The sequence below is a fragment of the Myotis daubentonii genome, chromosome 1 (assembly GCF_963259705.1).
Source record: "Myotis daubentonii chromosome 1, mMyoDau2.1, whole genome shotgun sequence".
NCBI lineage: Eukaryota > Metazoa > Chordata > Mammalia > Chiroptera > Vespertilionidae > Myotis > Myotis daubentonii.
The window spans coordinates 204,562,336-204,706,514 of NC_081840.1; the positions used below are offsets into that span (position 1 = coordinate 204,562,336).

At 39.4% G+C, this 144,179-nt stretch overlaps 1 protein-coding gene and 1 pseudogene across 1 annotated transcript; one reads left to right on the top strand and one right to left on the bottom strand.

The window, feature by feature from the left end:
• Positions 1 to 8,209: 8,209 nt before the first annotated feature.
• Positions 8,210 to 106,742, top strand: LOC132227476 (cytochrome c oxidase subunit 7B2, mitochondrial). The gene is made up of 3 exons (XM_059682621.1): positions 8,210 to 8,287; positions 47,872 to 47,924; positions 106,342 to 106,742. Exon 3 carries the CDS (start codon positions 106,389 to 106,391, stop codon positions 106,632 to 106,634), a length of 246 nt encoding a protein of 81 aa, XP_059538604.1. The 5' UTR covers positions 8,210 to 8,287; positions 47,872 to 47,924; positions 106,342 to 106,388; the 3' UTR covers positions 106,635 to 106,742.
• Positions 106,743 to 107,127: 385 nt separating this feature from the next.
• LOC132227480 (small ribosomal subunit protein eS12-like) lies at positions 107,128 to 107,553 on the bottom strand (annotated as a pseudogene).
• Positions 107,554 to 144,179: the final 36,626 nt, after the last annotated feature.

Here is a 144,179-nt window from a genome sequence, read left to right on the forward strand (position 1 = left end):
CTGCTCTGAGCCCGACCAGGGGCTGCACCTAGGGATTGGGCCTGCCTTCTGCCACCCGGGAGCAGGCCTAAGCCAGCAGGTCATTATCTCCCGAGGGGTCCCAGACTGCGAGAGGGCACAGGCCAGGTTGAGGGAGCCCCCTCCCCCCCGAGTGCACAAATTTTTGTGCACCAGGCCTCTAGTAAATAAATAAAATCAATATGCCCATTGTCTGATGATAAACTGAGGAGTCTTACATAGTGTTTGGCCATCTGTAGGTTTAGTTTATTAGATAACTAGAGGCCTGGTGCATGAAGTTCTTGCACGAAGGGAAGCCCTCAGCCTGGCCTGCACCCTCTCCAATCTGGAACCCCTTGGGGGATGTCCAACTGCCTCTTGTAATCCGGCACCGCTGACTCCTAACTGCTCGCCTGCCTGCCTGCCTGATGGCCCCTAACCCCTCTGTCTGCCTGCCTGATCACCCCCTAACCACCTCTGCCTGCCTGCCTGATAACCCCTAACTGCTCCCCTACTGGCCTGATTACCCTTAACTGCTCTCCTGCTGGCCTGATCACCCCTAACTGCCTCTGCCTTGCCCCACACCTGGGACCCAGGATTCCCTCCTCCAGCAGGTTGGATCGCAGGCACACAGGACCCAGGTTGGCTTCGCCCAGGCCCACTGCAGCAGCAGAGGACCGTGGGTGGGCGGCTTCGCCTGGGCTGCAGCCACAGGCACTGGCGTCTGGGACCACGGGACGGGCAGCTTGTCCCTCTCCCGGGCCGTAGGCACAGGCACTGGTGCCCAGGACCATGGGGCAGGTGGCTTGTCCCTTTCCCGGGCCACAGGTGCAGGCACAGCCGCTGGCACCGGGGGCTGCAGGGTGGGCGGCTTGTCCCTCTCCCAGGTCACAGCCTGGCTGGTCCCCATTCCTCTCTTGCGAGTTCATTTGTGCCTGGCTGGTCCCTATTCCTCTCTCACAAGCTTGTTTGTGCCTGGCTGGTCCCCATACCTCTCTCCCCAGTGTTGAATGTCTGAGTAGTTCCGGTGCGAGGGCGTGAGGGCGCGGGGGTGCAAGGGTGTGATGACCATATGCATATTAGCTCTTTATTATATAGGATTTGAAGTTAGCTGATTGCCAAAGAGGATAGCATGCCAACATCCTTCACATTATTTATATACTAGAGGCCCGATGCACAAAATCCATGCAAGGGGCTCGGCCCTCGCACCCATGGTGGCTTGCCTTGGCCCTTGCAGCCCTGGCTTCATCCAGAAGGTCACTGGTCTAATTAGCAGATTACGCTTTTATTATTGTATAAGATTTTCTTAAAATAACATTATTTAACAGAAGTAGGCAAAACAAACTACTTTATACAATTCAAATTTAAGATTGGGTACTATGACCAAAACAACCATTTTTAATGCTTCCAAATGAAGGTATTACCATGGATCTATAATAATAATTCTGACAGTTATTTGATATCAATTGGAGGGGGATTCAAATGTATATATTTCAAAGTTATCTTAAAATTGTATTTTTTGGTGAATAATAAATATAATTTTACTGTTCTTATTTATTTCTTCCTTACCTGCCACTTGGTGAGAAAATATATAGAGAGAATTAAAAGGATCAGCTTAATACTCATATCATGGTTGAAAACTCATTTTCTCTTTATATCCCCAGAGAATTTTTGTCATTTAAGCATTCAAATAAATTTATGTGTCTTTGAAAAGAATCATGCTTTGAATTACAAAATGTACCTTATTCAGACAATATAAATTGTTTTGAAATAAATGTTCTCATGAGTAATTATAGAATAGAATTTGTTCTAGTTCCACTGATTTCAAAAGTAGAGCATTTCCATCCCATTGTTGTTCGATGAAAACCTTATTTTAGTAATAGTATATTAGTACATTGTCTATGGCATGCTAACACGTACCAAACTCCTTCCTGTAGTGTGAGTAGGAAGAAAAAGAAGTAAAAGGGTGAGAAAAATTAGTAACAATGGTAAGGAATACTTTGAGAGAAGTTCCACAACGGTTTTTAAAGTTGGCCAGGAGTAGAATGAAATGAAATACTTTAAAGAGCAGGGATGCCATTCTACTATTTCTAGATCAATTTTCAAATCATGTACAATTAAAAGTTAACCTTGGGCTACAGAACATAAGTTTAGATAATGAAGAGAAAAATAGTAAGAGTCTTTTTCAATCAGTATAATGTGATGTATATCTAAGCTTGTTGTTGTTCTTATTTCTGACTTGTTTGCATAGAAACATAGCTGTTTAGTATCATTCTGCTGTGGACACAATCAAATTGTTGCTGATTTAGCTACTTGTATTGAATGGTGTTGGTTTCGTGGCTATAAAACAAAACTAACTAAATCAGCCATTTCTCCTACTTAGTTGGCAAGAAATGACTTCTTTAGGATATAAATTGATCTTTAAATTGTAATGTAAGAATAATTTAAAGATAGAGAGGAAGCTGTAAAATAAAAATGGAGGGCAGAAATACTCTGAAGATATAAGGTGTATAAAGGGAAAAATAACACTTTTAATTTAAAAAGTGATTTGTTATATCACTTGCATTAACATGCCTTCCTCTTTGAGAATTCCTTACTACTCCTGGCTATAAACACTTTAAGAACACACTACATTTGATCTCTAGTATTTTATTTTTCTTACAATGTTTCAATGTTACTCTTATGACTACATGATGTATGTTAGTAATATTGTATGGATAGAAGATTATATACAAGTGCCTCTCATTCAAGAGTTAGTAGTTCTTTTGAAGGAAGAAGATTGTCTGGTACTATATAACTAACTAAATGTACATGCTATAGATTTATTTTTATACTAGAGGCCCGATGCACAAATTCGTGCATGGGTGGGGTCCCTCAGTCTGGCCAGTGATCGGGGCCAATTGGGGCCATCTCGCCCAGTCCCAATCGAGGCTGATTGGGGCCAGCCGGCCAGGGGGAGGGACCGCGGGAGGTTGGCCAGCCATGGGAGGTTGGCTGTGGGAGTATCTGCCCCCTGGTGGTCAGTGTGCATCATAGCAACCAGTCAACCAGTCATTCGGTCGCTTAGGCTTTATTAATGGTATTGATTTTACTTTCAAATTTTGTCTTTCTTTATACTGCCATCATAGTTTATGTATATACATCTTGCCACCTGATGTGATGAAGCTGAAAATAGTTTTGATGGTTTAATACATGTTGGCAAAAATTATTAGTCAGGCAATCGTGCATAATATTGTAAATGAGGCATTATAAACTGATATGTAAAATGACAGCATAATGCCCCACTTACTACCTAGAGGTAGGTTAGCATAGTGGTGACTCAGGGACTCTAGATTCATATGTCACTTAATAGTGTGTGAGTTTAAGCATATTATTTCATCTCACTGCTGCACAGTTTCCTCATCAGTCACATAGGGATAATTAATTATCTCAGGAGTGGCTTTGATATTTAAATGAATTGATTCATGTGAACATGTTTTGAGAAGTACCTGGTACATAGGTAAGAGTGTAATACATGTTGGATGCTATCCCAGTTTTCTATTTCTGTTTAGTAAACTTTCCCAAAGTTTAGTGGCTTAAAACAACAATTTACACTTACAGGAAAATGCCAGGTGAGGTTGGAGTCACAGCAATGTTTTTACACTCACAGGCCTGATACCTGGACCATAAGGGCTATAACCATGGTGGTTATTTGAGAATTTCTCTCTTTAGGTGGCTACCTTGTGCTTTCTCATAGCGTGGGAATCTCATGAATCATATCTACTGGGCAGCTAGCTTTCCCCAGAGCAAGCATTCTGAGAGATAGAAAGTGGAAACAGAAAGTCAATTAATACCCATCTTCAAACTGGTACAAATAAGGCACTTGTGCCATAATTTATAGGTCAAAGTAGTTACAGAGTCCTCTCAGGTTCAAGAAGTGTGGACAATCCTCACTTCTCAACTAGGAGTGTCAATGAATTATAGTCATCTTTAATATATTAACATCATTCGGTGGCCTACTTAGTGAATGCTAACATTCACTAAAAAACCTCTGTGAATTTAAATATGTTGGCCCTAAACTCTCCACACTAAGATATTTTTAAAAATGGTCTTTGAATAATTAGCTTTATCTAATCAGTACACATGAAAAATAACCCAAGCTATTATTTTCCTGTCACCTCTGACACCAATCAAGAAGAAAGGATAGCAAGGAAGAACCATTTTTCCTTCAATAAAATCCATAGAGGATACACATCTTTTTACTTTTAACACATGAAAGAAGACTGTGACAATATCAGGTCACATAAGTGTAAAGTTAAAGGTCATTCAGGTTCCTGGGCAAAGGATTACCAGAAGAGAGTGACTTCTTCAACCTTAGCTAAAAATAGCAGCACAATTAAGTAAAATGACTCTGAGCTTTGGGATTGTGACAGTGAGGATATCATATGTTTCTGCTGATATTACTCTATCCCCTAATTGCTCCTTTATTTAGTTAATTAACTTCATACCTAATGGTGGGCTGGCAATTGAGCCAATTAAGTGGCAATTTGAAACAAGTAATTTATCTATATAAAACCCTAATATGCAAATCGACTGAACAGTGGAACGACCAGCAGAATGACCAGTTGCTATGATGCTCACTGACCAACAGGGGGCAGACGCTGAATGCAGGAGTGGCCTCTAGCTCGCAGGCCCCAATTGGCAGCTTTGGGGGGGGGGAGGCGGATGGTAAGTGGGTGGCACCAGGCCAAGGCAGGTGTGAGTGGGGGCTCCCCGATCACCCCATCGGTCCCCCACAGATCAGCCCTGATTGCCGGCCATGCCTAGGGACCTTACCCATGCACGAATTCATGCACTGGGCCTCTAGTGATCTAAATAAATGGAGATGTCAGTTCTGTCAAATAACCTAAAAACTATCAGCTTAAAGGCTAATAAAAAACCAAAAAGGTTACTGGGAATCCTGAAGTAGAGCCTGTCATAAAATCATGTGTATGGTCAGGCTGTAAGATGTGTAGCTTGGTATCATAAAGTAAACATATCTTATAAGTGCTAGTATAGCTAATTATTTTATACTTGAGAATTTTCTTCATCAAGACATATTTTATAACACTTTCTTTTAAATTCCATTGGCTGTACTATTTTTATCCTATTGAAATATTAGAGTTACAGTGACAGTCATAAAAACATAGCACAACGATAAAAAAAAATCAAGTATCAAGTGAATTCATTCATTTACTTGAACTTCTGAAATACCATGAGGTGTGTACATATAATCTCAAAGAACATGTCTAAAAATTCCCTTTTATATCCCATCCATTTCACTATATTTCAGAGTTACTTCTATATCCATCAGTTTTTTTCTTTTCAATTTATGAAATCAAATAAAAACTTAAAAATTAAATATTTAAAAGTAAAATATGTGCTATTATTTTAAATATTAATGTAGATTGTGTTAAAGGATAATATTTAAAATAAAATTACTCCAAGCACAGTGTAAATTTATATTGGGCAGAGCACAAGTTCATAGTAAAAAAATAAAAATTCTTATTGGGAAACCTTTGGAATAATTGTATCCTTGGTATTGGCTATGGTGTAAATGTAATTTATAAATGCATCCAAACTGCAATTGACATATAAGCTACAATTGTCAAAATTCACAAATATTGTCATATATAACAATTTGATGAATAAAATTACAAAACTGTTTGTGATAAAATTAGAGATTTGAGTACTAAAAAAACAACAACCTTTAAACATAATAGCACATGTTTCTTCTTTGTTACTTCTAAATAGGACTTTACAAATATTTGATTCTTTAAAAATATTTTGTAAATAAATTGAAAAGGTCTACAAAGGTACTAAACTTTTTATAAATAAAACATAAAATATTATTGCATTGTGTGAACAATCATTTAGAAATTTATAATCCAATAATTCGAAAATTGTGCTCATAAAATTCTGATTTTGAAGCTTTTTCAGATTGCTGTTATTGAAAAAAAAAGCTTGCAATATAGAAAAACATTTAAACTAACTGCTACAAAATCAAGAAATAACCTAATGAAATTCAACTGGCATTTGAATGATGTATAATAGTTAATTTTGAAATTTTATAATTGTACCTCTGAACAATTAGCCCATGCGAAGACTCTTTTTATGTAGCTCCTATTATAACTGAATTCGTGCATGGATGGGGTCCCTCGGCCTGGCTGGTGATCGAGGCCCATTGGGGCCCATTGGGGCCAGCTGGCTAACGAGAGAGGGACCATGGGAGGTTGGCCGGCCACTGGAGGTTGGTTGTAGGAGCGCACTAAGCACCAAGGGGCAGCTCCTGCATTGAGCATCTGCCCCCTGGTGGTCAGTGCACATCATAGCTACTGGCCTGTATCCGGTTGTAATGGTCACTTAGGCTTTTATATATATCCTATATAATAAAAGGGTAATATGCAAATTGACCCTAATGTTATGGGTTCACTCAGCGAGTTAGACCACCAACTCAGAATTTAAATTTAAGAGCCTGTATTAAGCTGGCCAGGTGATTACAGTTACAGCACCCTGCCGAAGCAGAGGCTGAACTGCAGCGCTGACTGCAAGAGTTATATTTTATTATTAAATTTTGTGGAGGCCCAGAGAAAAATGTGTCTTTCAAACTCTGGGCCCCCCAATATGGAGGAGACTCTCTTTATTTATACTTTTTCCAGTCTTTTGTCTCCCAAATTTGGAATGAGACTTGCGGGCCTTCTGAGAAAGAAGGCCTGCATGCTGGGAAGGGGCCATGAGACCATATCTCAAGGCCTGGCCTGATGTCAGTACCTTCCTATCTGTGTGTTCTAGGAACAGACAGCACAGCATGACCCGTCTGGCCAAAGCGCCAGATATGCAGCCCAGCACACTAACAGCAGAACGACTGGGAATGACTGGTTACTATGACACACACTGACCACCAGGGTGCAGATGCTCAATGCAGGAGCTGCCCCCTGGTGGTCAGTGCGCTCCACAGGGGGAGCTCTGCTCAGCCACAGCCAGGCTGATGGCTGCCAGTACAGCAGTGGTAGGAGCCTCTCCTTCCTCCTCAGCAGCGCTAAGGATGTCGGACTGCAGCTTAGGCCTGCTCCCCGCTGGCAAGTGCACATCCCCGAGAGCTCCTGGGCTGCCAGAGGGATGTCTGATTGCCAGCTTAGGCCCAATCCCCTGGGGAGCAGGCCTAAGCCAGCAAGTGGTCATCCCCTGAGGGGTCCCAGACTGCGAGAGGGCACAGGCCGGGCTGAGGGACACCCCCCGCCCCCAGTGCACAAATTTTTGTGCACCAGGCCTCTAGTCCTATATAATAAAAGGCTAATATGCAAATTGACCAAACAGCTGAACGACTGCTTGCTATATTGTGCACTGGCCACCAGGGGGCAGGTTCTCAATGCAGGCGGAGAAGCCTGGCTCATGGCTGGCAAGTGCATCGGCAGTGGCAGGAACCTCTCTCGCCTCTGGGGCAGTGCCTAGGACCCCTCAGCGGATATCCCCCGAGGGGTCCCAGACTGTGAGAGGGCACAGGCTGTGCTGAGCGACCCGCCCCCCACCCCCCACCCCCCACCCCCAGTGTACGAATGTTGTGCACCAGGCCTCTAGTAGACAATTAAGACTGGAAACGTAATTGAAATGCATCAACAAACACCAATAATTTTCATTTTTAAAGACAGTTTTTAAAGTTTCTATTTGACTATAGTTATTCTTATTTTTAGAAAGAATTGAATAACAAAATGAATTTTGAAATGCACTTTCAATAATTTCACCAGTATAACATCGCAAATATAATTTGAGTTAATTTTATTGCCCCCTTTCACTTTCAAGGATCCTAATTCCGACAATATATCATATGGTTACCATAGTAATTAACAACCAGGGATGCTTAGGAGAGGGCACCCCTCAAAGTTCCCTGTGACCCCATGGGATGAAGATGGAGCTGAGAGAAAGCGCCAGGGAGCTTGCCAACAGACCGCCGTGACCTGGAAGGAAAAGCTCCCTACAGGGGAGACCATGCAGTATGTCGAGGAGCGGGAACACTTCTTTCCTGCCTGCTGTTCCCTCACTGTGGAGGGACATATATGAGAACAACACCCATAACGGCTTCCCTTCGACCCCTTCTTCTGTTATCCGATTGGTCAACTTGGAATGTGACAGTTCCTGTGACCCGCCCCTTCCTTTCTGCCTTGGGAGGAGCTGCCAAAAGGAAGTGCCGGTGTGACGCCACCCCTCCAGGCCGCGCGGTTGAGGGAACTTACCTCTGCGCCATCTTCCCTGGGGGCTGCCTGTGACGTCGTTGGTAAATCTCTCTAACTCTGGGGTTCTGTAATCTGTCAGCCACAGCTTTAAGTAGATCTTCTCGCTGTTGTGAGTAAATATTTTTGTTTTCCTTCTGTTCAGTTAAATCCCTTAGAGAAGAGAATGACGTTACCCACGGACCCTCCTCACCCCCCAGCATCTAGGAAAGAGCAGGGTTGAAGTAAAACGAAGCCAGAGAGGAAGTCCGTGCCTGGAGGGCCTGTGCGGTGAAGCTCCTGGCCAGCTTCTGTCCTGGCTCAAGGGAGGTGTGAGACTTGTCCAGTTTGGGACTGAGAACGGACCGCCCGTTTCCGGTTGTAGAGGGTGGTTGCCATTTATGGCGATTTTGCGCACGCGCGAGTGGCTGTTTTTATGTAATCGCACAAGTATTTCTCTACAGCAGTGGTTTTCAACCTGGGCTGCACATTAGAATCACCTGGGAATCTCTTTAAAATCCTTATTTCTGGGCCTCATCCTCCGGAAATTCTGTTTTTTTGTTACTAAAGTTGTGGCCCCACCCCATCACAAAGAAACAATTTCCGGAGGATGAGGCCCAGAAATCAGGATTTTAAAGAGATTCCCAGGTGATTCATTATAATGTGCAGCCCAGGTTGAGAACCACTGCCCTAAAGGCAAGTGCGCGTGCGCGGGGCTGTGAGCGAAGGCGAGGCGAGGGGCTCTGCAGGCCGCGGCTGGATGGAGTGCGGAGGTTCCCGAACGTTCCTTCCTTCAGGCCCAACGGCTGCGGCCACTTGCCCCTTGCCCTGGGACCCCGCGTCCAGGACGTGTTCTCCGAGTCGCCTTGTCTGAGACAAGGGTTTGGCTCCAGTGGGAGTCTTTCCATGCAGCAGCCTCTCCCGGGCCTCGGAGGTTTCCAGTGCACCCAGCAGTGCCTGCAGGGAGTGCCTGCAGGGAAGAGTCAGTGCCAGGCCTGCGTGGGGGGGGCGGGGGGGGGGGGGTAGGGAAAGTCCGCTCAGATTCCGATCCCTCGCACATTGCTTGACTCCCCATTGGAATCAAGAGAGGGAGCACTGAAGAGACAAATCCAGGAGTCACGTGACTTGTCCTGGGGTTTAAAAGGTGCTACTTCTTGATCTGAGTGCCTCTGAATTGGATAATTCTATATGGTTTGACCATGACTCTTTGGGGGGGAGGGGGGTTTGTTTGTTAATCCTCACCTGAGGGTAATGTTTTCATTGATTTTTAGAGAGAGAGGAAGGAAGGAGGGGGGGGGGGGGGAGGAGAAACCTCTATGTGAGAGAGACACATGGATTGGTTGCCTCCCGACGAAGCTCCTACAGGGACCAGGTATGGAACTGCAGCCCAGGCACTGCCCTTGACCAGGAATCAAACCCCAGACCCTTCGGCGCCCGGGCTGAGGTCTATCCACCTTGAGCCACACGGCCAGGGCTGACCATGACTTTCGATTGCTGAGATTCAAACTGTGAATCTGCCCATAGGGTGTTGATGCATATCAAAGTAAAAATAATTAGGGCCCTTCCTGTAAAGAGCATATACCTTCTTACATTGAGAATGAGATACAATTCAATGAAATTATTGCAAAAACAGTGGGTAAAAAATAAAAGGACTTGTGCTTGGAATGCTCTGGTTGTAATGATTTTGCTTAGGAGTTTAAAGTGGTGGAGTAGTTTAAAACAAGTTTCAGGGTTAATATAGAACAATGGAAGAATGAAGCCAAAAGAAAAAAAAAATAGACTGGAAGAAAATAAAACTTTTTTAGGAGAAAATACAAAACTAACTAGGTGACATAGAAAATAACTATTTGAATTCAACTACATACCTATAAGAGAGAAATGGAAATTCAAGGCAAGCTAAGTGCTCTACAACAAGGTATGTTACTAGATTGAAATAGGGGCCCAGCTCCCAAATCTGACTCTTTTTGAAGGAGTCATTTCATTTAAGATTATGCCTCTCTCTTTTTGATGAGAAACAGGAGACTATTGAGAAGTCACAGAAAAGGAATGATGTAAAATATGTTAAAACAGCATCTTAAAATTGGGAAAGACTAGGAAGATCTGTAAAATACACAAAAAAGTATCATTAGGTGATTTTCAAGGTAATAGAGTCACTGTAGATTTTTGTATAGGTCTAGCTTATGCCTTGAAGGGGCATGCCAAGAATTGACTCAAGACATGGCTTAGCAAGATGAGGCATATTGGAAGGAGCCAGGCAAGAAAAGGAGTTAAGACTAAGCTTGTATGTACTTGATGTGGGTCTGATGGTAGAAAAATTCCTCCATGGAATTACCCATCTCAAGGAATTAGAAAATATTTGTTTAAATAGTAGAGGTTTTTAATAGACCCAGAAGTTAATGATTTCATCACTGATGATAGAGATAATTCTGGAATTTAAGAAATAGAGGAATATATTAGAACTAGCTAATGTCTAAAAAAGATAAAAAGGAAAGCATGTATTCATTTCCAGCAAAAAGCAATATTATTTGGAGAGGAGACCAAATTAATGAGCAGTTTAGGCAGTTAGAAACTCAGTTCTTAAACAGATTAAATAGTTAAAAACTTAAAACATTCTGAAAGGGGTAGTTGGAGGATAGGAGAAAATAAAAACTAGAGACATATTTCCAGGAAAAAATACATTGCATAAAAATGCTATTCAAAATCTGAATAATTCACTGAGAAAAGACTGCCTTAAATGAGCACCTGGAAGAGGTATTCCTTCTCACTGGGCCTTGAGGTGCTCAGGTTTCAGAAGCAATTGTAGCTTCAGTTCAGGAATCTATTGAGAATGATATTCCAGCTATAGCAAATGGGATAAGAGAGTAACCCTCCCTCAGAGGCAGTTTAGCAATTCCATATCAAGAGTTAGGGGAAGAAGCACTGTCATAAGTATAGGATTGAAAATACCTGCTTACTGGAGATAGTAGGCCCTGTTTCATAAGATGGTCTCTGATTCCAGCAGTAACAGAGCCAGAAACAGGGTTATAGGAGGGAATGAAAATGAAGAGGATTTTAAAACATTTTTCATGTACAAATAAAATCTGGTGATTTTTATTATAAATATTTAAACTTTTCTGGAAGGAAGGAATGTTTCAAATGTCATTCTTTGAGAGAGATAGCAGTATGTAAGCTAAGTGCATTTTGCTCCCACGTTTGATGAATCCATAGTGTCAGAGTTAATGTATTAATAGACATTTTCTGGAATCTGTGACACACAAACTGAGGGAGATATATTATTTATTATATGTTATTTAATTAAGAAGGTTATTTTGTTAGCATAAAGATTTTGTGTAGGATGTACAAGATATATAGACTGCAGGATGACTTCCCTGCACGTGGAGATGGATTTTTATGGTCGCCATTCTTGAGTTGGCCATCTGGGCATATTTATCAGCTGAACTGTTTGTTTTTGGGGGGGGGGGGGGCGGGGGGGGGGCGGGTCGTGAGGCCAGGCTGCTTCCTAGGTTCACACAGGAATGGAAACTCCTGAAATTATACTAAAAAAAAATCCCCACCACAAACAACTTTTAGCATGCAAGGTCCAGTTTTGAGGAAAATAAGGTTAGAGTAACAATCTGGGTAAATCACATTTACTAAGATTAACATGGGTAGCTTTATATATATAAACTAGAGGCCTGGTGCACAGATTCATGCACATTGAAAGGAAGTTAATTAGAAGAAATATTTTAGAGGCTGGGGTGGGACCGTGGGAGGTTGGCTCCAGGGCATGTCTGACCTGTCTTGCCTAGTCCTGATCGGCCGGACCGCAGCAGCAAGCTAATCTACTGGTCAGAGCATCTGCCCCCTGGTGTTCATTGCATGTCATAGCGACTGGTCAAATGGATGAATGAATGGTTGGACACTTTTTATATTAGGCTTTTATTATATAGGATTCTTTCGTAAGCTTACTTTGTTAGTACATTCTCATTTTTGTTCTGTTCTATGGCTAGTTAGACTAACCTAAGTAGTATAGCCCATTCATTCCCCATTGCAGGTTCACAGAGGTTAATTAATTTGTATGTGACAGAGAAAGATCCAGGCATCTGGTTCTGGTCAGACTAATTTAGTAGGTCCTGTAGTATGTATGCCTCCTGAGTCATTTTTTTTTTAAGTACAAATACATGCATATTTAAATATATATTCTTAATTTTTCCTTTTCTCTAGAAAAGAAAGCAAATTATACACAGTTTTTCACCTTTTTCTTTTTTTTCTCAACATCAATCATGTTTTCTGGAAATATTTACACAAGAGTATATAAAGAGCTTCTCATTCTTTTTTATAGCTGCATAATATTAATATTTTGTTATCTGACTATATCACAGTTTATTTAAACATTCACCTATTGATGGACACTGGTGATTTCCATTGTTTTGCAATTACAAATTGTGTAATAATAAGTAAATTTACATACTTGTCATTTTTGGCAGGTATATCTGTAGTATAAATTTTTAGAAATTGGATTGCTGCATCAAAAGATAAATCCATATTTAGTGTTCTTCATTAGTGCCAAATTCCATAAATCTTTTACCATTTTGCATTCTTACAACATGAGAATTATGCTTCATCATAGCCTCATCCACAGAGTATTATGAAATTGTTAGATTTTTGCCAGTCTGATAGGTGAAAGAGGTTATTTTAGTGTTGTTTTAACTTGTATTTATTATTTAATAATACAATATGAATGAGTTGAATATTATTTTTGTAAGGGCTATTTTTCTGTGAATTGGCTCTCATGTTCTTTACCCATTTTCTAAGAAGCTTTTAATGTTCTATTTTTGTTCAATATGTAGTTACTCTTGCCTGTGATGTTAGTTTCTATTATATTTTTCTAAGTGAGTCATTTGTCTTTTGACTGTACTTATTTTTTAATATAGTTAAATATATCAGTACTGTATTTTTTTTTAAATTTCAGTTTACATTCAATATTATTTTATGTTACTTTCAGGTATACAGCATAGTGGTTAGATATTCATATACTTTACAAAGTATATGATATTTATAGTACCCACCTTGCACCATACATAGTTATTACAATATTATTGACTATATTTCCTATTCTGTAACTTCCAATTTGTGCTTCTTAACCCTTTCATCTTTCACCTAGTCCCCTTTGCCTCCTCCCCTCTGTGAACTACCAGTCTGTTCTCTGTATCTATGAGTCTGCTTCAGTTTTGTTTGTTCTCGAGATTCAGTACCATATTTTCTTTTATGGGTTTTGAATCATATTTAGTAATGTCGTTCACATGCCACGTTTGTAAAGTGTTGACCCTGAGAAAGAAGATACTTACTAAGAAGCTCCTGGTCCAAATTGTGGTTTCCTGTTGGAATTGAATTGATACCATTGGTTGACAAAACAAATTTGTATGTTTTCTTTCCGTACTTTCATGGTTTATTTTTTACATTTAAATTGTTAATTCTCTTTTGAGTTTATTAATGTCATGGATTATAATATAGATTCAACTATCTTTTTTCCAGATTCTTTGAACTCTTTAAAATAGTTAGTAAAAACTCGTTTTGGACATGATATAATTTCTCAATCTCTGAAGGAACTCTACCCATTCCAGGCATTGAGAATGCCTTTGACTGAGAGGACGTAAAAGAAGAAATTTGTCAGGATGAGTTTGGGACTTTCACTTAAATAGTCCAATGTTAAGGTCTTTGAGCTGTAGTTTACACAAGCTTGAGAATTTGGCTATAGACTGTAATTCCTTTGAACTTTAATGGTTTTTTGTATTTTAACTTTCATGGTGATTTAATTTTTGGACTTTTGTTTTTCCTTGGGAATTTAATAATTTAAAAAGGTTATTTTAAAGTTTGGGATATCTCTATAATATCAGAATTTTATTATTTGAACTTAAGCCATTTGATTTAATTATAGGACCTCTGATAGAAATGCTGGATAATATTCTGATCATAACTTGGGAAAAGAAATAGAATTTAGAATATATTTTCAACTTTAGATATAGAATGACTACAAATTTAATTTAATTAATGTGATTTTTGACCTATGTTGGAGGATTCCAGGCTGAAAAATATGAATTGCCAATGGTGGTCCCAGAAGGATAATCAAAGTCATAGGTGAGGCAGCTGACTGATAAAGGTGGGAGCAGGGAAAGTCATGATAGGCTGCTGATTCCTTTCTCAGGAGGGAAGCTACTCCCCTCTCTGAGCTGAAGCTTAATGATTCATTCCAATGGTTTAGGACAGTGGTCGGCAAACCACAGCTCGCGAGAACATGCGGCTCTTTGGCCCCTTGAGTGTGGCTCTTCCACAAGTACCACGTGCGGGCACGCATGTACAGTGCGATTGAAACTTAGTGGCCCATGTGCAGAAGTCGGTATTTTGTGGAAGAGCCACACTCAAGGGCCCAAAGAGCCGCGTGTGGCTCGCGAGCCACATTTTGCCAACCACTGGTTTAGGAGAACAGAATGCTGGAGAAAATGGCATGTGGGAAGGGTTGTAGAACACTTCCTCCCACTTCTGATGTTTCCTTTCATGTATCAGATCCATTGTTATAACATGCCTGGCCTCTCACCTAATTTCTACCTGAGTAGTTAAGGGAGTTATATTGATAAATATAAGTGAATTTGAATTGGCAAAAAGAAACTGGGAGACCTTCTCCCTTTGTTTTTGGGATTGAGAGGAGGGGGAGAGAGCCTGGAGTTCCGCTTTTATTGAGGTTGAGCTTGGGGGCCTAGGGTATTGAGGGCTCACTCTAGGGGTGAGTTTAAAATTTAAAAATGGGACTTTAAAGCATGGGAAGAGAGAAAACAAGCAGCCTCGTCAGTTATCTAAATCAATCATGATCTGTAAAACAAAGGAAACTGAGGTTTGGCCTGTTGCCTTATCTAGTTCTGTCCACAGAAATGTGTTTATTCCAGATAGCCATCTTTGAAGTGGATGTCTTGGCAATCAAATCTCACTTAGATCAGGCACTTGCATTATAAAAAAGGGAAAAACCGGATGTCAGGGCTTACACTTTATGTGGTCAGCTGTGTCAAATTTTGATGAAGAATAAAAAAAAAAAAAAAAAGGTCTGAGAAGGCCTCACTAATCTTGTGGTTTAAATAATAGCCGAGGTGGGGTGGTTTGTGAAATGAAGAGGCCTGTAATGTAAATTTGCACATTAAACTAGGTCACCAATTATTGCAGAATTACTTATCAGGTGAGTTGAGAGTGAGCTATTTTATTTGAGCAGTGTAGACAGGAAGAAGTGTGGGTAGTAAAGGCAGAGCAGCGCTGAGTTGGCAGCTATATGAGCTATCCTGAGGGGGTGCTTGAGAACATTTGAGAGGGTCATAATGGACTGGTTCCTAAACTAGTGCCTTCTGGTACTACTGTGGACACATTACTACTCTGTTTCTTAACAGAAGCCCAAGTAATGTTTGTCCTTTGCGTGGGGATAAAGTACAAGTGACAGAGCAATACAACTTTTTCTAATATTCAAGAGGGTGAATGCTAAGCATTCTCCTGTTATAGAAAGACCCCAAATAAACAGGTGTTGGATTGATTTTTTTTTTCATATGGATAAAACTGAGAAGAAATCTGGAGAGTTACCAAGTATTTTTCTGTCTGAAGACTTGAAATAAAAGTGGTTGTAGGGGAAGAGGAGAAGGGAGGGGAACCTTAATTTTACAAAATAGCTGGCAGTTCTTGACTGGGCCCACAGCCTGAATGACCTGTATTTCCAGACAGTTGCCCCTGTCTTGACCTTGTGTGTTTCTGGTTCTATTGTCTGTGCCCTGGGGTGAGGCTAAGGACAAAGGACAATTGGAAAGCAGGCCAAGGCCTACAAAATAAGCCCTCAATTGTCATTTTAATGGTTGTACCATTTTACCTTAATTTAATTTCCCTACCTCCAAGAATATATCTTGTTCTGTAAGTTCACAAGCTGACACATCATCCAGAGAGACTATTTATTTTCCCTATCTTCACACAAAGGCTGAGATTATTCTTGCATCAGTAATCAAGATCTTCTGTCTTTGGGTTGCAAAGAAAATGCATTTAACTATAGTACTTGAAAGAGAAAATTGAAATTTGTCTACAGATGATAAAACACATTCCCCTCGTTTCAATTCTGTCTACTCATATCAGCTGAACTGCATTAATAAAAACAAAAGGTGCCTGTTGCTTGCTATTTGCAGAAAATAAATAATTCGGTTGCCCAGAACCGTGTATTAGATATATTGAGGTTTATTCCTATTATAGACCCTGTGTTTTTAGTTCATTTCTCCTCCCTCCCCTTCCCTCTACCTCCTCCTCCTCCTCCTCCTCTTCCTCCTCCTCCTCCTCATAGCATGGTACAAAATGAACCAGGGAAAATAGACCCCAGAGGAAGTTTTTCCCACTAGCTTTAATAGCAGAGCAATTGTGAATCTTTCAGAAAAATGATCAAATCTCAAGTGTGATTAGCTTGTCGCTCTGCTTGTTGTAACCTTTTTACATTACTGGTGTAATTGTTTTAGGAAACAATTCTGTACACTTATTAGCATGCCTAATTCTAGCTTTAATTATTTATTGCATTTATTGGGTATGCAAGTCATGAAATTGCCACTGGGTATATTTTCCAATAGCACAATCGACGCAATAATGCAAGGCATCTAAAAATAAAAGTAGGTTGGTACCTCTGAGATAGAGATTTCCATAAACAAAGGGCATATTGCAGATTTTTCTTTTTTCCCAATCAGATAATCTCATGGCATGCTGATTGTGAAACCATAGTCAAATTTATGGAAATGCAAAGGTAAGGACAAAATAAAAGTTCATACTCATGTATATTCAATAATAATTCTTTTTAGCCAGCCCTGTAACAGGAGGTCAGTGGCACAAGTCTAGGCAAATTGTGAAGTAGGAATAGTTTATCTTTAGGTACCTCTACCTCCTCTTTGTGGGTGTAATGATATCCTCATCTTTAGAGGCCTCATAGATTTTTCTCTCCCTTCCAAAATTATTTATACTTAAGAGAAGGTGAAAGTCATTCACATGGAGGTTTAACTGATTAACATGGTGATAGTGCAATAGGAATAACTCTTTGAGACCAAGCAGCCCTAATCATAAGCCCACTTTTAATCATTTTTCCTAGCTCTATGACTTTAAACAATTAATTTTTATTTCAGGAAGATGTGGATTTGGTGCAGCCTGAAGCTTATACAATTTTGGGATCCCTTTATAAAAATTTATGTATATAAATTTAGGTAAGGCAGTAAATATTTGTAATTACTTATAAAAAGTATAAATACAATAAAATCTCCTAAAATAAATTTGTCTAGAAAAAATTATTTCTGCAATTGTGGTAGGCAGTTAGACAGACATGAGCAGAGTAAAGATAATGGGCCAGGTACAGAAGGTTACCAGGGTGGAGAGTCTCTGGTAACAAGGACCTCACCCCAAAGATAATGGTCTCAGAGTCCTGGAGCAAAGACATCAGCTTACATTAAATTTAAGCTGGGGATGAAGCCTGAAACCCCTTACCATTACCTCCCCTTACCATTACCTTCCTCTCTCCTAAGCTCCAAGGGCCCTTCTTTTGCCCCTGTAACTTGTTTCCTGAACCCATTTCCTCTACCTCTCACTTCTACTTCTGTGACTTTCTAAATAAATTTTCTCTGTTGAACCTTGGCTTGACTTCTTTCTTAGTCAGAACTCAAGTACTGAGGTTGCTGAATAAAAGTCCAGTCTGACCAGATTGTTATAACACCTGGTGCCATTCTCGCCATCGCCAACACAACAACAAATCAAAAATACCTTCCCATAATAGCTAGTGATCTGGGGATAACAATGTCCTATTCTGGTCATATTTTCCAAAGATGTGGAGGCTACTTTGATTTTTTCTTCTTCTAATGGTTATTTTCCTAACAATGGAGATTCACATGGGGAAGAAAGGCAAAGATTTGGGGTAAAACAGTCAGGCACCATTGAGTAAATGACCTCTTCAAGTGCTTTAAGCTCTGCTTACTATATAAACTGATGGCAGGTCCCCAAAGTAACACTCATGCAAAGAATGCTTGTCCTTGGGTGTCTCCGTTCTTGTATCATGGTATCGTGGATAATAGGAACAAACATATATGACAGTAATTTTTAAAATGTTCACTTATACTGTCTACCTGTATTAACTCCTGTGACATTCCTGAGAGACTTGTCCCACGAACATTATAAAAAATGTCAGTGAAATTTGGTAAACAACTTGTGTGATTCTGCTTTTCATTTCTTTTTAGACTATATACAGAGTTAGCAAGAGGAAGTCCTTGACTCTCCTGGGAGGAAAAGTGTTGACATTGTGGCGTTCAGAAGCCAGTTCTTTGGAACCTTTGGGTTGTATTCATTGTAGTCCTTAGTATTTGCCTCTCCTGAAGGATGCCCAACAATAGCTAAAAATAGATTTAGCTGCTAGGGTGAAAGAGTAAGGAAATAAACAAATGCTAAGAGGTCCACTGCACAGAACAGGAACAAAAGAAGCCTGCTTACATCTGAGCCTCATTTTCTCTTCACTGCATCAGAATAACATGCCTGCAATTTAATTCGGTTTTACAATGCTCATAATCAAGCTCCACTTTCAGGATGTGTTACCTGGAAAAATTTGTTGTCTCTTCAACTTGTGCTGAATCCAATGTAATTCCCTGGTGACACAGGCTGGAGGAGAAGGGGAAGAAACAAGAGTGGGCTCAGAGCTAAACAAACTAATCCATAATGGGATGGCATAGTATTCATTAGTCTGTTACATAGATGTCAAAGAGATAGGGAAAACTTAAATTTAATGTACTGGTAAGCTGATCTCTTTGCTCCAGGGCTCTGAGATCAGAAATAAGACCAGGGAACTTTACATACTTGTGTTATCCAAAGTGTATTCTTTTATATTTTTACTTATCTAAGAGAGGAAGGGAGAGGGAGAGAGAGATAGAAACATCAATGGTGAGAGAATTCATCGATCGGCTGCCTCCTGCACACCCGCACTGGGGATGGAGCCCGCAACCAGGGCATGTGCCGTGACCTGGAATTGAATCATGACCTCCTGGTTCATAGATAGACACTCAACCACTGAGCCACGCCAGCTGAGCCAAAGTGTATTCTTTTGGTCATATTGTTCAGTTGACTTTGGGGCATCTTTCTTCTCATCTTCTTGTCTCGTTGCCGCTCCCTTTCAGTCCTTTCTGCCCGATCCTTTGCCTTAAATGCTGAAGTGTCCCAGGACTCTTTTCTTCTTTTGATGCATTCACTTCCTAGGTTATCTTTTAGTTACCATCCTTACACTGACGGCTCCCCAGATTCTATATCTGGCCTGAACTTGAGACCCATATCTAACTGTCTGCCAATACAAAACATACCCTAACTTGAATTCTTTTCTACCCCCTCCCCCAATCTGTTTCTCCCATAGTTTTCCCCTGCAAATTAATGGTAACATCTAGTTGCTCAGGTCAGAAACTTTTGAATCACCCCTGATGTTACTCTTTATTTCACATCTCACATCAGTAAAACTGTTGTTTGTACACATTTGAAATTTATTTGGAATCTCACCACCTCTCTCCATTTCTATTGTTACCACTTTCATTCAAGCCATTACCATCTCTAGCCTGAACTCTGACTTTATGCTCCTACTCCTTGTATTTACTCTTATCCCCCTTTACCTATATTCACCCTGGATGAGAAAGAGCATTTTAAAATGTAAATATGCTACTATCCTCTGAATAGAAACCCTCTGATGATTTTCTGTTATATTCAATATAAAGTCAAAAATCCTTACTGTGACCCTAAGGCCTTATATTATCTGACTGCAAACTAACTAGTTTTCACCTTACTGGCTATTCTCCAGCTGCTCTACTAATTGCTAGAAGGACTCTACCTTAGAATCTTTGCACTTGCTGTTCCCTCTGTCCAGAATGATTTTCATCCAAATGTCCACATGATTTGCTCTTTTTTTAAAAATATATATTTTATTGATTTTTCACAGAGAGGAGGGGAGAGGGATAGAGAGTTAGAAACATCAATGAGAGAGAAACATCGATCAGCTGCCTCCTGCACACCCCCTACTGGGGATGTGCCCGCAGCCAAGGTACATGCCCTTGACTGGAATCTAACCTGGTACCCTTGAGTCCGCAGGCCGACGCTCTATCCACTGAGCCAAACTGGTCAGGGCTACATGGTTTGCTCTTTTACTTCATTTAGTCTCTGTTTAAGTACAGGTTGTCAGATAAAACTTCACAGCTGCCTGCACTCGCCAACATAGCACCTTTTCCCTGATTTATTTTTCTTTATATATTTATTTATTGCCTACATCTCCCAGTAGAATGTAAGATCTCTTTGGGAAGCAACATGGTCTGATTTGTCCTCTTATATATCCAGAGTCTAAAATGTTCTGGCATTAGGTAGACATTGAGTAAATATCTAGGGAATGAATGAATAAGGCATAATTAATGTTTTAGGAGTGCCATTTGCATTAGAGCAGCATTCTTTCTGTTGGGATAGGTAAAGGGAGTATATCCATGGTTAAATCCATTATAATTCTCAGCCAGTTGCCAGACCCAGCTTTTAGCAGCTAATCTGTACTGGAACAGAAGCCAAATCCATGTGATTATTAAAACATATCATGTACTAAGGGACGCCTAGACTTAGGTTACTTTTCTACTTAGACACACAGGGTAGCTAACAAAGCTTCAGTACACATTTCTGGTTCTGCTTAGTGGGGGCTTAAGTCTGCTGTCCTACTGCCTTCAGCTAGATTCATTATTTCTGGAGTTGGGAGCTGGGCTCAGCAGGCGGTGAGTTAGAAATTTCAAAGCTTAGGTGAATTTCCTAGCATGCAAGCTACTGGCATTTATTTCTTTGTCAAAATCATTTTTCTCTACTAAAAGTAATACAGATTGAACTAATGAGGAAACATTGGAAACAACAGTAGTAGAAAAAGCAGAAAAGTAATTATTCAAATTTCCACTCCTCAGAAACAAGCATTGTTAACATTTTGATGTGTTATCAGTTTTATCGTTTGTGCATGTTTTTACAGAATTGGGGTAAGCCAACAATATTTCTGTACAGAGTCCTTTATTCCTGTTCTAAAATATAAGAGGATTTGACTTTGTGCCCTCATTATGAACTGCTCCTTAGGAGGCATCCTTTTACATGAAATTACTAGTAAAATTCACTCTTTCCGTGTGCTTGAATGTACATTTGTCCATTTTGTCAGACCTTTGTAGTCTCTCTTTAAGAGAAGAGAAGCCTGATTGGACACACCAGAGCATATTGGAAAACAGAATTCAATCAGTGAAAATAGGAGAGAGTAGTACTGTGGTGTCAGGCTTGGTGGACATGGGGAAGAGTCTACTGCTAAGATTGTGACAATCTAAATCCAGGGAGCAGGTGGCAGGTCACTAATAGCACCACGCCAGACCTAACAAGTATGAATGTTAAGTCCTAGACAAAGAGAATACAGAAAATAAGCAAAGTGGGTGATGGAAATGTGGAAACTTTTTATGAGTAGTTTAACTACTTCTACCAAATGCATCTTTCTCTATGTGTTTGTTTAATTAACACACTATCATTGTAGGAACACCAAAAAGTACAGATACATAGCTGTCCACTTTCCTTAAAGATTATCTGTTGGTGCTTGCTTTTTGATTTTGGTGAGGGTGTTGGCAGTGAAACAGCACCAGATGTTAGACCTTGGTTTAACAACTTTGGTACTTCAGTTCTGGCTAAGAAAGAATTCAGTCAAGACTCAGATATAAGCAAAAGTTTACTTAGAAAAGTCACAGAAGTTGGAGAAGGGAGCTGTGGAAGAAGTGATCCAGCTGAGCTGTGTGGGTTCAGGGAACAAGTTATAGAGGCAAAAGAAGAGCACTTGGAGCTCAGGGAAAAGAAAGGCAAGGATACCTGCACCTGGGGGAAGAAGAGAGGGAAAGGCTCTTCATGCTCCAGAGAGAGGGTGTGCCAGGGAAAGAAGGGGGTGGGGAAAAGTGCTTGTGTGGTCTAGAGAGAGAGCCTCACTGCATCCTCCATTTTGAAGGTTCTTATTCCTCAGGGGAGAATCTCAATAGAATATCCATCAGCTTTTCTAGTTTGTGGCCTTTCAGGGTCGTGGTCTCTACTGATTGGTGGGCCCCAGTGGAGGGAGTCATTAGTCATCACACCTGGTCCTGATGTCAGCCACGGCCTGGCCCTGCCTGATGTTGCTGCTTGCTGGGCCTGGAGCTGAAACACAACTGAGGCCTAGATGTTATCTCTAGTTTGACCAAAACTCTATCTCTGTGGTCAATAGACCCAAGGCTTTGTTCCTAAGAACAAAGGTCAGAACTTCATTGTCTTGAGGACTTAATGCTTAAGGGAGTGCATGCAAGGGCTTTTATGAGAGTCCACTGAGGCTATTTTCCAGCCTCCTTGCTCTCCTCTATGGGGGTCTACCACAGGGCTAGCAATATTTCAGGAGAAGAAAGGTCAGGGGAGGATCCAAACTGCATGACCATTGATATGAAAGGTCAGGGGATCTAAACCACATGATCAGAGATATGCTAGAGGAGAAAAGGTCACCTGGGGTGAGGTCCCACCCTACAGTTGTCCATTGATAGGCACCTGGGGCTTTCTGCCCTGGTGACTTTCCATACCTGGCCTATTCTTCTTACTCTGCTCATACCTGTCTAACTGCCTACTACAGGGGGACTAGGGGAAGAGATAGAATTGGGAATTGGAGGAAATATAAACAAGAGAAATAGGGAAGATATAGCATTGCCATATAATCATTCAATAGTAGTCTGTCATCTTTAGAAATGTAACTTATCCCTGTTACTTGACTAGCTCTGTGTTACTTTTGTGATTTGAAACAAATCTATTTTTAAAATATTACTTATATTCTTAAATTGGTATTAACAAGCTGGAAATAAACCAGGATCTAAATATGCTTAGTTCCTATAATCCCAGAGGGATTCATTGAAGTCTTGGTGGAATGCATTCTATTACTTGAAAGCACCTCTCTGAGATACCAAAGCCTTTATCTCAAAGGAAAGCACTAAGCTCTGGTGGCACCTTCTAAGGGACACCACTTACTGCTCCTGCTATTCGTCTAATGCAGTAATGGCGAACCTATGGCAAGTGTGTCAGAGGTGACACACGAACTCGTTTTTTTGGTTGATTTTTCTTTGTTAAATGGCATTTAAATATATAAAATAAATATCAAAAATATAAATCTTTGTTTTACTATGGTTGCAAATATAAAAAAATTTCTATATGTGACACGGCACCAGAGTTAAGTTAGGGTTTTTCAAAATGCTGACACGCCAAGCTCAAAAGGTTCGCCATCACTGCTCTAATGCATAGTGTGCAGCATGTGAGTTATTATTTATCAGGGAAGTTCTGTCACTGTGAAATGTTGTTCTCCAGATGTTTGAGTCATTAAGAATGATGTCAGCACAGCAAGTAGGCCTTCCATTTTGGTCATTAATGCCTTCAGCAGGGGTTGGCAGCCTACTGGTTTTGGCCTGATTAATAGCTCCAAGTGGCAATGAGCCATGTCCAGGAGGTGGCAAAGAAATCCCTGTACTAGGCCAAGTCCTGCCCTTGTTTTCATTCTCCAAACGTGCCTGCAGGGGGCAGAGGTTTCACTCTGCTGGGGTGAGGTGGAAGGAAAGAGGTAGAAAGACTCCTTATGATTTTCAAATAAGATTTGATTATCTTATATTTCTGGGATATTTATTTTGTAAAGTAGTTTTATGTACATGATCTTAGATGAAATCTCTGAGCCCTGGGTAGTAGGTTGTGTGCAGATGAAAGACATAAGGCAACCTTTTCCTGTTTTCTCACTGACATCCATTTGGCTAGTAGAATAAATGTTTGTTTCTTAAATGAGTGTTTTTTTTGTTTGTTTTATTTTTGGCTGATGCCCTTAGACTAGAAGGACATAATATCTTTCTATGGAAAATGCATGTTAAAATCTATCCCTTCCCTAAAATGCTTCTCAGGAAAAAGTGAACAAAATGAAACAGGAAGATTATGAAGAAGTGATGGGATTAATTTCTCCCTTCCTTTTCTTCCCTTCTTTCCTTTTATTTTTATTGTTGACACTATTACGGATATCCCCATTTTCACCCAGAATAGACATTTTTCCAAACAGGACATTCAACCGAGCAATAGACATATGAAAAAATGCTCAATGTAAGGAATCATCAATGAGATGCAAATTAAAAACATAATAAGATATCACACCTGCCAGAATGGCTATCATCAATAAATCAACAAACAACAAGCGCTAATTAGGATGTGGGGAAAAGGGGAATCCAAGTATACTACTAGTGAGAAATGAAGATTGGTGTAGCCACTGTAGAAAGCAGTATGGAGTTTCCTCAAAAATTAAAAATGGCCCTGGCCAGGTGGCTTAGTTGGTTAGAGCATTGTCCTGTACACCAAAAGGTTGCAAGTTCAATTTATGGTTATGGCACATCCCTGGATTGTGGGCTCAATCCCCAATCTGGAACTCATACAGGAGGCAACTGATCAGTTTCTCTCCCCCCACCCAAGTAAAAATAAACAAACAAAAAAACATGTCCCTGGGTGAAGATTAAAAATAATAATAATAAAATAAAAAATGAATATATTCCACTCCTGGGACTATATCCTGAGATTCCCTAAACACCAATTTGAAACAGGATACTAGTATGTAGTCGTATGTTCATAGCAGTGTTATCTACAACAGCCAAGATCTGGACAGACTCTTTTTTCTTTCATTAGATTTGATTTGTATTTAGTCCTCCTAGATGGGAAGCACATTTAATGACTTAATTATTTCTGCCTCTTGTTAGAATTGTAATGCTAATTGTTACAAAAACGGGGGCCATTACATTTCCAGTTTTAGAGAAGAATTCTGCCTAGAGCATAAAATACCTGTTTGTGATTTTTTTCCACACCAATTAACAGTTCTGTCCAGTAGGTGGACTCCTTTATGTACACCTAGGGGGTTTCTTTTTCCTTTAATCAAATGTTCCTTAAATCTGTGAAAAGGTGTTTCCTCATATTGAACTTTTTGTTTCACCTGTTTATTATCTGAAAGGCTGAAAATAGATTCTGGGTTACAGCCTGTTCCTATTTGAGAAATAACTTGATGATTAGTTACATTTTTCTTTTAGTTTATATCTTGACATTTTCATTTATAAATCAGGGCTGCTTTGAAGTAGCTAAACTTACCATCTTCATTGAATCCTTTTAAAATAAACTTCATTTTAAAGATATGTGGATAATTATAATTATATATTGACCCCAAGGACTAATAACTTTATTTATTGTGAAATTAAATATTTTCATAATTTTCATGGTCATTTTCTTCATATCGTTCTGGAGTAAATGTTTGTTGATAATGTTGGGGTTTTTTTAACAAGAATCTGGCACATCAGTAATTTTTAAGACGGTCCCTGAAACTTACACTAGTTATATTCCTAGGCTGACATGATGTCGGTTTTGGTAGTTTCTATGGCCATGTGACTGTTGCAGATCTCTCATCCCTAACTCCTACCTTTCACCCCAGTCCTTTGAAAAGGTTGTTTCACATGGCTTATATACACTGAACTATTGTTTGCATGGTGAAGTTTCCATTAGTTGATTCAGTACATTTATTCCAGCATGAAAAAGAAATCTCTTGCCCAGCCAGGTGTGGCTCAGCGGTTGAGCGTTGACTCAGGAACCAAGAGGTCACTGGTTCGATTCCTGGTCAGGGCATATGCCTGGTTGCGGGCTCGATCCCCAGTAGGGGGTGTGCAGGAGGCAGCCGATCAGTGATTCTCTCTCATCATTGATGTTTCTCTCTCTCACTCTCTGAAATCAATAAAAATACATTAAAAAAAAAAAAAAAAGAAAAGAAAGAAATCTCTTGACTCGTAAACCCAATTTTTAAAAAGTGTTACTTAGGTAAGCTTTGTATGCTGTTTTCTGTGACTGGGCCAATGGGTCAGTGATGATAGCTTGTGACCTGAAACCAAATTTCTCTAACAATTTATCGCCTTCTCTTATATTATAGGTTCCACCTCCAGTGGAAGATTTAAATGCTGAGATAAGTAGGGTGTTATGGGGAATGCAATCTCTTTCCTGTGTCATCAAGCCTAATTTTGAAGTATTTATTCTAGACTGTAAATTTCTTAAAGGAAAGGGTTATATCTTATTCATCTTTGTATTTATCCTATTATCTGATGTCAGACACGAGACATAGCTGAATAGAATGTCTTCTATTACTTCAAAATTGAGATAACTAGAATTAGAATGTTCTATTAAGCAAAATAATTAAGGATCATTGCAGAACAGAAAATTAAAAAACAAGCAAAAATAAACAGATTAAATGTTTAATACTGTATCAGATGGTAAATGAGAACTTCAGAAAATGTTTCAGTGCAAAAATAATATGGAAAGATAGGGGACTTTGAAAGGACCAAATCAGAGAGATTATTTCCTAAGTTAAATTAAATGACCAAGATATATACCAAAATCAAATCTATGAAATTATTTTAAATAAGCATGAAGAAAATAAATGATTGGAATTGTTAAATCAATTGAAAACAATAAATAATGTTCTTCACATGCTTAAACATTTTCTTCTAGAATTAAAATATTTAATCCAGATGTGATGTTGATTTAATTATACTCAGGATTGGTACTAGCTTTACCTAGGATTCAGTCTAGAGTATGAAAATATAATACACATTGATTTATTTTTTAGTCAAAAGTTTAAGGTAGAAATTCTGTTTCCCACTGCTTATCACAAATAGAACTTGACTATTTTATATAAAATTATAACCTTCAAATTAAATTACCCAAGAGCCCATTTAATGACCATGACCATCTTGTTCATTAAATGTCTCTTCCCAATTGCAAAATTCATCAGAAGTAATGAGGAATAGTACAGGTATGCAGTAATAATGATATTTGAAGACAGATAAGGGGTAAGACCCATGGCTATAGTAATATTTAAGAAAATGACCAGAGTTTATTATTAAATTCTTACCCTACTCTGCAAGCTACTATATCAAACGGCATTCAAAAGATTGACTTCATTTAGGCTCTACCTAATATCCTTTGGGCCTTTAAAATCTGCATGCTACATTGCAAAAAGCTAAGCTTACAGGATGTTCTGTTCAAACTGTACTGTAAAAGCAGAGGCAGTAGTAGCCATAGGCACTATCTTTACCAGGACTTTCCTTGAGCTATTAATGTAAAACTTTAATAATTAAAAGTTTATTTGTAGCCCAGGTTCAATTGGACTCATTAAAATGATTTATGGTTTAGGGTAATTTATTAGGTATATTTAGCTATTGGCAGAGTTTATGGTGCCATATAGACCGTATACATACAGGTGTGGTTGAGTAAAGAAATTAATCTTTAGCCGAAACTGGTTTGGCTCAGTGGATAGAGCGTCAGCCTGCGGACTGAAAGGTCCCAGGTTCGATTCTGGTCAAGGGCATGTACCAGGGTTGTGGGCACATCACCAGTAGGAGATGTGCAGGAGGCAGCTGATCAATGTTTCTCCCTCATCGATGTTTCTAACTCTCTATCTCTCTCCCTTCCTCTCTGTGAAAAATCAATACAAATATATTTTTTTAAAAAGAAATCAATCTTTGGCATCTCTTAGTCTCTCTTATCTTTTAACTATGGCAAGAGTAGTGATGAAGATAAGTCAGGCAAGCTGGAATCCAAACTTCAGAGTTTAGAAAGAAGAGAGGTTTGGTTGTCAAACAGATCTTTTTGTATCTAAAATTCTAGAACCTTCAGTAAAATTTTTCTGCATAGCTACCAATCAGTTGTACTAACCAGCTCTGAATTTCTCTTGATCGATAATGCCCATGATACTAGAAAGAGAGGAGAGAAACTTTCTATACTGTGGAAGTGGAATTTCTGTTAAAAGATGTGTCTGATTGCTGTCCCAAACTTTTGAACTACTCCATCTAATGTTTTGTTTTAGATCAAGAATGTGTATTTAATAATGGTATTTTATTTATATTTAAATTTTTGTATGACTCTTCTGGTTAGCAAACAAGGACTCAAAGTATCTATTTTAATAATTTTTTCACAAAATCCTAAAATTAGAGAAAAATTGGAAGCCCAGTACAACTAATGCAATTTTCCCTGAACCATTTGAATGTTACGGATTTGATTTTATAAAAAAGGACATTCTTCCATGTAGTCATGGTTCCACTATCAAAACCAAAAACATCAACCTTGATACATCCTGAAAATCTCAAATGCTATTCAAGTTTTTCCAGATACATTACTTATAGCAAAAGGACCCAGTTCAAAATTATATGTCACATTTTGTTTTGTTTTTTAATATCTTCAGTCTGGAACATTTCCACAAGATTTTCTTTGACTTTTATGACCTTGACAGTTTTGAAGATTGCAGGTCATTTATTTTGTACAATGTTCCCTCAATATGAATTTGTATGATGCTTCCTCATGATTACATTCAGATCAGCCATCTTTGTCAGGAAACCACAGAAAGAATGCTTTCTTGTTTTCTTTGCATCTTGTCAGGTGGTGCACAATTTCAATTTGTTTCATTGCTAGTGATATTCACTTTAATTATTTGATTAAGGTAGTATCTGCCGGATTTCTTCACTGTAAAGTAACTCTTTTCCCTGGTAATAAATACTTTATTGGAGGGTGTATTGGAGCTATGTAAATATCCTATTCCTCAGAAATCAGTTGCTTAATTTGTTATTTTTATCTACAAAGCTAAAGTCTTTCTATTTTATTTTTGTGTTCAGAATTGTTTGCAATATGCAGCAGTAGACCACATAAGCTGGCTTCTCTGCTCTTTGGATATGTCCCATTATTTGAGTACTTCTTTGTAGCTTATCCTTTCATTTTTTTCTAGCTTTATAGAAGTACTAGAGGCCCTATGCACGGATTCATGCACAATGAAGGGAAATTAATTAGAAGGTTGCCCACTGCGCGTGACTGGGGGAGACAGCCAGACACGCCCTGGAGCCAACCTCCCCTGGTCCCTTTCTAGTCGGCTGCACTTAGGGTGGCACCAGGGCTTGAAGAGTATCTGGAGTGAGCAGGTCCCTCCGGCAGGTGGGGTCGCTCAGCCTGGCCTGCGGTGATCAGGCTGAAACTGGCAGTCCAACATCCCCTAAGTCAGTGATTCTCAACCTGTGGGTCGCGACCCCTTTGGCGGTCGAACGACCCTTTCACAGAGGTCGCCTAAGACTATCTTGCATATCAGATATTTACATTACTATTAATAACAGTAGCAACATTACAGTTATGAAGTAGCAATGAAAATAATTTTATGGTTGGGTCACAACATGAGGAACTATTTATTTATTTATTTTTTATTTTTTTAAATATATTTTATTGAATTTTACAGAGAGGAAGGGAGAGGGATAGAGAGTTAGAAACATCGATAAGAGAGAAGCATCAATCAGCTGCCTCCTGCACACCCCCTACTGGGGATGTGCCTGCAACCAAGGTACATGCCCTTGACCGGAATCGAACCTGGGACCCTTCAGTCCTCAGCCCAATGCTCTATCCAGTGAGCCAAACTGGCTAGGGAGAGGAACTGTATTTAAAGGGCCAGAAGGTTGAGAACCACTGCTAAGTGGACCTGGAGTGCGAGAGGGCACTCTGCAAAGTTGCTGTTGCTTGGCAGCTCCTGCATTGAGTGCCTGCCCCCTGGTGGTCATTTTGCGTCATAGCTACCGGTTGGCCGATCTGCTGGTCAGCTGGTCGCTTAGGCTTTTATATATATATACTAGAGGCCCGGTGCACAAAAATTTGTGCACTTGGGGGTAGGGGGTCCCTCAGCCCGGCCTGGGCCCTCTTGCAGACTGGGACCCCTCAGGGGTGACCACTTGCTGGCTTAGGCCTGCTCCCTGGGGGATTGGGCCTAAGATGACAATCAGACATCCCTCTGGCAGCCCAGCAGCCCTTGGGGGATGTCCATTTGCCAGCGGGGAGCAGACCTAAGTTGCAGCCGGACATCCTTAGCGCTGCTGAGGAGGCAGGAGAGGCTCCTACCACCACTGCTGTACTGGCAGCCATCAGCCTGGCTTGTGGCTGAGCAGAACTCCCCCCTGTGAGATCGCACTGATCACCACGGAGCAGCTCCTGCATTGAGCGTCTGCCCCCTGGTGGTCAGTGTTTGTCATAGTGACCAGTCATTCCCAGTCTTTCTGCTGTTAGGGTCAGTTTGCATATTACCCTTTTTTTATATAGCATAGAGGCCTGGTGCACGGGTGGGGGCTGGCTGGTTTGCCCTTAAGGGTGATTTGGGTCAGGGTGGGGGTCCCGCTGGGGTGCCTGGCCAGCCTGGATGATGGGAAGATGGCTGTTTGCAGCTGGTCACACCCCCTTTAGGGTGGGGTCCCCACTGGGGTGCCTGGCCAGCCTAGGTGAGGGGCTTAGGGCCGTTTTCAGGCTGGCGGCGACTGAAGCTCCCAGCATCTTTTCTTTTTTCTTTTTTTTTTTATTCTGGGATTTGTGTCACTGGAGCTGAGAGCCAGCTCCAGCTCTGAGGCTGTTGCCCCTGAAAGCAGGTATCTGGGTTTGTTTACCTTCTATAATTGAAACTCTGTTGCCATCACTGGCTCTCTAAGCTCCGAGGCTGGCTGGCTGAAAGCAGGTACCTGGGGATTGTTTAGCTTCTCTAATTGCAACATTGTTGCTTAGACTGGAGCGCAGAGCCCGACTACAACAGGCGGGGAACCTTGGCTTCCTCCATCACAGGAGCAAGCAAGCCTCCTGTTCGCTTCAGCTGCCTGGCTGCTGGCCACCATCTTGGTTGGCAGTTAATTTGCATATCGCCCTGATTAGCCAATGGGAAGCGTAGCAGAAGTATGGTTAATTATCATGTTTGTCTATTATTAGATAGGATATACATACATATATATATACACACACACACACACACACACACATACATACACACACACATATGATTAAAAAATAAAAATTTCATATATTTAAATTGTACGATGTTATGATTTGTTATAAATGTATACTGTGAAGTGATTAATGCAGTTAAGCTAATGAATATATTCGTGCATCACAGTTAACTTTTTTTTTGTGGTGAAACTTAAGATTTACTCTCTTAGGAAATTTCAAATATATAATACATTATTATTAATTATGGTCACCCACCATTTTATACAGTAGATCTTTAGAACTTATCTTAAAACTGATAATTAAGATTCATAATATCTAAGTATATAATATTCCATAATAGATGTTTTATTTATATATATTTATGAATGAATATTCTACTTTGTATACATACATATATATTATCTATGTATAATACCTATAATGTGAATTCATAAATATATATGAACACATAAAATGAATACATATGTATCCATAATACATATGTATATGTTATATTCCATAGTACATATTTTATTATATATAGTAATGAATGAATAATATTTCACTTTGTATATATACACATATATTATCTATACATAATACATATAATGTGAATACATAAATACATATGATTACATAAAATGAATACATATGTATTCATAATATGTATGCATATGTAATATATTCCATAATAGATGTTTTATTTACATGTATATAAAAGATAAATAGATATATAAGTGGAGAAAGAAAAATATATACCACATATATATGAAATTTTCTTTATCCATTTATTCATTGATGGACACTTAGGTTATTCCTATATTTCTATGTCTTGACTATTATAAATAGTGATGCTGTGAACATAGGGCTGCAGATATCTCTTCAAGAGACTGATTTCATTTCCTTTGGATATATACCCAGAAGTGTTTTTAATGTTTTGAGGAAACTCCCTACTGGTTTTCTTAATGCTGTACTAAATTATATTCCCACCAAGAGTGTACAAGATTTCCCTTTTCTTCACATCTCACCAGTACTTATCTTTGGCTTTTTTTTAATAGCTATCCTAACATGTTTGAGTTGATTTCTCACTGCGGTTTTGATTTGTATTTCCCTGATGAGTAGAGGTGCTGAGCACCTTTTCATATGCCTGTTGGCTATTTGTATATCTCTTTGGAAAGATGTCTATTTAGGTCATTTGCCCATTTTTTTTAAACTGAGTCATTTTATTTTTTTTAGCTATTAAGTTGTATGAATTTCTTATCTAGTTTGAATATTAACCTCATCTTTAATATTTGTAGCTTATTTTGTACTTTTTCTGTCTCAGGCCTAGAATCAGCAATTTCTCCAAGTAGCCTGATTCTTTTTAGTGGCGAATGATAGAAGCTAAGACTCAGGAGTTAGTTGTACTGATTTCTTTTGGAGTTAGTTGTACTGATTTCTTTTGAAGTGTCACTGTTTCTAGGTCTTACAGTAGATAGATCTAGGAAATATTGATATGTGTAATACACACACACACACACACACACACACTCATTCATGTCAATAATTATTTCTCTCTAAATAGTGAAAACCATGAGTGCTCATTAGTACAATACCAGTCTTAAAACCATAGGGTTCATTTTAGTTTTCTCATTTTGCCTATATGTACAACTCTCATCTCTGATTCTGAATAACCTTTTTCCTGATTTCTCCTAGGAAATATTAAAGATAATGTACAAATAGCCTATATTCCCTTTTATCACCTCCCCCACACAGGTACCCTTGCCTCCCTGACACTCTGTGTGTGATGTCCTCTTCACTGTACTTGGGGTCCTATACCCTATCCTAAGTCACTCTGTAGAGATGAGTTTCTCACCCTGCTTTGACTTTTGACATCCAGTGCTAGGCTGATCTCATATATATCCTCCTCACTCCATTTGAACTCCTAGTTCTCCCTGATGGACTAGACTACATATATGAAGATCCTTCTCACCCACTGAGGCTCTTGACACCTCACACTATGCCACACTCATCAAAGGTTGCCTTTTTCATCTTGCTTAGGTACTGCTATCTCATGTCAGACCACCTTTTCATAGGGATCCCTACTTACTCTGCTTGGTTTTGAATATCTATGCTGGTCTTTGCCTCCTCTCTCTTGCTTGGATGCTTTCCCACCTCATAGCTCACTCCATTTTGCTCCTTCATGGTGATGCCCTCCTCACTCAGTTTAGACCTGACACTCCATCATAGGGAGATTTCCCCTGTGAACACCCTCCTTGACTCATCTGGGCTCTCATACACTTGTCTGGATTACTATGGGTACCCCTCTCACAGCTGGCTGCCATGTCTGCTTTGCTGTCTTCTACCTGTTCTGTTTTGTTTTGTTTTTCACTTCATGTTTTAGAAAATCAAAAAGTTTCTTCTTAAGAGAATAGGGCAGAAAACTGAGTTTGGTACTCTGAAAGTCAGTGGTCCTCTTTATAGAGAGAGTCATCAATAGATTACTTAAGTATTATCAGTCAGTATATTTAACCTATTGTTTTGTTTATAAATATTTGATATCTACTTAATCTTCCTTTCACAGCACATAGATTTGCCCCATTAATATCTCTTAGACAATCATTAATCTACTATAGACAATAGTACACTTAGCAGAATGGCATTTTGTAAGCCCCCTTTAAAAAAAAGGTCATTATATCAAGTCCACTTTGTGTCCTTGTACATCTAGTGTGTTTCTAGCCATGAAAAAAGCACAATGCGTAATAGGGAAGCAAAACACCTATAGGGAGTATTCCATGACCCAAGCAGTTTATGATCTACGTGGATTAGCAATTGTTCCAAAGGAGAAACAGTGTAGCACAACATATAAACTTCCTGGCATTTTATAGTCATATGGTAAATATAGTATATTTTTAGGGAATACTGTGACTTATGGGCTGGAGAAGTTGAAAATTATTAGAGGATTTATGATACTTCAGTTTACCCTGGAGGATAGAGAAGATTTGGACAGCTGAAGAGATGGGGGCAAAGGAGGTGAATTTGAGGAATGTCACTGAGGCAGAATAAGCAATGGTGCATGGAGATAAAAAGGAGTTTATTCTGAAAAAAAAAAAAGTTGGAATGTCGTAGGAGGTTAACTTGATAATTAAAATGGGACGTTATTCCCTGGGCCTTGGAACCTGTCAGACTGAGAAGTATGGGCTGTTCTCATAATCACTGAAACAACAGAAAGATCTTGAGCAGTATGCAACATGATGAAAGTGGTATATTTGGAAATTTAATCTGGAGGATGTTTATACTGTGGATGGAAGGCAGAGAAAACTGTCATTTAGGCAGTTAAAAAATGACCTGTGTTTGGGGCCTAGATACTGAGCTAGGATACTGAGGATTAAGATAGAACAAGTCTGACCTCTTTCCAGGGACAGCTGAGAACACAGTGAAACAAATAAAAAAGTGGAAGGTTAAAAGTGGCTCCAGAAGATAAGCAACATGAGTGGGTAATGCATTATCTGAAAGAAACATGAAAATCTAGTATTTTGCATTTGCCATTGAATTTAAAAATATCTTTAATTTCCTTGTTTTGTAATTATTTTGTTCCATGTCCTCTCCAGAAAATCTTAAAAATGCAGATATGCTTGTTGCTTTTTAGCTTTACACATTAGAGGTTGCAACTGGAAAAATACATTGCCAGTGACGATTTCAGGGGTGAAATTATACTCAACTACTTCATTCCTTTGGGATTGTCTTGTGTCTTCACTGCAACTAGAAACACCTGAGCGTTGCCTTTTGTATATTTTGTGAATCTTAAAAGTATAACAAATTTAAGCAAATTCTGACATTTTCCCCCCTCCTAGCTATGTTGCTCTTGCATAAAACACTAAAGTTGAGGATGGATTTTGGTCATGTGTTGTAAATGATGGAATGAATTTAGTTTTCACAGAAATCTCAGCCAAATGTCCATGCATTAAAAAAAAAAAAAAAGATGGAAAAGCTGAAGTTTACAGACTAAGAGAGGCCTTGCTTAAATTTCTCTTGAAACACATAGTGGATTTTAATCTGAAAACAAATATATTTTTCTCTTTAGGGTACTTAATATTTTAATCCATTTAGCCAGTAAACCTCAATTTTTGTCCCTGATACTTTGACCAGCATTATTTAAACCAAATTGTGGTTTAAATAAATAAGGAAATGATAATACTTCTAAGAAATAATAGTGGGCTGCTACCATATTCTAAGTGTTTCCTACTTTACTTAATTTCTATTTAATCAAGTTATCACCAGAGCCCTATGAGGTAGGTAGCATTCTTTGACATTGTCATCCCATTTCATTTATGACTCTATGCCATAGAATTCCTCTTTTGATATAATTTGTGAAGAATTACCTTCCTGAAATAGAAAAAAGAAACAAAGATAATGTATATTCCTGAGATCCAGATAAAGGAATTGAGGGTTCAGCAATTGGGGCAGAGGCGGGGAAGGACAGGGTAAAGATAATCAATAAGAGACATTTCTATTTCATTGCTACAATTCTACCCCACCCTGCCCCCAACCCTGGCTAATTCTACTTTTCCTTTAGGTCTCAGTGAACAGTTGAGTGGTCTTGGGAAGCCTTCCTGCTTCCTTAACACTGAGAAGGTGACCCCACAGCCTTTTGTTCTCAAATCATCTTTTGCAAGTTTAATATTTTAATTTTTAATTGCCTAATACTATCTCTGTATCTTTCTCTAGACTTTATGTCTCTGTGGGAGGTTCTTGTGTTTTGCTTACTATTATAGTCCTTACCCAGAGGTTACAGACTACAGGTCAGGGGGCAGTGTGTGCAGAGTATTATTATTATTATTATTATTATTATTATTATTATTACTATTATTATTTTTTGTTCATAACGTTATTTTTAAAACTCAGCCAAAATTTAAAATATTAACATACTTTCCGTGTAATAAAACCAGCTTCCCAGCTTCTTTAGAAGAAAATAAATATCAGAAATTCTAAGAATATTGGGCCATCTCTTCAATATTAGTTCAAGATAAATAGCCTTACACATACCATTTCTGATTTTCCCACAAAGGAAGGGCTGTTTTAATGGAGATAATACAATTTGGATTTTTAAAGGAATCAGCCTTCTTTTTGTGGTTTGAAACTAAACACATTATTTAAGAATGTGGATTAATTTCTTCCCAGTGATCAGGGCACCTTTTTAACTCCTTGTTGAGCAGATAATGTGCTTTGAGATGCTGGAATAAGACATTTTGTGGGAAACTGAGTAATCTTCAGATAAAGTTAAGAATGTAATTTTATGGATAATTTATCTAGAAAGGGCACTTACTTTTGTTTGAAATATTGGTTTCTCTTAGGAAAATAATAAGACAATAAAGAGTGTTGTTGGTCATTACTTGACACTGGAGATTAGCATGAATAGAAAAAGATTTCTTTAAGGTTATTAGCTTTTACTGTTCTGTTTTTTGGTAAACATCAAATTAAATATTATTACTGTCTTCTATGTAAGTCACTTTTCCTGGTTTGCCTGATATGAAATTTCTACTGTGACCAGGCCAGTTTCTAAGCTACTCTTTAGAAATAGCATGCTTCTATTTTCTTCTTCTTTTTCACATATTGTCTCTAATTAAACCATTTCATATCACCTCTTTGGTAACCCAGGTCTTAACTGTTCTCCAGGTCTAACATAAAATTCTCTTTTCATACATCTTTAAACATTTTTTTTTATATATATATATAGGGCATGGGCGTTGGAGTTTGATAAACCTGGTTTTGAAACCAAATCTGCTTACTTATTATGTGACTGTGTTGACATTAGCTTCCCTGATCCTCAACGCCCCATAAAATGGTCAGAATTGGCGTTTTATGAGAAAAAAATTATAGCATGTTAAATATCTGAAGCATCTTAAAGTGCTGACAAATATTTTCTACAGTACTTGATAAACCAAATATTGTAAATGAACAGCTCACAGAATGCATATGCATAGAGGTATATCTATTTGATTTACACAATGTTTTAAATACTTTCCAACCCTAAAAAAAATCAGGAGATTACATAAATATCTAGATTCTGGTTTCTGTTTAGAAAATTAAAACACCTAATTCCCAAATAATGAGCAATCATAGGTGCTAGGTAGGCAGCTTTTCCTTAAAAAAAAAAAAAAAAACCTGCTCTTTATTTTTTTAAGTATATTTTATTGATTCAGAGAGAAAAGAGAGAGAGAGTAATGCGAGAGAGAGAGGGAGAGAGAGAGAGAAACATCAATGATGAAAGAGAGTAATTGATTGCCTGCCTCCTGCATGTCCCCTACTGGGAATCTAGTCTGCAACCTGAACATGTGTCCTGACCAGAAATGGAACTGTGACCTCTTGGCTCATAGGTCAAGGCTCAACACTGAGTCAATGCTGGCCAGGCAAGTAGGCAGCTTTTCTGAGGAAACATGCTTCAATTTGGCACAGTATCTACCTTGCCTTTTACATTTATTTACTTGGCCTTCTAGGACCTGGTAATTGTTTGAATTTACTATCCTGGAATTAAACCAGGTATTTTTGTATTTGAATACATTCTACTTTTCATTTTTAACTGTACCCTATTCTCTCATTATAATATTTTATTTTATATATATTCTCTCTATATGTAGTATATATTCTCTCTCTACATAAATATTATATACTATAATAGACTCCTAGAGAGCAGACATTTGATTTTTAAAAAATTAATGAAAATTCCCACTAGCTACTAACAGTTATACCACACTGTAAGTAAAATAAACACTAGTTAAACTAGATTATGAGGTAAAATGGTGTAACTATATCAGTGGAATTCACTTTATGTGTTAATAGTATTCCTTTCATCTCTCAATAAGGCTTTATAAAGGAGGAAAAATGCAGAGGAGAAGGGAAAAAAAGAAGCTTCTCTTATTCTTTCTGCTCTTTGCAACTCCAGGATTGGTTTTCCAGGGCCTTTCTTCTGTTCACGGATACTTTTGTATTGCACACATTCTGAAACTCTTTGTTTTGATCAGTTTTTACTTCTGTAGCTCTCCCACTGGGAAATTATACTCGCTCTTTGTTTAATTTAGCTGTTACATAAATATGTTGAAGTGCTCCACTATTTCAGTTCCTGCTGTGAAAATATTTTGTAAGCAGCAGTATTAAAACACTTTTTTTTCTCAGCTGTATAGATCATAGGAGTTTGAAAGCAGCAAGAGAATGCTTATCCAGCATACCGCAGGGCTTAGAAAAGAAAGTGGTGTGCCCACAGTTTACCTCAAGGTAGAAGAACCCCAATTAGGACCTACATTCATGACTCTAAATTGATGTTTAAATTTTAAATAAAAATTAAGCTTTTGTGATATTTGTAAACCAAATAAAATGGATTCCACTTGAAATAGTTACGTTCTTCACCTCACACCCAAAATCAACTAAGTACTTATTAAACTTAATATGTGGGATAAGTTTATTCCCCCAAGAGCCATATGGGATAGGTATTGCTATTATCCTCATTTTATAGTAGGGAAATTTGAGGTCTAGAAAGGTTAGGTAACTTGTTGAGAGTTAGATAGGTAATGAGAGTGGTGAGATATTTGACTCTTGCTGTCAGACTTCTGCTTCTGTACCCTTACCACTAAGCTGCCTACCTTGTCATCCTGTGCGTACCTTTCCTGTTCTGTTTGCATCTGTCATGCCCATGTATAAGAAGAGCTGGTATAATGTTGACAAAATTTTCAGTCTGATTTACCTCTGATTGCTTGAAATTTAATTTTTAAATTTAAAAGTTTCTACCATTATTGCACAGTTATGGCAAACTGTTATCTCCATTGTTTGAATTGTTCTATTTCTATTCACCATTTCACCTCATCTGTGAAATTCTAGAGTTACCATAGCTGTGATTTTCTTCCACTGAACATATCCCTTACTGATGCTTTCCCCTTAAAAACAAACAAACAAAAATACACTTCAGCTATGATGACTGGTTGCATAAAAAAATTCTGCCTCAAGAATTTTCCAAGAATTAATAACTCGGCCTCAAGACTTTTCCAATTACTTAAAATATCTCTTTTTCCCCTAAGAATAGTTAGGTCTTCAACTATTAATTTTGCCCTTTCTACTTAAAGGTGTCTGCTGGGATGAAAAACTGTGCACTTTCTTTCTACTCAAGGGAAAATTTTCTGTTCAACATAGTTTTGTTATTTTTTTTAAATCAAAAGCTATATGCAATGCTGGATGAGCCACAATGGGAGGAGACTAAAAGAATAGAAACTGGACTTTGCAGTTGAAAAGTAGAACATATGAACAATATGGTGAATAGTTAAGTCCATGTAAGGTGACCTTGAGCAGTGAAAGTCAGTGTCCCAGTGTAGTGTGGAGCTGAGGTGATTATGTGGAGTCAAGCATGTTTGAACCACGTGATGTTAGTCAATGGCTTTGGAAGGAAACCCTGTTCCTCTGCCTGGCTGTTTCATTCCATAATGGTCTGTAAAAAATTGGAGGAAGCAGATAACTCAGATTTTAGGACTATTTCTTAATATAATATTTTATTTTTTCTGACAAACCAGACTTAATTATGAATATTTTAAAACTGAAAAGTATGAAGAAGCCCAGTTGGCCTGGCTCAGTGGTTGAGTGTCGATCTATGAACCAGGAGATCATGGTTTGATTCCCGGTAAGGGCACATACCCCAGTTGGGGGCTCAATCCTCAGTGAGGGGGTATGCAGGAGGCAGCTGATCTCTCTCATCATTGATGTTTCTGTCTCTCTCTCTCCCTCTCCCTTCCTCTCTAAAATCAATAATAAAAAATATTTTTTAAAAACTATGAAGAAAAATATTGTTACCCTGATACCCAGAGAAATCTATTGTAAATATAGTTAATTATCTATTTCTCTGGCTCCATGTATTTCACTGTCTAAACAACTGCCTGTTGCCTCTATATTATATAAGTTCAACAAATTTAGGATCAGATTGCCTAGGTAATTTTTAGCTTATCTTTTCTCATTGTGTAACTAAAGAAGCACATAAATCAAAGTAGCCAGTCAGTACATGTGACTAATTTGCCATACATTTAATATTGCTCAGAAGCATGCTGTTGTCATGTTTTCTTCTGTGATGATTAGCATATTTTGTTATTCTCTCTTACACTATTCTTCATTTCTTTCTTCATTTTAAGTTAGGAATAAGTATTGAATATTCTTATACAGAAATCTTTGATTTTTTAAAATAATGAGGTAAACATTTATGATTATTTTTTTCTAAGTGTTATTCTGTTAGTTTCTTTAAATATATTTTTATTTATTTCAGAGAAGAAGGGAAAGGGAGATAGGGATAGAAACATCAATGATGACAGAGAATCATTGATTGGCTGCTGCCTGAACACCCTCACCCTCACCTGGGCTCAAACCTGCAACCTGGGCATGTGCCACAACCAGGAATTGGACCATGACTTTCTGGTTCATAGGTCCACAATCAACTACCAAGCCACACTAGCTGGGATATTCTGTTAATTTCTTTAGGAATCAATCCTAGATCTAGGCTTTATAGGTTAAATCTATGAGCTTTAAAAAAAACAAACATTTTTCTTTTATTTTCATGAGAAAAGTAAAACATTAACATAAAAACTTTAAAAGGAGGAATTGACAAAAGAAAAATAAAATACAATCAAATAACTAGATTTCACTCTAACTTTTGGGTTTATAGTTTCACTAGAGGCCCAGTGCACGAAATTCGTGCATGGGTGTGGTCCCTAGGCCTGACTGGCAATTGAAGCGCCAGCATCTGATGTGGAAGGGCAGGTCCCAGCTGACCTCTGGGCCCAGGGCAGCACCTGGGCCCCTGGGTCCCTGCTCACCCGCCTCTGCCTGAGTCATGGTGCCCGAGTCCCCACGCAGAGTTGCGGTGAGCATGGCAGGACACCATAGGCTGGGGTGCAGCGCGGGCCTCTGAGCCAACCAGTGACGCCGCGTGGAAGCCAGGTGGGCAGCTCGTCCTCTCCTAGCTGGCCTCGCAGACCAGCTCCTGCATGAACCCACAGAGAGCCTAATTGGCCCCTGTGGTCCTGGTGGCTGCAGCCCGGCTCACCTGGAAGAGTCTTCCCGGGTGCAGGGCGGGCTCCTTGTGGGCACCCAGCACCTGAGCGTGGGGCTTCCTCGGTCCACAAGCCCTGGTGTCCCAGGAGAGGGTAGCGGGGGAGTGAGACTGAGCTCGGGGGACACCTCACATTCTCACCGCACCTTCATCCCCATCACTCCCACCCCCAGGTAGCCGGCAAGAGGTCACAGTGAGTCATGGACACCCCCTATCTTCCATGCTGCCCCTTGGACGTCAGTACAAGTCTTAGTGAGTGGTCGAACTCAGGGTCTCCTGGTTGAACGACAGCCTGAAGGGACAATTTGCATATTAGGCTTTTATTATATAGGATAATTATTTCTTATGAAAATGTTACTACAGCTTATTTCACTTATCTATAGAACTTTCCAAGTCAATTATTTCTAAATACTTCTTTTTGTTGTTTTGCTTTTTTGAATATTCCCACCTGAGGATATTTTTTCCATTGATTTTTTTTATGGAGAGTGGAAGAGAGAGGGAAAGACAGAGAGAAACACTGATGTGAAAGAAACACATCAATTGGTTGCCTTCTGCACAGCCCTGACCAGGGCCTGGGCTGGAGAGGAGCCTGAAACCGAGGTACGTGCTCTTGGTTGGAATTGAACCCGAGACCCTTTGCTCTACAGGACAATGCTTTATACACCGAGCCAAGCCACCTAGGGCTCTAAATACTTCTTTAAATGGCTTTATAATATTTCATCATAAGAACATTATTGTTTTGATGACTTTGTTATTGAATATATAACTTATTTCCAATGTCTTATAAAAATTCTGTAATACATATCTCTTATATGTTGATGGATTTTATTCCTGATACTATCTTCCGCTTATTCATTCTTTTCACAAATATGTCTTTAGTGATTACTATGTGTTAAGGCACTTTGCTACCCACTAGCCCAGCCGTGGGCAAACTACAGCCCGCGGGCCGGATCCGGCCCGTTTGAAATGAATAAAACTAAAAAAAAAAGACCGTACCCTTTGATGTTTACTTTGAATTTATATTAGTTCACGCAAACACTCCATCCATGCTTTTGTTCCGGCCCTCCGGTCCAGTTTAAGAACCCATTGTGGCCCTCGAGTCAAAAAGTTTGCCCACCCCTGCACTAGCCTCATGGAGCTTATAGTGTAGTGCAGTAATATCCAATAGAACTCTTTACAATGTTGGACATGTCTGCCCATTAAATGAAGTTATTTTATTTTAACAAATTTAAAATAAAAATAAATTTAAATAGCCACTTATGACTGGTGGCTACCATCTTGGATAGAGCTAGTTTAGAATTTACCTACTCATATTCTCAAATCTGCTAAGTATCTTGACTACTGTGTACTGTTCAAATTTCATATCTATACTAAGATATTCTTTCATGTATTCTTTGAAGAGAAATACCTTGTATTCTATTGCAGAAGTTTTACTAAATTTAATAGTACTTGAAAAATTACAGATGCAATTGGGTGAAAGAAAAACCAAACTGATAGTTCATAATTAAGAAGAACCAAGATTAAAGAAGAACCAAGATTAAAATTAAGATGTCATGTAACTAGCAATGTTTTCTTTCCTCTTTCCAACCAAACATTTTTTATAAAACTATTTTTTTATCATAAAATAATTCAAGCCCTGGACAGTGTAGCTCAGTTGGTTGGAGTGTCATTCCGAATACCAAGAGGTTGTTGGTTCAATTCCAGGTCAGGACACATACCTAGATTTTGGGTTAGATTCCCAGTCAGGGTGTGTTAACGGAAGCAACTGATAGATGTTTATTCCTCATGTCAATCTTTCTCTTTCTCTCTCTTCCTCCCTCTCTCCCCCTCCCCAATCCCTCTCTCAGAAAATCAATAAGCATATCCTTGGGCAAGGAATTTTAAAAAATTTATGTATAAAACATTTTTAAAAAACACAATGTTTTAGGTAACCAGTTATCTAAGTAAATGTGAAAAATCTAAAAAGCTATCTTTTGATACCTATTGATACATATGTTGATATAGATTGTACTATATTTGTTCAACTTACTAGGAAATTTTTAGTTAATTATTATTACTAGTAGGTAGTACTTAATTAGTATTCTAATTTAAAAATAATTGTTCTACCTTCTACTCAATGTATCTTGATGCTTTGTGATTTATGTAATAAAAAATAGTTTTAAGTATCTTAATGTTTTTGTTGCAATAGTAATTGGTATTGTTTTTTTAGTTTCTATTTCTGAGAATTCATTATAGGTGTATAAATATATCATCGATTTCTGGGTGTTAATTTTGTATCCTGCTACAATGCTAAATTCATTTATTAAACCTAGTAGTTTTTTGGTGGAGCAGTTAGAGTTTTCTATGTACAATGTCATGTCATCTGTGAATAATGACATTTCTTTCTCATTTGAATGACTTATATTTTTTCTTCTTGTCTGATCTCTGTGGCTAGATCTTCCAGTACTATGTTGAATAAGAGTGGTGAAAGCAGGCATTCCTGTCTTGTTCCTGTTCTTTGGGGAAATACTTTCGATTTTTGCCCACTGAGTATGATGTGTACTGTAGGTTTGTCATATATGGCCTTTATTACATTGAAGTATGATCCCTCTATTCCTACTTTGCTGAGAGTTTTTATCAAAAAGAGTGTTGGATTTTGTTGAATGCTTTTTCTTTGTCTATTGATATGATCAGGTGATTTTTATATTTCAATCTTTTTATTTGATGTATCACATTGAATGAATGGAGAAGAAATAGATTTTAAAGCATTATAGGAAAACTAGAGGCTCAGTGCACAGATTCATGCACCAGTGGGATCCCTCAGTCTGGCCTCATCCTTTTGCAATCTGGGACCCCTCAGGGGATGTCAGATAGCAGGTTTTGGCCCGATCCCTGCAGGCTTGAGTCAGACAGGAGGGAGCCTGATCCCCGCTGGCCCGATCCCCACAGGCCCGATCCTGTGCATTGAGTGTCTTTCCCTTGGTGGTCAGTGTGTGTCATAGCGACAGGTCAACCAGTCGTTTGGTAGCTTAGACTTTCATATATATATAAATAGGATGCTCACTATATATAAATCTAGATAAAAGTTGAATACTAATCACATTAAGGCATAATGTGAGAGTGCTTTATTTGCATACAAATTATAAATGTACAAAAAGAAGCAGGGCAGGTTCTTTCCCTGGGTTATACCTAGCTAATTCAAAGCCTTGCGTGCAATACATGCTCATTAAATTTAGTTGTATTGATGAAAAAATAAAATAAAAACCAACCTAAACATGTTATTACAATGAAGTATTTAAAAATAGGTTATGTTAGGTTCTTAGTAATTAAAATGAGCTGACTTTGATTAATATTGCCCTGACCAGTTTGGCTCGGTGGGTAGAGCGTTGGCCTGCGGACTGAAGGGTCCCAGGTTCGATTCCTGTCAAGGGCATGTACCTTGGTTGCAAGCACATCCCCGGTGGGGGGTGTGCAGGAGGCAGCTGATGGATGTTTCTCTCTCATCAATGTTTCTAACTCTCTATCCTTCTCTTTTCCTCTCTGCAAAAAATCAATAAAATATATTAAAAAAAATATTAAGTGTTAGCCAGTTTTGAAATACCAACTTTCAAGGGCTTATAAATAGTAAAGAGTCACAACTCTGGCACTAATTTGTTGTACTGGGAGCCTAATAGGTTTACATGTCCTTTACTTAACACATTGTTTGCGGGTAGTTTTTATCGCGCGCTAACAGGTGGCACGGGCCATTTTTGCTAATTTTTTGCGCAAATGGCAACATTCAGTAAAATTATGATAACTTTAGTTTACGTATTTATACGTTACCCGCATTCTACCGCTAGTCTGTAAAAAACGTATTAATACGTGTCCCACGCTCTACTACACTGGTAGAACGTATAAACACGTAAAACGTATAAATACGTTTCCCGCATACAATGTGTTAACATTGCGTCTTACCACTTTCTCCTTGTAAGGAGGCTGGTATAAAGGTGACTAGACCTGGCTGCTCTTAATGCCTTTCAATGGTGATTACCTGAGAACTGGCTAGATTACAGGGATCCTTGCCCTACAAAAAAAATCTTTAAAGAATCCATCTTTGTTAAAAAACAGCTCTAACTCTCAACACAAGGACTAGTATTGTTAGTGAATGACCATCTGAGCAGTGGTCACCAACCAGTGATCCATGAGGTCTAAAAGGTTGGTGACCACTGATCTGGAGCAGAAAGAACTGAATGCTTTCTGGCATCTATCGATTCCCACTGCCTCTTATCACTTTCTCCTAGGAAGGGGAAAAGTAGAAGACCCTAAGGCTGGAATGGAGATAACTCCACTTGGCTTCTCGTGTCCCATTCAATTGTGAGCCTTTAGTAAGTCAGTGAATTCAGTTTTCCCTTTGCTCATTAGTATCTCTATTTCATATTTCTCTGAGGAATCTTACCTAATAATAGACAAACATGTAAATTGACCATCCCTCCATTACACTCACCAGCCAATCAGAAGAGTATGCAGATTAACCCAACAACGGTGGAGGTTATTTTGCATATGTAGGCACGAAGCTGCAGAGCAAAGACTGAAGGCTCTGGCCAGAGCAGCGAAGGCCTGGGTCCCGGGTGCTGGAGGAAAACCGGTGCCGGCAGCCAGGGGAAGGGAAGGCCTATTGCACGAATCTCTTCATGCAATGGGCCTCTAGTCTGGATATAATCTTCTCAGAAATGCTTTTCTTTTGGTTTTCCTCCTCCCTCACTGTCCTACCTTTTTATCCTGGCTTTTTTCATATTTCCTTGGCTTCTAAGTGTTGTATTAACCCACAGCTTGCATTACTTTTCTATTGCAAATTACCACAAATTTAGTGATTTAAAACAACACATACTTCCTACTTCCTACTTTGGATCAGAAGTCTGGGCATAGCTTAACTGGGTCTTCTGTGAGACTATAGTCACAGTGTCACCTGGTGCTTAGGTTGTCATCTGAGTGCTTGGCTAGAGAAGGATTTATTTCCAAGCTTAGGTTGTTGGCAGAATTTATTTTCTTGAAGGTGTAGGAGTGAGGTCTTAGTTTTCTTGTTTGTTGGGGGCTGGAGATCTTATAAGATGTCAGCTAGAGACAGCCCTCAGTTTCTAGAAGCTGCTCTCAGTTCTTTGCCAAGTGGGTTCTCAACTTGGCTGCTGGCTTCACAAAAGTTAGCTAGTGAAGGAAAAACTTATATAATGTAATAATGTGATCACACAGTGTAATTCATATATAACCTGTCATGTATTCTATTGGTCAGAAAGAAGTTACAGGTCCTGCCTACACAGTAGGGAGTGGGATTCATAGGAGGACATGACCACCAGGACGCTGGGATAATGGAGCCACCCAGGAGTCTACCTATCCCAGGGCTAGTCTTTCACCCTATCTCTTCTCTGTCTGCACCCAATTTATGTATCTTGTGGATATAAATACTGTCAATGAAGGGAGAGTGCTCAGTTTTGTACTTAAAAGCTTGACCACCATATTTAAATTCCACATCAATACAGTCAATGCTTACTTTATATTGTTCCTCTTGGGTATGTCTAATGGACATCTCCAAATTTACATATCCATAGTCAATATAATTACTTCCCCTAATAACCTGCTTTTTTTTTACAGTTCCACTTATTGGCAGCTTTATCCTTTCAGTTGTCCAATCAAAAACCTTTGTGTCATCCTTGACTTTTCTATTCTTTCCTATCCAAAAACCAATTTATCGAACCTTTTAAACAACTTTGCTGTTTCTGGTTAGTATCCCTATCTTCAAGTGGCATTAAATGTAATCTAAAATATGGGTCAATTGGTGGCTACCTGGCAACCATTCTAGTCCTAGTGGGGAGTAAACTCTATTAGCAATTTTTAGCAACTGCTCAGGGCCTACTCTCTGGTCTTGCTATTGATCGAAACTACATGGCTTTCTTTACAATATGCCAGATTGTTTCATGTCAGATGTTGCCTCTCACCAAACTAGGCTTCATATACCTTAATGAACCTTTCAGTACTTGTTTCACTCCAAAGATCAAGGAGTAACACAGGTAATGGTAGTCTAACATACACTTTCTGTGGAGTTTTCTCCTCTATGGCCTATCTTTTTTTCATCCTATGTTCTTTGTTCCTTCCCTCTCCCCTACATCCTCAAAAACTGTTAAAATATGTTTCTGGATAGGTATGACATCCCATCATTCATATACACGTAGGTCTAAACTAGTTAATCTATTATTTTCTCCAGGTGAATTTTTACTTTATACTGTTACTCTTGTTATAAAATGATTTTTTCCCCCTATCAACAGGATTTGAGACAGTAATGTGCTTGTTAATTTGATTTAGCTTACAAACATAGGAAGGTTCATGACTGTTTCCTTGAACTCATGAGGGATAGGTAGCTCTCCACTGTCTATACATATTAGGTGAACCATGGCCAGAACATTGTCTGTTTGAACTTGGGCACGGGTAGATGGTGACTCATGGAGGCAGCTGATAGAAAAAAAAGGAGTGACCTCAACTATAATGTTTGAGAAAAGTTTATAAACTCATTCTCTACCACTACAGAAAGTTGTGTAGCTATCTTTTCTTCTTTTCACATACTTTGTCATTCTTTCCTTTCTACTTTAAGTTATTTCTTAAAGTTTATTTAAGCAGGTATCATTTGTAATTTACCTGCATTTCTGGGTAACTTAGCCCATACTTGTCTTTTGCCTTTTTCTATTTTCTTGAATTTTTACAGTAATTTTCTAATTATATTTTTAGGATTCTGCATCTTGAACTTTTGGAGATCATCTGAGCTTCAGAATTTCTACCAGGTAATGAGAAAATATGAAAAAGGCCCATAGTGGCCAAATTATAAGTGTCAGCTTTAGATAACTTTGAGAATCCTTTTTCTTTTCTTTTTCTTTTTTTTAATGAAAGAAAAAAACCCCTGAAATTCTGGTAGGATATTTTATAAAAAATGACATTGATGATAAAACAAGTTTTTAAAGTTGTGTGCAATTTTAAGTGCTTTACTTATTATTCAGAATTAGCCCAACCACAGAAAGAATAAGACAGATGCCGGCTAAATAGGTAGATGTTTTCAAAATAAGATACTTCCTATCAGCAGAAAATGTTTTACTTGATAGGAAAAGGGAGTTGTGTTATGCTGGCAACAGTTTTGGAGAGATGAGCTCTTGTTGCAGGTATTACATGCTTTTAAAAAACCCTTCATTTTGGCTAGCTGAAACCACCACGTGTTTTAAAATGTCATCCATCATTTCAGTGTTAAGATCGCCCCCTGGTGTGAATACAATCACACCATATGTTTATGAGAAATTATATGTTTATGAGAAATTTAGACATTGTTTTTAAAACCTCATTTTTCTATTAGATAGTGACAAGCATCTTTTTTAATGCTAGTTTGATTTGGTCAGTATGATGTATAACTATCTATAAATATAAATTAATTTTTTTCTTGCCCTTATCCATAGTTATATCTGTAGTCAGTGGTCAACCTGAAAGTAGAATTTGGGAATATCTAATTTGTAATCATCTTTAGGTTAAAAACCAATAATATATCACTTAGTAAATGTGAAATTACATACTGAGATAAAATTTTATAGGATAATCAAGTTCTGTGGTGGTAATAATTTTGTTAAGTGACAAATTGCTGTGCATGGTTTCCTTTTTTGGTAAACTCATGGGCACTTTAATAATTAAACATGAAAATTCAAACATTACATTTTCTTTTTTAAATATTCATGGTGTGAAAAAATTAATCCAAGTTTTGAGATTTTCTTACAACGCAGCAGTTCCCCATAGCCTCGGAACTTGCAAATGTAAGCATAATTCATCCCCGAATCATAAATAGAGCTCTTATCTATCCCCTAAGTGACCCCACCCCCATAGATACTCATTCAAAACTGGCAGCACAGTACCTACTTTATAACTGTCATTTTTCCTTGCATTTAATTTTTAGTCCTTTGGGAATCATTAAACCATCCTTACAAAGTAAAAGTATGCATAATATTTTAAACTGCATTTCTGTACATTTGGTTATTGCTATTATATTTCCCTTTACTGTCTCTTCTCAAGACTAAATTATCTTTATAGTTTTGACTATTTATCATAGGGTTTATGTTCTAAACTTGATAACTTGCATGTTTATAATATTGAGCTGTTTGCAATACACTGCTTTTACTTTCATTTTCTTCTCCATACTCTCATTTAATTCTGAACCCGTAAGCTCAGTACAGTATTTGTATTAAATCCTGACTTATTGAAAGGATATCTTCTAAAATGTAGAAAATAAACACACACAAAAAATCATAGCAGTGAACCTACCAGAGTAGACCTGGGTTTGAATAGTTCTTATTTTTACTAACACCATGACCCTCTCAGAGATTCAATCTCTTCTGTAAAATGAAATGCAAATCTTATTTCACAGGATACTGTTAACTCATCCTTTGTATTAATATGTACTTAACACTTACTATATGCCAGATTTGGGGTTGAGTGCCTCATGAACATTTACTTTTCACAACAGTTCTGTGAACTAGGTGCTAGTATTTCTACTTTATTGATAAGCCTTAGAGAGGGTAAGAAACCTGGTAAGTGCAAAAGCCAAGATTTTAATCATGGTCTTTCCGACTAAAAATGAACCATCACCATTCTGCTATGCATTTGTTTTAATCACACTCATTTCTGCTACTTTGTTGATTTCATTGTTCTTAAGGTCAAATAATCTCCCAATGTGTAAACATAGAGGAAACAGAAATTTTGAAAAAGAGGAGATGGATTCTTTAATAGGGATGTTCTTTATGTCCAGAAACCAGAGTGACTTTAGGGCATTTATTCTGCTACACATTTTTTTTTTTTAAACCAGGCAGTGCATTAAGAGAGCACTTGTTAAAAGCATGGTTGAGCTGGTAACAGCAGTGACAAGGACTATTGGGTTAGTGAACCTTAAGGATCCTTTATGCATAATGTAAAGGCAGGATAATAAAATGCTAATTTTAAAAACTGTTGCATGCTTCTAACTTACCATTTCTGTTGGTTTTTCTCTGGACCTGGGCCTAGCCTCTGTTCCTGTGTGCCTTGCTATTCTATTTAAGTATCTAATTACTTGAATTGGCTCTGTGAAGCCTTCATCATTTTTCTTGGGGTTTAAGAATTTTTCCTGATATTTTACATATCAGATCTTACTCTTTTAATTGCTACAGAGGCCAATGTAATAAGTTCCTTATTTTGTTAATAATTTGTTTTGAAGTCTACTAAGTAACTCACCATGGAAACATGGCATGATCAGGCCTATACTTTGTTAAATAAAATCTGGTGTTTCATATTATTCCCTTGGTCTTTGAAATTTGCTCTAAGGAGTAGACTGTTCAACCATGATTTAAGAGCACATTGAATGGCATTTGGTTCCTTGGCCTCATTTTCAATGGCTGAATAACTATGTTCTTGTTGAGGTTCACTTCTGTTATACTTAGGTCAGATGTATAGGCACTAATACAGACAAGTGTATGTATTACTTGGGTAATACATTGGGTAGTACATTACTCCAAGCACACACTATCCTTAGTAAGGTTGGCTCAGTCATCATTGAATCAATGAATGAGTGAAAAAATGGAAGTCATTTTAGTTTTCTACCTTCATTTTAGCCCCACCTCTACACTTTTTTCCCATGCCCATACACACACACACACACACACACACACACACATTTCTTGAATGTGCTCTTTAACTTAGATTTGTGTAATGTCCGTGGAATCAGTTTGGGTTAGGCCCTGATGTTTCATTTGGGTTAGGCCCTCATAATATCATTTTAGGTTAGGCCCTCATATTTCTCACCTGAACAATTGGAATAGTCCTTTAATTATATTCTCTCTCCAATGATACCTATATGCAGTAAATGTTCTTAAAGCAAGTCTTAAATATATAGTTTTCCTAAAGCATTGACACTAATTCATTTAGTGTCTTTTTCTCAAAACACTTTGGTTCTTGCTTACTTCCCTTCTAATTTGGCTCACTACCATTATCCTCACCCTTTGGATTCTGTACTTTGCACCACTGAAAAAATTATAAATCCCAGAATACTTCTTACTTTCTTTTCCTTCCCATGCCTTTACCAGTTAATTCTCTGTGCCACTAACACCCTTCTGCACTTCATTTGGGGAGCTCCATTTTCTCCTTCTAGGACAATTCTTTCCCAACTAAACTCCCACTCCACAAAGCACACACATAGGCTGAGTTAGTGCCTCTTCAGTGGACCAGTGCAAGACCCTATGTTCAGCTCTGTTATTGCAAAGTTCAATTTAAAGTGGGCAGTTTGATGGCAAGTATTATTTTACTCTATATATTACTCTATGTATTGCCAGATATATAGAAAATGCTTGGGAAAACTTTATTTATGAAGCTCATGAAGAGGATGAATGGAATTAGAATTCCTGTGAAACTCATCTCTCCATTAGGCTTTAAAACTTATAGATCCAAATGCTTCATTCCTGTCAGCCATTACTGGGCAGAACAGTGCAGCAACCATTAGCTGACAGCATATGCTCTCTCATTTACATTGACTATCTTTCATTTACATTTACATTGACTCTCCCAGAATTCATATACTCAGTACCCCTCTGTGACAGAGATTTATTATGGTTCACTCAATATTCATTCTCCTCTCCTTATTTGAGAAGTCCAGATATTGCTGCAGGCAAAGAAAAGAGGGAGAGAAATATGGTAACAGAACGAGAGAGAGAGAGAGAGAGAGAGAGAGAGAGAGAGAGAGAGAGAGAGAGAGAATATGAGAATATATGATACAGGCCCCATATTTTCTCATCCTTCTTGTTGCTATGGGAGACAAAATCTGTCATAATTCTGTCCAGTGAAATATGAACAGAAATCTGATGGACTTTCTGGAGAGGTTTTGCTTTCTTGATACAGATATTGCCTTATCTTCTTTTTGGCCCTTCTTCATTCCTGAAATTTACACAGGGTGACTAGAACTGGAGCAGTTACCTTTCAACATTAAAAGGTAGGATTATTACTGAGAGTTTAGCCATGACATCTTGAACTTCCAAATGGATACCAGTAATTTCCTTCCTTTGGACTTCTCATTACATGAGAAAAGTTTACCATGTTGTGTTTAAACCATTGTTATTTGGGTTTTCTGTTGCCTCAAGTGACTCAAAAACTAATTGTTACTAATTAGTATTACAGTTAAAACAAATGCATTAAGTTTCTGACCTCTCCAACTATATATTTGTTGACTCAACAACCGGTAGGTCTAAATACCTCCTATAGGTATTTAGAACTACTGTCACCATATACTATCCTAGATCCTAAGATATCAGGACTGGAACACCATTCCTATGCAAATGGCTTACGGTCTCATGGGGGCACAGAAACATTAATTACAATATACAGTACAAGCAACACAGTAGTGCATGCAGATAAACATAAGGGTAAGCAAAAGAGAGTATTTGCTATTTGATCAAGCTTTCCTAAAATATTAATGTTTTTGAAATCAGAGAAATGAATCTCTCATCTGGAATTTCAAGCACCCTATGCCTTTTCAAAGACACAGTGTAGGTGGTCACTTACTTTTATGTGTCAGCCTTGCTGCCTCTTACTAATAATTAAAATGAACAGTCTAGGAGGCCAGAGATAAAATCCACACCTTGAACTGCTGACAGGCTGTCTTTGAAAAGACAAATTGGTGAAAAGTAATCTGTGGAGAAGAGGGGCAAGAAACAACACAGCAAGTTGCCAAGGATTCTACTGACACACAGACTGAAGCAGAAAGCCAAGAGCTGTAACAAGGAAGGCAGACTGAAGCTCAGTGGTTGAAAGGCCAGGGTTAGTTGAGGGAGACATCAAAATATCAGCCTGAACAAACTCACAGTGAGAGAGGGATAGGGAACAAGCCTCCTCAAGAGAGCTCAAAAAATAGGCTGCTCTGCTCCGGGACTCTCCACAATGTCTGTGAGGAAAGCCAGAAGCAGACCATAATAAGGACACTATTTATAAAATCATAGAGACTCAAAGGAGTTAAAATAAGAAAACGGTCTCAAAATAAAGCTTAAAATTTATAACCAGTTGATGTTTAAAAAGGCATTAAATGCTCAAAGAATCTGATTTAAAAAGAGGGTCCAGGGACATTGGCATTGATTTTAGTGATTGATCTTGTGATTATTTTGGGAACAGATTTTGAATTAAAAAAGAAAGAAAGAGGCTCCAGGAACAGCAAAATCAATGTAGAATAAAATGTCTGGGACTGGGCCAAATGCCATTCAGAATTCTTAGGACTCCGGATAAGCTACAGAAGGAAATTTGAGCACATTACTATTTTTTCTAACTGTGACAGATGAATAAAAGGAAAGCTGCCAATGATTCAGGTTTTAATAATGACTGACCATCTCCAGTTTACCACACACTTGAAAGAGCTATGAATACCAAAAGACATCAAGACATGTTTGTGCAATCACAAAATATTCCATACTTTTACTCTATCCAGGATTAATGGATTAAGATATGTTTTGATTCATGACCAGTGGGGTCTGATAGAAAGTTAGAGATAATCTTCTATGGTACAAGTCAAATTTTCCTGATAAAACAGAGAACAACGAACATAGATAACAGGTGTTTTTTGCTTCTATGATTATATTCCATCTATACTCTTCATCTAATGAGGGGTGCTAATCATAATTAAATTTTAGTGGTTTTCTGCAAGTTTTTGCATTTTATATATTTTTCTGTTTGAGATAGATTACATAGTCTATATGTATGTATAATAATAAAAAGTAGTATACATTATCAAAATTATTTTCAATGTAACACATATAGGTAGTACATTCATGATTTTTTCACTTTGAAAATGCTACCTCTGAGGCTGCATAAATTATCTTGCATGATGTCAAATGCCATAGAAGAGGGACCTAAATACAATTTAACTTTCCTTTGTAATTTGATGCTGATGTAGAATGCTTAACTCACCTAAATTTTTTTTGAAACTGTTTTGCTTGTAGTTTTTGGCTGCTTTGCTTCATCTGTGAAACATAGTAATGTACTTTCAAAGAGGATATTACTTACCAGATTTACTTTCTCGGCATCTAGGATTTAGTAAATATCCATGTTCACCTTATCTGTGTATTCTTTATAATATTTCTACTTCAGTCTTTCAAAATGAGGAGTTCTGACATTTTGGACCTTTCTTCACTTATAAATAATGAAATGGTTTATTAATATTATTGTTGTTCTCCATACATTACGTTGTTCTTTGGTATTTCTGAAATGTGGCAACAGACAGCATGAGGCAGTATAAGAACACATAAAGCAGAATGTTACCAAAAAACCCTTATTGGATATTTGTCATTACTTTTGTAAGAGTCCCCTCTCATCCTGATAATGAATTCTCTTTCCAAAATCATACATTCCTGACTTTTATAAAAAAGTGTATGCTTATAGTGAACTATTAATATTTGATGAATATAACTTGATGATTGCATTAGATTTCCAAAAGAGATCAAGGACATATAATAATCAAGAAACAGCTATGAATTTGCAAAGGAGTTTGATTTAAGTGGTGAGTTTTTTTCCCTTACTTTCTAATATCCTCATAAGTTACATAGGGAGAGATTTCTTTTTCTGCCAGTAGTTAGAATGTATAGAGAAACCATATGGTTTATTTTAGCCTATGTCAGTCTTCTAAATTCTCTTTTACATACTGTCTCAAGACTAATAACTACTATGATGGCAATCAAGTTGTTTTCAATAACTTATATCTATATTTATATGTTTGGATTAGATCTCATTTTTATGTTGCACAGGCTCCCCAGGTGAGAACCATGAATACCAGTATATGAGAACATTAAAAAATATTCAGTAAAATTGTGCAGAGTGACAATTGTTATGATGAGATGATTCCTAGAAATGTGGTTAAGGTTCTGTGTTGACTTCATATTAAATATAATTGCAAAGTATGTGTTATGGGCTGAATGTTTGTTTCCCCAAAGTTCATGTGTTGAAATCCTGACTTCCAATATGATGATATCAGGAGGTGGGGCTTTTAGGAGGTAATTAAGTTTAGATGAGGATGTGATGGTGGAACATCCATAATGGAATTAGTATTACAAAAATTATAGCTATAAATAATAGAACAAGAGGACGAGACTAGAGTTCTCTGTGAAGACACAACCAGATTGGACACTCTACAAGCCAGGAAGAGAGCTCTCACTAGGAACCAAATTGGCCAGCACTTTGATCTCAGTGTTCTCAGGCTCCAGAACTCTGAAATAAATTTCTCTTGTGTAAGCAACCCAGGCTATGATATTTTGTTATAGCTGCCTGAGCAGATTAATTAATGCAGTATGAATTAGAAGCCAGGGACAATTTGAAAAAATTCAAATTTTTTTTCTAAGGTTGGTTACTAAACTCACATCTTCCTTCAAGTGTCAATAAAGAATGACAACCAAATAACCAATAGTGGGCATTACTAAAAAGATGATCTGTTAGGAAATAGAATGTTTGGAAAATGTAGTGCAGATATTTTTTATAACGAAAAAATATATTTTTTATAACTAAATCGCAGCGTGAAAAACTTGGTTAAATAGAATGCCTTTTGAACAGTTTTCTAATTACTTGGATCTTTGATCAAAGTTGAGTTGAATTTCCTTTGTGACTCAATCATTGTTGAAAGTTTTCTTCAACTAATGCTTATTTTCTGTTGCTTAATATCAATCATTGATAAATATTTTTTTGGATTTGGAAAAAATATATTTTATATATATTTTATTTATACTCTGAAGCAGATTTCTCATTCTATAGTACTGTAAAGGTATAAAAATTGAAAATGTATAGTTATTTATTTGTAATGGAATTGTCCAATATTGTTTTTGTGTGTGTATCATTTGCCACTTTATATCACTAAAGGAAATCAGAAATTTCTAGATAACTAGAGTTTTCACGCATATTTTATTTTAAAAAGAGTATTTTAAATCTCATTTGCTAAAAGTATTTTTCAGTATTTCAATTTATAATGAAGAGATTAAAACTTCCATCATAATAGTTATTAGTCTGGAGACAGTATGTAAAAGATAATTTAGGAGATTGACATAGGCTAAAATAAACCATATGATTTTACATATATGTGGAATCTACTGCACAAAATAAACAAACAAAACAGACTCATGGATACAGAGAACAGACTGGCAGTTGTCAGAGGGAAGGGATTTTGGGGGGGGAGGGGGTGAAAAGGTGACAGGATGAAGCAGTACAAGTAGGTAGTTGCAGAATAGCCAGAGATGTAGATTGCAGTATGGAGAATGTTGTCAATAATCTTTAATAATAAAAGCATAATATGCTAATTAGACCGGACAGTCGAATGACCTTCCAGGTGTCATTCTAGACCAATGATGGCGAACCTTTTGAGCTCGGCGTGTCAGCATTTTGAAAAACCCTAACTTAACTCTGGTACCCTGTCACATACAGAAATTTTTTGATATTTGCAACCATAGTAAAACAAAGATTTATATTTTTGATATTTATTTTATACATTTAAATGCTATTTAACAAAGAAAAATCAACCAAAAAAATGAGTTCACGTGTCACCTCTGACACGCATGTCATAGGTTCGCCATCACTGTTCTAGACTAAGCTGTGGGGACCAAAGCAGAGGCGGTTAGGGGCGATCAGGCAGGCAGGCGAGCAGTTAGGGGTGATCAGACAGGGAGGCAGAGTGGTTAGGGGCAATCAGGCAGGCAGGGAGGCAGCGAGCAGTTAGGAGCCAGCAGTCCTGGATTGCGAGAGGGCCCGACTGCCTGTTTAGGCAGTCGAACATCTCCCGAGGGGTCCCAGATTGCAAGAGAGTGCAGGCTAGGCTGAGAGACTCCTGCCCCCCATGCACAAATTTCATGCACCAGGCCTCTAGTGTAGAGATAACTGGGTATGGTGCCAGGTGGGTACTTGGGTCAGCAGGGGAACCACTCTGTATAACATTTCATAACGTTCAACTGTAGAACATTTCATAATGTTCAACTGTAGAGTGCATGGTTTCTGGCCACTTTGCTGTACATCTGAAATTGGTGCAGAATTGTACTGAATATAAACTGTGGTTGAGAATAAAAAAGTTGTGTTTGTGTATCTCAAAACAGTTACTGCATTTTTTTATGACTTTGAAAGCAATCCATTTTCATATAGGATGTTTACAAACTAGAAGAACATTTGGTTTGCTAATTTTGCTACCATAAACAATGTTGCAACAAATAGCTTTGTACTACAGTTGTGTCTATGTGCAAGTATACATTAAAGTAGAAATTATGTGCATTTGTAATTTTGGTAGATGCTTCCAAATTTTAAGTTATAATGTCATACACATTTCCACTAGCAATATATGAGAATACCCATTTTTTTACACCATGCTTCATCAACACAGTGTTTTCAATTTTTTGAATCTTTACCAATCTGTTGAGGGGGAAAAAAGGAGATGTTTTCAATATGATTTTGATTTTTATTTCTCTTATTATGATTGAGAATATTTTCATGTTTAAGAATTATTCATATTTTCATTTTGAGAAATTATTAGAAGTTTATATACTTGCCCATTTTTTCAGGGATTTTTTGGAAAGATTTGGAGATTTGTACATTGTTTATGGTATTAGTTGCCATTACATTTTTAATTTGCTTGTCTTTTGATATTATTCCTATAGGATTTTGCCATTCATTACATTTTTTAAAGAAATTACCTTTAAAAAATATGTGTTTAATGAACAGTATTGCCTCTAGATTATTTTAAAATTTTTTCATGGCTTCCTTTAATAATTTTATGAAGATTCATTTCATATACTTAAATCTTTGAGTCATTGAGGATTTATACTGTTGAACTGATGAGGTAGAGTCATAATCAAGGGGAAAAAGAATAGTGTTGGAATAATAATAATTAGAGTAAAATACTTGTGAAAGAAAGATGCATGAAAGCAATCAAATTGGCAAACTAGTGGCCCTAACATCTTTTATTGAAAAAATCCATCTTTTTATGTGTATTTGTAATGCCACCTTTTTTCATATGTAAATATAGGTGTTAACATTTTTTGCAAAAGAGTACTAGTAAAAGTGGGTGCATGTTGAGGTAGAGAAAGAGTTCTTCCAAGGATTTGTAAATAGATTATTTATAGACACCATGATATATACTTACTCCATGGTCACCAAATGATTGTTATGAATTGAGAGACATTGTTATTGCATAATGTTCAACAAAACTGAATTATGATTCTTGACATAGTTTTTTGATTTTAAAAAAGATGAGTCTTGGCAGCATGTCACACATATGAAAAAATAAATATGTTCTCTTCAGAGGGGAAAAAAGTAGTGATGAAATGATCATTTGATGTTCCCCGTATAGTCTGAAAATGTACTTTGTTTTTATTTGTACTTTTTAAGTTTTTTAAAACTAAATATATGGACCAGGATATGGTATTTTTTAAATGTCACATGTGCACTTGAGAAAAATTTGTGTTCTGCTGTTGTTTGGTGAATTATTTTATAAATTTCAATTTGGGCCGGATGGTTTATAGTGATATTCAAGTTATTTCTATACTTAAAAATTTCCTGATTAATTTTTCTGTCTATTACTGAGAGAAGAGTGTTGAAGTTTACAATTATAATTGTGGATTTTTAATTTTCTCCTTTCATCTCTATCAGTCTTTATCTAATATATTTGAAGTTCTTTTGTTAGCTTCCTGTACATTTAGAATTGTTTCATATTCTCAAAGAATTGATCCCTCTGTAATTATGTGATGTTCCTCCTCATATCAGATAACTTTTCTTAGTCTTAAAACTACTTTGACATTAAAAAGGTTACAGCAGCTTCTTCTATTTTCTGTTTTCATGGTATACATATCTCCAAGTCCAGTTGTTGTGTCACTAAAAACACTGCTGCATATGATCACTCTTGTTGCTTATTGCATTGTGTCCTAATTTATGTCAGTTCACCTAAAGGCTGTAAAATGTAAGATCAAATATATTTAAGGTTAGTTTGGGATTTACTGAAAACTTCAAAAACTGTTTCTGCCAAATAGAGTTCATGGTTGTTGTTTTTTTCTTGAAAAGTAATTTCTGTCCAAAGGAATTATTTATGCTAACATTATTTTCTGTGGTGAAAGGGACTGAATTCTCTCTAGTGCATCATTCCAAGTGCCTCTCATGACTTCTACCTCATGATTTTCTATTGAGGTTATGTGACACCTTGTTAAAAATAATTAATTGACAATCTGTATTTGAGTTGAATTCAGAACAAAAGAGCGTCAACTAAAACAACCAGGTGGTAACTCAGAGGTGGTTTTCAGGTAAACAAGGTCAGCATAAGGTAGTGACTGTAACCTTAGTATGCATAAAACCTACTTGAAGAACTTGTTAAAATTCAGATTCCCAGGCTTCAACTGTATTAATTGTGGTTGACTGTGCCGTGGACTGTTGAATATAAATCTTGACTTTTACCTTAAGATTGACTACTCTTTGAGATATACTGCTTAACTGTTTTTATGTTTTAGCAGAAACCAAATCATCAAATTAGTTAGAGAATTATTTTAGTCTGAGTACCTAACAGTCTGCCTTGAAGAAATGGTGCAATTGCCTGTTGGAATGAAGGCATTTAGGCAAGATCTGGAATTTGGCCTTGTATATTTTAATCCCTATTTGGGACTAGATTGGGATTTCTTGACACAGCTCTGCTTTACTTTAGCATTTAACCATGGTTACATTTTTATTTGTTGCTTTTATTGCTTTCTCTACCTCCAGGCTATAAATTCCTTGAGATTGAGGTGCTACTCTACTTCTAGCCCTTAGCAAAGCTGCTTAATTCACATATGAAGAACCAATGAAAGGGGTGTGATCCTCAAGTGGTGTCACAAAAGGGGCTTTTGATGAATAAAGGTGGATTTGGGAGTTCTCAGAATCACCCTCATTTTATAGTTTTTTGCTATGAGAAGTCGTCATTTAATATTTGTATTATGCAAGAAACTCTGTCACTTGTCAGCCAAATGAAGCTAATATGTTTTTTAAAGGTTTTGTTTTTAAAAAGGGCAAAATTTGAGGTAAGTGTGAACATGTCTAATGAGTGACTCTGAAAACATTTATTTTAGTCATTTATTCAAAAATACTTGTTGAATACCCATTATATAAAACACCATATATTATATTAATAGGTAGAAATAATGGTGTCTTTGTTTTTGAAACTTTCAGTGTCTGTGGAAGAAACACAGCCAAATGAGTAACTAAAACAAAATGTGTGCTATCCACAATGGCATGTCTGAAATGGTTAGCACAGAGCCAAGGGTTTGTGTCTATGGCACAGATAAGACTGAGATGCCATCATTGGTACTTTTCGATGATAACAAAATGTGTGCACTCATTGATCATAGTAATAAGCACATTTCTGTTATTTTGGTTTTCCATTCCACTGAAAGATGCTTAAAGTCTAGGAGTCTGTCTTCGTGCAAAGTATTCTTTACAATTCACTGCAATATTCTGAACATAGCAGACCTTCAATAAAAAATGCTAACGAACATTCTTTCTGCTTTCTCCTGCATGTGCTGAGATTAATGTCAGTTGATTCGATAAAGGTGACTGAATACATACAGGGGCATTGAACTATTGAGAATTGACATACAAGTTTTCTCTCCACTCATTCTCACTTGTCCAGCCATTCTGGATGTTTTCAAACAATCCATTCCTGCATGGATGTCAGTGCAAGTTACCCCTTGGAAGGGGCATAACAAGATGCACTGGAAGCCACCACGCAGTACTTTGCAAAAAAAACCCAAAAAACTCTTTTGCAATTTTTAGTGTTTCTGAAATTTAAATTTCTAATTAGGTCTTTCCTATGTTCTGCTGAGAAATGCGTAGGTTCAAAGCTTTATTCAAATGTCTCATACAAAGCAAGATCTGAAGCTTAGGGAAAAACATGTTTGAAGAGGGTCTGGATAGGGTGACGCTCCAACTCTTCTCAATAGCAAAGCTCCAAACTACTGATATGATTAGAGAATATGTCCTCTTTCAGCTGCCCCAGTTTGAGGCTTGCTTTTCCTCCATCTTCTTGTTTTTCTTTAAATTTCACTGAGCCTGACACTACAACCCGACTTTAAGCCCTTTGTGCTATTTTTGCTTTAACTCATCATGTTTTCTTAAGAGGGGAAAGTATTTCAGAAAGTGCTATATACTTTGTGACCTAGGATCATGCCTTGATTATATAATTATTCAGAGTGTTTAGAGCCCTAGCTAGTGAATTAAAGTTGCCTAATTAAAGAATGACAGAAGAAAATGTACAGTGAAAATGTTGATACTGAGTTTATTCAGCTTGTGGTAGGGGAGAGGTCATAGACTTAGGGGATTGATGAGGGAAATGTGAACCTAAGCTTGGCTATTTGCATTGTAGCTATACTTAAATCCGCAGTCCCAATGTCCTCATCAACAGAAAGAGGATAATGATTCTACCTGTACCTCAAAGTGTTTTTAGAACGGAATAAAATAATTCATGCAAATCGCATAGCAGAATGCCTGGCTCTTGGTAAACATTTAAATAACTGTTGGTTCCTTTCTTATTCTTTCTGTTGTCCATCCATACACATACCCATCAAAATAGACTCTAGCAAAGAATGGTAACATGTTATTCTTTAACCACTTATTCTGTATAATTGAGGTTTAATTGCTTTCCCTCAATGTTCCTTTTTCTTGTCTGGCACTTCTTTTAACTTCTTACTTATGACCTGTTGTCTGAGCTGAGGTTGAATCATTCTTTGTCTCCATACACTAAATCTAAAAGGCAAAATGAAGCAAAATCCTGAGTCTGCTACTCACTTTAATTTGTTTATTTTTATTTAAATTGATTTCAGAGAGGAAGGGAGAGGGAAAGAGAGAGAGAAACATGAATAATGAGAGAGAATCATTGATCTGCTGCCTCCTGCACGCCCCCTACTGGGGATCAAGCCTGCAACCTGGTAATGTGCCCTTGACTAGAATCTAACCCAGGACCCTTCAATCTGCAGGCCAATGCTCTATACCAGCCGTGGGCAAACTACGGCCCGCGGGCCAGATCCGGCCCGTTTGAAATGAATAAAACTAAAAAAAAAAAAAAGACCGTACCCTTTTATGTAATAACTAGGAGCCCGGTGCACGAAATTCGTGCACTGGGTGTGGGGAGAGGGGGAGTGTCCCTCAGCCCAGCCTGCCCCCTCTCACATACTGGGAGCCCTCAGGCGTTGACCCCCATCACCCTCCAATCGCAGGATCGGCCCCTTGCCCAGGCCTGACGCCTCTGACAGAGGCGTCAGGCCAGGGCAGGGGACCCTCATTTCCCCCCATCACTGGTTCTGCCCCCAGCCCAGGCCTGATGCCTCTGGCCCAGGCGTCAGGCCTGGGCAGGGGACCCCCCAGACCCCTCCGAGGCCTGGGCAGGGGACCCCCCAGACCCCTCCGATTGCTGGCTCTGCCCCTTGCCCAGGCCTGATGCCTCGGCCAGAGGCGTAGACCCCCATCACCCTCCGATCGCCTGATCGGCCCCTTGCCCAGGTCTGACGCCTCCGCCAGAGGTGTCAGGCTTGGACAGGGGACCCCCATCTCCCCCCGATCACTGGCTCTGACCCCCGCCCAGGCCTGTGGCCTCTGGCCCAGGAATCATGCCTGGGCAGGGGACCCCCATCTCCCTCTGATCGCTTGCTCCACCCCCCGCCCAAGCCTGACGCCTCTGACCCAGGCTTCAGGCCTGGGCAAGGGGACCATCATATCCCCCCAATCCCCGGCTCTGCCCCCCACCCAGGCCTGATGCCTCGGCCAGAGGAGTTGATCCTCATCACCCTCCGATCACCAATCACCGGATCGGCCCCTTGACCAGGCCTGAGGCCTCCGGCAGAGGTTTCAGGCCTGGGCAGGGGACCCCCAGCTCCCTGCGGTTGCAAGCTCCGCCCCTGCCCAGGCCTAATGCCTCTGGCCTAGGCATCCGGCCCGGGCAGCGGGGACCCGCAGCTGCAGCGGCCCCGCGATCGCGGACTCCGCTTTAGGCCCAGGCAAGGGACCCCTAGCTCCCGGGACTGCCAGCTTCGACCTTGCCCAGCTCCCATCGCTGGCTCCACCCCTACTTCCTGCTATCACTGGCCAGGGCGGAAAAGGCACCTGATTCTCCAATCATGGCTGGGGGGCACGGCAAAGGCGGCCCCAAGGCCGCCTTTGCCCTGCCCCCCAGCTCTTAGCTCCCCCCTGGGTTTCCAATCACTGTCAGTGGCGGGGGGCTTCTTCCTGCTTTCCCTTTCGCCTCCCTGCATTGTGCCTACATATGCAAATTAACCGCCATCTTGTTGGCAGTTAATTTGCATATAGCCTTGATTAGCCAATGAAAAGGGTAGCATTGTATGCCAATTAACATTTTTCTCTTTAATTAGTGTAGATGTTTACTTTGAATTTATATTAGTTCACACAAACACTCCATCCATGCTTTTGTTCCAGCCCTCCGGTCCAGTTTAAGAACCCATTGTGGACCTCGAGTCAAAAAGTTTGCCCACCCCTGCTATACACTGCACCAAACCAGCTAGGGCAACCACCCTCTTTTAAAAGGCTCACAAACAAGCTCCAAGGCCTTCAGAGAAGGATCTCAGTAAGTTGTGAGAGAACAGCAACTTCTAGTTCTTGTCCATATGCAGCCAGTATTACAGTGGAAACATCATCATTAAAATGTCCATACTATCCAAAGAAATCTACAGATTCAGTGCAACCCCTATTAAAATATTGACAATATTTCACAGATGTAGAACAAATCTCCAAAAATTTATATGGAACCAAAAAATGACCCCTTATAGCCACATCAGTCTTGAGAAGGAAGAACAAAGTCGGAGGATCACAATACCAGATATCAAGTTATACAAAAAGCCACTGTAATCAATACAGCTTGGTACTGGCACAAGAACAGGCCTATAGATCAACAGAGACCCCAGAAATAGACCCAAGCCATTATGCTCAATTAATATTTGACAAATGAGGCAAGAACATACACCAGAGTAAAGACAGTCTCTTTAATAAATGGTGTTGGGAAAATTGGACAGATACATGCAAAAAAAAAAAATGAAACTAGACCAATTTACACCAGACACAAGAATAAACTGAAAATGGATTAAAAGACTTAAATGTAAGTCATAAAACCATCAAAGTCTTTGAAGAAACCATAGGCAGCAAAATCTCAGACATCTCTCATATCAATATGTTTATCGATATATCTCCTAGGGCTAAGGAAACTAAGAAAATAACTGGGACTACATCAGATAAATATTTATTTTACAAATAAAAATATAGGATGCCTGATTAAATTAGAATATTAGATAAACAATGAATAAATTTTTAGTATAAATGTATCCAAAATATTTTATCTAGCAACCCTCTTCTAGAGGGCAACATGGCATTTTTTTCAATGAATCTCTGACTCAATTTGCCCTTTTTTTTGCTGAGTATGTAAGGAATAGAGAAATTATCAGCACAGTCCAAAAAAGGCTAATATGCAAATTGACTGACCAGCCAAATGACCAGTCGTTATGACACACAATGACCATCTGGGGGCAGATGCTCAACAAAGGAGCTGCCCCCAGTGGTCAGTGCACTCCCACAGGGCGAGTGCTGCTCAGCCTGAAGCCGGGCTCACGGCTGGCAAGCTCAGCAGTGATCGCAGGAGCCTCTCCTGCCTCTGCAGCAGCTCTAAGGATGTCTGACTGTGAGAGGGCACAGGCTGGGCTGAGGGACCCTCCCCTTCCCGCAAGTGCACAAATGTTGTGCACCAGGCCTCTAGTAATGAAATATAGAAAGTTATTTGCCACACACATGATTGCTGATTTAAAACCATGTAAAAGTAATCCTTTCAATGCACATAGGATTGAAAGGTAGACTACTCCAGGTACCTTTTATCTTTGGATAGGTTTCTCTGGAAGCCTAATTTTAAGCCCTGCCAGAATTCCCCTCAGGTATTGGACTTCACAGTTTTATAGGACTAAGTCCTTAAGCTCATCAGTCTCTAAAGTTCCAGTAATTTTACTACAGATAGTTCTTGGGATAATTTAAGCAAGTCCCATAGTCCTCTAATTTCCTTTTCTAAAACTTCTTTACAGAATAACTCAAGCATGAGACACTTTAAATGTGACAACCTAGTTTTCAGCCTCTCCTGTGGTTAGAAACCCTTCTGGCTTACCTTTGGCGAGCTAACTCAAAGTAGGAATCCCTCAACTAAATTGCAGAACTAGAATTCATTCTTTGTTTCTTGAAAAACATGTATGAAGTGACAGTAATGTTGGAGGTGGTGATTACCTGACTTATAATTAGAGTTGTGTGCTCCAAAAGACCATGTATAAAGACCTGGAAACTTATGCATGATTTTCTCAACATCAGCACTTCTATAATAACAGTGTTCATTTGACATTTTATGAAAGAAGCCATCGTAACTAGCTAAGTAAGTATGTTCTTGTCAATTGACACGTTCCAAGATGTGTTCTATACATTCAACCTAAATCCCTTTTCTAGTCCTGTATAGGTATCTCCTTTAGACTACTTGACCTACCCATGTGACATGCAGTCTAAACAACTTATTACAACCCCAGCAATTGCACTGGCCCTTCAGACTGACACACCTGCCTGGTTTGTTGTATTTACACAAATGAAAACCACCTCAGACTGATCTTTCATTATAGAGGTAACTTCTCTGATGGTTGCTGTCTATCAAAAGGTCCTCTTAAAGTCGAAACGAACAGTCTCTAGGAAAGGGCTGTCTCTATTGACATGGTGCCTGGAGCTCACTTTTCTGAGAGTAAGTATATCTGCTTTAAGCTCTAAAGTCCTATGCATACAAAAGGATACACAAATTTTGTATAAGTTCCTTATCTTCCTGGCAAAGATGCCAGTCCTTCTGTGTATTAGTATTAGGTACTTAATTTGGAGCCTCAGTTGTTCCTCAGTCTTCTCATACTTACTCATTTTTAATGTATTCTGTCAGATGGGGTGGGGAAAATCAGAAATATCATTAAACTAAATTATTGAGGTGAATCTAACTTTGATAATGAATCAATGAATGTTAAAGAGAGCATTTAAGATCTAGTTTGGGTGACTTCACTGCCAAATACTTCATTTGGGTTATGCAATCCCATTGGAGGTTGCCAATGCTTAATGAATCATATTCTCCTTGGCTTCCTGCAATCTAGAATGGGAGTAATTGATTTTGAGAATATCTTGCAAAAGTACCTGGTTCAAATAATAGCGAAGTAACTTGAAAAGCATCTACTCTGGGGCAGTGTAGACCCCTTATTATATTTTTGGTTAGCATCTGAAGGTCAACATCTTTGGCAGTCTAGCTAAGAACCTGGAAGATTCTAAGCAAAGTATTTACCATTCTAAAGGATCCCTGGTCTTTCAAGGATACAATAGGAATTCTTAATACAGATGCTGAAACCTAATTCTGGAAATTAATCAGTCATGTTATTTGGATCTTCCTGATAACTACAATATTTGGGGGTTTTAAGATACTCTTTGGCTCAGTACCCATTTGAACTATGTTATATTATGTCATGAGTATATACTAAAAACAGAATTGAAAATAGCTGTTAATTATAATACCATCTTTTCTTGAAGAGTGTAGTAAAAGGTTGGTGATATACCAATAAGCATCACTAGGTGCAAGTTGAAACTTGTAGGCAGGAGGTCAGCAGTTGGGTCCCCTGTACTTTCAGTGACCTTTGGAAAGGCACACTTGGGTGATAGTGAACTATTTGCTCCATGAGTTTGGATCCCAGGAGAGGGACTCCAACATCTATTGTTTTCTTTAGGGCAAATGTGAGAAAGACCTTTCATGGGAAGAAATGGACAGTTTGGGCTTAGGTACTAGCTATTTAGTTGAGTGTTAGAAAACCTGCTGTCCAGCACTTTGAGATCTTTGAGAGTCCTAGTCTCTTTGGGAGTTTAGTTCTGAAGGTAGAGAGCACTTAGTCCTAGCAAACAAACTGCAAAGCAGTCCAGAAGAATTTCCCAAGGTCATTTGCTAGATAAATCTATCCAATGTGAAGTAAGAGACAAATGGAAACCTGAAGGTCAGTCTAGAATCACCTACAAATCTATTTAAAAAACTCACTTTTGTTCAGAATCATATTATTTTGTTAACATTGGAATTGTAAAATGTCATGTATTTTATGATACTATTTTTACGCAAAGCCTGGATAATTAATTAGTATGGAATATTAAGACATTAGGGATTAGCTGAGGCTAACATGAGTTACCCTATGAAATGGACTGAAGTATACAATGGAATTCCACTCTCACTAAATAAGTTTTGGAGAAAAAAAATCAGAAAACTGAGAATAGACTAGGGTTTGATTCATAAGCAAAAATAATTAGGTGTTTCATCAGCAGAGCATGGGATTGATAAATGGTTTCAAATGATGATCAGGCATGTGTCCAAAGCTCATCCACTAGTGTTTCCCTCAGTAGACCCCAGGGCACCGCTAATGTATTGCTTTCTTTAAACAGATTTGTCTCGGGAATAGTAAGAAGCTTAGTTTGGAAGTGCCAGGATGATATAGAGAACTAGAACAGATATGGGCCGAAAATAATTAGAATGTATTGGATGGTGAGATCACCAAAGGCAGAATATAATATAGATTGGCATGACTGATTGTGTGACATAGCACAGTCTTGAAGTGGTAGTGACAATGGAAAAGAAGCAACAATAAGACAAACATAGCAGTTGTAAAATAATAAATTACCTATGTACATAAATTTTAGTTTTGAAGATTGAGTGACCCAAGTTATTGATAAAAAATATCATTCAAAATACTGCAAATGTTATTTATATGAATAAATGACTTAGGAGTCTGATTCTTCAGGGGCTATTTAGCTATCTCCCTCCAAATGAAATAAAACCCATACATTTAGGGTACAAACTGAGAGTCATTTACAGAGGCTAGCCTTAGGCTAGGGCTTAATAAGCATTTGCCAAGTAAGTTAATAGAATCACAAAGAACACACCCAACACAGAGGAATTGCTTACTCTATTCCTGCCTCAAATTTCTCTGTTTCTTTATTATAAGCAGATGTTGTGGTATAAAGATGTGCTTAGATGGCAGATATAAAAATTATAGACATTATATGTTTTCACAGAAAGTATACTTGATTTTAAGATGTTATTGTTGAAGCCAGAATATTTTTGCTGTCCTTTTAAAAACGAACTTACAAAAATATTTTTTTATGAAAAATGTACAATAACCTTATTTTCTTTAATTACTAAGTGTCAATTCCAGAGAGGGTTTCACCTTTCTCATGTTGTTTTTTTGTTTTGTTTTCTTTTTTTAATGCCTTCTGAAGTTATTACATTTTTCTTATTGGATTTATGATTTGAATAGATTTAGAGGAAGTAACTTAATTATTCCTTGGACTAGAGTGTGTTCTTGTTATAAATGAGTAAATATATGTATTCACCAAGCACCCATAAGAATGCAGGCTTGTAGTAATTGGATCCTACCTTCCAAAGGTTGAACATTTTCTAGGGAGAAAAGCCAGTTAGCCCAGAAAACCAGGATATAATCAGTATGTGTGGGACCACAGGAAGGAGAGGTCACTTCTGGATTTAGGGGATGAGTGGTATTCAGTGAAGGCATTATGGAGGTATTGACATTAAACCTGAAATTTAAGTGATGGAGAGAACTGTACATAGTAAATGAGAAACAAATGAACATTTGATTCAAAGGAATAGGATGAATAATCCTTTTAGTGAGACAAGTAAGCTGTTTTGAGAAATAAGCAGTTACTCTGCTTTAACAAATAGGTAGATAAGCCATATGTGGAGATGTAATGAAATCTAACATGATAAGAATAATACATAGTAATAAATACAATGAAAATAATGAAACCCATATTGAACACTCACTAGATTTAATATTTTGTGTTTAGTACTTTGTATTTTGTTAGGGCTGCTATCATAGAAACCCATAGGCTAAGTGACTAATAAACAATAGAAATTTAGTCTCAGATTTCTGGAGGGTAGATGAAGTTCAAGATCAAGGCAGCAGCCAATTAGGTGTATGGTGGGAGGCCTCTTCCTGATTTCATAGACAGCTGTCTTCACCCTGTGCCCTCCCATGGTGGAATGGCTGTCACGTAGTATTTAAAATTTCAGCATCTCTTGCACTGTTTGCTAAACCTGAACTTTCAGAATGCTAGTAGGATACACTTTAATTGAATCTATAAAAGTAATTCCCCAAAGAGTGTACTCTGACCAGTTTACAGAAACCAATTCAGGATTTACAGAGAGAGAGAGAAAACACACACACACACACACACAAAAAAAAAAACTCTGAAAACTACAAGTCTTCTCTTTCTCAGCTTAATGTTTAGAGTGCAGGTGAAGCTTTAGTGATTCACTTGGATGACAATTCATATTTTTTCCCTTGGATTGGAAGAAACATATTTTTCTCTGATGTTCAAAGATCATGACACTATTAATGTCATGAACTAATATGCCCACCAGAAATAGCTCATTCTAAGGTAATACAGATAACTCAAAATAATGTTTTCATTCTATAAACAATTGCAGCATTCCTTGATAGTAAAAATTTTTAAATCTGTATGTGTATACATATATATATATAATTTGGTAATGGTTGTTTTTACCCATCACTAACATAACAAGTTGGGAGAGGCACAGTATTGATCTGTTATGTTCTATGATTCAAAAGTTTTATTTACTTGTTTGTTTTTGGACTTTTCTATACCTTGGTCTTAACTGGTAGGAATGCAGGTAGATAATTGACTAGTCAAACAAGAGGCAAGCATCCAAAGAGAAGTAAATGGCCTCAATAATATATACGTTAGCTAATCAAACTTCTAATTTTTGAGCGTTGATTGGATTCACAGGCCGTGAAATGGAGTCCTGTAAGTTTTTTTTATCTAAACCTCAACTTAATTTTGCTTCCCAGTAAAAAACTTTGTGAAGTTTAGAAACCACATAGTAAGATAAAACACACCAGGGCGACTTAGGGCCTGAAGCAGAAAGTAGAACAAGCAGACATTTGGAAAACTAGCTGAGTCAGCATGGTGCTTGTTAGAAATGGTAGCCTTCACACCTAAGTCTCTCTACAGTTATGAGGACCAATAATTTTGTTCCATATATCATTCATGGACTTAGGTCAACAAAGTTTTTTTGCTTTGCACTGTGATAGAATCATGCTTTCTATGAATTTCTCATGGTTTTCTGTAGTATGTCACTAACCTGGGAAATATGAATTTACTAATAGTTTTGCTTTAATTTTTTAAAAATATATTTTTTGATTACAGAGTGGAAGGTACAGGGAGAGAGAGATAGAAACATCAATGATGAGAGAGAATCATTGATCAGCTGCCTCCTGCACGCCCCCAACCAAGGATTGAGCCCACAACCTGGAATGTGCCTTTGATCAGGATTGAACCCAGGACCCTTCAGTCCACAGGCCAATGCTCTATCTACTGAGCCAAACGGGCTAGGGCTTGCTTTAATTTTAATATTTCTTTTTTTGTGACAGTAAGCTTTATTTATTAATTATATATGTACTATATATTTATCAACATGTCAAGAATCAGTATTTTATTAATCTAGGGGATGCTAAGGATTCTAAAAATTATCACTGGTCAAAACATGCTAGCTAGAAGTACTTCTTAAATTTCTAACTTTTTATTTTAAATGTATTACTCTTTAAAATAGCTATTTCACTTTTTATATTTTTAAAACTAAGAAATGACCCCTTATACTAAAAAATAGCATGTTAGGATAAGTCTTTTACAGATACAGTAATGTCATCAAACTCTAAAAAGACAACTTTACCTCTATCATCCTGTCACATATAATGTTTTTATTGTCTGTCGTAGAAACAAAATTCGTTGTTCAATTTAGTTTTTAAATATTTTGTAATTCCATCATTGCTTGGTTCCATTTATATTGATTTTTAATTGGACTGAATATAAATGACCAATGATAGCAAACATGTTAAACTGTGGAATTTGGGGCTTTTCTCCTGATACATTTTCTACAATGCTATTCTAATTTCCCCTTTTTTATTTCTTTTCTTTTGCTCATGTTATTTTCTCAATTTGGAAACATTCTCTCCAAGTCTAAGTATCCAGCTCCATTTATTGAAAGTCTTGTTACCTGAAGTCTAAAGCTACAAGGGAGATAGCCATAGGGTGGCGAGTTAATATCATATTTAACAGTATTGGATGGTATACTTAAAGATTTGTTAGAAGGGTAGATATCTTAAATGTACTTACATAATAAAAGAACAGGATAAATAAATAAAAAAATAATTGGGGATCACAAGCCATACACGTTAGGACTAAAAGCCATCCAACAGAAATTGAGGAGAAGATACTTCAGGAACTGGATAAGTAAAAGCCACTAAACTAGAGTAGACTGAAGCCCCAGGAAAGAAAACAGGGAGCACACAGAGTAAGTAGAGCCAAGGAGGGTGTGAAAGTAACTTCAGATTTCATCTCCAGCCTCCTTGCAGATTAATGAAGTCCTGTTGAACAGGTGCTGAGGTCTTCAAATAGCAAGGCTCTGCCAAACACTGCCTCCTGGGATTCTTGCCTCAGATGTTGTCTGTGCAACAGAGTCTCTTCAGTATCCCTTCAGCACTTTACCGACATTCTCATTGTATTTTTACTTTTTAATTCAGTAAATATTGAGTGCCTGCAGTGTGCAAGGCATTCTTCCAGGAAATTTCTTATGAATCTTGATTGGTCTTCCATCCCCTCTAAAATCACACAAGAAGAATTTGCAATGATTAGATGATGGAGGAAGACCTCTGACTGTCCTGTCTGTGATATTTGTTAGTATCATCATCTTTATAAGCTCACAGCAGATACTTGAAGTCTAGGAACTTTCTCTACTATCCTACACATGGAGCATGAGTTCTTCGCTAGGATTCAAGTTTCTTAGATGTCTTATCCTGCTACCCTTACGCTCTTACGTCTGGTCACCTCCCTGGACCTGCTATGGTCTGTACTACCAAATGGACCTATAGACATGTCTTTCTCTAAGCAGGCATCCTTACCTTACTTCTTTCCACCCCACGATATCTGACATAATCTTCTCAGTAGTGTTAGGCTTTTTAATAAAGGACAGGCTTCTCCAGCTGCTTCCTATTTCAACCCAGCTGTAAACCCTGAGGGGAAGAAGTACAAAGCCAGATTATCTCAGTAAGACTGGGAAAGGAAAAGGAGACAGCATATCTGAACCTCTCAAAAATGTACTTGCCAGTCTAAAATGGAAAACAGATATTGAATAAGGCTATTTAAATGAGAAAAAGTAACTAATTATAGCAATACTTAAATTAATTTTACAATTAGAAAATTTTAAACTCAGAAAATTTATTCTTCCAAAATAAGCAAGCACACTAATATTTAGCTACATTTATGCCCCTCACAGTATCACTTATTAGAGGGAAAAATGGACTCAACAATAGTGCTCAGCAATTGGAGAGTGGTTTAAACATGTTGCATCTGTATAGGGATGTACTCACTGGGTACGTGGGCATTAAAATGATGTTGATATTAGAAGATGTTTACATTATGTATTTAGGTGCAAAATATAAGCTACAAAGAATATGAGTGACAAATTACATACCAAAGTTTTACCAGTGGTTATGACTGAGTAGTCCAATTGGTGTGAATTCAAGTGTTTTCAGCTTTACTTTTTTTGTTTGCTTGAATTTTAAAAATTTTCTCCAAGGAATGTGTATTTCCTTTTGATCATGAAAATAAAACCTAGATCTATTTTGGATTTCAAAAAGATTGAATTGCTTTCATCTACTAAATGTTTGTTATCAGTCCCTTTGGTAGGCTCTTTCATACATTATTTCTGTTCTTTTCACAATACTGAAAATAGGTATAAGATGGAGTTTTTTTGTTCTGTTTATTTTCCTTCTTTGTTCCTAGAAAAGGACATATTAATCAGATTGGCAGATAGAAGAGTCGTGTTTCCTACTGGGCGGGACTTCTGTGTGGTAAAACTACTTCTCTCCTGGGTAGCCCTCTTCTGCTCTATCCATGTTGTTAAATAGAGAAGATCCTTTCTACTGAGGCTTTCTTTTTTCCTTTCTTTGTAATACATTAACACACATACTACTGCTGTTAATTTGGGTAGAATGTAGTAGTGGAGTGACAACAAAAGGACTTTAAGCATGGAAATGAGAAATACGACTTTTAAAAAGTATGTTAGGTATGACCATTGGCAGTAGTTTCCACACCAATCCATATATATAAAACCCTAATATGCAAATAGACTGAATGGCTGAACAACTGAACAACTGGTCGCTATGATGTATCCTGACCACCAGGGAGTGCATACAGAACATGGTGGACATTAGCTGTGGTGGGATGGTTGAGCAGGTGATGGGGGGGGGGGGGCGGCACCAGACCAAGGTGGGGCACCAGTCGCTGTCATCAGGGTGAGCCCCTGGTGGTTACTGAAAATTCTTTGCTCCCACGTGCTTCAGTCCTACCTGGCACTTGCACCTGCTGCTGGTGCCAGAGCTACCTCTTGCACCCACTGCCCTGATCACTCAGCACCAGCGGGCAAGCGGTAGCTGCCGGTCCCTATTGCCCCTCAGGGCTTCTCCACCTCCCTCTGCTCCTGAGGGGCGATCGGGGCCAGCAGCTGCTGCTCACACCTGCTGCCAGTGCTGGAGCCACTGCTCACACCCGCAAATGGTGCTGAGAGATGGGGGCCAGCGCTGGGTGCCAGCAGTGGGTGCAAGTGGTGGCTCCAGTGCTGACAGTGGGTGTGAGTGGTGGAGGCTGGCCCCAATTACCCCTCAGAGCTTTTCCACCCCCCTCCCCTGCTCCTGAGGTGCAATTAGGGCAGCAGCCTCCACTTGCACCTGCTGCTGGCGCAGGCCCCAATTGCTCTCTGCTGTCAGTAGGTGCAAGTGGGGTTGGCTCTGTCAGCGTGTGGGAGCGGTTGCAGCAGGAGCGGGGCTGCTGGCAGACAGAGCACTGGGGGCTTTGGCAGGAGGGGCTGCCGGTAGACAGTGCAGAGGATGGGCCAAGACCCTCCTCTGTGCCCACTGCAGCCTCGAGGCCCACAGTTCCTTTCAAGGTGCACAAATTCGTGCACTGGGCCCCTGGTTAGTGATGGTGTAACTTCCTTTAACAGGGTATCATCCATTCATTTAATGTATAGGTGAGTGTGTTTTTGGTGGGGTGCCAACAGCAAAGGAATTTCCTGAGGCCCCCATGGGAGGATGAGGTATTGCGGAAAAGCTTTATTTATTTCTGTGGAATTAAAGCCCTGAGTTTCCAAAATCCTATCTCCCTCTGTCCCACCATGGAAAAAGTCCAGCCTTATCTTGAATAGGGCTAGAATTAAAGCCACTGCCCTGAGTCTTCACTCTGTATTAAAGTTCAGTCCAGCATCAGGCTGGCTTAGCTTGTGTTCCCAACTGCAGTCCATTGAGGGCAGGGTCCACATGGCCCTGTGGCTGCTTAGGTCACATAGCTGGTGAGTGCAGGTCACAGAGCAGGCCAGTGCAAGGAAGCAGGAGCAAGGCAAGAGGAACAAGAGAGAGCGATAACTCTTTGTCTCAGGATTGTAACTATGAGCTTAAGCATTTAAGCCTTCAGGATTTTGTACACTTGCAGTGGCTCAACCCCATTGGCCAATTATCTTTTTCCCAGGCTAGACTGACAGGTAAGCACCTTCCAGGCATCACCCCAACTTCATTGCCATTTTCCGTTTGATCCCTTTCCTCAGTGATCTTCAGGAATGGACCAGTGGTTCCCTGTGGAGCACAAAGTTTCAGCTTCCTGGTGAAGCTGCCCAGATGAACATGTTTATAATGTCTGCCTCCCCTTTGCTCTCTCTATTATTAATATTTGCTATCTAATTACCATAACAAGTGAAGCTCTACTGATTTTGAGATCAGAAAGAACAATAACTACATAAGCAATGAATGAGACAAAGTAAGTTATACCTTATCTGATGATTTTCAATGCTACTGAAATATATTTTTAAAACTCAGAGTAATGAAATAGATTCCAAAAATTTTTTGGGATACTATTACATTATTTTTCCTTGCAGTTTGGTGCCAAATTCTTTTCATGTGCATTAAACGTATAATATTACTATATAATTATTCTCCTTAATAAACACTTTTAACAAATAAATAATAAACTTGTGTGAATTGAAAGATAACAATACTGGCAGGATCAAGGAGCTAATAATTGATGATTTTACAAAGAAAATGCTGTGTATGAGTAGCTCTTCTAGATAGTGGTCCAGATAAAGCTAAGTAGTCAACACTTATTGGTAAAACACTCGAGTCATGAGAATTATAACCTGTCATGACAGAATTGATTCTTGTATGGTTGAAATAGATCTTGGGGGGTGAAGAATTATACTTTAGTTGGTTTTTAATAATACAGAAATAGATCATTCACTTAATTCACATAGTCTCTTTTCCCAAATCTTTTCCATCTGTAATACATAAGGCATAATTTGTATAGTACTTTATGTTTTATAAAAGTATTGTTTCATAATACACAAATTGATTTTTGTGTGTGCAGTATTGGTTTTGCTAATACGAGAGCCTTTTACTTGGCCCCTCTCCTACTCATTGAGGTTATGATGGGGCTGCTATTTCCAAAGGCAATTGGGTTGTGTAGGAAGATTGTAACATAACTGAGGTCTGGCTGTGACTGGGATTTGCACATAACCCAAGATTAGTGAATTAAAAGCTTTTTATGAAACAGACACTGGGAAATAGAAGATAAGTTTATGCTGTTGTCTTCATTGAGTCCTTTGCCAAAGAAAGGACTCCTACCTTTAGTAAAAAGAATGAAGAAACCGCACAGGGACGTAAAGCTGACAGATTCAGAGACTTGACAATGATGCCTGATTACTTGATGTCTGATGTAGGTACCCCTTCTAACCTTTTCAGTTAGGTGAATTGGTTTTTTGTTTGTGTTTTGGGGAGCTTAAGCTGATTTGAGTTTGGTTCATTTACAAACAAAATGTGAACTAACTTCATGAAATGGTCTCAGCAGGTGTGAGTTTTCATTAGCTAGACACCACTTCAAAGAAAGCTCTAGGTAAATAGGATGACCCACTTCGTAAGTGGGATCATTCTCCTTCCTTAGTCAACCAAAGGATCTTTGCCAGCCATTAGTTCTGCCATGACAGGTTATAATTCTCATGACTTAGTGGGTGTGTTACCAATAAGTGTTAGCTTTATTTGTACTGCCATCTCGAAGAGCTACTCATACACAGTCTGTGTTCCCCAACCAGACTGAGAAGCATGAACTCTGCTGTTCATTGCTGTATCTCGTAACCAGCTCTGTACGTGAGGATGTGATTGCACAGAACATGACAGTCACAGACTTAGAGCAAGCATTTTGGCTTTAGTCACAATTGAGTTTTGTTACTGGATTTACCATATTCTAGCCATGTAACCATGGGTAGCCACTGAAGTCACTGAATCTAAGCTTATTAAATTCTTTTTTGGATAGTGTGATTAATGTAGTGATGTAAGTCAACTTCTTTTTAAAAAAAAAATTTTTATTGATTTCAGAGAGGAAGGGAGAGGGAGAGAGAGAGAAACCAATGATGAGAGAGAATCATTGATTGGCTGCCTTCTGCACACCCTACGCGGGATCAAGCCTGCAGCCCAGCCATGTGCCCTGACTGGAACCGAACTGCAACTTCCTGGTTCATAGTCAATGCTCAACCACTGAGCCACACCGGCCAGGCTGTAAGTTAAGTTCCAGAAAGAGTCTGCGGCATACAAGTTTTAAATGAATTGCAGCTAGTAACATCTGTTTTTTAGTTAACATTTGTGGAGTTAGGTGAATGATTTCTAGGTTCTTCTTGGTAAAAGTCATTCTCTTTGTCAAAAGAGTTATATCAATAAGTATAAACACTTTCAGTATTTATAATGCAAGAGTAACATGTAATATGTGCTTTATGTTGTATTTTTGAATATATGCAATTATGAAAACTTATTATAATAAGAACACATGCATCCTACATTAAATATTGTTATTTGAAAAGAATGGGATTCTCACAAATGAATAAACTAGGCAGAGGGACTAGAGTTACTGCAGTGAAAATTTAGTTCCATTGATTATTCTGCTAGCTGAATTTACAGATGTTAAAAATACTAGCAAATATTTTAATGCTGATGGAGCTAATTGATATATCAGATGATTCAAATGATCATTAGCTGATGTGATTAAATATGCCAAGGTATGGCTGTATTTAAAAATATAGCTATATTTAAAAATGATTCTAGAAATGGCTTCATTGCATGCATTAGCATAAAAACACATTTTAAAACTTGAGTGTAACAGTAGGAAACTTTAAGTAGGTCACTCATAATTTAATTTGATATATGATGTTTATTTTTCTTGTTCTAGTCATTGAACATTTGGGTTGGGTAGTAATGAAAAGTAATGAAACTCAAGATCTCCATACCTTTACCTGTAAGTGCTGTATTACCCGGAGAAAAAACTGGAAGCATAGAGAATTCAGAAACCAATGTTGAAACCTTAATCCCAGTGTGATGGTGCTTAGAGTTGGGGACTTTGGGAGGTAATTACATTTAGATGATGTCATCATGGTGGGGCTTCTCTGATGGGCTTAATGTCCTTTTAAGAAGAGGAGGAGAGACCACAGTGAGGACACAGTGAGAGGTATTAGTCTGCAAGCCAAGAAGAAGAGACTCACCAGGATATGAAACAACCAGCACCTAAGTTCTTGGACTTTCCAGCCCCCAGAACTGTGAGAAATCAATATCTTATTTTAAGCCACCTAGTTTATGATTTTGTGTTATAGCAGTCCAAGCTAAGACATTTACTTTCTTAAAATCTAATGAAACTGCATCATCTTCTAAGTCACCAAAATATTTTTTTTTCAAACTTTGTTCTTACCTTGCATAAGGATAGATTTCAGGAAGATCACTTCCAAATTAGTGTATTTTGACACATCAAGCAGATATTTCCTGAAAACTCTTGATTTTCAATCATGTAGACATCACATGAGCTACTACATGACCTTCTCTTTCAGCCTCACTGATGGGTTTCTTTGGCATAGGAACAAATATCTCTCAACAGTAGGATAATTATATTAAAAATACACGTTTTTCACCCTGGCTGGTGTGGCTAAGTTGTTAGAGTGTCGGCCTGTGCACTTACGAGTTGTGTGTTAAATTCCCCATCAAGGGCACATACCTGGGTTGCAGGTTAGACCCCAGCCCTGGTCAGCAAGAGTGCGGGAGGCAACCAATTGATGTCTCTCTCTCATATTCTCCCCCCACCTTGTTTCCTCTCTTCCACTCGCTCTAAAAAATCAATGGAAAACATTCTCTTTTTTTTTTTTTAACAAAAAAACAAGTTTTTACTGCCATGGAGTAAATTTTCCAGAAAGAATTATAATTCTTATTGCCAGAAAATGCATTTTTAAAACAGTTTAGTTTCTTTAGTTCCATATAGGACTACTTTTTTCCATGGCATAAGCTTACTAGCACAGAAATGCATCATTCACTTTGGGCAATGCAGTAATCTTTCTGTATCTTTTTTTTTTTTAAATATATTTTATTGATTTTTTACAGAGAGGAAGGGAGAGAGATAGAAAGCTAGAAATATCGATGAGAGAGAAACATCGATCAGCTGCCTCCTGCACATCCCCCACTGGGGATGTGCCTGCAACCCAGGTACATGCCCTTGACAGGAATCGAACCTGGGACCCTTGAGTCCGCAGGCCGACGCTCTATCCACTGAGCCAAACCGGTTTCGGCTTTCTGTATCTTTAGAATGTTAGTATTTAATATTCATCCAGTGGAAGGGCATAAATGGCAGGGAGAAATTGGGATGTCAACTTAAAAATAAGGTTGACTAAGACTACCTTATTACGATCTGTTATAGATTAGTTTTAACATGAAGGTTAACAGAAGGAAAACAGTATATAGTACTTAACTTTTAACTAGCTATCAAGAAAAACCCTGGGTATGAGGTATACAGTTCTTGGAGAGCCTTTGGTAGAGTAAATAATGGGTGTGGCTCATGATCTTTACTGAGTTGTTCCTGGTGCAAGGAGAAATCCAACAGCTTAATTGCTTCATCTCCAGCTGCTGAAAGAATATAAATTAGCTGAAGAAAGGAGACAGAAATCCAAGAGGCATTATTAATTACTATTTTATCTTCTCTATAAGCAGTCACTAATTCAGGAAAGGTTAATATTTCTTGATCATCTCCCCTTCTCTACATTTCCATTGCCACTACCTTAAACTCCTAATCCCCGCTGAGTTTACTACCGTGCTCATCTTGCTTCCGGGTATGCCCCTTTTCATGTTGTGTATAAGTTATCTTTCTGTAACACACATATATCATCAGACTACTCTCCAGCTTGAGATTCTTTGTGGCCTCTCATGGCCATCAGGATCTAATCCAAACATCTTAACAGGAAATGGTAAAATAAGTCCAAAAAAAGTTATGTTTTTTGCCATCATGACTACTTTGCTGTTTTCTATCACATGCAAATTCCTTTAAAAGCATCTTCTCTTCCCCTCTAACTCCCCCCCCCACCCCCACCCTGATTTCCTATGCTTCAAGCTTGGGTTTGTCTGTCTACAAGATAATCCTTCATTGTCCCATACTGTTTGAGAACCAATAGCATATGCTTTTCAACCTGTCTGTAATTGCCTGTTTTCAGGTTTCTCCAAAGGAGTATAAGCTTTGCGAAGTAAGAAAAGTATGTCTCATTCACCATTTCATCTCCAGGGCACAGGAAAAATCCTTATACACAATAAATATATGCTCAGATAAATATTCAATTTAAATAAATCCTGTACTGTCTTTTCTAAAACTGCCAATTATTGTCATCTTACCTTTTGACAGGGACCTGGAAATAATGTTGGCCATAGTCCTGCCTAATTTTGAATTTTCCACCATTATCAGGCCTCTTTGAAACACCTCAGATAACAGAGATCTCGCTCCCTCCCAAGGAATCCTGTTTCTTTATAACTATCACATCTATAATCCTTTTCATGTTAAGCCAAAAATCTACCCTGAAAGTTCTAATTTGTCTTACTTTTGCCCCATTGAACCCCACTTACTGTTCTTGTAGACATCGTAAATAATGGAAGGTTTGGGTTTCTGTGTATCTTGCTACTGTAAAAGATTTTACTTTGTATGTGGAGAAAAATACATTATTCAGGAGCTCCCTATTATACATCCATATCTAATGTAGGGGGCTCTTCATTGCAATATTACCCAATTAGACAAAAGCATTTAAACAACATATTTACCACTGAACAGTAAGATATTATGCTAATAAAAGTAGTGCACAGTAATGTGCACTATTCTTCAGGGAAATGTAAAATTATAAAATCTGGGCATTTATGCTTTCTTTGATGAAAGATTTAAAGTCATACTAAAATACAGTGACTTTCTACATTTGCATTAGAACACCAAACTGAATAGAGATGATTCCTTTAACAATATATGACTAAAATGTAAAATTTGGCTCCAGAAAGCCTCATACTCTGATTTGCAAAATTCAATCTTATAAGATGTGCTTTTTATAACATACTAGAGGCCTGGTACACAGATTTGTGCACCAGTGTGGTCCCTCGGCCTGGTCTGTGGGTATCAGGCTGAAACCAGCTCTCCTGGCCCGTCTCACCCAGTTCAGATTGGCCGGACCCCAGCAGCAAGCTAACCTACTTGTCGGAGCATCTGCCCCCTTCTGGTCAGTGCGCGTCATAGCAACTGGTTGAATGGTCGAACAGTTGGACATAGCATATTAGGCTTTTATTATATAGGATTGGAAATCAAATTTGTATTTCCCTATAAAGAATATAAGTTGTCTGTCTTTAGTCATTATTTTAAATAATGCTAAAGAATCTGGCTAGCAAACCATGTACACTAGCAGTTTATTTTTAAGTATTAGTATCACACATAATGTGTAGAGTTGAGGTAATTATGTACTTGAGGTAACAAAGTAGAATATTAAAATTTATAGTAACCTAATTTCATTTAAAAATATGGAAACATCAGTTATCTTTTTGAAAATGAAATAGTACATCTTTAGTTACTAATTTCAAAGTAAATGTAAGCTGTCTTTATATATAGTGCCTTATGTTCTGAGTAATGACTTGCTGGTGAAAATGAAAATCTTACATTTAATTAAATGTTTAATATGTTGGTATGATTTCCCTTTTAGAGTCAGGATCAGCCCTAGGAAAAATGGTCCCTTCATCACTCACAAACAGGTTTGTAGTCAGCTACCATCTTTATCCACCAACAATAAGATTTGAGGGGACAATATGTCCAGGCAAATACTGAGCTTTCAAAGTGGATGGAAATATGAAAGAGGAGTAGGTTGCATAACACAAAAGAGAAAAGAGAAAGAGTAAACTCTAGCCATCAACACCAACAAATTATACTTTGTGCATGGAATTAGAGGAAATATACCATAGTTTACTAATGGGAGAAGGATAAGAGAGATATCACCTTCCCTTTAAAGTCAAATACTTTACTTTGTGCCAACATAGTACGAATATCCACAAAAGATTTAGAGTGGAAAGTTGGTAATATGCATACAAAATAAAACTGGAGCACTGGAGAAATGCTGAGTATAGTCAGACAGGGAGTTAGTATAATTTTTCTGAATTTGAGGAAAAGGTCAGGCAAATTGAAAATCCAACATAGTCTTTGAAATAATCCTATCTAATAAAAGAGAAACATGCAAATTAACCATCCCTCCGCTACGCTCAAGCCATGCCCACAAACCATGCCCACCAGCCAATCAGGAGCAAGTATGCAAATTAACCCAACTAAGATGGCGGAGGCCACGGAGCTGGAGTGAGCAGGAGGCTTGGGTTGTCCCTGACAATGGAGGAAGCCAAGTTTCCCGCCTGCCCTGGCCGGCCCTCAGCTCCGCTCAAGGCTACAAAGTTTCAATTATAGAACATAAATAAATCCCAGATACCTGCTTCCAGCCAGCGTGGCCTCCGCTCAAGGAGGGGCTGGGAGCCTGGGCAGGCTTCCAGCTGGACCTGGGCTCCGCTCAAGGCTACAAAGTTTCAATTATAGAAGATAAATAAATCGAAGAAAAAAAGGAGATGCTGGGAGCTTGGGTCACTGGGGGTCATGGCCAGCCTGAAAACGGCCATCAGCCCCTGAAGGGGGTGTGGCCAGTCTGAAAACAGCCCTCAGCCCCTCACCCAGGCTGGCCAGGCACCCCAGCAGGACCCCCCCCACCAGGACCCCCCCCACCCTGATCCAAGACACCCTTCAGGGTAAACCAGCTACCTCCCACTCATGCACCAGGCCTCTATCCTATATAGTAAAAGGGTAATATGTAAATTGACCCTAACAGCAGAACTACTGGGAATGACTGGTCACTATGACACATACACACTGACCACCAGGGGGCAGACGCTTAATGCAGGAGCTGCCCCCTGGTGGTCAATGCACTCCCACAGGGGGAGCTCTGCTCAGCCACAAGCCAGGCTGATGGCTGCTAGCACAGTGGTGGTGGTGGGAGCCTCTTCCGCCTCCTCAGCAGTGCTAAGGATATCCGACTGCAGCTTAGGTCTGCTCCCCGCTGGCAAGTGGACATCCCCCGAGGTCTCCTGTGCTGCCAGAGGGGTGTCTGACTGCCAGCTTAGGCCCGTTCCCCTAGGGAGCGAGCCTAAGCCAGCAGGTGGACATCCCCTGAGGGGTCCCAGACTGTGAGAGGGCACAGGCCGGGCTGAGGGACTGCCCCCCCCCACCCGAGTACACAAATTTTTGTGTACTGGGCCTCTAGTCATTATAGTAGAAACACGTCCTAAAATAATGAGTTATGAATGTGTTGCTAGCCAAGGCAAGTTAGGAAGATGGCTCTTTCAAAGAGAATCACTTGCAAAAATTGGAAGTCTTTCTTGAAGGGAAGCATGGCTATTTTGAGCTATTGAAAATATTAAAAAAGTGAACCTCTTGACTGAAAAGTAACCACTGAAAGCGTAAACTAACCAATTCTGTATCTGACTTTGTAGAAAGAAACTTGTTAATGGGCTGTCCACGAATTCCTGAAAACCAGAGCCTGAGAACAGAAATCCAGGTTAGCCCAAAGAGAACAGCAGAATGAGAGAGTTAGGAGGGCACATGTGTCCAATTACTACAGGATCATGAAATTAAGTTTAGTCACTGTTTTGCTGAAACATCTATCTTCATGTGTTCAGGCTGCTGTAATAAAATACCACACACTGAAATTTATCTCTCAGAGTTCTGAGATCAGTACTAGCAAGGTTGGGTGAAGACCCTCTTCTGGGTTGAAGACTGTGGACTTCTCATGGTGCCCTCACATAGTGAAAGGGTCAGGGTTCTCTTTGGAGTGTCTTTTGTAAGGCATTAATCTCATTCAAGAGGGCTCCACCTTCAAGGCTTAAGCACCTCCCATAAGCTCCATCTCCTAGTACCATTATCTTTGGGGTTAGGATTTCAACATGCATTTTGGGGGAATACAAGCACTCAGACCATGGCAACATTCCTCTAGATAAGTCTTATGGAAGCAGTCCATAGAGTGAATATGATCCCCAGATGTGTTTTGTTTGCCTACACCTTATTTTTATTAAATCTCTTAAAAATAAGGAATTTTACATCCATAATCTAGATGTTAAATTTCTCTTAAAAAAATAAATTAGATCCAGAAACCCAGCTCAAATTTAAGTGCGGTTGTCTCTTGTGGAAAGAAAATTATTTCATTAGTTCACCACGGTTTCCAACATTGCCTATATCTTCCTGACACTGAAGCTTAGTGTCATTCTCATTTTTTATCATACTAATACCATGGATTTTCTTTGTAATAGTAAAGATTTCTCTGTGCTTAGGATGGAAAAATTAAATCGGCTTTAAAATAGGCTTTTTATTCATGTGTTTCAAGAAAATAGAGAATATATATATTTTGTTGAAGTGTAAACATTTTCTACCTGATTTTTATGAAAGCCTTCAACCCATATTCTATTTTCCCATTGTTTTTTTTTAGCTTCTGTGGACCTTAAATCCATGTTTCATGCTTTAAATTCAGTAATCCAATTAAAGAAACCCTCTTATTTAAAACTGATCTCACAAACTTCCTTGGTAATTTGGTTTTCTGGGGTCTCTACTTATAGGAGGTAGGTATCCTGACTACTGCACTGAGTAGGCACTAGCAGTAAATCATCCTGGTGTCTAAGACTGTGTATTTGAAACCTACATAAATCCTTGAAAAAAAGAAAGGAATTTCTGTGAGGATGAAGATCAGTTACTGGATTGTGATCACTCCACTCAAGCACCCAAACTTGCTGACTATTCTGTTCCTTGGCATATCTTTAACTGAAAACATTTTATTGTTTTGAGTATTTTGCATTTAAGCACTTCTGAAATCAGAATTATCTGATAATATATATAGTACTTTTAATGTGGCAGTATTTTTTAAATCTCTAAATAATTGTTAATAAATTTTAAATAAGTTTATATATACACATATGTGGATACAACTTCAAATAAAAATGATATTTGAATTCTATGATAGTTTCATCTTTAGCTTATATAATCAAAGCTTTGGTTTTCCACATAAGAAATCATGTAGAACATACTCTCCATATCTGCCTTGTCCTGGATCTCTTGCCTCTTAAGTTCATATGACTTGGCAGGGGTAAGGACATTATTATTTAAGTACATACTTACCAAGTCTGTTTAAATAGGGGCTGCATTTGGTTGAATAAGGATCATGTTCATAAACTATGATAGAAGCAAGATGAGAGGCCTCATTTTGTGCATAAAGATTTAAATGTAGTCCTTTGGAAAATAAAGAAAAATGTTAAGATCACATAGGTCACCATTGGTAGGTATAGGATTCTACCCTTTGGTCTGCTCTAAGACCATCTGACATAAAGCCCACACATGTGAAAAAATAGGGAAATGGGAAATGTCTTTCCCTCTATATTTTTGAAGTTATTCTCTTTATAGAAAGGGAAATTGAGACAGTCGATTTACATAGACACCCAATATACATAGGGGTGGGAAAAGTAGGTTTCCCTTTATAGAATCTTTCCCTTTAACTGATATGACAAATGAAAACTATATAACTGTCTTTTTACTCCCACATTCCCTTGTCTTCTCCATTATGGCCCTACAGCTGGACACCTGTCTTGACTTAAATCTATCAGAATTTATTTACTCAGCAAGGATTTGTTGAGAACTTTTATTTGCAAGATACTTATGCTAGGAATTGAGATATAAATAAAAGTTTCTATTTTCAATAAGTTTATGATTATATAGGAAAAAAATCAGAGGGCAGGCATGGCTAGAATAGCTTAATATATACAATTTTAGAGTTAAGAATCCTCTTGTTCTTTGCTGGACAATACTCCATTGTCACCTATATTCCTATTCTTATAAGCCATTTCTCCTTAGACTACAATAGTTATTATCATCCTTATTTACATATGGTGAAAATGAAACTAGGAGAGTTTGCACCCTGCCCAAGGTTACATAGTTAATTGCAGAGCTGAGACCAGAGTTTCCTGTATCTATACCCAGAATCATACTGGTCATATGGTTATATACAGTCTTGCCAAGGTGGTTTAAAAGAATATAGACAATAGATGACAGTTATGATTAAAAAGATCAGTAAAGTGCCTTGATGATGGGAATTTTAGGACTCTTACAATTCACTCTTCTCAACAATTTCTGACCTATAGTTGAAAATTCTGATTTCTCCTGAGTTTCCTTGATTTTTAATCCCTAATACATCCAAAGGTCTGAGATGGGCATAACAGAAAGTAATTCCTCATGTTGGCCAACAAAGATCCATATTTCCTTGGAGCAAAGCAATGAAACTTTGAGTTTCAAACATTGTAGGATATTGAGTCCAAACATTCAGATTTTAGGCATAAAACTAAAAGGAACTAATAGCCTCTGGAAAATGCATTCTCAGCCTTGTTTCTATTCACACTTCCTTAGCATAATAGTACCATAACACGTCCAGGAACAGTTCAGCTCTCTCCCTGTCCTGGGACCAGAACACAGTAGGAAAGATTGAACAATTAAAGCACTATAATCTATACATGGAAGGAAGAGGAGACTGTGTATTTAGTAAAGGCCATTTCTAATGTGCATCTGGAACCTATGCCAGCTCTTTAATGGATACCTTGGCAGCAGGAAACTATACCGCACTCCAGCTGCTACCATTTAGGTGGCCCCCTGCTACTGGTTCTGCTGATGTTGAACACATAGAAGCAAGGGCTATTTTTTAGGGAGCTCTGGCTTCTGCTGGCATAGCATCTTTTTAAAGTTCTTTCTACTCGAAAAGGCTGATTGAGGAAGAGCTAAGGCCTTGCTAAGAGAACACTTAGCTTGCTATGTAAGTAACTCACCTGCCTTCCAAGAAATTTTCTCGTGTTGGATTTACAGCCAGCTTAAGTGACTGAGAAATTAAGTCAGAGTGGTTTTAAGGGTCAAAAAAAGGAAGGGAACCCTAAGCTTTGTTTCTCTATAATGAATTTTGAATAATTTCCTCGTATTTACCCTCTTGTTCTTAACTCTCTCTTTAGTTGTGACTGACTGGCATTAAATATATTTGCTGGATTTTTTATTTTAATTTTTTTGTATTTATAGAAATTCTTTTTGTGTTTTTGTTTTTTTCAAATATTATTAGTCATTTTTTTTCTTAGTCATTCTTCATAATTTCTAGTTCACAGGATATATTTTAAGATTTTTAAAAATATTGTTTGCATGTGCCAGATATATGTATCTTGGAGACAGTCTGTGATAATTCCATTATCTGAAGTACTTGTGAGTGGGTTTCTTCTATCACTTCATTTAGTTCTTGCTTGTGGTTTCTTGTTTCCTGGGCGTTTGGTACTTCTGTCTATGAGCTGCTCATTGTCCTTAGACTTTTAATTGTGAAAATCCTCTGAGATTTGGGATAAAAGTTTATTCTTCTGGGGAGTATGTGCATTTACTCTGTGAGTCTAGGATCTCTGAATCATATTCTCAGTTTGAAAGTTTTCAGATTATCAAGACAGTATGAAATGGGCTGTAAACCTGCAGGAGGACTAACTTTAAAACATTAATCACCAGTTTTAACCAACGTCCTCTAGGTAATTGGAAGGTTTGAAATAGTTTTCTTGTAGTTTTCTGCAGAGATGGTTATTCCTGAACCGACCTTTCCCTGAAGATATAACCCTTTGGCCTCTCGGTCCTAAGAAGATAGATTTCCTGTCTTGGACAGGTTTGGGCTTCAGTTGCTAGTCTCCACACAACATGAAACCATGAACACTGAAGTTCAAATTCACATTTTGGGGAAAAGATCTCAGAATAACTACTACTGGCTAAACTCCTGTGCTTCTTTGACTGGGTTCCTCTATCACTACACCTCTGCTTTGAGAATATATGTATACTTTCATGAATCCTGCCACATTATTGCAAATTGAAATCTTAATAAAAAAAACATGCTGGTAGCCCTAACTGGCTTGGCTCAGTGGATGGAGCATCGGCCTGCGAACTGAAGGGTCCCAGGTTCGATTCCAGTCCGGGGCATGTACCTTGGTTGCGGGCACATCCTCAGTGGGGGGTGTGCAGGAGACAGCTGATTGATGTTTCTCTCTCATCGATGTTTCTAACTCTCTATCCCTCTCCCTTCCTCTCTGTAAAAAAAAAAAAAAAAAAAAAATCAATAAAATATATATTTAAAAAAAACCAAAAACATGCTGGTAAAAAGATTTGCATTTATCCAGAACTATTCTTATTTATTTATTTATTTATTTATTTATTTATTTATTTATTTACTGAGGTAGAATGTTTCCTTATCTTTTTTTTTTTTTTTCATGTAATAGCAGTTTTGCTACTTGTACTTCTGTTGATGGAACTATATAAAGCTTTCATCAATAAAACACACAGAGACTAAACTTTTAGGCACTTGCCAGGAAGCAGAGACATAAGTTGACTGTCATCAAATTCCTGCCAAATATATGGCTGAGATAATGGCTAGTTGAGAAAGAGATGACTGAGTCTCTCCATGGGTCATGCCAACCACCCACTTCTCCAGATTTGTTTACAATAGCCAAGTTAAGGAAACAACCTGTTTGTTGGCAAATTAATACATAAAGAAAATGTATCTATCTGTATATAATATTTAGTGGCATATTATTCAGCCATAACAAAGAAAAGAAATCCTACCATTTAGGACAAAATGGATGAATCTGGAAAACAATATGCTAAGTGTAATAAGTCACACAGAGAAAGATAAATATTTCATGATCTTGTTTATATGTTGGGAAAAAATTTAAAAACCTTAACTCATAGAAATAAAGAGTAGATGGGTTTTTGCCAGGGACAGGGGATGGGAGAAATGGGGAGATGTTAGTCAAAAGGTACACATTTTTAGTTGTAAGTTCTGGTGCTCTAATGTATTGCTTGGTGTCTGTAGTTAATGCTGTATTGTATTCTTGAAATTTACTAAGAGATTAGAACTTAAATCCTCTCACCACACAAACACGTAAAAGAGTAACTATGTGAGGTGATAGATGTGTTAAACAACTTTGTTGTGATGATCATTTCACAAAATACACATCTATCAAATCACATTGTATACCTTAAACTTACACAATATTACATGTCAATTTACCTCAGTAAATCTGCAGGGTGGGGAGAACCCAATGGCATAGGTATTATGGAAACACCATTTAAGGAAACGTGAAAAGAAGATGAACTATGATGGAAACAGTTTGATCAGAGAGGATTTAATAGATTTGAGATGATTTCAGGATGAAAAATTAGAATCCAATGATGTATTAAATGTTTCAAGGGAGTTAAAGGTATCAAGAATGATTTCTAAGTTTAATTTGCACAATTACATGAGCAAGAGGTGATATTTACTTGGTAAGGACCAAGTTTGGGAATGGAAGAACATGGTTGTACACCAGTTAGGCCTATTAATTTTGCAGACATCACATCATTTAATTATCTTTTGAGTATCTTAGAATTTGAATTATCTTAGGAAGGATGTTAAGGCAATTTAATATATTGCCTTGAAACTAAGAAGAGGGTTTATATGTGAAGATATAATTTGGGAGGTACTAATTGCCCATAATAATTAAGTTTATTAGTATGGCTAAGAATATCTAGAGAAGTGAGGGGAGGGAAGGGAAGAGTATATAAAGTGAAATTAGAAGGAAGCCTGTGCTGAATCATGAAAAACTCCTGCATTAAGGACCTGTTAGAGGAAGATGAGCTTATGAAGAAGTAGCCATACAAATAGGAAGAAAACTTACGGGGATATTGTAAAAGCTAGCAGAGGAGGAGGTATCCAGAGGAGGGACACATCATTGGTGTTATTGTAGCTGATAAGTCAAGAAAAGAGATTTAATCTGTCCATTTTTTAGGGACAGAGGCCTTTATTGACCTTTGTAGTGCCTCCTTATATGGAATGATGGGATGAAAACTGGGCGGAGTGCAAGAAGAATAAATGGAAGCTCGGAAAATGCCAGGGTCAGTACGTAGTTTTTGAAACTGGATCCCTTTTTTCATGGGGTAATATCCTTCCTTCTACACATTCTCATATTGTGTACAATTTACATAATGTAATTGATGTTTTGGCATAAAGTATTATTTTTTCATTCTGGGATTATTTTCTGCAGTTAAATAAATGAATATTTTATGTATGGAATTCCCAGCATCATCTAGCTACTGGGTATATGTTGTAACAGTATTTTTGGACTTTTCCAGTATGTCAGCAGTTACCATTTGTAGGGTCTGAGATAACATGTGACAATGGTTGTAAGGCATACTAATAATCTAGCTTAAATCCAGCTTATGAACCATGGCTACTATTTATTTTCCCAGTATTAATTCCAAGATTTTCTGGCTCTTTAACGTAAATTATATAGTTATAGGTGATATTGCAACATTATGAGCTCTGAAGTAAATATGAGAAATGACTTCACCTCATGTTATTAACTCTAAACACAATTAGATTCTAACTATTTTAATTCAGATTATTTTGTACCTATTGAGTCTTAAAAATTGTGCACATTTGTCCTCAAGTCTCTGAGGCTTTTCTACTATTACACTTAGTAACATTAAAAACAAATTTTTATGATGTTCAAGCAAGATGAGAATGCATTATAGAATTGGCAAAAAGCCAGAGGGGTTCTATTTCAATATAATGCTTATATGCCACCATTACATGTGTTGCTGTTATGAATTTGACATTAAAGGAGAGTCTCTTGATTTATATATGATTGAACCTGAAGGTCACCTTTAAAGGCAAAGTGTTTTAAAATTATATTTTAGCCTTGATATTTGGAGAAAAGCCCTTCAGAAACCTTTACACCCCCATTTCTTTTTATCTGGTTAAGCCTGTTAAGAACTTAGCTTATTCATTCGTTGCTCCAAGGATGCTCCCATGAGCTCTTGGAATGGGAAAGGTGCCTCTTATTTTTGGTGATGTAGCATCCAGATAATATCTGTTATAACATTTTCACATTGAAACCTTATGGTTATCTGTCTGTCTCTTCTGCTAATTGAACATTCCTATATAGAAAACTAGTTTTTAGCAGGCTACAGTCACATAATAGGATCTCAATTGAATTACGTAAGCAAAATTCAATTATGCTTAATTGATTTTTTTTTGAAGCAAGGATCCAGGCACACCTGTCTCTTCTGTAGAAGATAGAGAAGCAAGGATGGAGGCATACCTGTTTCTTCTATAGAAGTTAGAGAAGCTAGGATCCAGGCACATCTGTTTCTCCTATAGAAGTCAGAGAAAATAATTGCAATAATATTTAGGGTTTTCTAGAGGATCAAAAAAACTTGAAAGTGTCACTTGCAGTTTTGGAATTAAAAAAGCAGACAGAAGAGTGTACCTATACCATCCTTACACAATACTTATTGTTCCTCCCACTGACTTTTGATGGTAGAAACAAAATGGAGATAAACTAGAGCAGTGGTTCTCAACCTATGGATCACGACCCCTTTGGGGGTCGAACGACCCTTTCACAGGGGTCACCTAAGACCATCCTGCATATTAGATATTTACATTATGGTTCATAACAGTAGCAACATTACAGTTATTGAAGTAGCAACGAAAATAATTTTATGGTTGGGTTACAACATGAGAAACTGTATTTAAAGGGCCAGAAGGTTGAGAACCACTGAACTAGAGAGAATCCAGTCCACTGGTCCCTGTCATTTAATGAGCAAATCTTCGTTTTCTCCATTTCCAATAGACCTTAAATTGGATGGATTTTCTCTTCCAGTGTAATGGACATCATTTTTCCCCTTTCAGTACGCATTCCTCCTCCTTCTGGTAACAGCATCCTATCACTCTTAGGAAGCCATCATCTTCCATTCCCAGTCATTGTCCTGATTCTAAAGCAGGACAAAGGTTTCAGGTCCCTTTCCTGTTTCTAACATAGATCTTTGTGTCTCTTTTTAAACTAACCTGCATTAGAAAAATGCATATGTGAGTTTGGTTCTTCTCCACCTCTCCCTCAATTATAATGTGAATCCAGGAAGGGGGTATCTGGATCTATATATTTACTCTCTCCTCTCCATCCTTCTGTTTCTACCCAGTTTCTTCCTCAACATGGAAGAAATTCCATTTGATGCGAAGAGCAATTAACAGCCCTGATGTAGTAACTGTGACTACTTTGCAAGTTGTTTTGCTAAGACAGTTCGCTAAGACCTTACGATGTTTAGATGTTTATGATATCGTATGTGGAGAGTGGCCAAAAGATTACTAAAAACATTAAAGGGCAATTTAAAGTGATGTCTGGGTCTTTCAGATCTTATGACTTATATTCCATGAATGTGAAAAAGTACATTACCAATATAAAGAAGCCCACAGTTCCATTGTCAGCAGTGGTTCTAAGCTATATAAATTGTATGTGTAATCAAAATCATGACCTATTTGCATAGAAATCATACTTTTCCAACTAAGAAATGTTCCAATGCTTAAATTATGCTGTTAGTTTAAGAATGCCCTTTTCCATCTATAAAATTTTAGACTCCATTAGATTAAAGAAAGTGAAACTACAGATAACCTCTTTGAAACCATAATTTTAATTGGAAATCTTAGGGTTTCAGAACAAGAATCTGTGTTCTAAGTTTCTGTTCAAATGTGTTTAGATGGATAACCTTTTTCAGACTTGCTTTTCTTCTTTAGCATTCTTCTCTCCGGAATGTAAAAACTAAAATGAAATATCAGTTCACCAAAGTAGGCTCTCTGCCCCAAGGTTTGGCAAAGTGCATCCTGGCCCTCTTTCTTCTGAGGCATCTGCAAGGGGAAAATAGTTTACCAAAGTCAGCCCCTCTGGCCAAAGTCTTTCTCACTTCAAATAATGAATATCAATCAGAGGAAAAAAAGGTAAAACACCAACACCTTCTTAAAAGTTTTTCTAAAGTTTCCACAATTTATGAGAGTGAAAAGAAAAAAAAATATATCGCATTGAAATACAGAACTGTCTTAGCGAAACAACTTGCAAAGTAGTCACGGTTACTACTTCAGGGCTGTTAATTGCTCTTCGCCTCAAATGGAATTTCTCTGCAAATGCTCCATAAGTTGCCCAGGTGATGGCAATAACAAAAGCCTTACTCATAAAGGTTTTATTTTCAGCTATATTTTGAGCAGAGTTAAGGAGGAGAGGGAGAGTCCAAGTTAGAAATGAAAACTGAGATTTCAGAAAAAAATAAAATTATTTGCAGCACTAAATATTTCAATCTGAATATGGAATTTGGTAAAAATTACCTTCTGGAGTAGACCTTTACTATCCTAATTCCTGGTTGGAAAAAGCAAACAATTTTCATGAAAAAATTAGAAATACTTGATACGTGTCTTTCGAAATTAAAATATCTTGGATATCTAAAAGTTAATAAACATTTTCATTTTAAACACTGATACATAAATGTGTCAGTGGCATACTTAGATTAAAGGCAGAAATGACTTGTACATTTTCAATTAAGATTTAAATGAAAGTTTCAAATTCTGCAATTAGAGGTCATTGATGCAAATGTAATGACCACTGGAGAATCATGCAATCTTTCTATTCATAGAGCGTTTAATGAATAAAGGCAGGTGTGGGGAGGAGCGAAATGTCTGCACAAATATTAGGAAGGCAGAAGTTAGAATCATATAATGAAGGCTAGAGTTAATTGCTACTATGAGTGTTGTTACCACTCTATACTCCTGGAGTTATATGTTGAAAGTCCCCATAAGGAAGCACTTAGTCTGTAAAAAATACATCCTGGAACTATTAAACCTTTGGAAAAGAGTACAATCATGTAACATCATTGAGAACAAGGAGACAGACACGCTTTGGTATTCCCCAAAGTGTGTTCTGGAAAATACTAATATGGAGATATGCCCCGGTGTGTGCGTGTTAAGTATGGCATGTTCAACTAATTTTGGAAAGCACTATACACCACCCCTCTCAGAGAATCACTGGGAATATTAGCATGAAGAGGTCTGGGAAATATTTCAATAAAGAATTATTTCACAGTGTTACCTGCATATTTCGCCATCTTGGATGAAATTGAACTCCCCTCTTTCCCCCAGGGCACAATTTCTGAATCTTTATTTACTTGTCCATTTGAGGTAGCATTTTTAAAAAATGTATCTTTATAATTGAAAGTTTTACAGATGTCCCCTTTTTCCACATTGACCCCTTCCACCTCTCACCCCCTCCCAGGCCTTCACCACACTGTTGTTTGTATCCATGGGGATGCATATATGCATATAAGTTACTTCCCACCCCTCTCCTTCCTTTCCTCTGAGATTCCACTGTCTGTTCCATGCTTCTTTGTCTCTGGATCTATTTTTTTCAACAGTTAATTTTATTTATTGGATTCCACATATATGTGAGATCACGTAATACTTGTCTTTCTTTGACTGGCTTATTTCACTTAGCATAATACTCACCAGTTCCTCCATGCTGTGTCTAAGGGTAAGAGATCCTTCTTTTTTACAGTTGCATAGTATCCCATGGTGTAAATGTACCACAGCATTTTTATCCACTCATCTACTTTTGGGCATTTGGGCTGTTTACATATCTTAGCTATTGTAAATAGTGCTGCTATGACCGTAGGGTGCATATATTCTTTCTGATTGGTGTTCGGGATTGTTAGGATATATTTCTAGGAGTTTGATCACTGGATCAAATGGGAGTTCCATATTTAATTTTTTGAGGAAACTCCATACTGTTTCCCACAGTGGCTGCACCAGTCTGCATTCCCACCAGCAGTGTATCAGGGTTCCCTTTTCTCCACATCCTTGCTAGTGCTTATTCTTTATTGATTTATTTAAGATAGCCATGTGGCAGGTGCAAGGTGATACTTCATTGTTCTTTTAATTTGCATCTCTCTGATGATTAATGACTTTGAGCATTTTTTCAGTTGTCTCTTGGCCATTGGTATATCCTCTTTGGAGAAGTGGCTGTTTAGGCCCTTGCCCTTTTTCTAATTGGATTGTCTTATACATCATGTTCATGGGTTGGAATAATTAACATCATCAAAATGTCCATACTGCCCACAGCAATCTATAGATTTAATGCAATCCCTATTAAAATACCAATGGCATATTTCACAGATCTAGAACAAATATTCCACAAATTCATATGGAACCAAAAATGACTCCAAATAGCCGCAGTAATCTTGAGAAAGAAGAACAAAGTTGGAGGGATCACAATACCATATATCAAGTTATATTACAAAGCCAGTGAAATAAAAACAACCTGGTACTGGCACAAGAACAGGCATATAGATCAATGGAACAGAACAGAGAACCCAGAAATCAACCCAAGCTCAATTAATATTTGACAAAGGAGGCATGAGCATACAGTGTAGTAAAAACAGTCTCTTAAATAAATGGTGTTGAGGAAATTGGATAGGTATATGCTAAAAAATGAAACTAGACCATCCACTTATACCATACAGAAGAATAAACTCAAAGTGGATAAAGACTTAAATATAAGTTGTGAAACCATAAAAATTCTAGAAGAAGCCATAGGCAGCAAAATCTCAGACATCTCTCATAGCAATATGTTTGCAGATACATCTCCCAGGACAAGAGAAACTAAGGAGAAAATAAACAAATGGGACTATATCAAAATTAAAAGCTTTGAACAGCAAAAGAAACCATCAACAAAATGAAAAGGGAGCCCAGTGTATGGGAGAACATATTTGGCAATGATACATGTGCTAAGGAGTTAATTTCTAAAATATATAAAGAACTCATAAAACTTAACAAAAGGAAGACAAAGAATCCAATTGAAGCCCCTTTTTAAAGAAAACACCCATTAAGACCAAATGGAACTGGTAAAGTAGGCAGATGTTTGGGGAAATACTGATATAAGATCACTTTACAAGTGGAATGAGTGTCAAGCTAGCAAGGCTAAAAGTAAATTATGTATTTCAGCCACTGCAATGGAATAACCTTCTTTTAAAGTTAATATATCAGGTTCTTGAGAATTTCATTGGCATGAGGTGGATTCTCAGAGGCTGTCAACCATTCGGTGCCTATGCAAGAGAAATGAGGTCTGGCTGTGCAAAGCCGAGGATTGGATGCAGAAATATGGTGACTGCAGAAATAAGGGACTGGCTCACTTTGAAACCATAATTGGATGAACTGTTCAAGTGCAGGTCCTTATCATTTCTCCTTGGAGCATTTGCAGTATCCCCCGCAATACCTTTCCCACACTCAAATGCCAGAGCAATAGCTAAACCGCAAATCAGACAGTGTAACTCCTATTCCTAATGTTTTCCAATGACTCCATATCATTTTCTGGATACATTTTTTAAAGTTTCTGGAATATATCACAACCATGATCTCTTTCTTTTCCAAAATTAGGTTGGAGAAGATGTTATGCATTTATCCAGATATTTTGACTTGCTGAATTCACTGAAATAGACCCTACTAACAGGACCTGACTATGCAACAATCTATGAGCCACTGAGTGCAGCAAATTTCCTCATAGTGGATGTCGAAGTATTTTCATGTTATCATCTATTTCAAACATTGGAAATTGGTGACCCTGTTATTCCAGTCAATGTATTAATTTTTAGAAAGAGGGCTGTTGTGGTTACTGTCATGAGGAAATTTGCTGGGCTTGCTAATGTTTAATAAAAAACAAAATAAGAATTATTGCACAATAATGCCACTGACTTACAATGTGACAGGGAGAAAAGCCTGTTTTGTTCTTTTACACATAGCTATCAGAAAGAGGGAAATAGTATAGCTGAAAGCACATTGTGACTGAAGGAAATATAGTGGATACTTAATGAGTGAACCACATTCATATAAGAAGATCTGTACGAGGAACTGCCTGAATGAGCGCTGTGATCATTCCCAGGATGGAGATTGTTGAATACCTTCAGTGTTCTACACAGGATGGAAACAGTCTCTGTTCATTTAGACTTTCAGTGCGAAGAATATGAGGGAGAGGACATACCTCTATCCCATCATTCTTCAGGCAACATTTGCCATTTGAGGACATTAAGTCACAAAGTGTCCACTTTGTTATTTCTCCCTCCTGGCATAACACTTCATTGCTGTAATCTGCCTTTTTATTTGTTCAGGTAGCATATATTTATGTGACTTTTTAGGCTTAATAAAGTGACATAATACCCAGCCTTAAGCACATGGCCACACCACCCGTCATTTCAGTGACTCAGGAGATGATGCCAATACATATGAAATAGACCCATTGTTCAGCATTTCCACCAGCAGCATTGCTTCTTGCAGGGCTTCCGTATTTCCTGTTAGGAAAGGCAGAAGGCTTAAGTAGTCCTGGTACGAGACAGTTTGCACTGTGTACACTTTGTCCCTTCTAGGGCAGCAAAGTCTTCTGAGAAATACATTCATGAATGGAAGACAGTGCAGGTTATGTGCGTTTTCATTTCAAGAAGATTGCCTTTTTATTGTTTCTGATTTTGTGCTGATATTCTGAAGCTGTAAAAAGAAGGGTAGAAATAAAAGGAGGTGGAAATGAAGGTGTTAACAGTTGAGTTAGCTGGCATAGAAGCCTTTGCTTCCAGAGTGCATCATTCACTATATAGCCAAATACCAGTAACACTAGTGCTTTTACTGTTTGTAAATGTTGCCAAATGTTTCTGTTGACCAGCTTATTCCCAGGCGGTCTCTATAACTCTTTCAGGTCACTCAGGTACTGCTTTCTAAATTACCATGGTGGTGAATTCAATTACTACTGTACTTTTTCAGTGGCCTAAAAGAATGAATGCCTTCCTAAAATGTTTTTCTCTTTGGAAAGGTCTAGAGTGTTAGAGTCAGATAGGACCTCAGAGATTATCTGATTCAGTGTCTCATAAACTTTTCTGATGACAGGATTCTCCTGAGAACTTGTTTTAAAAAATACAGATTCTCTGGCTACTTCCTTGGATACTCCGTTACAGTAAGTTTGTCATGAAGCCCAGGGATCTACCTTCTGTAAACAAAGATGTCAGATGACCCAGAGCCAGGCAGGTTTGGGAAAAGCTAAATTAGTTTCACTTTTTTTCGTTCGTTTGTTTTATGGGTGAGGAAGCAGATGCCCTGATAGATTAGGCAATTAATCTAAATGATACTGCAAAACATTTTTTTTTAATTGAGATTAGTTTAGGAAAAACATTGATGGCAACCTTTATGCATCCATCACAGGGAAAGAGAGAGTGCATTTTCTTAGAGTTTAAGCCTTCTGTATTTTATAGAACAAAGTCCTTTTAAAGATTGCGGGGAAAATGACAGAGAACACAGCTCTGTGTATAACAATTGTTCTTAACCAGGGATGAATTTGCTCCCTGGTGACATCTGGCAATGTCTGTAGATACATTTTTAATGTCACAACTGAGGGAGTTAGGTACTACTGGTATGTAATATATAGAAGCAGGGATGGCACTAAACACCCTGCACTGACAGGACATACTGCCGGGAGCCGGTCCATCCTTGCTGTTTCAAGGGACCTGGCATTTATGGCATACGGTTCTGAATATGTTTGCTCACCTTCTTGGCGCTGTGTTTTAACCAAGGTCACCTCTCCGAGAAAGGTTGAATCCCCAGGTAGGGATTTTCCCCTGAAGTTAGGGAGGGAATAAAACCCCTCAACTAAGTGCCAGGCGGGTAATTAATCACTTTAACTACGAACAATCATGCTTAAGCTACATAATCTTTACTCCCTGGAATGGAGATAAGAAACACCCTAACCTTTGTAATAGAGATTGATAGGATTGGAATCAACTGGTATAAATACAGATGTAACGAGACAGAACTTACAAGAGAATTAAGAAGACAGAACCTACACAGAACATTCTCTAGAGACAGAAGAACTTCGCTGGAGAGAACATGGCAAAAGATCCTGGACAGAAACTGGCCTCAGAACCTAGAGACAGAACCTAGCGAGAGAACATGGCAAAAGATCCTGGACTGAACCTAACTACAGAAATTGGCAAGAGAACCTGACTAGAACCTGGTGACCAAACATGGCTGGAGATCTCAGACAGAACCTGGCTGGAGAACCAGCAGAACCTCTCTGGAGATCGAGACCAGAACTTGGCTGGAGATCCTGGCTAGGCTGCTGATCAACTGAATGCTGTCTCCGTGTCATTCCTTCTTCGCCGACTCCGTCTACGCCTTTGGGAACCCCTGGACCTGCTGGGGTTGGACCCCGGCAACATACCACCACAGCAAAGAACTACTTGGAGCAAAATGTCCGTAGTGTCCATGGCGAGGCATGCAAAGTCCTAATGTGTGCCCTTTCCTCATCCCTCTAGGCTTGTCCCTGGGCATTGCTGCCTCAGCTCTGACCACCCAATACTAGTGGCCTTACTAGGGGGCCCTGTCCCACTCCAATTCAGCTCTCTTGAGTTTTTGCTTTTGCCACAATATCTACATATTTTCCTCCAATGTTGTATTTTCAATTTCTTTTTTTCTTTTCTCTTTTTAATAACATATATTGGGGCGACATTGGTGAAGAAGATTGTATAGATTACAGCTGTGCATTTCTAAGATACATGATCTGTATATTGCATTGTGTGCCCACCACTCGGCATCTGGGTTTTCAAAAAGTCACTTTGTTCATTAGATTTCACATACGAGTGAGATCATGTGATACATATCTTTCTCTGACTGGCTTATTTCGGTTAGCATAATACTCTCCTGGTCCATGCTGTTGCAAATGATAAGAGTTATTTCTTTCTTATAGCTGTGTAGTATTCCATTGTGTAAATGTACCACATCTTTTTATCCACTCATCTGCTGGTGGTTACTTGGACTATTTCCAAATCTTAGCTATTGTAAATTGTGCTGCTATGAACATAGGGGTGTGCTAGAGGAGGTCAGTGGGGAGTGGAGGGGCATATTTAGTACTTTCAACAATAAAGATTTTAAAGTAAAATAAAAAGACACTTTGGTGCAAAAAGTGTAGGTAATTAGTACTATTACTTGTTTTTGTAAATTAAAAGTATATATTATGTCAAATCTGCAAAAAAACATTTTTGGTATGCCCCATAATTTATTTTTATATATTTACTAGAGGCCCAGTTCGTGAATTCGTGCACGGGTGGGATCTGGCCAGCCTGGCTCCAATTGGGGGGGGATCAGGACTGGGCCTGTCGGGAGGAGGAGATGGCGGGAGGTTGGCGGGCTGGCCCACCCCAATTGGGGCCACTCAGGGCCAGGCCGGCTGGGGGGAGGGGCCACAGGCAATTGTTTGGTGAGCCCTGCCCATGATTGAAGTGCAGAGGACTGATTGGGGGTGGAGCAAGACATGGGGAGGGGCTGTGGGTGGTGGGCCAGCCGGCTCTGCCCCCAAATGGAGTGGGGGGGCCGATAGGGGGTAAGTGACTGGGGAAGGGGCAATGGGTGGTTGGCCAGCTGGCCTCACCCCTGATTGGGCAGGTTTGCTGGCCTCAGTGGGCATCATCTCACCTTCAACCTATTCTCTGACCGGTCGTTACAGCGTTCTGGTCGCTGGCTTTTTATATACTAGAGCGGCCTGGTGCATAAAAATTTGTGCACTCGGGGGGTGGGGGGTCCTTCAGCCCAGCCTGCGCCCATTCACAGTCCAGAACCCCTTGGGAGATGTCTACCTGTCGACTTAGGCCCACTCCCCCGGGGATCAGGCCTAAGCTTGCAGTCAGACATCCTTCTGGCAGCCAGGGAGCCCTCTGGGGATGTCCGACCAAAGGTTTAGGCCCACAAGGGATTGGGTCTAAACCGTTAGTTGGACATTCTTAGTGCTGCCACGGAGGTGGGAGAGGCTCCTGCCACCACCACTGCGCTGGCCAGCCATGAGCCAGCTTCTGGCTGAGTGGCACTCCCCATATGGAAGTGCACTGACCACCAGGGGGCAGCTCCTGCATTGAGCGTCTTCCCCCTGGTGGCCAGTGCACATCATAGCAACCAGTCATTCTGCCGTTCAGTCAAGGTGCATATAGTATTAGCTTTTTATTACTATTACTAGAGGCCCGGTGCACAAAAATTTGTGCACTCGGGAGGGTGGAGGGGGGTCCCTCAACCCGGCCTGTGCCCTCTCGCAGCCTGGGACCCCTCGGGAGATAATGACCTGCTGGCTTAGGCCTGCTCCCGGGTGGCAGAGGGCAGGCCCAATCCCTAGGTGCAGCCCCTGGTCGGGCTCAGAGCAGGGCTGATTGGGGAGTTGGGGCACCACCCCCTGTCATACACAGAGCAGGGCGATCTGGAGGTTGTGATTCCACCTTCAGTCATGCTCAGGGTAGAGCCGATTGGGGGGTTGGGGCACCATCCCCTGTCACACTCAAGGCAGGGTCGATGGGGAGGTTGCGGCGCCACCCCCTGTCATGCACAGAGCAGGACCAATCAGGGGGTTGGGGCATTTCCCCCTGTCACTCACAGAGCAGGGCCCATCAGGGGGGTTGGGGCTCTGTACCCTGTCACTCACAGAGCAGGGCCCATCAGGGGGTTGGGGCGCCGCCCTCTATCACCCACAGAGCAGGGCCGATCAGGGGTTTGGGGTGCTGCCACTCTCACACTCAGGGCAGGGCCGATGGGGAGGTTATGGCTCTACCCCGTCACACAAAGAGCAGGGCCCGTGGGGGGAGGGGGGGTTGGGGTGCCACATCCTGTCACACACAGGGCAGGGCCGATCAGGGGGTTGGGGCGCCGCACCCTGTCACACACAGAGCCGCAGGGCGATCAGGGGGTTTGGGCGCTGCCCCCTGTCACACTGATCCCGGTGCCGGGAGGCCTCGTGGCTCCGCTGATCCCGGTGCTGGGAGGCATATTACCCTTTTACTATATAGGGTAGAGGCCTGGTGCATGGGTGGGTGCTGGCTGGTTTGCCCTGAAGGGTGTCCTGGATCAGGGTGGGGGTCCCCACTGGGGTGCCTGGCCAGCCTGGGTGAGGGGATGATGGCTGTTTGCAGCTGGTCACACATCCTTCAGGGTGGGGGTCCCCACTGGGGTGCCTGGCCAGCCTGGGTGAGGGGATGATGGCTGTTTGCAGCTGGTCACACACCCTTCAGGGTGGGGGGGTCCCCACTGGGGTGCCTGGCCAGTCTGGGTGAGGGGCTGAGGGCTGTTTTCAGGCTGGGGGTGACTGAAGCTCCCAACTGCTCCTTTTTTTCTTTTTTTCTTTTTTATTCTGGGCCAGCTTTAGCTTTGAGGCTTGGCTCCAGCTCTTAGGCCTCCGCACAGCTGAAAGTAGGTTTCTGGCCTTTGCTTACAATGTTGCGATACTGCTGGCTGAAGCCCGGCAGGTTTCTGGGGTTGTGTTTAGCTTCTATGTTTGTTACATAGTTGCTTGCAGCTCAGAGGCCTGCAGCGGCAGGCGGGGAACGTTGGAGTCCTCCGTCACTGAAGCAAGCAAGCCTCATGTTAGTTTCAAGCTGCAATCTTGGCTGACAGTTAATTTGCATATCACCCTGACTAGCCAATGGGATGGGTAGCGGTCGTACGCCAATTACCATGTTTCTCTTTTATTAGACTAGATTAGACTAGATATAGGATGTCCCTATTTCCCCCCTTTTGTCCCCTCTACCCAGCTCTTGCCACCCACTTCTTTCTGGCCATCACCATACTGTTGTCTGTGTCCATGGGTTGTGCATATATTTTCTTTGACCAATCCCTTCTTTAAATTCACTTCTTTAAGTTTTTATTTTCAGATAAGTGCTTATAACTGCACTATTATATATTTTCTATTATATCATTTAGAATTAAGATATTTTTTAATTGAATCCTTGTAAATTTTAGCACAATTTAATAAATTATGCTAGAAGCAATTAGGAGATTTTTCATGTAATGCATACACATTTCAATTAATATTTTATTAATTTTTAATTTTTTAATATTTTAATTTGAATTAATCTCATACATGTAAAAAAACTATAAAATACTACGGCATATTATATGTACCCTTCACCCAATTTCTTAGGTGTTAATAATTTAAACATAACCATTATACAACTAATAAAATTTGGAATATATTTTTCTTATAATCTCTTTAATGTTACTTAATCCATTTACTTTGTTTTTGTTAATCTTCACCCAAGGATATTTTTTCATTGAATTTTAGAGAGAGTGAAGGGAAAGGGAGAGAGACATTGATTGGTTGCCTCCTGCACATGCTTTGATAGGGACTGGGGATCAAGCCAACAACTGAGGTACATGCCCTTGACTGGAATTGAACCTGGGACCCTTCAGTCCACGGGCTAATGCTCTATCCACTGAGCAAAACAGGCTGCAGCTTAATTCATTTACTTTTAATCTATATGTGTCTTTATATTTAAAGTGGGTTTTGTTTTTGATTCACCCTCATAATTTGTCTTTTAATTGGTGCATTTATGCCACTGACTTTCAGAGTGCTTACTGATAAAATTACTGCCATATCAGGTGGCTGCTGGGGCTTCTGGGGCCAGCCTTCCCTGGATGGCAGCTCGCTGGCGGCTTGCGCTTTCCCGCCGTGCCTACAGTATGCAAATTAGCCTCCATCTTTGTTGGTGGTTAATTTGCATATCATGCTGATTAGCCAATGGGAGGTGTAGCGAAGGCGGTCAATTACCATGTTTGTCTATTATTAGATAGGATAGATTGCATTAAATGCTTTTTATTATGATAAAATGTGTCTTGCCTAGGTCTCATTTTCTCTAAACCTATTGCTGGAGTCCCAGGTTGAAATGTACTTTTCATATCTGGCCTTATATCCTCCCCTAGGACAGTGGATCCATTTATTTCCTCATTCTATCATAAGCTTCTCAGGAGTAGGCATGGTATCCTTGCCCCCAGACCAGGCCCTGATACACAGTAGCCACTCAATAAATATATAGTAAACTGAACTGAACCATTTTCAAATAAAGGGTCATCTGTGGTAACCACACTAGAGTTGTTTGTTTCCAGCACTCAGAATTAAATATGCTTTAAAACATGACATACGTGAAAAATGTACCAGATTTAGAATCAAAGGACTTGATTGAGTTCACATCTTGTCCTATCATCTGTTCTTCTGTTTGAAGTGCAGGTAAATAATTCCCATTTCACACCATTTTTGCAGATGTGGAAAATTCTGGCTTATATTCAATAAGTATTAGTTTCCTTTCTGTACTACTGCTTTACTTCTTTTTATGACCTTTAGTGATTTGAAATGATTATTGTTACTAGTGAAACTTCAAATCTATATATACCTCCTTATCCCAGTTAAATTGAGGTCTAGTATTAGTTATTTTTCCTGAACTGAACTTCAAAATTACTATATAAAATAGATAACACAGTCTTTCCTTTTCATCCTCATAGGTTACTCTGCTCCCTTGAACTGTTTATATTCAGAACATATTTCTTTTCTTTTATTGCCACAGGCATGAGAGGACCTTTACTTTGTTCATATTATTTAAAGAAATCTGTCTTCTGCCATCTTTTTATAGTTTGTTTTCACCAGAAAGCATCTACTTTAAGAAATACTTTCTTTGCCTGCATTTTATTATTCCACTATATGTCCCTTTTTAATGCTTTTGTATGGATATTAGAACCTGTTGCTTGAGTTCTTTTGGTAATAGGCTTAGGGCTCTGCAGTAACACAAAATTTAGTGTAGAAGTAAGTCATGTGGAGTTCAGCAGTACTCTCTAATCAGTGGGTTCCAAGCTCTTAAGTGTGTATTATAAACAAAAGTATATATAAGTAATATAGAAAAGCAACTGAGACAGATAGAGCTGATGCTGACAAGGAAAAAGGAATGAAACGCCTACATTTTGTTTATTGTATAATGAAATGGCAACTACAGACTATATAGAAAGAGTTCTTAGAGGAAAATTCTAAGGATTGAGCATTTATCGGTATGAGAAAACTCAGGCTAGATGGAAAAGAAAAGCTGCTCAGATGTGGGAATAGCCAGAGGATGAACTGAGCTACAAACGGATGTGATCAATGTCACTAGAGACAAAGTATCTGAGTTTCAACTTAACATTGTGAGGATGGGAATAATGAAATCAATTTGTCATAAAGTAGCAGGCATGAGTCAGTGACTCATAAGAGATCCCTGTTATCACACATTATTGTTTGGTTATGTGCCTCCCTAAAGACTGGAAGTGAAGTGTGCCACAGTGCTTTTGTATTGGATTCAGGCTGCACCTTCATACCCTGACCCATCTCACCTTCAACCTGTTCTCTGAATTCAATACAAATTAAAACCTTGGAGACTTTTGGTGGAGAGATTCATGACTAACAGGAAAAACACTCTGAATATTTGGAACCTCAGAAAAAATGCATTTTGTTTTTGCCCTGTATTTCACAATCATGAATACACTTACATTTTGGTGGAAATAAAAGAGAACCTTAGGGTCTTGTTTCCTAAGTTGGAAATAAAGTCATTTGAGTTGGCAAATCTTGGTAAACAGTTAAAATACTGATCTTGGGCCCTTTTGTATCCATGTTGCTTGCATTTGGGCTACAGTTAGCTTCTGTCATTACTAGAGACGGAACACTGTTTGACAGTTTGCACAAAGAAGAGAAATAGAACTCCTTCATATGTTTCTGCTTCTAGATCTCTCAGTATAACTATTTTAAAAATAAAATAAATAGGGCTCTTATGACATGTACATTTGATTTCATGGTTTTTAACTTGTTATCAAGTTTAGATTTTTATGAGGATACCAATACTTACATTTCACATTGGTTCAAAAAAGTTTTTCTATGCTTTTGTCAGCCACTGTGTATGTAAAGCTAGACCTCTTGCTCTTGAAGACCTTGCAGTCTACTGGAGGAAAATATGAAGATAATTCCTCAAAAGAATGACAAGAAAAGCCACAGGCTAGGAGAAAATATTTGTGAAAAACATCTCTGTTTAAGGACTACTATGTAGGTTCATTGATTGTAATAAATGTGCTACTCTGGCACAAGAGGGTGAAGCTATGCATATGTGGAGTCATTGTATACGTGGAGACTTTGTACTACCCACTCAATTTTGCTTTGAACCCAAAACTGCTCTAAAAAACAAAGCCTTTAAAAATAATAAAGCCAGTGAATCATACTGTGGGAGAGGGATTTTAAGAAGAGTAGTAGTGAAGAAAAGAGGCAGCTTATCCTAGGGAGGTTTTGGAGAAGACTTCCCAGAAGGCACGACTTTTAGAATGGGCTTTAAAGTATAAGTAGAGTTTTACTTCTAGGAAGGTGCATGGAGGAATTACAGGTGTAGAAGGAGATGGAAGGAAGAGAAGAAGGAGGTTAATAGGAAGGGAGAAAAGGAACAGATGAAGGAGGACATACTCTGTGAATGGCCTGTAATTTCAAATGAAATTAGTTTGTTGTAAACATAGGCATGTCATTGGACTAGTGGGGCAAGTTGGGAATTTTAGTCCTTTTATCAGCCATGCTGATGAGTTTGGAGTCTCTCTCTGGAACAAGCCATTGGCTGTTTGCAAAGAATAGAAAAACTAATATCTATTGTGTGCTTACTATGTGGTTGTTTTTGTTAAGGATTATCACATGTAATCCTCACAATACCCCCTGAAGTTGAACATTATTGTCTCAGTTTGCCATTGAAGAAACGAAGGCAAAGAGAGGTTAAATAACTGCGCCAGCTCACAGTTAATCAGGGGCAGAGCTGAGACTCAAATCTGGACATCATGATGTCAAAACTCACATGACCAGCACACTTGAGAGGTGCTGTGGGAGAAACATTCAAAGAGAGAGTAAATGAATGCAGATCAGATGTCATTGTTCAATGTTTGTTTTTCAGGTGTCTACAAGGAAATAGCCCAGCGGCTGCAATCCCATCACACCTTCATGATGTTTCCCTTGGCTAGAAATATATTGAGAAGTGTCAAGATTCGAAGCTTTCAGCAAATAAGGGCAAGACAGAGCCACAAGAAACACTCCCCAGATTTCCATGACAAATATGGTGACACTATACTAGCCAGTGGCTCCATTTTCTGTGTTGTTGCATGGTTATTTACAGCTACACAGATTGGAATAGTATGGAACCTGTCCCCTGTTGGCAGAGTCACTCCAAAAGAATGGAATGATAAGTAACCATCACAGTTACTGTAACACAGAATTGTCTCAAAATCGACCTTTCATTTAAGCACTCTGCTGCTCATTTAAATGTAGCATAATTTAAAAATTAAAATATATTGAAACCTTTAAAGCCATTGAAAGTAGTTACTATAATGCCTGGAAACATGGTTGTAAGAGTGGATATAGATTATAGGGAATTAGGAATAACAAATATTTGAAAGGAGAATTAATAAAGCATCTGTGCTTCTGGCTTAATGATTTACACTAGGTACCCTCAGTGGATATATACACATATGTACCCTAGGAATAGTCTGGCAAATCCTGTTGAAACTTTCTTAAAACATATTCACAATCTGACCATTTAACATCCTTCAGCTTTCTCTCCCTGATATGAACCACCACACTCTCCGTGGGATTATTATAAAAACTTTCTAGCTGGTCTCCTTACGTCTACACTGATGTCCCCCCAAGCCTGACCCCTCTGCTCTGCCATACATAATCATTTTTTTTAAACAAAGGCCAAGTTTATTTGTTCATTTCTGGCATTTGAAGTATTTCTCGATGACATCCTTTGCTTGAGACTCTTTGCCATAGTCCTTAACCACCACGCAACTGCAACCAACCACTTTATGGGATTTTCCCTCTCTGTTGATTTTACGGAGGCCTACCCATTCCCCTAGTTTCTTGTTGTCATCAACCTTAATTAAGTTGATTTGGTGTTCAGCACAAAGAGCCTCCACCAACTTCACGTACATAGGCTCATCATAGGTGGATGCAAGTACACAAAGGTGGGCTTGGAGCTTTAAGGCTTTGGCAGCTTCACGAATTCCGTGCGTGCGAGGCCATCGTGGATGAGGGAGGTCTTCAGCACCTCGTGCAAAGCAGTATTAACGTCCATTACACCTCCACCAGCAATGCCTTCCTCTGCCATGGTGGCGGGGTTATGGGTGGAGCCAAACTCCGCGGCCACGGCGGCAGGGAAAGAGACCCATAATCATTTTTAAGCACAGTAGCCAGAACAATCATTTAAAAACATGATATCACTCCTTTTCTCAAAACTCAATGACTTTTAAAGATATATATATACTAGAGGCCTAATGAATGAAATTCATGCATGGGAAGGGGGTCCCTCCGCCTGGCCTGCACCCTCTCCAATGTGGGACCCCTCCTGCAGTGATTGGGCCTAAACCGGCAGTCGGACATCCTCTCGCAATCCAGGATCGCTGGCTCCTAACTGCTCACCTGCCTGCTGGCCTGATTGCCCCTAACCGCCTCTGCCTGCCAGCCTGATCACCCCCTAACTGCTCCCCTACCAGCCTGATCGCCCCCTAAATGCTCCCCTGCCAGCCTGATTGCCCTCTAACTGCTCCCCTGTCGGCCTGATGGCCCCTAACTGCCTCTGTCTGCTGGCCTGGTTGCCCCCTAACTGCTCCCCCCCGCCAGCCTGATCGCCCCCTAACTGCCCCGCCACCCCCCCCCCCGTCAGCCTGATCACCCCTAACCTCCTCTGCCTTGGTCCCCACCACTGTGGCTTTGTCTGGAAGATGTCTGGTCTAATTAGCATATTACCCTTGTATTAGTACACTAGTAGCCCGGTGCATGAAGTTCATGCATTGGTGTAGGGGGGAAAGGGGCCCCTCAGTCTGGCCTTCACCCTCTCCAATCTGAGACCCCTCGGAATGTCCAACTGCCTGTTTGTGCCCACACTTTTAACAGATAACAGCTCCATTGTTGTTTCTTTCTTATGCTTAAAACCATTGGAATTAGTAGGTATTCAAAGTGTGTATACATTTTGGGGGGACACCCTGTATATCTCTAGTCAGCAGTGAAAGAAACCAACAGCAGATTTGGAACCCCCAGACAGGGAACCTCGCTCACTCCCCACGTCTCCCCACTTCACTTTCCACCTTCGTGGGCAGCAGGAGAATCAACGTTTTCTCTCATTAATTCGGAAAAGCACGTCCTGTCACCCGCTGCCCGGCAGGAGTGCGCTAGGCCCCAAACAAGTGAGGCTCAGTCAGGGCAGCCTTCGCTCATGGGTGCTGGCACCCAAAGTGCACATTCCTCTACAGTCACCCCGACTATCCCACTGTTTCACTGAGAGGACAGAATTCCTCTCTGCCTCTGGGTTCTTGATCTTGAACGCTGACCGAAGGCACCTCAGCAAGGGCCGCCCGCGCCCACCAGGTGTGTCTGTCTGCATCTGCTCCCACCTCAGCACCTGCATTAACCCCCTAGAAGTGATCTCGTAGCTGCACTGGCCTCTGGGAACAGAGCATCACCACTCCGCCCTCTCACTGTCATCTCACAGGCGCCCACCCTCAGCACCCAGAACACCCAGACACTCTCCAAAGGACGTGAGCGCATCAGAGGGAATGTGTGCACATCCTGTGGGGGTGTTAGGCATGCTGGGTTGATGGAAGTGCGGTGGAGAGGCGGGGGGAACTTGTGCACGCCTTGGTTTGCAACCGTTGCAGGCGCGGAAGGGTGACAGTGTGCTGGGGGATGTTCGCACGCCAGGAAGGGATGTGCACACCTGAGGCCTCTGGCTTTGCAGATCCGCAAACCACTGTGGTGCAGCCAGGAGGACGTCAGTCTGGCCCGCCACGGTGGCTGTCCCTGTGATCCTACACCTTCTGGGCCAGGAGGCAGATCTTACACAGCCACTCCTGGGCGCTGATGGCCTGCAGGCACTACTTCAGCTTAGCCTGCAGGCTCCGCTTGGCATGCTCACAGCTGTCACCACCGCCATGTGGGGAGTACAGGCTGCCCTCCGCCGGCCTGCCTCCCCTGTCCAGAGACTCTCTGTGCTGTTCACCTGCCCAGAGTGACTGGGGCTGGGTGGAAGCCAGGCGTCCTGCCCTGCCCAATCCCAGCCAATCTGCCGCTGTGCGAGCTGCCACCCTGCCGGGAAGGGTCACATATCCAGGTCCCGGGACCGTGGACAGCCTCAAGCACTACCCCCCCCCCCCACCTGGCAGGGTCACAGAACCATGTCTTGGTCCCATGGACAGCCTCAAACACTGCCCCCTGCCTGGCAGGGTCACAGATCCGGGTCCCGGGACCATGGTCAGCCTCAAGCACTGACCCCCGCCTGGAAGGTCATGGATCCGGGTCCCAGACCGTGGACAGCCTCAAGCACTGCCCCCCGCCTGGCAGGTCATGGATCCGGGTCCCAGACCGTGGACAGCCTCAAGCACTGCCCACCGCCTGGCAGGTCATGGATCCGGGTCCCAGACCGTGGACAGCCTCAAGCACTGCCCCCCGCCTGGCAGGTCATGGATCCGGGTCCCAGACCGTGGACAGCCTCAAGCACTGTCCCCTGCCTGGCAGGGTCACAGATCCGGGTCCCGGGACCATGGTCAGCCTCAAGCACTGCCCCCCGCCTGGCAGGTCATGGATCCGGGTCCCAGACCGTGGACAGCCTCAAGCACTGTCCCCTGCCTGGCAGGGTCACAGATCCGGGTCCCAGACCGTGGACAGCCTCAAGCACTGTCCCCTGCCTGGCAGGGTCACAGATCCGGGTCCCAGACCGTGGACAGCCTCAAGCATTGCCCCCCGCCTGGCAGGTCATGGATCCGGGTCCCAGACCGTGGACAGCCTCAAGCACTGTCCCCTGCCTGGCAGGGTCACAGATCCGGGTCCCAGACCGTGGACAGCCTCAAGCATTGCCCCCCGCCCAGCAGGGTCACAGATCCGGGTCCCTGGACAGCGGACAGCCTTGCATGCTGCCGCCGCTTTCAGTATGCAAATTAGCCGCCATCTTGTTGCTTCAGTGTGGGGGTCCCGCTTGGGTGCCTGGCCAGCCTGGATAAGGAGATGATGGCTGTTTGCAGCTGGTCACACCCACTTCAGGGTGGGGGTCCCCACTGGGGTGCCTGGCCAGTCTGGATGAGGAGCTGAGGGCCATTTTCAGGCTGGTGGGCGACTAAAGCTCCCAACCTCTCCTTTTTTTCTTTTTTTTTTTTTTTAATTCTGGGATTTATTTACCTTCTATGGCTATCACTGGAGCTGAGAGCCGGCTTTAGCTCTGAGGCTCGGCTGCAGCTCTGAGACCTCGGCTGCTGAAAGCAGGTATCTGGGTTTGTTCTATAATTGAAACAATGTTGCGGTCCTGCTGGCTGAAGCCCGGCTGGCTGAAAGCAGGTTTCTGGGATGGTTTAGCTCCTCTACTTACAACATTGTTTCTTAGAGTGTAAGCTCAGAGGCCGGCAGTGGCAGGTGGGGAACCTTGGCTTCCTCCTTTACTGGAGCAAGCAAGCCTCCTGTTCGCTTCAGCTGCCTGGCTGCCGGACGCCATCTTGGTTGGCAGTTAATTTGCATAACTCGCTGATTAGCCAATGGGAAGGGTAGCGAAGTTATGGTTAATTACCATGTTTCTCTATTATTAGATAGGATATATACTGAGTGGCCAGATTATTATGGCCACCCATCAGTTCTTCATTGGGACACCTTTTGCCTTCAATATTGTGGCGATTCTTGGCATTGACTCCACAAGATGTTGAAATGTGATGCGAGGAATCTAACACCATGCCCAATGAATAGCACTGTCCAGTTCTGTGAGATTTGATGGTTGTGGAACCAGCTGCCTAATGGCTCTTTTAACTTCATCCCACAAATGCTCAATTGGATTGAGATATGGTGATTGTGGGGGCCACCTAAGCAAGGTAAAGTCTCCCTCATGTTCTTGAAACCACTCCTGCACAATACAAGCACCTTGGCATGGCACATTGTCTTTTTGGAAGAAGCCATCTCCATTGGGATACGCCATCAACATGATAGGATGAACCTGATCACAACGATACTTAGGTATGTTGTGCTCTTCAGATGTTGTTCCACACGAATTAAAGGGCCCAAATCATGCCAGGAAAACATGCCCCAAACTATAACACTGCCCCCACCAGCTTGAAGGGCTGTACTCATGCATGTGGGGTGCATGCTTTCATGCTGTTTCCGCCAAATTCTCACTCTGCCATCTGAATGATGCAACTGGAAATGTGATTCATCGGACCACATGACTTTTATCCAGTGCTCGACTGTCCAATCCTTGTGTTCCTGTACGAATTGGAGACGTTTTATCTTGGTAACTGCAGACAGCAAAGGTTCGAACAGGCCTTTGGCTAAATTGCCTACAAACGTCAGGTGGTCATAATCTGGCCACTCCGTGTATATATATATGTATGATTTCAGAGAGGAAAGGAAAGGGGGAGAGAGAGAGAAACGTGAATAATGAAAGAGAATTATTGATCGGTTGCCTCCTGCATGCCTCCCACTAGGGCTCTATCCAGCATCCCGGGCATGTGGCCTGATGGGGAATCGAACCTTGACCTGATTCACAGGTCGTTGCACAGCCACTGAGCTACACTGGCCCGACAAAACCCAGTGACTTTTATTTCACAGCAGAGTTAAAGCTAACATCCTGAGAAAGGTGCACAGGCCACTTAAAATTCTGTACTGTTCATTTCACTCCTGCATCAAAACTTTTCCAATTGCTTTTTCTTGTTTGGGACACTTCCTCCAGATCCTGTATGACTCATGCTCCCTCACACTTTTCAGGGTTTTGTGCACATATATTCTTTTCAGGGAAGGCTTTGACTACCCTTTTAAAACTTGCAACCCCTCCCTGTGCCTCAGTTAGTTAACTGTCATCCCCTGCACCAAAAGGTTGGGGGTTCGATTCCCAGTCGGGGCACATACCTAGGTTGTTGGTTCAATCCCTGGGGGTGTGTATGGGAGGCATCTGATCAGTGTTTCTCTACTGATGTTTCTCTCCCTTCCTCTCCATCTCTCTCTAAAATCAATAAACATATCCTCTTGTGGGCTTTTTTAAAAAAAATTGCAACTCCTACTTAAAACAGGCTTTGTCTATCCTGCTTCCTTGCTTTATTTTTCTCCATAGGAATCATCATCATCTGGCATAAGATATATTTTATTGTTTATTGTCTGTGTGAAAAAACTCCATAAAGCATAGGTTCTGGACTGCTTTTTTTTATAACTTTATTCTTATAACAAAGCCTGATAGATTAGGCCTTCAGTAATTATTAGATGAATTAACGGGTGACTTTAAATAATTCAGGGTGCCTGTTAGTCTGAAATGATGAATTTGTTTACCACTGTAGGTTTGCAATGATTATAGGAGCACATATTCGTTATCTATTGCTATTTTACAAATTATCCCAAACTTAGTGGCTTAAAACAATAAGCATTAGCTCACAGTTTCTATGAGTCAAGGATCTGAGGATGACTTTGCTGGAGGTCTCTGGTTCAGGATCTCACATTTCTGCAATCAAAGCCTCAGACAGGCCTATAATCATCTCCAGGCATAGCTGAGGGAAGATCCCCATCCCGACTTTCTATAGAGCTATTGATTGGCCTTAGGACCTCGCTGGATGTTGGTTGGAAATATCAATTCTCTGTTATGTGGGTCTTTTCATAGGGAACTCACAGCGTAGCAGCTGGCTTTCCTCAAAGTAAGAGAGGGTGTCCAAGAAAGAGCCACAGTCTTTTTATAGCCTAATCTTGCAAGTAACATTCTATCACCTCCACTACTTGAAGTTTTTTTAATATATATTTTATTGATTTTTTGCAGAGAGGAAGGAAGAGAGATAGAGAGTTAGACACATTGATTAGAGAGAAACATCTATCAGCTGCCTCCTGCACACCCCCTCCTGAGGATGTGCCCGCAACCAAGGTACATGGCCTGGACTGGAATTGAACCTGGGACCCTTCAGTCCACAGGCCAATGCTCTATCCACTGAGCCAAACCAGTTAGGGCAAAGTGAAGTGTTTTTTTTTGTTTAATTTAGTTTAGTTTTTCTGACTAGAAGTGAGTCACTAAACCAGAGCTGTACAAAAGGGGAGGATATTATACAAAGCTATGATTACCTGAGGGTAAGGATCATTGGGAATGTATAGGTTGCCAACCACAGTCAGCAATGGATATCGCCTCTAAATGACTAACTTCAATGTAACGGTGTTATTCCTCAATCTCCAGTATATTATATTTGAACTAGAGGCCCGGTGCACAAAAATTTGTGCACTCGGCGGGGGGGGGGGTCCCTCAGCCCGGCCTGTGCCCTCTCGCAGTCTGGGACCCCTCGGGAGATAACGACCTGCTGGCTTAGGCCTGCTCCCAGGTGGCAGAGGGCAGGCCCAATCCCTAGGTGCAGCCCCTGGTCGGGCTCAGAGCAGGGCCCATTGGGGAGTTGGGGCGCCGTCCCGTCATGCACAGAGCAGGGCAGATTGGGAGGTTGTGATGCCACCCTCAGTCACGCTCAGGGTAGGGCCAACTGGGGGGTTGGGGTACCGTCCCCTGTCACACTCAAGGCAGGGTCGATAGGAAGGTTGTGGTGCCACCCCTGTCATGCACAGAGCAGGGCCAATCAGGGGGTTGGGGCGCTGCCCCTGTCACACACAGAGTAGGGCCGATCAGGGGGTTGGGGTGCCACCCTCTATCACCCACAGAGCAGGGCCGATCAGGGGGTTGGGGCGCTGCCACTCTCACACTCAGGGCAGGGCTGATGGGGAGGTTATGGCTCTACCCCATCACACACAGAGCAGTGCCCGTGGGGGGGGGTGGGGTTGGGGAGCTCCCCCCTATCAGGCACAGAGCAGGGCTGCTCAGCGGGTTGGGGCCCCGCCCCCTGTCACACACAGAACCGCAGGACGATCAGGGGGTTTGTGCGCTGCCCCCAGTCACGCTGATCCCAGTGCTGGGAGGCATATTACCCTTTTACTATATAGGGTAGAGGCCTGGTGCATGGGTGGGGCTGGCTGGTTTGCCCTGAAGGGTGTCCTGGATCAGGGTGGGGGTCCCCACTGGGGTGCCTGGCCAGTCTGGTTGAGGGGCTGAGGGCTGTTTTCAGGCTGAGAGTGACTGAACTTCCCAACCGCTCCTTTTTTTCTTTTTTTTTTTTTTATTCTGGGCCAGTTTTACCTTGAGGCTTGGCTCCAGCTCTTAGGCCTCTGCACAGCTGAAAGTAGCTTTCTGGCCTTTGCTTACAATGTTGCGAATCTGCAGGCTGAAGTCCGGAGGTATTTGTTACAATGTTTCTTAAACTGCCAGCTCAGAGGCAGCAGCAGGCGGGAAACGTTGGTTTCCTCCATCACTGAGGCAAGCAAGCCTCATGTTAGTTTCAAGCTGCCTGGCTGCCGGCCGCCATCTTGGCTGACAGTTAATTTGCATATCTCACTGATTAGCCAATGAAAAGGGTAGCGGTCGTACACCAATTACCATGTTTCTCTTTTATTAGTGTAGATGCTATCATTATTCTCTAGATAAAGAATATTATATGTTTCTACCCATTTTTAGTCTGTGAAAGTTTCTCTAGGGTCCTTCCTAGGTATAGAATTTGTAGGTTTTAGTAAATACCCATTTTTAGCTTTATCAGTACTGCTAATTATTTCCCATAGTGATTAAATAGTTTAAATTCTCACCAACCAATGTCTACCACTTCCTCTTGGGATAATCCAAGCTCATTCTTAGAATTTTCAATCATGTTAATATTTGCTACTTTGATGAGTGTGCAGTAGTAGTTTATGCTTTAATTTGTATTTCCCTGATTACTCAAGAGTTTGAACATCCTGTGTTAGCTTTTTGGTTTTGTTTTGTTTTTCTTTCGTGTGCCTTTTCTGTTTCTTTTTTATTTCTATATTCAGTTCATCTTAGTTGTAGAAGCTTTTTATATATTCTGCACACTAATTGTGTTAGGGATAGAACAGAGAATAGGACCAGTATAAGCAGTATAGAATTATAGGATTAATTATGGGAATTAGAACTAATACTTAACTAAGTTTACACTTAGAAACCACAGTAATTTACCCCTTGTCAACCTGACATCAGTGTATTTTTTTCTATATTTCCGATGAAGACAACAGCAAAACATGTTTTCACCTAACATAATGCAACTTTTCCTCTTAAAACTAACTCACGAATTCTCACAAAGTCCCTTTCCCATGGAAGGGTACGACTCTCAGCTTCCGGTCTAATGGACCCATTGCTGTGATCCCTAGTAGAAGACTTAGACTTGTAGACCAGCAAAGCCCAAAGTTATGGAGGAGGAAACAAAAACTTTTCTAGTGGAGCGAGCACTGAGGGTAATTTCGGAGCAGCCGCTCCCAGATCCGCTCTTGAATCCCAGTCCTGTACATCCTGGCTCTGGGAAAAATAGCACCATGTATTGGTTGGTTATTGAGAGCATATCCAGCATCTGGAAGACATTGCCTCAGCTTTGCAAGGTGCTGTTATGCAGCTATTGCTGTAACTAACACTTCAAAAGGTCATTATACCATTCTGTCTGCGGAGGGAACCATCGTACCTATATTTACACGAGACCATTAATGTACTTCATTGCTGTAAAATACATTTCTTGATCAGAATCTGCTCTGCTGTATGCTGTGGTGTTAAAGGAGACATTTTGCAATTTCATAGATGAAGATATTTACAGAAAAGTCACAGGAGAGAAGGTAAAACTATATTGTTAGAAACTGTATTCAAAGAACAAAGTGCCACCTTTTCCTTGATGGAAATGGTCCAATGAAATCCACCTGGCACTGATGGCTACCTGCTTCCTTCCCCTCCCCCAAGGAATGCTGCAAATGGAGGTACAGTATTGACCTGTCCATTTGGTCGACTGGGCACTGAACAATGACTATAAACAGATTAGCCCTTATGAGTGCATGTCTACCTTGTTGAGCCCACACATAACCTCCATTCCTGCTGTCATGACCATTTTATCTCTGAGCCATTGTGGAGGCTTGGAGTGGCTGAGATAGAATGGGTTATCCTGATGATTAGTACTCCTCTGCTGAGTATCTTTCTAAGTATTTAGATCAGGGGTGGGGAACATCAGGCCTGTGGACCATGGAAGGCCCTCAAAATCATTTGATCTCAGGGATAATGAATAAGGAGATATCTCTGTGCCAGACTCTTCACTCATGCCCTTAATTGATTTAACAGATGCACTGTGTGACGTCTCCAAAGATGTGCTGTAATGAAAATGAAGGGGAGATTGCAAGCCAATTATTAGTAACCATTTTTAAAAGAGATTTCAACTATGAATTCACTCTTTTTAAGAGAAGTTTCTGCTAATTTTGGAAACTTAAAATATGATAGTTGCTCGTTTGTTACAAGTATAGAACAGTGCATGGATGTACAACATCATGGAATTTTTCATGTTTTGCTATAACAGCAGTTGCTTTCCTGGGGGAGATGACATTAATTTGAGCAGTATCTCTTATTTTCCAATAACCTTTTACATTACAAAAAAAATCTGCAACTTCATTTTCTTTCCCTATCTGGAAACCATAGAAACCAATGTGAAATTATAGCTAAGAAGTTCGTCACTGGGCTATCTCAAGCTGATCTCCATGGAAACATTTCACATTTTCCTGAAATGAAAGATCTTCCAATCAGACATACACCCATAACTGATGGGTGTTTGATAAATATAACAACAACAAAAAATTATATGGATGTGTTATTATATAATACATGCAGGACAATTTTAAAACTATCTTATAAATGAGAAAATTTAAGTGGTAAGTATGATGCTAACTACAGAAATAAAGATACGGTTTTGAGAACAATGATCTATCACTTTTTAAAATATTGTTCTTTCTTGATGTTTACATTAAAGGCAAGTTCCTAAAATAGTATAGACTTTGAATTCAGGAAGATTTATATTCAGAATCTAGCTCTGCCCCTTTAGCTGGCTCATCTCTCCCATGTTCTTATAAAGTTGAGGGAAATAATACTTGATTTACAGAATTTTCAGATTAAATAAGTTACATGTTTAATAAAACTATAAATTTTTATCTGGTACAATGGATAAATGAGTGATGGAAGTTGGATGATGAGGGTGATTTCAGCCCATTAATGAACCGTCAAGGAATAGTACTACTCTAGGTGATAGAGACTAAAGATGGATGCCACATTCTCTAATATCGAGCCACTGCTCAATGTAGTTTTGGTATTACATACAAAGGCTAACCCTACTTTAAAACTCATATATTGAAATCTTCATTTTCAAAAGTGGTGTTTGGACTTTGGGTCATGTAAGAATGGGCTGTAAAATAAGCTGCAAGGTAAAAATTGTATTTTCAAAATTATTTTACACATAAAACAGCATTTGTTTAATGTAGTTTTCTGTTTGAAATAGAATGTGTACAGCAACATACATTAACTGAGATGTATGCATGACAAATATAGTGTAAATAGTGTGAGGACATGCCCTTTTGTAAGAGCACAATGAAAGTGATAAAGCACTCAGGAGCATGTAGACTTACAGAGCAGAGGAATTGATGGAATGTTCTGCCCTATATGCATATTTTATCTTTTTGTTGTCTCTGTTATTCTGTATCTATGTCTCAGCCCCCTGTTTCTCTCTCTCTCTGTCTCCAAGCCTAGGTAGTTAAATTTGATTAAGTTAAATGCATATACGATGTGACTCCACTATATTACCATGGAAACAATATTAACATTAAGCAGCTATTAAACTTTTTCAGCTGAAACACACGCTGAATGATGGATGTATGACAAACTTCTGTAAATTCAGAATTTACTTTTTCAAAAACTAGAGAAAGCAATAAGAACATGCATATTTTCTGGGTTAATAAATCATATGTATTCACAAAAGTATTTTAGGCATACGAATCACACTGCTTATAGAATTTCTCAAACTTTTTAAGGAAATAACTAAAGATTCATAAGCCATGTGATAATTTATATGTATGTATTTCAGGTATGTTACAGAACTATGTTTAAACTTTCTGTTCCTCAGGTTAACATAGGCTTGCAGTTATGTCAAATTTCTTTTTAAATCTTCACCTGAGGATATTTTTCCATTGATCTTTTAGAGAGGGAAAGACATAGAAAGACATGGATGTGAGAGGAACACAAAGACTGGTTTCCTCCTGCACATGCCCCGGCCAGGGCAAGGAGCCTGCAACCAAGGTATGTCCCCTTGACCAGATTGAACCCAGGACCCTTTGGTCTGCAGGCTGATGTTCTAACACTGAGCCTAACAGGCTAGGGCATGTCAAATTTCAAGTGCACTGTATTTGGCCACATACCTTTTTCTCAATGAAACACATTCTAATATGTATGAGGGGCATATATTAGAAAAAAGCCTTAAGTTCAATTTCTTTTACCCTAATTTTATTACTATTTAACATTTTTAAATTTCAGTTCTCTCTCTATATAAAAGCCTAAACTACTGTTTGACCAGTTGACCATTTGATCGGTCGACCGATTGCTATTATGTGCACTGACCACCAGGGGGCAGATGCTCAATGCACAGGATCAGCTCCCTCCTGTCTAGATCGGGCCTGTGGGGATCAGGCTGAAACCAACATCCCCTGAGTGGTTCCGGATTGTGAGAGGGCACAGGCCAGGACAAGGGACCCTACCGGTGCACGAATCCATGCACCAGGCCTCTAGTTAGTTTATAAAAGTAGTCAAGAAAAACACAATTAGACGCATAAGAACTGGAAAGCAGGAGGCATTCATTGGCAGATGATAGAATTATATATGTGGAAAACTGATAGAATTGGTGGGGAAACTACACATGATAAGATGATTTTAGGGTGATATCAGATTATAAAATCATAAAATCAACATTCAATAAGATGATAGGGATGAGATAAAGGGAAAATAACCACATAGAATAGATATATGTAAACTTATATTCAACAAGTGTCTGTTTGTCTCTATGAACAGATGAAAACACATACAGTGTTCTTAGATGGGGAGACTCAATGTTATATAGAATTTAGCCTTCCCTGAGATAATTTGTAACATTAAAACTTCCCAAGAAAATACTGAAAACGATATTTCTTTGGAATTTGGCAAGTTAATATAAAACTTATTTAGCAGAGCAAATAATAACCACACATGAAAATTCCAGAAATAGTGGTGACTCTACAAGTTATTAAAACATTTTCCAGAGTCTCTATCTCTAAAGCATTATGCTGTTGTGAACAAATGGAAGAAAGACTGATACAAAAGAACAGGGAATCATTAAATAGACCTAATTGTATATGAAAAGTTAATAAATGAAAAAGACAGTATTTAAACTGGAGAAAAGAAGAACTTTAATAAGTAGTGTTGGGATAACTAGTTAGTCATAAGGAAAATAGATAAAAATGTATCAATTTCTAACACTGTAGACAGAATAAATTCCAACTGGTTTAGAGTTCTAAATTTTAAAGAGATGTAGGTGATAAAATAAGAAGAAAACATGGGGAAATTTATAACATAAAAATTATTAAAAAATATTAATAAATTTAACCATATTAAGATTAATTTTTGTATTGCAAAAATTTAATAAGAAAAGGGTAAAACACTGACTAATTGGAAAAGGTGTTTAAAAATTGTCAGTGTAAAGAGTTACTATCCCTAATACATAAAAGCCTTCTGAAGGGAGAAAGGTAAGATCAGTGGGCAATTGATATGAGCAGAGAGTTCACAGAAAAAGAGATGCAAATTGCTCTTTTATATATGAAAATATAACTCTCCATAATAAAAGAAATGTGCTAGGTAAAGCAAAACTAAGATACTCTTTCTCACCAATCAGACTGGGAAAAGTCCCAAACTGACTATATTTTGATGAGGCTGAGGGAAAACAGGCACTGCCGGGCATTGCTGTTGGAAATGCAAAATGGTAAGTCTCCCTGGAGAGGATTTGACAACATTCTGCATTTATCCTTCGACCCAGCACCCTCATTTTGGGTAATCTATCTCAAAATGCACTGGCAAATACATGAAAACGTATGTGCAGAATGCTATTCATGCCAACACTTTTGTAATAACAAAATAAATTGTAAATGGCCAGTTATTGAACTCTTGCCTCAGCCTCAAAACCAACTGGTAGTATTACAGTACTGACCAGAAGTGCAGTCTGGGCCTCCACTGACATTTGTTTGCCTCCTGACTTGTTAGTCTCTGCCTGCAGGGGGCACTGCTCTGAGGCTGGCGCTCTGGATGGGGGATCAAGGATGCTAGCTAGCTTTTCTGTTTTGCCTCCTCTTCCTTTGAGTGTCACAATAGCAACATTTCTCCACTCCAGCAATAAGAATTTGTTCCCCACTGATTTAAATACTGCCTTTATCGTGTATTAAATGCTTTTGTCTGGAGCTTGTCATGTTGATTACACATTCATATGTAAGAACAAACAACATCTAGAAAAACCTGGACTTTTTAATAAGTGGTGTTGGACTAACTGTTTAATCACAGGAAAAAGAGATAAAACTGATTTCATTTCTGGCATTCTTCACAGGATTGATTCCAAATTGTTCTGAGATTTACATATTTTAAAAATGAAATCATAGAAGTGGAAGAAAATGGGAGCACTAAGGTATCACAGGAGCAGTAACTATAGGAAACAACAACCAGCTATGACAAGGGAAACAAAGGGGGGAAGTTACAGTTATTGAAACTCAGAAGCATAAAGAGGGGTCAACAGAACTGGCACTGAGACCTCTGAGGAACGGGCACGGCATGACGGGTGCTGGTATCTTTGAGTCTGGAGTCTTGCAGACTGGCATCCAGTGAAAGGCAACTAGCAGGCTTGTTACCTGTTATAGCATGATAAGTGTGCGTCTGTGAGAATCAGAAAAAACCTCTAATATTTAATCAACTACCCCCTTCAGAGGATATTAGGAAATCATCTCAGTATTTTGAAAACTGGAATATATGTAAAAAAGAATCTAGCATTCATCTTGCCTATTCTGTACGAATTCTAACAAAGGATAAACAAATCGGGATTTGTTTCTTTTTATATTCTAGCTATTAAGTAAAAAAAAAAAGGAGAATTTTTCTAAAATACAGTCATTCAGATGAAAGAATGGATTTAAATAATAATTCATGACTACTAATATTGTAAAATAAGAGAAAATGAGAAATAATATGTCTACTGGTGGAAGAACATATACCTTCCATGAATTACTATTTCTGTCCCACTTCCCCCCCCAAAAATTGAATGCACACCTGACTACCAATAAGGAGATAAGGAGATAGAGCGATATTTTGGACACCATGGAGCTACAGTAGGCAAAATCAAGACTAGGAAACTCTTTTGAACAAATATCCATTGTCCTCTGCAAATAAATGGCAAAGAAAGACATAGAGTGAATGGGAACATATATACAAGGTGAACCAAAAAATGTATGCACACTTTAACAGCTGATAACTCAACTTTGAAAATGAAATGTATTTCAATAAACACTGTCTTTATAATTATTCAAAATGTGTGTATACATTTTTGGGACATGCTATCCTAATTATAAAGACCCAGGGTCCGTAATGACTGAAGGCTGGACCAACCGGAAGTCAGTGCTGAGGTCAGTGCTGAGTTGCCCTGGCAACCCAGCACTGACTGCCACTGCTGCAGGCCTGTGACCCAGCACTGACTGCTGAGGGGGCTGCGGATCAGGCCCAGAGAGAGGCCCAAAGAGAGAGGCAGGGTCTGATCCGCAGCCTCCGTGGCAGCTGTTGATCAGCTGTTACCTCTCTCAATTTCTCTGGGCTTCACCAGCAGCTTCACCTCTGTTTCTCTCCCGGCTTCCCTGGGGCAGCTGATCAGCCCCGCATCCCTGATCACACCCAGAGATAGGCTCGGAGACGCTGACTGGCATAGAAACTGACCGATCAGAACCAAATCTGGGTGAAGTGGGAGGAGCCTATGGCTGCCTAGGAGGCGGAGCTTTTGACTCTGACTGGCATGGAAACCAACCAGTCAGAACCTAACCTGGGTGAACTGCAAAGGCAGAACCTAAGGTGGGGGCTGAAGAGGGGTTTTAAGGGCAACAGCTGTTTGGTGTAAAGTGTAAGAAAGTGGTTCAATTTTTTAATGACCAGTTTGGCAGTATAGTGTATATGGCTGGCTATCAGTCCAGATACAGGGATTATGTATTTTTGTCTGCCAAGAGCATTTCCTCCTGCTGAAAAAGGCTTTTGCCCCCATTTAAGAAATCCTATCTTATATAATCTATCTATAATAGTAAAAGGGTAATATGGTAATTCAGGGGTCCTCAAACATTTTAAACAGGGGGCCAGTTCACTGTCCCACAGACTGTTGGAGGGCCGGACTATAGTTTAAAAAAAAACTATGAACAAATTCTTATGCACACTGCACATATCTTATTTTTTTTAAATATATTTCATTGACTTTCCACAGAGAGGAAGGGAGAAGGATAGAGAGCTAGAAACATCAATGAGCGAGAAATATCGATCTGCTGCCTCCTGCACAACCCCCACTGGGGATGTGTCCACAGCCAAGGTACATGCCCCTGACCGGTATCGAACCTGGGACCCTTCAGTCCGCAGGCCGACGCTCTATCCACTGAGCCAAACTGGTTAGGCCCACATATCTTATTTTGAAGTAAAAAAACAAAATGGGAACAAATACAATATTTGTATTTGCATGCGGCCCACGGGCCATAGTTTGAGGACCCCTGTGCTAATTAGACCAGGTCGACAGGCCATCTTCCGGACATCCAACTTCCTTCCGGACAAAGCCATGGTGGTGGGGGCCAAGGCAGAGGCAGTTAGGGGTGATCAGGCCAGCAGGGGAGGGCTGTTGGGGGCAAGATCAGGCAGCAGGGGAGGGCAGTTGAGGGCAACCAGGCTGGTAGGGGAGGGCCATTGGTGGTGAGATCAGGCCAGCAGGGGAGGGCTGTTGGGACAAGATCAGGCCAGCAGAGGAAGGCAGTTGGGGCAACCAGGGCGGCAGGGGAGGGCAGTTGGGGGCGAGGTCAGGCCGGCAGGGGAGGGCAGTTGGGGGCAACCAGGCTGGCAGAAGAGGGCATTTGGGGGGCGGGATCAGGCTGGAAGGGGAGGTCAGTTAGGGGTGATCAGGCAGGCAGGCAGAGAGGTTAGGGGGAATCAGGCAGGAAGGCAGAGGCAGTTAGGGGCGATCAGTCAGGCATGCAGATGAACGGTTAGGAGCCAGTGGTCTCAGTTTGTGAGAGGGATGTCCCTGATTGGAGAGGGTGCACGCTGGGCTGAGCCCCTGCCCCCCCATGCACGATTTCGTGCACTGGGCCACTAGTCTATATATATAAAAGCCTAAGCAACTGAACGACCGAATGATGAAACAGCTGGTCAACTGGTTGTTATAACATGTGCTGACCACCAGGGGGCAGATGCTCAATGCAGGATCTGCCCCCTGGCGGTTAGTTCCTCCTACAGCCAACCTCCTGTGACCAGCCAACCTCCCACGATCCCTCCCCCCAGCCCCCAGCCAGCATCCTGAAGTTCCCCCCTGCCCAAGCCGGCTGGCCCCCCTGATTGGCCCTGATCACTGGCCAGGCCAAGGGACCTCACCCATGCACAAATTCGTGCACCAGGCCTCTAGTCCTATATAATACAAAGGTAATATGCAAATTGACTAAATGGCGGAACGACTGGTTGCTATGACATGCACTGACCACCAGAGGGCAGATGCTCAACACAGGAGCTACCCCCTGGTGGTCAGTGTGCTCCCACAGGGGAAGCCCCGCTCAACCAGAAACCAGGTTGAGGGCTGGCCAGAGCCTCTCCCGCCTCTGCAGCAGCACTAAGGATGTCCAACTGATGGCTTAGGCCAGCTCTATGTGGAGACCGGGCACCCCCAGAGGGCTCCCAGACTACAAAAGGGTGCAGGCCGGGCTGAGGGATCCCCCATCCCCCGAATGCACGAATGTTGTGCACTGGGCCTCTAGTATATTAAATAAAACATAAAATTTACTGTTATGGATCATCCTCGGATCCTGACTCAAAGAAATGACTAAAAATATGAGACAATAGGGAATTTGAACACTGATTGAACATGTGATGATATTAAATATTGTTTAAGTTGTAATGATACGGCCTTGTTAAAAAAAAAGAATATTATACACCCTAGGACACCCTAAGAGATACACTATAAGACATCTTCTAGAATTTGTTTCAAAATAATCCAGTGTGGCCCTGGCTAGTTTGGCTCAGTGGATAGAGTGTCGGCCTGTAGACTGAAGGGTCCTAGGTTTGATTCTGGTCAAGGGCACAGGCCCGGGTTCCGGGCTCAATTCCCAGTCAGGGGCCTGCAGGAGACAGCCAATCAATGATTCCCTGTCTTTGATGTTTCTATCTCTCGTTCTCCTTTCCTCTCTGAATTCAATAAAATATATTTTTAAAAATCCAGTGTGTGTGTTAGGGTTGGCCTCAGAAGTGAAACCAGAGTGGCCATTTTTTTGAAAATATTCAGTTAAAACTTCATGAGTTCATGTGAGTTCATTTTCTATATTCTATTTTTGTATTTAGATTTTGAAATTTTCCACAATAAAAATAAATACATTTAGGTTATTAATTTGTAGTGTATTTTTGGTAATCATTGTGATTAATAATGATGACAGAGTGCCTTCATTTGAATACTGTGGTATTTTGATCCCCATAAATATGCATTATTTCTTTAAATTCCCCAATAAACGTGTAATATTTGTATGATTATTCTCATTTGTTTGATGTCAAAGCTTTTACTCTTTCAACTACTTACCTTTCTGTCATCCTATCTAATAAAAGAGAAAAATGGTAATTGGCGTACGACGATACCCTTTTCATTGGCTAATCAGGGCTATATGCAAATTAACTGCCAACTATGATTGGCAGTTAACTGCCAACTATGATTGGCAGTTAACTGCCAACTAAGATTGGCAGTTAACTGCCAACAAGATGGCGGTTAATTTGCATATGTAGGCACAATGCAGGGAGGCGAAAGGGAAAGCAGGAAGAAGCCCCCTGCCACTGACAGTGATCGGAAACCCAGGGGGGAGCTAAGAGCTGGGGGGCAGGGCAAAGGCGGCCCTGGGGCCGCCTTTGCCCTGCCCCCCAGCCATGATTGGAGAATCAGGCGCCTTTGCCGCCCTGGCCAGTGATAGCAGGAAGTAGGGGTGGAGCCAGCGATGGGAGCTGGACACGGTCGAAGCTGGCAGTCCCGGGAGCTAGGGGTCCCTTGCCTGGGCCTAAAGCGGAGCCCATGATCGCGGGGCCGCTGCAGCTGCGGGTCCCCGCTGCCCGGGCCGGACGCCTCAGCCAGAGGCGTTAGGCCTGGGCAGGGGCGGAGCCTGCAACCGCGGGGAGCTGGGGGTCCCCTGCCCAGGCCTGATGCCTCTGCCGGAGGCCTCAGGCCTGGTCAAGGGGCCGATCCGGTGATTGGTGATCGGAGGGTGATGAGGGTCAACTCCTCTGGCCGAGGCATCAGGCCTGGGTGGGGGGCGGAGCCGGGGATTGGGGGGATATGATGGTCCCCTTGCCCAGGCCTGAAGCCTGGGTCAGAGGCATCAGGCCTGGGTGGGGGGCAGAGCCGGGGATTGGGGGATATGATGGTCCCTTGCCCAGGCATGATTCCTGGGCCAGAGGCCTCAGGCCTGGGCGGGGGCCAGAGCCAGTGATCAGGGGGAGATGGGAGTCCCCTGTCCAAGCCTGACACCTCTGGTGGAGGCGTCAGGCCTGGGCAAGGGGCCGATCCTGCGATTGGAGGGTGATGGGGGTCAACGCCTGAGGGCTCCCAGTATGTGAGAGGGGGCAGGCTGGGCTGAGGGACACTCCCCTCCCCACACACACCCAGTGCACGAATTTCGTGCACCGGGCCCCTAGTTCTATATAATGAGTGAAATTTGATAAAAAAAATTCAGTTGCAAGTTTATCAATGAAGAAGTTCTTTTAATACTGATGGCTAATAATTATTAAGTAATAACACATTATTATTTTGTGCCAGGCATTGTTTTAAGAATTTTGTGTGCTATTTCTTTGATACCCTTAACTATCCTATGAAGTAGAACTTTTATTAACTAAATGTATTTTATTGTGCTTGGAAAGCTTGTATGATTTGAGAGTTACCTATCTAGACTCTAAGTTATTTCTCTTCTGTTAGACATATAAACTCATCCTTTGTTACTATTAGAAATTATATGATACTGTACTAAGGAGCCTTATACACACATTTTTAATCTGCTCTTGGTATTTTTAAGTAAAGTCTTATGAGAGACATTTACAGCCATAACTATTTTTAAACTTTTGACATATATTATCAAAATGCTCTTTAGAATAATTTTTTCCAGCTTCCACCAGTCTATATGGAATTCAGTATACTTTAGTCCCATTAGTAATCTTATTTTTAAAAGCAAAATTAAAAACCAAGAATTAAAAAATGCCATTCATATTTGTATGTTATGATCAATAGCATCAGATATTTTAAACATATTTTTTTTAGTGATTTTTAAAGAGAGAGGAAGGGAGAGCAAGCGAGAGAAACACTGATGTGAAAGTGAATCATCAATCAGTTGCCTCCTGCATACCCCCTACTGGGGATTTAGCCCACAGCCCGAGCATGTGCCCTGACCAGGAATTGAATAGGCAACCTTTTGGCACATAGGATAATGCTCAACCAGCAGAGCTACACGGGCCAAGGCAAGCATCAGATATCTATATATATAAAAGGATAATATGCAAAGTGTCCCCTCGGGAGTTCCACCGGAGACCGGGAGTTCGATTGCTCACTATGACGTGCGCTGACCACCAGGGGGTGGCACAGAATGAAGGAAGGCCCTGGTGTGCAGCCGGAAGTCCCCCATTAGCCCTGATTGCCAGCCAGTCCTAGGGACCCTACCCGTGCATGAATTTTGTACACTGGGCTCTAGTTTTAAAATAAGATCATTTTCTATGTGGATGTGTGCATGTGCTTATGTATTTTCCCTGACATTCTTGTCCTATTCAGTTGTAAGATTTTTTTTTTTGCATAGGAAACTGTCAGTTCTTTTAGTCATATATGCTGCAAATGTTTTATTTTATTATTTGCCTTTTAAATTTGTTCAGGATATTTTGACAGGTGAATTTTTTATTTTGATGCAGTCATTTAATCAATCATTTCCTGTGACCTTTTCCAGTGATCTTTTCTGCTGGGACAGTCTTTTGGGATCACACCATCAGAGAAGCATTGATGGAATTGTTTATTAGTTGATTTTTTTTGACACATAATTCTCTCCTTTGTCCGAAATGTTCTGTTCAACTGATTTCCTTTCACAGCCTTGAATTTACCAAGGTCTTTGCCAACTTGGGCCAGGAAAGACATGTTATCATGCCTGCTCTGTAGGCAGTGCAAAGCTGGACCAACTTATCCAAAGCTGTTTTGTAGTTTAAATTGGTGAAAAGTCCCGGCTGTCAGAGAACCTGATTCCAGCAGGGAATTCCTGGCGTTGAGCTGAGGAGCATCTCATTATCAGTCTAAGGCTGCTGGTCAGTGTGTGACTAGAGACTCACCACTTCCTTACTGAGGGAGCACACACATGGCTTTGATGGATACAGGTCATGGGTAGAAAAGACAGAGGAGAATTAATTGAAAAGCATCAATGTTTTTAAAGTAGGATTTAATTTTTGTTGGCATTGTTTCTTTAATGATGGCATAAGAGATATTTAGCAAAATGCTTGGAGAATTTCAATCATGGTTGTAGCTGAAATCCCAAAGTTTCCTCTCAATATTTAATTCACATAGAGTACATATTTGACCAGATAATTTTAATGACAACAAAATAAATCATTCCATTAATACTTCAGAGATGATTTCTCATTTCTGTTTTTACTACGCATAATTAGAGTGAGACTTAAAGCAAATGTGAATTTTGAAGCCTGATTTTTGTTAGGAAATCTTATTTTAAGAAGCATTTTAAAACACATTTCCTGCTATTCTTAACATTACTTTTTTATTTGTAACAAAATAATACAAGTAAATGCTTTTAAAAACTCAAGCAGTATAGAGAGGTTTAAAATAAAAAAAACCATAATCTCCCATACCACCTCCTTTTCTCTTAAGTCTCTTATTGTAATAATTTTACAGCTTTCTAATTGTTTTTCTGTTTTTATTTCTTCTTGTGTCTCTACATCATAAACTTAAATTGGTATTTCTTGGTTAATCTATTTCAGTCATTTGTATGGATATCTTTGTATGATAGATGAGTATTTAATAGTTCCTTTCTTGTACCACCCTATCCCCATTTTGGAGGTTGCAAACCTTTTCAAACCTCTGCAAGTTAGAGTTAAAATTCTTTTTTCAAAAATTCTCTTCAAGTCTCTGGTAATTGATATTTTCATCATAGCAACTTCTTCACATTTTTTATGCTGATCTTCCTTTTGATAAAGGTTTTTCTTCAGTTTCTGGGAATTCTTGATTATCATTTCATATTGAGAATGACTGGCAATGCTGTGTCAACTAATGGTCCTTGGCTGGAATTCAGTGCCAACAGGAATCCGTAATTTGTGGTATGGTAAAAACGGAAACTTTATTCAGTGCAAAATAGCTCAATTATGACACAGCACCACTGTGAGGCAGCCCTGGGGCCAGGCAGCTCAGGGGCCAGCTCCCTCTCCAGCTACACAGCTTTGCTTTGCTCCTCAATGGTCTGGCCTGCTCTATGCTGGTCTGCTCTGTTCTGGGCCAGTCTGCTCTGGCCTTCCCCACTCGGCTCTGGCAAGACATTTTTGGTGCTTCAGCTCAGCCCAGGGAATACAGTCTTTAGTCTTTGGTTCAAAGGGAAAGTGCACTCCCAGAGCCTGAGGGGAGCTGGCTTATATGGACAGAAGTTCCTTCCCCTGGTCCCTGATTGGTCTGTCCTCATTCAAATGAAGACTCCAAATCCTTGCAGTTTGATTTGTCCAAAAGGCACTGTCCTGATTGGTCAATGTAGAGCCTCTCTGGTGGGTCAGAGCTGCACAGCTCCGATTGGATGGGAAAAGCCCCAGTCTTATTGGTTGAAATAGGATTACAGAAACTCCTTTATAACGGCTGACTCAGATAGCAGAGACACAGTGTAGGCAGGCAGTTCAGTTCAGGCTTCTCCCTGAAGTGCAGTTTGGGTGAGAGGCCCCTGTGTAGAAATGGCTGCTAGGCTCTGTTTTAAAACTTAAGCCCAATTAGCTATCAAGCCCTTCTTAATAGGTGTCTTCTTTCTCAGGGTTCATACTTTGGTGTATTGATGGAGCTTATCAACTGGCAGGCTTTAGAATAATCGAGCAGGGAGCACTTCAGTTTCACTAGAAATAAGTCATCCTTGCCCTCACCTGCCTAGGGGCTAGCGGTAAATGGAGATTATTTCAGAACTTCGGAAATATAACACAGACTTCTTGTATCTGGAAGCTCCGCTTCCTCCATTTCTGGTTTCTTAAATTGTAGGATGCTTGATCTCCATATTTCTCAAATCCCCTGTCTGCTAAAAGCCCTCATCCCACTGTATTATTTTCATTTATATTTTTACTCTATTATCCCTTTATAGGAGAAATGTGGCTGTGGCTTCAGCAGAGCTGGGAGCAGAGCCAGTGCCCCGAGTTTTTGCTCCATGTTGGAGCAGTGTTCAGTTGGGCATTTGGCTAGCTTAGCTTGTGTTCCCAGCTGCAGTTCATCAGTCCATTGCATGTGGGGTCCACAGGGCCACATGGCTTGGAGGAACACGGGCAGGAACAAATAAACAGGAACGAGAAAGACACACAAGCCTCCTGGCTGGCGTGGCTCAGTGGTTAAGCATCGACCTATGAACCAGGAGGTCACAGTTCGATTCCGGTCAGGGCACATGCCTGGGTTGTATACTTGATACCTACTGTGGGGCATGCAGGAGGCAGCCAATCAATGATTCTCTCTCATCATTGATGTTTCTATCTCTCTCTCTCTCCATCTCCCTTTCTAAAATCAATAAAATATATATTTAAAAACAAAAAGAAAGACACACAAGCCAAGAGAATTCCTTTGTTTGGGAAATTATGTATAGCAAAATTTTCACAGGATTGCATTGGCTCCACCCCTTCTAGCCAGTGATTTCTGTTCCCAGGTTTGACTGACAGACATTTTCCCTATGTCATCTCAACTTTACTGCCCATGTGTCCATTTCCTCTTTGTCTAGTCCCTTCCCCCAGTAATCTGTGGGGACTGGTCCGTGGTTCCCTGGGGTGTGAAATTGAAGCTGCCGAAATGACATGCCTGTAATGTCTGACCTCTCCTTTGTTCCCTTTCTTTTATTAATAACTAGCTAATTACAATGGTATCACATCATTGTATCCAACAGTGATCACAACATTACTTAGTGAGAATTTTCCATTTGAATATTTACTCATAAGTAAATTCTAAATGAAACATAATTCTCAATTTTATGCATGAGTATATCATAATAAATTTATTATTTCCTCATGGTTTCAACTTATGATATTTTGTCCCTTATCATTGTTAGAAGTAATGCTCCAGTGGACATTCTTTACATAAATATTTATTCCCACCTCTGATTATTTCTTTGGGATTTTATTTTAAAAATAAATATTCTGAATCAGACTTTAAAAATATAAAATTCAACAATTTTATCATAAAAAAATGTATCACTCAGCAGTATGTAAGGCACTCCTCTCACGATTCACTCTACATAAGATAGTATTAATTTTTTAAATGCCAGTATTATAGATAGAAACTGCATCTTGTTTTACTTGATTTTTATTTAATAATTAACTAGGTTGAAGCTTTTAAATTTTATATATTTGTTTTTATTTCTTCTTTCATGAATCATCTGCCTGGAACCTTTGCTGATTTTTGCAATCATGATATGTAATGGTTACATTTTAGAATTTTGTAATAAACTAAAATTTGTTCCCTATCCAAAATACTCCCCTACACCATGAGTTTTGTTTTGGAAATGTCCAGTTAAGTTTTCTGTGGATACTGTTATCATCTACATGTAGTTATACATGTTGCCAAAATTTTAAAAATAAATCATAAACACAATAGAAGCATAAAGAAAAGAAACACATAGCAAGCATTGTAATAGTTGTATTTTTAGCACAGGGGAAGTAATTGGAAGACAATTGCCAAGAATGCAAAGAAGTGCAGTATCTTGTACAGCACCTGCTGAGAGCCTGTCACCCCATAAATGTTTCGTGAATGAATAAGTCAGGGAATTATGAGCAAGCAGAGGACTGCAGACACAGCTGGTGTTGAGATCTCTTCCTTCTTTCAGTCATTTCTGCCATTTAGAAAGTAAATAAGGCAGATCAGGAATTCTCCCTTTGTTTTAGTTTTTCTGTTTTACTGAAAATAATAATATCTACAGCACCCCTTCAAAAATGATGTATTTATTAACTGATGCTGTCAAAAATGGTCTAACTCTTCAGATTAAAGTTAGACAAATACAAGCAGTTCTTACAAGTCATCACACATCATGTAAAGGTCATTAATTCACATTCCAGGCAGATACAGTTAAAATGTGGGTACAGCCTGAGAATGAAATGACAGTAACTTCTCCATAATAGCCAACCTGAAGCAATAATCACTGCATGTATTTTCTTACTAAAGAAGCTAATATATTTCCCTTTTAGCTTAAGTTAATTTGGGTTGGTTTTCTGCTTGTTAACAATAGTGTCCTGATGTCTTATATAGACACTGGGAATATAGCTTCCATCTTCAAATGAAACAAACAAAAATAAATCCCTGTCACACATTGTAGGTTATTATAGACAGTGGTAGTGAGTACACAGAAGCCCGGCTAAGTAGAGTAATTAATAGTAGTGTAGGTGCATTGAGGTGAGAGAGCTACTAGGACACATGAAGGAAATAACATCTGGAGGTTTCTTATGTGGCAACTATGGAACTTGTCACTCTGTCTTAACAACAAGTAAAAACCTGTAAAAACAAAAACAGTGGAGCCATTGAAAAGATCAGAGGTTGCCAGGGACTAGAGAAGAGAGAGATGAATAGGCAGAGCACAGGGGGTTCTTAGACTTTCACTGTAACGCTGGCTATCGCTCATTGTCCATTTGTAAAACCCATAGATGTGCAACACCAAGAATGAACTCTAATGCAAACTTTGGACTGTGGGTGTTAGCGATGTATCAATGTGGGTTCATTGATTCTAACATATGCCACTCTGATGTGGGATGTTGATAGCTAGGGAGGCTATGCATGTGTGAGGTCAAGTGGGAAATGGGAACTGTGGTACTTTCTGGTCGATTTTGCTATGAAACTAAGACTCTAAATAATAAACCCTATTAAAAAAAACCCATTTAGTATGACTAGGAATAAGGTATATGAGAAAATGACAAAATTATATATTGAAGTTCTACCATGCAGTGTCCTTGAATGTTGTGATAACATGTTCTGATTTTATCCATAAGTCATTTGGGGATTGATTATAAATGTATGTATTTTTTTCTTCTCAGAGATTCTGTGACTATTGAAAGTCTCAATACATAGAACCACTCAGATATCATCAGTCTGATAATTATATAAGCCTCCCTCACTACAACTACCACAACTACCACAGTGGCAGTCAGCATAGTTTTACATATTTTAATTTCTATTTGTGCTGATTCTTAATAATCCCAGTGTTTTTTTTCTAAATGTTACCAACTTCATTTTATTTCTTTTAAAATTTCTTTTTATTAAGATGTAATGACAGATTACACAATAAAGTTTAAGGGGTACTTGTTGACTTGACATATTTATATATGCAATATGATTACCATCGTAGCCTTACACTTCTATCACATCACATAATTATCACTCCTTTGTTGTGGTAGGAACAAGTAAGTTCTTTAACAAGTTTGAAGATTATAATGCAGTATTGTTGTCACTATGTTGTGCATTGGATCTTCAGGACTATTCACCTACCAGTTGCAAGTATGAACCTTAAACAACATCTCCCTAAATCCACCACCTTCTAGCTCTTTTACGGTAACCGCCTTCCTACTCTGTTTTTAAAAGTCAGCTTTTTTAGATTCCACAAATAAGTGATATCATACTGTATTTGTCTTTCTGTCTGATTTATCTCACTTAGCGTAATGCCCTCAAGGTGTTTAAGTATTTGACCTCACTTGTTTGATATGTAGAAAAGCCCCTCTTTCAGGAGTATAAAAAATAGAGTTGATGAGAGTGTGAGCAGAGGATATGAGACCAGTGAAATGGCTATTGTTATCAGCCAGGTTAAAATCCTGAGGACAGGAACAAAAAAATATCAAAGAGTGGAAAGATTTAAAAAGCACTTAAAAGCTGGACCAGGAGGACTTGGTGAGGGGTTGGATGTGAAAGGTGAGGGAGCAGGAGGGGACTAGAAAGATAAGATCGGTCTCTCACATTTCAAGATCCCAAAGCATGAGCCAATGCAGGCCAATATACCAGGAATATTTAAAAATTATAAAGTTAACAACTCATAAACTAAAACATGTTCTATCTTCCTATCCTAAAAAATATAATTCCAGAATGACAGATTAACATAGAATTAATCTATGAATTTTATACATCCATAGTGAAAGATTAACTATAATTTATGATTTTACATAACAGTATTGGCAAGTATCAAAGATAGCTAAATTTAATTATTATACTTGTGTTCTCATTAGCAATTTTTATTAAATCAATAGCTTAAGGGTTTAAAAACTAACATAATTGTACTCAAAGTATATATAATTTATTTCCAATGAAATGGTAAATTTAAGTAATCTTAACAAATAACCTTTCATATTTTTAGGGAAGATTTTCCTTCAAAAACAATTTCAGTTATCTATTAAAATTAAGATGCAAAATGAAAATAATTAGTTTCATAATTTAAAATACAATCATAGGATTTAACATCTATCTGGTTTCCAGTGTATACTATTTCATGCATGTTTCCTCTAGACCTTTAATATAAAAAATTAAAATCAGTATGAATTGTTAATATTGCTAAATGTTCTACAGCGTCCTTTGAGGAGTAGGCAATATGATACTAATTCTTGAGTACCTCTGGAACTACGAATAGGAACATGAAGGGGATAAGGAAATGGATGCTTGGAGCTATCGGGGAATGGTGTTTCATTATTGCAAGATCACCTGCTGTCTGAGGAGCATGTGATGAGTTCAGTCATTTATCTTGTTATTTCCCTAAGCATGGCCACAGCTTAAATCCTCTTCCTCTCCACAGCCAAGCCCCTCTCTGAGGTCAGGAGTGACACAATCCCCACACTTGTCCATCATTCAAAAACAGTCCTCTTTTGTTTCAAAAATAAGGCAAGATATATAAGGAATATTTTTATGGAGCCTGAAAGGTACTTCTCAAAAGAAAAGATATTAGTGATACAGTCCATCTTGTACCAGTCTAAGTGCCAGGTTCAGAGTGACAGAGATGCCCAGGCCTTTCTTAATAGTGTGTGCAGTTGGGTGCGCATGTGTGCATGTATATGTGTGTGTGTCTGTGTGTACAATATTGAGGGCTGTTTAAATTGTATGGCTCAGTACAGGGTTTCTCTCGCCTTGGTCAACGATGCTGGAGGAACCTCATTACATTTTTACCTTAAGTGTCTATATTACTGTTAACCAGGGATTGTCATACTAAGAGGAACAGATTTAGGAGAAAATTATAGGTTCAACTGGGGACAAGTTAATTTTGAGATAATAGTGGTATATACAAATTAATAGATTTAATTGAATCAGATATTAAATCTGACTTTATTTCTGATTCAATTAAATATATGGACCTCTGAATACAGGACTGAGTTTGCAATATAGACTTGAGTTATTTTGTAGTTTCTAGGAGAAAAAAAAGATTCCAAAATTTTACCCTTACCTTCTCCTTGTTTCTCCTAAAGGATAAATCTGTTTCTAGAATGTCAGCCTGAACAAGCTGTGACAGTCAGTAAGACGTTCATGGCAAGCACCAATTGAATGTCTCTCCCATGCCTCCTCCACTCTTACAGGTCGGTAACTTGGCCATCTCAACAACTCAGGAACCTCCTTCTTCTCCCTTTTTGGCACATCTTCCTGCTATTAAATTAGAATGTAATAATATTAAAAACTTGCTTTAGGTTGAGGTGGTGTATGTGAGAGGAGAGTTTGAGTAAAATAGAGAAGGAGACAGGTCAAGTTTCAAAGTCCCCAACTTAAAAGTTTACAAGATTTGAGGTTCAGGACCAAAGATAGCATCTGCTAAAAGTCTCTTTCTCACTGTTGTCTTGTTGGTTGTGCATAGATCTTATGAGAAGGTTGATGGAGTGCAGATTAAATTTCAGTACTCCCAGATAACCAGACCATCTGAAATGGGAGAAACCATACCATACTATTAAGGTCAAGATACTAGATAATAAAAATCTTACTATTCCTTGCATTACTATTAATTAAATAACACATTCAAATGCTAACATTTGAACTCATTTTTAATCAAGAGAAGTTTCCATTCCAGTCAAGGCTCATGTATCAAATAGCAACAGGAATAGGAGCATCCCCTACATGTAACTCAGTGCTTTATGCTCCTCACTTAGCAGCATGCTGATGGAATACAACATCGCCAAACAACACCAGGGCATATGTTTTTGTATATGTACATACAAGAATAATTCCAAGAAGTAAGATCTCTAAACTGATAATAACTGCTTTTTTACATTTTGTTATTGCCAAATTGATTTTACAAAGAGGTTGAGTCAATTTTTCCCTTCCACTGTATGAGAATGTTGTATTGATATTAACAAATGTTTTTACTTTTGTCAACCTAGGAGGTAAAGAGCATTTTTTTTTTATTATGAGAGAGGTTTATAAATTGGTAATACTTCTTTATATAACCTACTCATTTTTCTAATGGGTTGTTGAGTTATTCTTTTAAAACATAGAAAAGGTTTATATTTTTAAGAAACATAGCCCTATTATTTGTTTATTTGCCATTTTTACTTTTGTATAATATTATTTTTCTTTACTGACACTGAACCGTTTTGGCATGTGCAACTTCAACAGTGTTTTTTTCTCTGTCCTTTCTGGGATGAGTGTCTCCTGAAGTGTCATTTCCCATTCTAAGATAATGAATAGATGTACTCATATTTTTATCTATTTCCTATGAGATTATTTGTTACATTTTTTACTTTGATCTCTCTCAAAGATATTTTTGTGAAAGAATGATGTTGGAATAAGCTTTATTTGTTCCAATTGGCTAGCAGTCATTCTATACACTGTAAGAAAAAGAAAATGTAGATTTTCCTTATTGAAGTGAAATGCCACATTTCTGTTTGCTAAATCCCCATATGCATTTGCTTCCATTCGGGTCTCTCTGTTCTGGCCCTTTGATCTGTCTACCTTCCACACACCAAGATGGATCAAGGGAACAGAAATTATGAAATGTAAAAGATGTACATGGCATTAATAAGGTAGAGTTTATGTAAATATTCATATCTATACACAAATATACATAGCACCAGCAACGATTCTGTGCAGTAGAAATGCAAATACCTTAGAAAATGTTGAACTGTGCCCAGCTTCACTCAGAATCAAAGGCATGCCAATTAACATTACAATAACATCTCATTTCTGGTCTACTGTGTTTGGCAAAAATTAAGTGTTTTGATTAACACAGATTCTCTCTTATTGCTAATGGAATGTAAATGGGAACCTTTTCTTTGATTAAACATTTTATAATAGCTATCAAGACTAAAACTGTACATATCTTCCAACCCAATCATTTCCTACAGGTATACCTCTATACATTAAAAATACATGTACAATGTGTAGCATTATTTGTAATATCAAAGAGCAGAAACAAATAGTCAGTGGTAAGGGATTTTTTTCAACAAAATATTGTATATACATACAATGCAATGTTATTGGCCTTTAAAAAAAGTGAGTTAGATATACAGTGATAAGGAAAACTGCTCTAAAATATACTGTCAATAAGAAAAATAAGGATGTAAGCAAATACTGAAGAGTTTGCAAGCCAGGCTTCCATGTATGTTAAAGGGTATAGCTCCTTTATATGAAGAAGGTGTACAGATATATGGCTGTGTATGGATATAACATTTCTGACAGAATGTCTACGAAAATGCTAATAGTTGGTGCTTTTGGGCAGTGGTGGGATGGGGTATTTCCAACATAGTTAGCAAAGAGTTAATTTATTTAATTCCAAGATGTTTTTATAAGTGAGAGAGGATACTAACAACTTTTTTGAAAAATGGACAAATAAACCAGCAAACAGTTCACAGAGAAAAAATTAAGTGCATGGATAAATTTACTACAAAATATCCATTAACATAACATTCTATTCTTTACCTACCAGATTAGAAAAGTTTGGCAATACAAAAGGTTAGTAGATTTTCCTTGTAGTTTGTAATTTGGGATTACTCTATTTCCAAGGGCAATTGAATACCTGAAATCCGTGGCTTTCTCTCTGCCTCCACCCCCAATCCAGATGGCTTCTCTGAAGTCTTTGCTCAGCTCTGGTCCCCAGGAAGCTGCCCTTCCAGAAACTGTACCTCTCAAGCTTTTTTAGCAGTCAAGTTTGACCAAAAGAAGCATTGAGATTATGGGGGGCGGGGGGTATCAGAGATTGAAACAGTTCCTTGTCCTACTTCCCACCCTACATTGTACTGCTCCTAAAACAGGTGCAATGAAAGCTTCCACAGTAGGGCTCTGTTCCATGAGTCATTTCTCTCTGGGCTCCAGGAGTACATGTCTTCCCCTTCCCCCTCTCGCCCAGAGGTGACAGTGGCTGCCTTTTCTTGTGAGTTGCGGGGTCCTCTCTTTCTTTTGTTTGCTAACTCAACTCTTCTAACACTTCTGCAAATATTCCCTTCAGTCATTTCTTTCTTTAAAACATTAAGACAGGAAGCACACCAATCTGCAAATGAACAAATGTAGAGGTACAAGAAAAACCATAAATAGTATTCAGAAAGGAAGTAGAGAATTGCAATTACTAAGCATTTAATGAGGTCACTTGCCAATGCCCTCAATAAATGTAGTACTCTAAATTGGCATTCAATACTAGGAGAGCATGGGTGACCTGGTGGACTTACTGTGAATTATTTCAGCAGAAGATTTTGGCAGGAGCAATCGACTGAGTTGGTGAATATTGGATTAGAGATGGTAAGTATAGATTACTCTATTTAGCAGTTTCAATCAAAGATTCTTTGTAGTATTTATTTCATATAAACTGGGCAATCAGTTCACCCAGATGACTAAAATACTACTCAGTTAATTGTTTTTGTTTGGACACAATACATTATGTTTTCTCATCTTTCTGAAATTAAAAACCCCATGTAAGAGATATAAAGGCAATAGAGGAAATATTTAGAATATTTTTCTTCAAGATTATTCTTAAACCACAGTCACCAACCTGCTGATTCTTAAATATGTCTAGAAAAAGCTTTTGTATAGTCACTCTATAATGTAATTCTCTTAATATTATTCCAAGGTAGAATACTGCCCCCCAAATTCTATTACCCTCTATAGAAATTAAAGATCATTGTATATTAGCTCTTATTATGAAATATTAATAGCCATCTGGCTTAATGTTTTAATGGAAAGATGTCAATATCTTAAAAATATCAAGCGTCAATAAAATCATATCTACATTAGAACTGATAAATAAAACATAAATAAACAAGGTAATGGAACTAGCCAGTGTAAACACTTGCCAAAAAACAACAACAGTTTAGGTTAATGGAGACTTTTGTAATGTCCCCAAGAGGGAAATTTTTGGATAGCATCTTACATTGTTGAATTGCAGCTGAGTCATGTCAACTTTGGTAAGTTTTCAATATGAGATATTAGTTTAGAAATGTAATGTATTCTGGAATATTAAGCACTAAAAAGAAATTAAAATAAATACTTTCATAATATCTTATGAAATGCAGACAAAATACTAGATTCTGGAATTTTTTCAGGCATAAGTTAGAAGACTGTAGACATCAATTAATTCCAGACCTTTTCAAGCATTGCTAATTTCAATAACAAGCCATTTCTCTTTGTTTTTCTAAAATGAGTATTGATGGCAATTAAAATTATCACCAGATTTAGTTGTAAAAAAAAAAAAAAGCATCCACCTTCAGGAACAAGTCATTTTCCATACTGTTTAACTTGAGCACAGAATCAAATCACTGTATTTCTACCACCCAAGTCAAAAACATCAAGGGGGCTCAGGATCCATAGGTGGAAACAGAGGTGGGAAAGTCACTTGATTGAAATGATACTGAGGGAGTCAGGGAGCCCTGTTCTATGAGAAGGAGAATAGCATGTAAATGAAACTGAAGGAAGTTTTTTCTGAATAATAAAAATAATTGGATTATGGCCAATGGTTTGGTGGTTCTGTTTTGCCATAGTCTGCCTATCCAATATACCTAGAAGTGGCGTGGCCTATTGTGTCAGGATAAAACGTTTAACTTTCTATGGGATATAAGGCTAAAACTGTGCTGGAACCTGACTATTTCTCTGTCTAAAGGCATGGAAAGGAAGGTCGTGGTTTCCAGAGAGCACAGGAGGTCTAGATGGGAAAGAGCTTAGGAACCTCTTCTGTGTTTGAAATATGAGAACTGAAACCCAGAACAGAAAGGCTATGTGGCATCATGGAGAAACTTTTTTTTTTTAAACTTTGGATGGATATTTAAATCTTACTATAGTGCTGATAGTTCTGAGTTGCTTCTAAGAAATTCTAACACTTTGTTTCTCACTAGATACTCCTCAAGGAAAAAAGAGAGAGAAAGAGAGAGAGTTGCTGTTTTCAATTTGTCTCTTCTAAGACAGCCAAAATTTTGTCTTTCTAAGTTCCTCTGGGGGTGGAGGTGTATGCTAATTTTTTTTTTATTTGTAGTAACATTGTAAAAGAAGTTACAATCTAGGACGTTATTCATAAGGACAGCTTCATCAACAAATTTAGCTGAAATTATCCTAGAGCAGAACTGCCTGATAAAAATATAATGTCAACCACACACACAGTTTTAAATATTCTGTGGTCATATATTTTTAAAAGAAAAATTGAAAATAATTGCAATAATAGATTTTAACTTAGTATATCTAAAATATTATTTCAACATATAATCCACATAAATTTGTCAATGAGAAACTTAAGATTATTATTTTTATAGGAAGTCTTTGAAATACAGTATTTGAAAATATTTACAGAACACTTAATTCTGACTGGTCACACTTTGTGTGCCTAATAGCTATAGGGAACTAATGATTGCTGCATTGCACAGCACAGCACAAAGGGTTCAAGGCAGAGAGGAGAGAGGGACTAGCCTGATCTGGGCAAAGGATGGACTTCTCCAGACTGTGAAGATTAGGGGATGTTAGGGATCTCTAGCTCTGTGTGTGCTCTACTATATAGCAATATTTCAGAGGGGGATGGCTGCACACCTCTTGTGGAGGGCCGTTAGCCAAAATAATTTGTTATGAAAATTTTTTTGCATTTAATTGTTCTTGAATAAATTCACACATGTTGCACGAGTTTTCACCATTTCAAATAAATAAAGTGATTTTCATTAAATTTTTAAATAGAGCGATTTGTATGTACTTGACACCTCCAAAACCCACTACTTCTGGCTCCAGCTAATGTGACCTAAATTTAGTCTCTAGTCACCCGTTAAAATTATCCATACTAAGACAAGGAATGCGGAGGGTTACTTAAATCAGAGAAAGAGTCATCATAAGAAATTCTCATGAAGAGTGTATTTTATACCATGTCTGCTGTGAGGTCAGGTGGTGGAATAGATTGGATCAGGTTTGACTTATCTAACTGTGTGAATGAATGTTCAGTGACTGCTTTAGACGGTGTGTCTCCAGAAGTCATATTTGGAGAGTCAGACGCACCCAAGACTGTTTCCGCCTCATGTTAGTGTGCAAACCCAGCTCACTGCTCACTGTCACTGCCGTGAAAAGCAGTCAGAGTGATGGCACCAGCCAAGTGGCAATGTGATATACTGGAATAAGAATGGGCTTCAGAATGAGAACAATTTGGTGTGAATCTTAACTCTGCAAACTTGGTTGGCTGCCTTGGGGAAAATCGTTTTCCTCGTCTATAAAATGAGGTAATAGCAACACCCATCTCCCAGGAACGCCGTGGAGCCTCTTCAGTGTACAAAGCATGTGACGTTTGTTGTTCTTCACTGAATGTGCTTTGGGACCATGATGGGATTTTAAGGCTAAGGGCCATGACTTATCTTCCTTTGTTCATATCTGGCATTGGTAATCAATAGGTTTCAAAGCTAATTAAAGACCTTTCAGCTGGAATGTTGTCAAGTTTTACTTTTTTGTGCACTTCAAAGCGAAAAGATAAATTAACTTTCTCTTTGGGTTGATCAAAGTACAAGCTGTATCAGAGACAGGATGAGATACTGAATGACTTCTTTGAGTTGCTTCCAATTCTCTTTTTCCGTGCTACCTAAATAGAAAGACAAAAAATGAAGGGACTGCCCATGACAATTTTCAGCAGGGATTCATTGGTAGTCGTTGTGTGGTTGTTGTAAAATACAGCTTAGTATTTTATGGCAGCTTCATCCACATTGCCTCTCATCTGTGCATCTGTGAAAAAATAGTGACAACATGGAAAATATTCTAAATCAAACATATGGAGTTCCTGAGACTGCAGCCAAATCCTGTCCTTACCAAACTGTTATTGAGAGAAAGTAGAAATTCCAAGGCTGGTTTTGAATGCTAGCTGGTTGTGATATACTCAGGTAGCCAATTCCTCAAATTGAATATTTTTAGAATATCCCCCAAAACAAAAATAGCCATATGAAGCTTTTTTTCCTGATTTTACCAAATGTCCAAAAAAGAAAACAATTTTCATTTAAATTCATGTATGAGGAACACACACAGAGGACACATACTTGAGAGATTTGAACATAAATTAAGATGCAGAGACTCAAAAGTGAAAGAGGCTTAACATGCAAATTTTAAAACAAAATGATGATGCTATGTCACAATTATTTATCACAGTTGTGTGTTTGTGTGTTTTGTTTTGAATGTTGTGCCTCATGAATGCACAGAGAGGTGAGAATGGAGTTTGTAAAGTGTTACTAGCACCAGGACCACAATGTTTTGTCTTTGGGAGTATGACATATACGTCTGCAGTAGGGCCAGTCACATAAATTATGATGCAAAGGGCACCCCTTTGAGTTGTGCATTGGAGAAACACTGGGTCTAAAAATATGTTGACGTCACATAGAGGAAGGATAGTAAAGCTAAGAAAACTTCTTGGCAAGTGGAATGGGGAAACTGAGACAGCTGAACAGAAGCCAAGCAATGATAGCCAGCTTATCTTCCCTAACCAAGGACAGTTGGGAGCAAATGGTTTACCCATTGCAGACCATGATGGGGCAGACCTGCCTCAGCCTGGTCCCTTTCCGGTGACAAGATAAATTTAAATGACTTCTTTTTTGTGTGTGTGAGGAGACAGTGACAGTATCTTTTTAGTGTGACCATATATTCTGTTGTAAATGATTTGATTTTCTACATCTGGTACAATGTGCATACTCAGCAATCCTTTCCAGAGCAATGTTCCTCAAATGTTAGCTGCATTATAACCACTGAAAGTCAAGATTCCTGGACTCTGCCCCATAGGTTCTAATTCAGTAAGTTTGAAGACTGAGAAATGTACTTGGAACTAGTTCTTAGGTGATACTCAGATCCTCAAGCAACCACACCCTGAAAAACATTTTCCTTTGATAATTGAAGGCATAGATGGGTTAAGCAACAGAATTATCTCTACATTTGTACCACTTTCTTTTTACAATCTCAGTGTAAATGGAAATATTTTTAATTTAATACTCTGAATAAAAAATGACAATGTTATTATTTAATTAGATGTTTTCTATACCTAACCTTAAATATCTAGATATTTGGTATCATGTAGACAATCACTTTGATTGCCTTATATTTCACCTTTGTCAATGTTCAGATGAACTTGTTGGGTGTGAGGTTATATTTCTAATAAAGTTTTTAAAGTTTTTATTGGTGGAAGTGGAATTTTTGGGGTGCCATGAGGAAAAAGAATTTCCTAAGGGCCCCTCCCCCAACCCCAGAAGGATGAGGTCCCATCTCTGTGTGTCTTGCCATGGAAAAAGTCCAACTTTGTCTTCAGCAGGGCCAGAATAAAGGCCACAGCCCATGGTATCTGTTCCATATTAAAGTCCAGTCCAGTCCAGTCCAGTCCAGCATCTGCTGGTTTAGCTCATATTCCCAGGTTCAGTCCATTGCATCTGGGGTGTGCACAGCCATGGGCCATGCAGCTGCTTAAGGCCACAGCACTATGGAGAGAGAGCTGGCAAGTGCACAAGTGAGTGCGGTTCATGAAGCAAGAGAAAACAAGAAAGAACCAGATCAAGGGAACGCTTTGGGGACTGTAACCAGGAGCTTCTACAAGCTAAACAATTAACTCTCCAAGATTGGTGGGATTCTGATACAGCCCACCCCCTAGCTAATCCATTGTTCTCCGGCCTAGACTGACAGGCAAGCACCTCCCCTATGTCACTTGACTTTACTGTGCAAGCACCCACCTTCCCCTTTGTTCAATTCCTTCCCCTAGTGATCTGCAGAGAATGGACAGGCTGTTCCCTGGGGAGCATGAAGCTATAGCTTCCTGATGAAGCTGTCTGGCCTCCCCTTTGCTCTCTTCCTATTATTAATATTAGTGAGCTAATTATGACAATAACAAAATGATACTTTTAAAATAAGTCAGGCTGACTCAGTTTCTATGCCACCCAAAGATCTGCTTTGAAATATTCTTGATTTCAGAGAAGCTGGTCAAGGCTTTGTGACAGCAGGGAGAGTTTGATTTCAGGATTTGATTATAAGCATT

What these genes read in the sequence shown, in the direction of transcription:
- LOC132227476 (XM_059682621.1), top strand. Translation starts at nt 106,389, where the DNA reads ATGATGTTTCCCTTGGCTAGAAATATATTGAGAAGTGTCAAGATTCGA.